Consider the following 140,695-nt stretch of genomic DNA (forward strand, 5'->3'; position numbering starts at 1 on the left):
TAGTTCCTCCAGCAAAGAGAAATGCAAACTCCATTATTACATAGAATAAAATGCTTTGGTTCCTGCTTTCTTGCTGGTAACCACCCGCTACTAGAAAAGAGACCAAAGGTCCACCCAAAAGTACCGGCATGAAGAAGATCCGGTACTAATGCTAGCATAGGTACCGGTTCTTTTTCATACCTTACTTTTGGGTTGGATGGAAGCCTATGGAGAGCTTAAGGTACCGGTTGGTACAACCGGTACCTATGGATAGCCTTAGGCATCAATAGGCTCATCCATGGGTTACTTCAAAAGGAAAATATCTCCCTCTCAATCATAAGTGATGTGTAGGTGAGATAGTAAGGGAGCTATGCACAAGTTAAGAGGTCGCGTGTTCGAATTCCGGCCACCACATGCCAGTGTGCGTGCCTTCCCGGGTTTAATATATTCTTTTGGCCAAAACTACTTGGGTACCGGGTTATTACCCGAGGCCAAAGGGTACCTAAGGCCTCTTTTCTAGTAGTGACCAGCTGACCAAGATCCATTGTATTTTCTAAAGGATTGTTGTTGCCCATTTTGCCCATTTGAAATGGAAGGAGCATTTGATACATCCAAGACATGATGTTGCATGTGTTTGGAGAACAAGAGCCCATTTCCGCTTTACTTATAAAGATGAAGTGGTATAACTGATTAAACTTGTGAGAAAAATGCAGTAAAAAGAGAACAAAGACATTTGACAAAGGTATGAGGTATGCCCACCATGCTAGCCAATACGTGAGTGGCAAATGCTTTTTCCAACAAAAAGTAATGCAGTGTTGCTGCCAATAAATCAAATGCCTAGCAATATAACCATTAAAAAGTGTCATGTCTATTAGATGTATGCTAACACTAATCACCTACCAAATGTGTATGCTCAAACTAATCAATAAAAAATAGATACACACGATGGATCCCAAAAATAATTATTATTCCCACAAATAACTATTTTCTTTGTCGTGATCCAATCAACAAGGAGATATGTAAAAATTATATCCGTATTTGCTCTTCAAGACATAGAAAATCATACAGAAAAAATAACAACAGTTAGCTCTGAATATTCCTTTAATCTCTAAATTGATGTTATGGTGAACTCATGGCTATCAATGGTTAGTTTTTCTGAATATTCCTTCAGTATTGTAGGCAAAAATGCAGTAGAAGAGAACAAAAAACATTTGACACTGGGACAACTCATGTTTGAACTTTTAACCTAGTTTCTGAAATAGAACAACCTTTACATCTTCTAGTCACTACAGACTGATTATGACCTACATGCTACAGCTGTAGAGTCCATTGCACTAAAAAAAGACCAAAAAATTCTCAAGAAATGCACCTGACTTCCTCTTTTCCCATACGTATCGGCCCACCTTGTATTTCTGTTTCATATAACAAAAACGGGGATGACCTTGTGTCAAAAACAAACTAAAAGGAAATGGCTCCATTATTAGATTTTTATTTGGTTTAAACTTATAAAATCATTGTTAGAATAATTAGCTAGCTCTTGTATTTTTGTATTAGTTTGGTAGAATAGTCTAGAAATGTGTAGCTCCGTGTAGAAGAGTGTACAAGTTAGTAACAACAGCTACAACAGTGCCAAACTGGCAACAGTAGTAATAGGGAGTAGAAGTGTGTGCAATCAATGTGTGTCCCGAGTCTTCCTCCGTGTATATATATACACCCCCTTTGGGGACTTTGTAAGGGAACTTTGGTTCAATTCAGTTTTAGAGCAGCAACCAGTTCAAAAACACTTTGTGCAATCTTCATTCTTTCACCTCCCAGTTCAAGTGTGTGTACGTGGGTGAGATTATGAGGGACCAGATTAAGGAGTAGTGCCAACAAGCATTTCCTCTAGATGAGAGATTAGGAAAATGAAATATATAGTTCCCACAAACCCCTATAAGAGAGATGTAGTAGCTAATATAAGCAAATCTGATCTTCAAAAACACAATTTTAAAACAGAAATTTCCTGCCTTTATAGTTTTTTAGGAAGCATATATGGTTTTTCGTTTACAAAGAGAACGCTAATGATTCCAACCTAACATGATAAACACATAGCCTATTAAATGAGAATACAGCCACGCAGAACCAAAATATCGAACTAACATTCAAGTAGTAATTAATACACAATATTGCATTACATGGATATATGTGAGGAAAACCACATTCAAATAGTAAGGACAGTGCGTACCGCAGCATATAATTCACATTTGAGGTTGTAAGCATCTTCACCAGGTATCTTAATATATACATTTAGCTTAAATGAGATATTAGATAACTGGACATGATTAACTAGTAAATAAAGATATTCCAAAAAATTATATGTTGAACCCAACTCAGAGTCACCAAACTCCACTTTAACACTTTCAACAGAAACATTTCTAGCATATATTGACAATACAACTTGAATACTGGTATTATAGAAGACGTGCCTACATATGTCAACAAAATATTCCATAATAGTAAGACACATAGTATTGAACAAGCGGGTATTATTGAAGTAAGTTGCTCAATAATTACTAATATTTAGACTTCTTTGCAGAAGATGCACTACCCGTATCCACATCTTCAACCTTAGCTGCAAGTCCTAGCACATACAGTCAACTGTAACAAGATTATGTTTTGTAAGGAAATTAAGTGTTATAGTTCTATTTACTCACCACTGAAGTGCTTCTGACATTTTCTTAAAAAGAGCAAACATTAGGTCGTCAGAAGTAAAGGGATAACCCAATACCAGTGCAATAATTGCATTGTCATAATCTAAGCTTGACAAAAGCGAAACTGTAAAATGCAATAGAGAACACTATGAGTGTTGTCATGCATAATACTTATGAATAAATAAAAATAATGTTTACTAATGCTTTCAGAAGATAGGGTTCCATCCAAAGATAGGGTTCGACCACCTTGTGGTCCATTTCAATCACTCGGCCACAGTCCTTAATGGCCTCTGCAAGCCAAATTATATTATAATTTTATAGATGCATTATTCACTAAAAAAGGCATAAAAGAGAGAGGTGTGGGAGGTAGACATTGCAGCACCCACCATATTATACTTCCGGAGTTTGATGTGCATTATAGCCAGTTAACCATAAATCTTAGCAGTCACTGGGCTGGCAGGGCAGGAGGCAAAGGCCTTGGCGCCCATCTCCTCAGCAAGGTTGAAATCACCTTTCTCATTTGCCTCATTGATCTCTTTGATTTGATCTAAACAAATATAGCAGAGACAATAGTATGATCAAAGCATCTACATTGTCCATGACATTACAAAGCAGCAAACATCTATTAAAAAAGAATAACGGGTAATTGAGAGGCTCACCTTCACTATACTCATCGCATGTTACCAATCACGAGATGAGATCAGGATCACCAGGTGCACAAGCAGATCCTAACTCGATTGCTTCTTTTGTACTGTGATAATCCTTAAGTTTCGTATGGAGAATTCTGTAATAAAAAAATATTGTACGTGAATTTGCACTCGTATGCTGATCTCCAACAGATAAAAATGATCTTTCACTTACCCTTTCAGATAATAAGTTGGTTCTAGGTCAACAGCTTTAGTTAAATCAACAAGAGCATCTGCAAGAATTATCATATTTAGTCACATCCATTGGCATATAGGCACCAACAAAGGTAGTACGACTCTCACCCAACCTATGGAGGAACGCATGGGAGGAATGCATAAATCCACCAGGACTCAAAAATCCCACCAATTCTCCAGTGAGCTTGACTCTTACTCAGAATCGCGCGAATTCATACTCAAGCTTGCCCAATAGACCTAGAACCACACGCTCAAAGCGATTGTTCACATATGGGATGCCGATCCATTTCCAATTCCGCCGAAGCTTCTCGATTCCATGGATACTCCACCACCCATACTGCAAATTAAACCATCGGCAGCGGGGGAACACGTACCCTCGTCTTCATCATTGTAGGCGAGGACCTGCGCATGTCGCGTGTAAAGCTTAGTTGTGGCAGGTCCGACATCTATGGCCTCCTTGTAGATCTGCGCGGCCTGCTCGAAGTTCCCATACAGTAGAGCTTGAAAGGCACCGCGCTCCATGCCTGCCATGGCGTCTGCCATGGCTCTGTCCTCTCTCGCTTTTGCGGCGGCGGCAGTTTTGATGGCAGAGCCGACCAGACGAGGGAGCGCAAAGTCTGGCGTCAATCCTTTTGTCAGTCCAGTTCGGCACACCAAGCATTGGCAGCCGACTGAGAAGAAAAATCAGGCCGTTTTTTTCAAAACAAAAATTACTCCCATCTCCTTGAAATCCTCACGATTATATTATGAGTATTATGACAATACCTATATCTATAATTTTTTTATCTAACACAATAATTCCAACACACAAAATTAACATTTGAAACAAATAATTCGCTCAACAAGCTTCAGAGACAAATATACCTTAAAGGAGAATATTTTAGTTTTATAGAAAAAGTTATTCCTACAACTTAATTAAAACAAATTTAAATAAAAAATGTTATATCTTCAAAAAAATATTAAAAATAACTACTTCGACTTTGGAAAATGCATTCCAACTTAAAATCCAGGTAAAAACAATGCTACCTTAAACAAAAATTAGATTTATAAGAAAAATATATAACTACATAAATCTATTCTATCTTATAAATAAAATATTCCAACATAAATAAGACAAATGATCCTACTTTAAAGAATGTTATATACTAGATATATAATAATCCATGTATATAAAGCAACTTTTCCAATTTAAGTAAAAATTATTCCACCATTATATGAAAATATTCTAGCTTGAGTGTATATTTTTGAGCCATAAAATTATATTGTATAAAATAAATAAGTATCAGTTCATAGGAGTATTCAAAGAAGCAAGGTCCCTCGCTTTTAAGATAGCACATTCCCTCGCTCAACTTACATGATGACATCAAATTTATACTGATGGGAACCGACGCCAGAGCAAACCAGCGTCACTCACAAATGCATAGTAAATCCATTTCGCGTACCACACAGTATATTTTGCACATCGTGCCAAAGTAGTACAGAACAAAGGTAATCAGTATGCAGCTATGGTAAAAGAAAGAAATGGCAGTATGAGCACTTAAGATAGAACACATTGCAGTTAGCAAATATGACTCATCCGCGGTAAATAAAGTTAACCTTCAAGGCATCAGCGACTGTACAATGAATACAGGTATACTTCACGACCAAGAGTTCTTATCTGCAGGCTCTCACTCACCCAAACTGCGAAACTGGCTCCTTTTGGCCTTGATATCTTTACAGCAGTAAATTTACAAACACTACATTGGGAGGTAACCTCAAATGTGCTAAGATTCAAACTAATGAATTGCTATCAAGATTTTCAACTGCCCTTCAAAACAAGAAAAATTAATTCCCGAGAAAGACGGGGTACAAAACCAATGCCTATCCTGATTAGCCAGTCTGGTGCCCGTGCTTTAGCATGCAAAAACTGGGTAAATCAAGGGAAGATACACTTGATTACCAGCACTGAGTGCAATGACACCACCCCCTATGTGCACGTGAAATGTAATTTCATGGCGTGTGAGACCCAACGGCACTTTGTTCTGTTATCACATTTTTATTCCCAATCTTCTCATCTCTGCTTGAAGAGTGGGGCTGGATGTCAATGTCCGATATGCCAAATTCCTTATATCTTCTCGAGAACAATCCCTCGAAATCCGGACAAGTTCCCATAAGGCACCTTCACTGATAATGTCCTTCAAATTTACTTCTGCAAAGGAGAGCAAACTCAAACCGTAAGCATAATATTATGTTTGATGCGAGGGGAAGGTAAGAGGGTGGGAAGGGGGAGACCATGTTGTGCCAAATGGCATAGCGCGAGCTCAATGTGGCGCCTGATTGGAGCAGCTTCATTATTGGCGTTTTTAACAATCCAAGGAAGTGCTCCATCATCAATTAATAAAGATTTGCCCACCTTATTTCCTGAAAAAAAGGGTTAAGCACGGAAAACCATTCAGGAATGGTCAGATCAAGACATACTGATAAAACTGATCTCAACAGAAATACATGGAACTGCATTAATCTTTCACTTCGCCCATAACATGCAAGAATATATTTCTGAAAAATATTTACAACACGAAGCATTTATTCTTAAAATTCCACGACAAGCATTCTAATAAATTTCTAAAGTTAGAAAAAATGCAGGACAGATGATGCAAGAGAACCGTAGCAAAGCATTGAACATTAAAATTTCAGTTTTTTGTTGTGCATTGACAATTTGGTGTCATAAAACATTTATAAGGCAATTTGAAAACTGTATATTCTCTCTTAAATGAGATATTTGGATTCTTGCCATTTGGTCTTCTGTTAAAACAGTCCTAGTAGTCATTTTCCTATTTCTTGTGTTTTTTCCTTAAAAAGCTTCTGCTTCTTGTGTTGCACCCATGTATTCCTATAAATTTTTTTTTTGAAGAAATGTATTCCTATATATAACCCAAATAAGCAAAATGAACACATAGTGCTAGCACATTACCTTGAGTAGCAGCTCTGGATTCACATTTTGCAAAATTTGCAATGCCACGTGCAACTTGAGCAAGGACATCAGGGTGCCCACACCTAACCATTCCGAGCAATGCTTTAATTCCACCTTCTCCCCTCAACCGAGTTTGCAGTTTGTCTGGTAAAAAGCAGAAGGTTAGGTCTAGGATATAACCTAAAGCATAAAAATAGATTTCTACTTCTCATATCAAAATTAAAAATAGGTCCCTATGAGTGTTAATTCTTAAAGTTCTGTTATGTTGACAGATTTTATGTCCAATCTTGTCTCGATTTTATCTTTTAATAGAACCTATGAGGGAATAATGAGTATATCTTAAATTTTATGTTCATGTTCCTCACACAGCCTGATAGCCATTAGGGAAAGAAAAAAAAACTAGTTCATCCAAAGTTAAGCTCTCTGAAGAATGACCTTCAGTGCATTACTATCTTACAGCACACCAAATTCTTGAATAACAAGCAGAAATTTAAAGTTACCATTGCCACAAAGATTAGCAATTGCTCCAGCAATCATTCTTAGAGTTTGCGGATCCTCTGCATCAGATGCTGTCATAGACAACAAGGTTACACCTCCTTGCGCCATGATAAGGTCTTGATTTGTCTCTGCACATATGAACTATAACAATGAGAGAAGCTCATTATCAAAGGATCTCTGCCATGAATTATAAAAATCTGCTGGTCCACTGACCATTCATTGCAAGATTCGCAATTGCTCCTGCGGCTACTCTGCGAATTGTCTCATCCTCAGAGCTCCTAAGTAGCACAAAGAGGGAAGTAAGGCCACCTGCTTCTACAATCTTTTCCTGATTTGCCTCTGAAGTACACAAGGTTGGGGTAGTTAATTGATGATTGTGAGATTAGCTTTAAAAAAGCAATGCTGTCAGCTTGTCAAGTAAAATAAAGTACTGCAGATATAGCTAAGAAACTCTACTGGGGCATTTGTGCAACAACCCTATTCCAGCAGTATGCTTCAAAGTTAAACTTCTAATGTATAACACCAATATTCTAGTACAAGAATTCTATATCTAGTTAAAAAGCATTATGAACATGCAGCGCTCACCTTCAGCTGCCAGATTTGCAACAACTTTCACTGCATGAACACGAACATCGGGTTCTTCAGATTCAAGCAATGACAATATCTTCTGTAACCCAACTGAAAACAGAGAAAGGGAAACTTTAAACACCATATGCTTTGCTGATATATCAGATATCAATAGCTCGGGTGGCAAGACTGCAAAAAAGGCTTAAGATGTTTCACAAAATTCTATCTTAAGTTATAATCTACCATTTTCACAAAAGTCATCTTTATCTCCGGTGAATTTACCATTCATCGAATTCATATATTTATCAACATAATATCTACACAAGTATGTTGGTATCCAAATATGGTACATAAAGTTTTTTTTTTGTGTGTGTGAGGGGTGGGGTGGGGGTTGGGGGGGGGGGGGGGGTCGATATGCACCTAACCCTAACAAATAGTTTACTTTTCATTTGAAGATTGCTTGCAGGAACTAGACAAATCAAACAGAGCAGAAATCGGAACTCAGACATGATCATGACGATGGGAGGTGGTAGGTGTGGAGACCTAAAGAAGAACATGAAAACTAGACCATGTCAGCAGTCTGAATTGGTGCTCATAAGGGGCACCACCAACCCTCTTTAGTTCAATTAACAGGACCAGCTTTCCTTATTGTGGCACAAATGGAAAATTATTACTATTAGTTGAACTAAAGAGGGTGGATTCGTGGTGACCCTTAGAGGCACCAATTTCCTAACCATGTGGAATTTACTGGACTTTGGCTCGAGTTCAGTTTTTTCAAATGAACAGATAAATGAGGAGCAAATACCTTGTTCAGAGAGTTTGGCAATTGGTTGCTTAGGTCCGTTGCTCTGCTCTCTGGGTTGTGAACTTCGAGTCTGTGACGCCAAAGAATCTAAACCAGGAAATATTTTGCCTGGCCCATCTCCTTTATCAAGAGTCCTCCTTGTCTGATACAACCAAATAGAAATGAAAGAAGAGAAAACAGCACAGTTATGTTTAGAGAAGCATCATAGCACAAGCCAGTAATGCAATAGCTACCCACAAAAATCTTGCAATGGTAGTAAGAGCAACTCCAGTAGGGAGAACAAATGGGCTTCCATATGAAGATTTAGTCGGTGGATATCAAAAATCAATCTCCAGCAGGGGGAGCAAATGGGCTGCCATTTTGGTAGGCCTTCCAAATTTCTCCCCCCACCCCCCCAATTTGATGGCCCTCTATTTGGGCTGACAAATGTGGACCTTCCAAATTTCTCCCCCCACCTCCCAATGTCTGGTCGGGCCCAATTGTCAGTTAGAAAAATGGAAGCCTAGTTTACTCATTCTGCTAGAGTGGAGGCCCATATTTGGATGAGTAAAATTTAGAAGTGGACTTCTAAATGGGCATTTGCTCACTCAAATTTAGCAGCCCTACTGGAGTTGCTCTAACACCTACCTCATCAGCTTCCATACTCATCTGCAGTAACTGACTTCTCAAAACACCTATTTCTTCTTCAAGTTTCTCTTTCTGGCTAGCTTCAGTGTCTAGCATTTTCCGGAGTTTTACAACCTCAGCTGTAGCTGTAGCCTAAAAGGTTGAGGCAATAATTTGGTATCAGTACATTGAGGCAATAATTTGACAAGAAAAAGAAAAGGTTTTAGCCAACAGAACCTCCAGTTTTTTCCAGTGTGTTATTTGATTCTTGAGGTCACTGGCCTCATCTTCAGCAGACTGCCGTAGCATTTTCTCATTCTGCAGTAAGTTATGCGCTTCTCCAACGTCACTGGATGTGGACTCAGCCTCTTTAATCTGCAACATGAAATGAGAGAGAAATCACATTTGGAATTAACATAAAAATATGAGCCAAAAATTCCTTCCCAGGATACAGAAAGAGATTAATTATTTGTAAAGCTGAATTAGAAGTTTACTTGTCTCTTGGGTGGTTGTTGATGTGTTTTCCACTTCTCCTCCAGTACTTTTATTGAGTCTAAGTATTCTTTATGGTACTTCATTTTCTCATTCTGCATAAAAAACGATAACCGATAAACATAGCAGCAATCCAGCATGTTAGAGAGAGAGTTACTAATTTAGGAAGCTTTAAACTGAAGAGGTTCGCTCCTTATCCTCTTAGGATACATGAAATATGCAAACAATCTTCTGATTAACATAAAAAGCTTCGAGCCTTTGTATATTAATTTTACAGAGGCAAAGGTGACTTCAAAACAGCAAATGGCAAGAAGAATAATCGACAAAAGGATATAAAAACATATGGCAGTTTTTTCTTTCTTTGTTTTTTGAGGTTACAGTAGGGTTTCCTATGGATTATGATATGCTACAGTTTTGCCAAGCTAAATACAAAATAAGTTTGAATCACAGAATTTATATTGGCGTGTGACTGAAAATTATAAAGAAATGTGGCACCAATATACAAGACAAAAGTGAAAGGGCTAATTAGTCTAGACAAAATATAAAGGTATATAGAATATGAGACAGAAAACAAACCTCTAGTGTTATTTTGCATTCTCTTTCAGCCTCAGCAATGTGACATTGAGCTTCAGCTCTTATTCTCTCGACTTCATCATCAAAATATTTCCGCTGCCTTTCATTTTCAGCGATCAACTTATCCAATTCAATATCAAGTCTCCTGCATAAGCTTTTGTAATCAAACTCTTCCTTCAATTTTACCATGTTCTCAACTTTCATTGCCTAGACATGAAACAAAGCAAAAATTAATCATCCTCTTGCAATTATTTTTGCCGGTTTTGTGAAATCAGAATCCAGAAATTGTTACTACTTCATAACTTGAAGATCAAATACTAAACTATTAAATGTATCTATTCAGACATACCCTTTGACCGAACATTATTGTACTGGTAGTTTCCCCCCGATGTTTTGGAGATGGACCAATAGTCACAACTAATGATGTTCTTGCAGTACCTATGAAATTTAACAGAAGGTTGACCGTGATCAGAGCAAATAAATGTGATAGGCAACATTTTCATTAGGAAAAATTTTCATTTTCCCCCCTTACTATGCCAATGGCACGGTGTTACTTTTACTGTACACAATGCCTCAATACATCCTGCCATTGTCAAATTTCAGGAGAATAATGTCCAAACAAGAGATTCTTTTACATGTTTTCTCCTATCATGTTCTTAAAAGGTTCTTCTAGTACATACCAGTATGACAAAGAACTTTTTGATAAAAGAAACAAATGAATTACTTCATGCTAGTCCTTTTATAAGAATCACATCCGTACACTGCTATACTAGCGTATGATACTCTACATACCATGATGTATTCCATATATGATTGAAAAGGTTAAATCGTTGACACATGACTCCTTTCTAGCTTCTACACTTCTTCCTTTTGGTGAAAAATTGGAAATTATATTTTTGGGGTACAGAACATGGCATAGCACTCATGCCTACATTTCAGTATGTTGATACCGAGATGAACAATGCATTATTGTGTGGGAATTTAATTGTAACAATTAAAATTGTTCCAATGAGGTAAACAACTGAGTATCACCATCTAACTGGGTGATAGCACGGAACGCAATCAAGCTAAATTTAGGGAGTGTAAGTTTTTTTTATTACTAATTTTGCAGGTCAAATTGCTCTCCTAGAATAAACATGAAAAAAAAATTGAATAGTGCCCTTTAGAATTGATCACAACCTAATGCCATTGTTCATTATATTTATGGCCCACTGATTCTCTATGGTGCCACACATGCAATAAACATATTGTACTTAGTAAAAGAAGTATAAAGAGCACAATACATCTTACCTCCAAATGAATCTTTAAGCAATCTCGTAAGCTTAGAATCACGAACAGGTACGTGAGGACTGTTTTCAGCAAGTGCATTGATGCATTTCCCTAGAGCACTTAAGGACAAGTTGATAGACTTTGCCTCTTCTAACGTATGACCCTCACTTCCTGCAAATAGTAACTCAACATTCAGGGTTGCAAACTTGCAAATTACAAGAGAACTATGAACATTTACATGGACATGCAACTGCTGAGTGAGATCAAATGTAGCAAGACAGCATATCATTAAGAAAAGAAGACTCGCCTGACTTGTCTATGCGCTCCGATCCAGCCAAGTCTACAACTACAAGCTTACTTTTCCTAATAATAGGAGGTCGTAAAGACCCCATCATGGATGATGAATGCCCATTTTCACCAGAAATGCTGACATCCATTTCGCTCCTACCTTTTACAGACCTTCTGACATTTACCTTCACAAAGGATATCAGTATCACCATATCATTACAAGAAACGATGTAGTTGTAAAGGCATACAGATAGGTAAGAAAACTCATGGAACATAAGCATACCATGAGGATTGCGTGACTGCGAGATGATTCTGTGTTTAACTTTGTGTTTGCAGCCACGCGATGGGCCTCACCAACCCTTAGAAGGTCCACAAAGCTTTTTTGATCTCTAACTTCAACCACTGTGGCTCCAGGCAGTGAAACATCTCCAGTCCTAGGGTCTTCTACAATGGCTATATTGTCATTTACAGGATCAAGGAGGTCTTGTATCATTTCCATGTACAACTGTAACAACCCGCAATATAAATTGTTACAACAAACATGGATTCCAAAGATACTAGATCAATAGATAAAACTGCAAAGGGCCCACCATCACAAACCTGTAGATATGATACTGACACAGAATCAGTCTCAGGTGATATATCTGCTAGAATATCCTCCATTGCACGAACCATAATCCCTCTAGCAGCAGTATCTTCTTCACCGAGTCTTCCCAGTGTAAAAGTCTTCCCAGTACCAGTTTGGCCATATGCCATAACTGTGCCATTATATCCCTCCATGACACTCTGTAAAACACAGAGAATGCTACATTGGTACAGATATGGTTAAGGGAGTAACACACAACAATAATCAAGCTAATGGCATTGCACAAAATATTTCAAGGGCCGAACAGTTGCTGTCCTTCCTAGACACTATAAAACTATGAACATACTACACTTTCAACACAAATTCTAGGCAATTCGAGATTCCTTCTGCGTCCGAAAACCTCAACATGAAGCAATTTAAATTTTAAAATACTATGAATACTCACGCTCATGGAAAAGAAAAAGGGGCATTAAACAATATGCAACCTTGTTTCACTAACCTATTATGAATTTGTGACTACCTCAAATTGAGACAGAAAGGTTTACTGCAAAGTTATGAGAAAGGTTGAGCTTCATATACCTCCACAACTGGTTTTGCAACAACTTCATACACTCTCTTTTGTGAAGAAAACTCCGTGAGCACTTCATCGAATTCATATGTTTCTAACTCCCAGTTATTTTTACGAAGCTTTAACCTTTTGAGCTTCATAACAAATTTTCATCAAGTTAGACAACAGAAAATACTTGATTTTTTTTTCATATCATGCTAAAGATTAAGCAAGTGATACCTCTGGCTGAAGTTCAACACAATCACCAAAATCCGCATCTGCTGCCAACTCTTCCGCATTCCTGGGCCTAAGCCTTACAGCAACTCTTACTCTACTAGAAACTGCCAGGAACAGGGAGGAATAGATTCTTCAGTCAACCAAAAATATAGACACTCTAGATCAAACAAAAATTTGCAGAAAGCAAAGTGAGCCCAAAGAATGCTTCATAATTTCACCATCAGACATAATGTCAATGAATAATTTGATTCACAAATCTTTGGAAAGATAATGTTAGGCAATGCACAACATGCAGTAAAAGAATGATTGCAAGATGCAATTCAATCACTTATGGACAAACAATGAGAGACAATTTGTATGCCAGGTGCACAGTAAAAAAATAAATCTAAGAAATGAGGCAGTTTAATCTAAGTAATTCTTTGGAAACATCAGCTACCATGAAACAATTTTCCGTAGGAATGTAGGATACTTGTCCAGGCATTGCAGTAGAGTTAACCAACCAGCCAGCCATGCAATCCCACAGGCATCACAAACTGACATCACCCAAGAGAACCAAACTTACTAGAACAGAAAAACAAAAATACTGCCCAGACATTTCAGAAGCAAACTTCGGAGAATTTTCAAACAATAACCACAAAGGCAAGCTGCTTTCAGCATGCAATTCGGTAGGACTGCAAAATTACACTCAGTTAATACTAAGAAAGTGCCACTGCTGTCTTTTAGTGAGACAGGGGCTCTGCCTTAATCCTCTAAAAAACAGAAAGTGCCACTGCTACTGGTGACATATGGAGTCAGGAAAGTCTATTACATGAGGACTGAATGTTAAGTTGTTATTTCAACCATATTAACATTCACCCAGGTGTCGTCATTTGCAAGGTAACTTACAATGAGTTGCAAACAAAGCCAGTGGGAACAGAGAATTACCAACTTCTAGTGCTCTTCCTTATTCTCTACAGTTATATTCACTTGTGCAGGGCAAATTGTGACTATTGGTGCTGGTTGGGCACTTGGGTGCAGTGCAAGGGGCACTAACAAAAAAATACGTGAGACGCATGATTATATTAAAACCAAAACAATAAACCAAAGGTCCCCCGTGTCAACAAAACAGCTATTCCAATCTGGGGAAATTCAAGCGGTAGCCGAACAATCACACTAACCAAATGAAACGCGCAACAGCAGTTCCGAAACGGTGCGATTGCTCTGCAGATACGTTACAGACTTTGCACCCACGCAAGCAAATCGCTCAACTCGCCAGCCCGAAATCTGAAAGGGATTCGCCAGGCCGATCGCACTATGGCACAAAATTACCAACCAAAATGGCACGGTACTACCGATCTGCAGCTACATTTGCATCAAAGAGTAAACAAACACCAGCAAAATCGCGTGAGATTCAGCAGCGGCGACTTGGGAACAGCGAAGCAGGGCGAAGCTGACAAAATGCAGATCAGTCCAGCTCCAAATCCCCAAACCCGCCCAAACCCCGCGGAATCGAATCCAAATCCGGATCCCGCCGCCGCACGATCGAAGCCAGCCGGGCCAGAGCGAGCCGCACCCACCTCCGTCCGACGACGCGCGCACTCCCGCCGCGGGGAGCGGCCCCGAGCTGGTCCGCCGGTACGCGCCGGCCGCCGAGGAGAGGCGCTGCTTCCCCGCCGCCGCCTTGGGCGTCGCGCCGGCGCCCTGCCGGTCCGGCTTCGCGCTCATCCTGGGCCCCCCGTTCCGCACCCCGCTGCTCGCCATTTAGCAGGTCGCTCCCGCCGCCGCCGCCACCTCACGGGGGGCTCGTGCGGCGAGCGAGACGGCGAGATCACGATTCACGAGGGGGACGTGAGGGGAGGGGAGGACACGGACGCCGAGGGATAAATGCGGGGGACTTGGGGAGTGGGGCGAGGCGGGGCCCACCGACGGCGAGAGGGGGGGGCGTAGGGTGGCTGGCCGGCGAGCGAGTTGGTGCGGTGTGGGGGAAGCGGAAGGGGGAAGGAGGAGGACGAAGGCGAGGAGAGGCGGAAGTGGGACTTGGGAGCGCAGCCTTGAGCTGTGTCGTGTCGTGTCGCGAGCTGTGCCCCCCGAGTCCTCCGCCCCAGTCACTTTACGCTGGGCCCAGGATCCCGCGGGGCCCAGAGATCAGTGGGGTGGTCGGGCGGGGTAGCGGCGACGTGCGAGGCTGTTCCGTGCCGCCGAGGCATATGTACCCCCGTGTGGCCGGGTGCCTATGAAGGTGGGCCCGGAAAGTGGGGCCCGCTAAGCGGGGATGCGTTTGAATTTGGTTGGCAAACGTTTAATTTTGTGTGGGTTTTTTTTTTCGGGGTAGTATTTTTGTGTGGGGTTTGGGAATTGGGAGTGGGGAAAGAGAGGTGTCAAAAGCTGTGACGCGACTGTTGCTTCTTTATGCGTTTGGGCCCTTTCTCCATGGGATCTGATCAGTTTAATCCAGGGTGTCAATGGAGGGGAAATGGTTCGAAAACTGAAGCGATCTTTTGAGAACCTTTTTGTGGGCGCTAGATTTTTTTTTTGAAAAAAAAAACAGCGGGGAAAGAAAGATAATCTGTCTTCATCGGTTGACAGGTTATCAGTCAAAGATTTCAGAATCACCAGTTGATAGATGCAATGTGTCACTACCAGAAACAGCATGAATTTTTGCCTAAAAAAACAGAATAGCACGAGATTTGAAATCTTCGTCTATTATGTTTTGTTTTCCCTTTGAAGTCATACCATGAATCATTTTATGCTGACCTTCTTCAGAAACAATAGCGGGATCGGGGTAATGTCGATGATATATACAGTCAAAGTGTGTATCGCACAAGCTAAATCCAGTCGGGTGACATGTTTCCATCGATCTGCTGGTTTCGTAGGGGAGTTCACAAGCAAGAAATCGTTTCCCTTTTGGGGGTTCAGTTCGTTCAGAACAACTCTGAATTTGGTTGTACTGTCCTTCACGGTGCCACAAGCCCCTGCATCAAAACATCAGAGAAATTTGTAGCACAAGGGCAGGTAGACAGCCTTGACCTTGAGCCTGGAACCGACCTTGCTTGCTTGGCTTGCAATGAACTAGCTTGAGCTGAGAGACCTATCATCATCCGTACTAGAGTCACACCAAAAGGTTTATCCTTTTGGTTGGTAGAACATCCACTATCATCAGCCTCATTCTCATCTACATCTAGTCATTCAATTCTCTCTCTCAAGAAAGAGAGGATCTTCAGCTATGATGTTGAACACAAGAGCACATCCCTGTCGCCTTTGAGTTCGTCGGACCCTTTAATTAAATCCTTAACGATTATGCTTACCGTGCACATCACTTTTTCATGCTCACGGCATCAGGATCGTGCTTTCATTTGAGTACTGATTAAACTGAGGAACTTAGGACTAGGACCTATAAATCTACGCACCTAGTATGTGGCTAGGTTTAAGTTAACCTCTCTTGAAGGTAAAACAAAACCGGCCCGTTCTCTTTTTCAGAAATGTGGGTGTCCTGACCCGGCGGTCCGGACCTAACTAGTGATGATGCTGCGTGTTCCTCGTCCCAGATGATTGATGCAAGAGGCAACACAGTCATACACGGGTTTATCCTGGTTCCGGCCGGGGGGGCGTACGTCCAGCAAAAGGGTGTGCGAGAGCACTGTACTGTCTTGCATCGGAGGTGCCTGTAGTAGAGGGTACAAGCGAGGCGAGAGAGGGAGGGAAACTCCCAAGTCTCTGCTAGAGGAGGAGTTGATTGAGGCGAGTGCCAATATCGGAGCTCAGAGTAGTGCTGAGTATTGTGTTCTACCGGATGGACCGACCTCCCAAGATAAAGCCTGCTTCCTCCTTTTATAGAAACAATGAGGGGCGGTGTACATGCACAGGAGATCGTGGAAGTCGTCGTCTTCTCCCTGGATCGCGGGGGCGCAGTGGTCGAGCACTGTGGGAAGTATACTGTGGGGTATGGCGTCTGGCGTGGCAGTCGTCTTTGGCCTTACGGAGATCGCGCCGGTGTCCTTGTAGCTCCAGCGGGCGGCGTGGTCGTTGGTGTAGGGGGTACCGTACTCCAGGTGTGGCGTGGCAACATTCCGAGGGTCCTGCAGGCCAGGATCTTGTCTTGGTCAAAGCCAGAGCCGCTTTTCGAGGGTCGTGCCCATGCCGCTCGAGGGCTCCGCGGAGGGGGAAGTTTGAAGGAGGTATGGGGAGTTGGCAGTACAGTGGCTGGAGCAGTGCCGAGCACGTCTTTCACTGCGTCGCAGGTTCCCACAGTGTCGCCACAGCGTCCGGAATGGTGGAGCAGTGACCGGAGTTGGCGGACGGGACTCCGGTCACAGCCACTGTGATGAATGGCGGCCTGACGCCGTCTGACCCGGGCGCTGTAGAGGAGTGGTTGGCATTTAATGCCTCCGTACGGCGGGCAGGTGAGCGGAAGGACCGTTTGTCCTTCCTGTCGAGGGGTGGCCTCGAGCGAGGCGGAGTCGATCTGCTCTCTCGTCGAGCGAGGCGGAGACGCGGGGCGCGGTCGAGGGTCTCGGCGAGGAGCCCTCGAGCGAGGCGGAGATCACCCTGCGGGTTCGAGGGGGGTGCGGATGGGCCGCACTGTGTACGTGGGCCGCGTGTTGGGCTTCTTTGAGTCATTTCCTTTCTTTTAGATTGGAAGGAGGCTGTAGGCCTTCGTAGGCCCGGTTGCCTAACACGTATTTGCGTTTTTAGGGCGATGTTACTCCCTACCCGACAAGAAGAATAGTGATTCAGTTCGTCTGGAGGGGAGAGTCGGCTGTGTTTAGTTCGCGAAAAAGTTTGGGTTTTGGTACTGTAGCACATTTCGTTATTACTTGACAAATAATATTCAAATATAGACTAATTAGGCTTAAAAGATTTATCTCGTACTAATCAGTTAGACTGTGTAATTAGTTATTTTTTCAACTGCATTTAATGTTCTATGTATGTATTTAAAAATTCGATGTGACGGGTACTGGGGAACTAAACAGAGTTATTTTGCCTGGAGGAAAAAAAATGCTCCATGACATTTAGTGGACTGGAGCTTCTGTACGTCCGGTGGTTGGGGTGACCTGAGCGCAGGATCTCAGAAAAGCAAAAGGGGGCTTAAGATAGAATGATCACCTGCTTTATTTTGCCTTTCTTGTCATGGACGAATTATTCCCATGCTCTTCTGCAACTTACTAAAGGGTTATTTTTTTTGAAAATAAACTTAAAGGGTATGAACTTATGATTTTCCCCAAAAGGCCAAGGCAGATGTTCCTACGCAATGATGGATTTAAATTAATTTCTTCCAAACTTTGTATATCCTGGCTACACTACCATTTTATTTTGACAGCTTCCAAAGCTAGCTCCATCTGATATTATTCTGATCAGAGTGACCTGCATGAAACAAGAAGAAAATGCTGTCTGGCTACCTCTCGCTTCGATCAGGAAAAAAAAAATTAAGCATCTTGAGTCTATCCCGCCTGTACTTTCTGGGACGTGAAGACCGGCGAATGAGCACCTCAGCTTGTCTTTACGTGCAGCGTGGATTGCTGATCTCTCCTTGGATTCTTCCTGGCTCATTGCTCGATGCCCTCGCAACATGCCATTTACCAGCACTGTCTTCTGTTTAGCTACAGCCTATAATTCAACAAAGCGCAGAGCAAGAATGACAACTGAAACAAAAGTTGTCTTGGATCCATCCGTTTGTGCTTCTGCTGAAAATTGGTAGTATCCTAAATGCAGAGAGCCAGAGACACGGTGTCTTGGACGAAATTCCAGCAGACCAGACCTGTCATCTGGCGCTTGTGATCAGGAGGGTCTCTTGGCTCACGCATGTTGGGTGAGTTGAGCAATGCAACAGTACGTGCACAGAAGATGGCAGAATTAGCAGGTGAGGCGTATGTGCCTGATCTGATCATGAAGGGCTCTGGCAAGATCTCCTGGAATCCAAGAGCAATGATCTCGCAGCAAGGCGCCACAACACGCTTGGCCGATGCGTGCACACGCGCACGGTCGGATCTGGAAGAAAAAAGGGCGCTCTCTACGCCTAAATTATTACATGGAAAAAGAGTAAAGAAAAAGAAGGAAAAAAAGTGTCCCATGAATCCCCGATCAGGTTGGGGATTGAACACAGATCGCTGCAGTTGCGTGTGCCTGTACTGGAGCCGATCACATGAGGAGAGGAAATGGTGGGCGTGAGGGACCAAAGCCAGCAGCGGCGACATCACGGCATGAAAATGTCGCTTACCGTTGCACCCTTCTTGCATAATTGCGTTGCAAAGTACTAGAGAGAGAGAGAGATGTGGTCATGTTCAAGGGTTTTTTTACCGACCGTTTGGTCGAAACCACCGGTTCCGGTTTACCGGTCCGGTTTGTCCGGTTTTAAAAACCGGACAAAGTCAAATTCGAATTCGAATTGAACAGTTCAAACGGTTTGGACCGGTTAGCCGGCCGGTTTGGCACTCAAACCGTGGTAACCGGTCGGGTTGAGTGGTAACCGGCCAAATTTAAATTTTTTTCTTTTTTGGTTTAAATTCAAATGCCCGCAAAGTATACTAAGTGAATGTTTGTATAATATATTTTAGCCTAATTGATCCAACCTTTTTTTACTAATTTTACATTAATACAATGTATAACATGTTTTACATTGTATTTGTATACTTTTGCGCTTTTTTTGTTTAACTTCAAATGCTTGCAAAGTATACTAAATGAACGAATATTTGAAAAAATTTGATACTATTAAATTCGTCGCAACTTGAATTATTTCTAACAACTTTTTGGGATTTTTTTTATTTTTTGAAATTCAAATTTGAAATTTAAATTTGGCCCGGTTTGGAACCGCCCCAAATCGGAACCGGTCCGGACCGATTTGACCGGTTACCGCGGTAACCGGACCGGTTCCGGCCCGGAAAAAAAATCCCTGGTCATGTTGAACTGCAAAGAAGATACCAGCACCATGTCATGTGATCATGTCAAGTGGGCCTCCTTGCACTCCCGGACAGAGAGCTACGTCCACCGTGAGCATGACATGGGTTTTTTATATTTTTATATTTTTCAAAATTGTTTTTTACAGAAATATATTTTTGTTTTCACAATTTACAAGTTTGTACCCTGCCGCCCCCTGCCGGGCGATAGGGGCCTATATGTAATTAAAATTTTAATTACATATAGGCCCCTACCACCCGACAGGGGCGGCAGGCTCCCCACCCCAAAAACAGAAATTTTAATTACATATAGGCCCCTACCGCCCGGCAGGGGGGCGGCAGGCTCCCCACACCAATATAAAAGCCGAGGCCCCCCAACCTGTATTTGCAGCAAACAACATCCATAGAGGGAAAAAGGAGAGACGTGGGGTGAGAGAGGGAGTTGCAACAGCGAAACCCACCGCAGGTACAGGAGGTCTGCCGTCCCGTCACAATTTACATCACAATCTAAAACCGATGAACATCATATGTTATAGATCATGTCATGAAATCATCTAGGTCGTCATCCCAGTTGACAGATGGTGCTGCTGCAGGTGGTGTAGCATAACTTGACGAACCTCTCGACTATCCCTTTATCTCTTATCTGGTTCTAGATTCATGTACAGGGAGACAAACATCATGTGTTGAAGGCCATGGCTTTGGGGGCATGAAATCATCCATATCGTCATCCTAGTTAACACAAGTTGGTGCTTGAGGTGGTGTAGCATTACTTGACGAACCTCTTGCCTTTCTCTTTCTCTCTTTTCTGGTTCTAGGTTCGTGTACAGGGGGAAGAACATCATGTGTTGGAGGCCATGATTTGGGGGGCATGAAGTCATCTATATCGTCATCCCAGTTAACACAAGTTGGTGCTTGAGGTGGTGCAGCATGAATTGACGAATCTCCGGTCATTTGTTTTTGCGGAGGCCAAGAACTATCATCCGAAGATCTTTTCCACCTCCTTCGTCTAGTTTGCGGCATAACTCTACCGAAGATACATACCAATTTACGAAAATTTGGTATCGATTTGTTAATCAACTCCGTGTCCTCGGGGTAATCCTAATATATAATTACACAATAATTTTACTATTTCGTAAATATAGATTACAAATGACGGACGGGATTAGAACTGAATAAGAGTTACCTTAATGTACATCTCATACACCTCTGACCGCATCCATATCTTACAAGTACTTTGTAAGAATCCAATAACATTAGGATGATTTGCTAGTTCACATCAGGGTTAACCAAACCGTCGGTTTGACCGGTTACCGGTCAAACCGGTCCGGACCGGTTCCGGTTTGGTCCGGTATGAAACCGGTCCAAATTCAAAATTTAAATTTGAATTCAAAAAAATGAAAAATTCTCAAAAAATTCCTAAAAATATTTCAAGGTGCGATGAATCTAATGGTGTCAAATTTTCTCAAAAATTCGTTCATTTAGTATAGTTTGCGGGGATTTGAAGTTAAACAAAAAAAACGTGCATACAAAAATATACAAATACAATGTAAAAGTAGTACAAAAGAGGGTTGGAGGGTTCATTTAGACTAAAATATGTTATACAAACATTTATTTAGTATACTTTGCGAGCATTTGAATTTAAACCAAAAAAGAAAAAAATTGAATTTGGCCGGTTACCCGTCAAACCGGCCGGTATACCGGCCAAACCGGCCGGTATACCGGTACGAACCGGTTGAACTGGGAAGTTTGAATTTAAATTTGGATTTGACCGGTTCCGACCGGTAACCGGCCAAACCAGACCGGTATACCGGAACCGGAGGCCGGCGGTTACCGGTCACCGGTCGGATAATTAAACCCTGGTTCACATACCCTCATGTATATCTTCCGACGTTCTAGCATGTGTTCCTTTACATCTTGCGTTGTAATACCTCGAAACAATGTGAAATATTTAAACTGAACTAATTTTGACAACACCATCTCTATCGTAGCATCCGCTAATACATTCAATTTCTTACTGATTACAAGATGTGTCATGATCTCAAGTATTATACTAGATTTTTCTTCGGTCCATGAAAATCCTTCAAAATTGGAGGCAGTCATTGTCTTATGCTGCAATATTTAGAAACAAGTTAAATACTATATTTCACTATCCAAAACTTAATTCTATTTTAATTTATAATTCATTTAGAAACATGTCTGTAATAAACTTAAATTTTAATACTGAACTGAAATTTTAATACTACAACATTAATTAAATTAAATTACTTTACAATATTAATGGATTCATACATAACTTACCTGCAGATCACAGGTGCGGAATCCGGCAGGATTTCGCTGTTGCAACTCCTTCGCTCACCCCACGTCTCTCCTTTTTCCCTCTATGGATGTTATTTGCTGCAAATACAGGTGGGTGGGGGGACCTCGGCTTTTATATTGGGGTGGGGAGATTGCCGCCCCCTGCTGGGCGGTAGGGGTATAAATCTGTAAATTGTGAAAACGAAAATATGTTTCTGTAAAAAACGATTTTGAAAAATATAAAAATATAAAAAACGCAGCATGACATTCCCTGTCCGGCTACCTGCTGATGAGGCCTGTAGAGAGTAGTGCAGCCGTAAAGAAGAGACTTGAGACCCATAAAATGCCATGAGGCCATAGCCACTCCAGTTCTCCGCTGCAAGCATCGAGATCTCACGATAGCTATCACGGCCCACAGCCGATTGGACCGCGCGGGTTACTGTAACACATGGCTACTGTAGCGCCGTGGCACAGCCTCCTCATTCCCGAACCAACTTAAACCGCCGTCTCTGGAAAGTTAGTAACTCCGGTTCGAACCTTTTGCGCGAAACGAGGACGAAAGCGCAAGAGAGTTATTTAGCAGGTGTGATTTACTCAACGTGTAGAGTAGATCTTAACCGTTATCTCGGGCAGGGTCGTTACAGGGGTATCAGAGCCAAACTCTCGCAGTTTCACGCCACATACCGGCAAAAGTGCGCGTACATGAGCACGTGCGCGCGTGGGGACACAGATGCCACCGGCATATAGACGGACACACATGGGCTGCTGGCAGTGAACCCACGGACGTGGCATATGAGATCGTTAGCACTAGACTTATGAGACGTGATCAAGAGAGGAGATCCTACTTATTTGTCCCGTATGGGTAAACTGGTTCGACGGGATGTCGAATCATAACTGGGGGAGATTGTCACGGCCCATGGACTGACTAGGCCGCGCGGTTACTGTAGCCTACGGCTACTGTAGCGCCGCGCACAGCCTCATCAGTCCCAAACTAAAAATGGTGAGGGAGCCGAACCAACTTAAATAGCAGTTCCCTAGGAAATTAGTAACTCCGGTTCGAACCTTTTGCGCGAAGCGAGGATGAAAGTACAAGAGAGTTATTTAGCAGATATGATTTACTCAACATGTAGAGTAGATCTTAACTGTTATCCCGGATCGAGTCGTTACAATAGCTATTGGCTATCGGCTGTTCAGATTTCAGTCCATGGAAGCCCTGGTGGCCTGGTCCATTCACAACGCTGTCTCAGATCTGGTCGTGTTTGGAAAGAGAGGGCATTTGATGGCCCTTCAGATTCAGCTCAGATTTTGCAATACTGAAGTTTAGGCCATGTTTGGTTGGAGTGTGGAAAAATTTTGATGAGAGAGAAATGATACTTTGACTACTAATTAGGGGTATTAAATAAAGTCTAATTACAAAATTACTTCCACAACTGTGATACTGTAGCAGTTGCTCTAGCTAACGAGGTCTTTGACCGCATGAGTAGAGGATGATTGAGCGCGGTTACTGTAGCATCACTGTAGCCAATAATGATGAAACTTGGCTCATTAGATTCGTCTCGAAAAGTTACACCCATTCCTAAAAAAGTTTTGCAAATAAACTTCGTTTAGTACTTCATGCATGCATTCGTCTTTTTGTGCAAAAGTTTTCATCCATTCATCCAAACACGGCCTTAGAAAGGACTCTGAATTTCAAGCTAGTTCTGATTTCCGAAGGTTGCCGAATTTTCAGGCCAGCTGACTGACCGAACTGTTCGCCCCCTGCTTGTCTGCTGCTACGACTACTACTGCAGAGCCAGCAGCTAGCACAGTGCGCGTCCATTTCTTCATCAGCTATTCAGCTAAGCAAGCCTCAAGCCCACGTCGTTTTCTTTAATCCTGCTGCAGCGACCTCAACGCAGCTAGCTGTCGAAGTTGAAGCAACGGCGACGCCCCGGCCCTCTCGGCCGGCTGGGGCGCACGTTGCGCGGCGCGTGGCGTGTCCGGCGGCGCGGGCAGGCACGCACGACGGCGGCTCGTGGCCGACGGCGACGGATCGGCCCCGTCCCTTCCCGGCCGGCGGTCAGCGGATCGGATGGGCGGGCGGGCCATGCCATCCAGCGGCTGCAGGCTCGCGGCCAGCCAAGGGCGTGCGTCCATTATTGGAGCTGCTACTACTTGCCTACTCCACTGTTCCGTTATTACTGTAAGCACTTGGTTACCATTAGCATGGTACAGTAATTTAAACATCTTGAGAGGGATTGCAGGATAGATCAAAGCAGGGCAATGTGAACTGAATCGCTAAGTCTTTGCTTCAACTGCCTTACCACGGACACGTAGCTCTCATGTTTATTAGCCTGATGTGCGACAGCCAAACTTGTTTTTTAGTGGTATCCAACGTTGTTTTAAGAGGTGTTGGCCACAGTAACTTTTTTATGGGAACAGTAACTTTTTTTAGAGAGAGGAGGTAGCAAGTAGCCACCACAGTAACATTTTTTTTTTGAGTCACACCACAGTAACTGAGCAATCCCAGAGCAAATGGGCCTGACCAACAAGAGCCCACCCCACACTTTTATGGGCTCCCCCACAACTTTCCAGCCCAACAACGACTGCGACTTTGAGCTGCTCCAGGCCCACAGGAACGCCCCCGAGCCGCGCAACTCGAACCGTCTCGACTGGACCCGACGACGACCCGATCCGACCGGCTCGCGGCGTCCTCCTCGCGGCCGAACCCTAGCCCCACCGCCGGCCGGCTCTCCTCCCGCCCACGCCGGGGCCGTCTCGTCATCGCCGCCGCCCGAGTCCTTGCCCCGCGCCACCGCCCGTACCACCCTCCCCGCCGCCCGCCTCCGCCTGCGTGGTCACCGGCGGCGCCATGGACGCTTCCAAGGTGCTTCTTCGGCTATGCATTGCCTCCCCTTTACTTAATGTCTCGGTCGGATGCTCTCCATTTCATCAGTCAGACCGGTCGCTCACTCCCATCATGCTAAGTTTGGTTGACAAATTTTATGAGTCTCTTCATGTTGGACAACAGCTTAGTCTTCAGATAGGATGGTGGAACATAAATGGCCACTCGCTTTATGCGTCCCAAAAGCATAACTGATCATTTGCAAAGGATCATCTTCCATTGATTCAAAGAAGTTCACTGAGATTAACAAACCTGCATGATTTGACTACTTGAGCGTGGAAAACCATTTCATTTTTAGTATATTCTTCTTAGTTGCCAGACCTTATTGCTTCGTAAGCTCCATTGCTTTATACAATTATACCTGATGTGATGTGAACTATTGGCAAAATTTCTTTGGACAGAATAAAAGGCTCAAGGATGTCGAGATCAGCTTCCCGATTGTCTATGGAACCATTTCTTTCTGGCTTGGTAAAAAGGCAAGCGAGTAAGCATTCGTTTCTCAGAATACATTTGCTGAGTTCATTTCACACAATGCTTCAAAGCTATCGGCTATCACTATTTTGAAATGTAGATATAGTTTCAGGCTTTCAGCTTTTATTTGTATGCTTTCATTTTTTTAATCTTAGGTACAACTCTCACAAGTGGACTGTTTATGTCCGTTCGGCAAACAACGAGGACCTGAGTGTCATAGTTAAGCGCGTGGTGTTTCAACTTCACCCAAGTTTTCAAAACCCTACAAGAGTGGTTGAGCAGCAACCTTTCGAGTTGTCTGAATCTGGATGGGGAGAGTTTGAAATAGCTATAACCCTTTATTTCCACAGCGATGTCTGTGAGAAGCGCTTGGATCTGTAAGTTGCACGGTTGTTGTTTCCAAAGTTCTCTTTTGGGCAATCACATAGTTTTTTTTTGGATGCTGCAAACACATAGTTAATTATACAAATGATGCAGGTTTCATCTGCTTAAGCTGTATCCAGAAGAAGAAGCTGGGCCTCAATCAACCAAAAAACCAGTTGTTGTGGAAACATATGATGAAATTGTCTTTCCTGAGCCTACAGAGGCCTTTTTTCTGCGTGTGCAAAATCATCCAGCAGCTAACGTGCCCAGGCTGCCTCCTGGCATAACCTTGCCTCCACCAGGTATATTTCTTTATAACTTGTACTCCTTATATTTTACAATAGGAAATACCAAAACTATCCCTATTTACTATCGTTCATCTAGGCTCTGTGGAAATTGTTCCATATGAAAAGAAGCGTGGTGACACTAGGGATCATCCTTTGAGCCAGTGGTTCTCGAATTTCTCTGAGGCAGATGAGCTTTTAAAACTAGCTGCGGCTCGGCAGCAGGTGAGACTTATAGCTAGAAGAAACTGTCCTTATTTTATGACATGCATAAAAACTCTCCAAACAAAGAGGATAGTTTCATAAACCCTTTAAAGATTTGAGTGTAGAACTGGTGCTTGTGCATGGAAAGTAGCAAGGCATTCAAGCAGTATGCCTACCGTTTTTATGCTGTGCTGTCAGTTCCAGTTAGTAAATATTCCTCTCATTTTCTTGTTTTTTGCTGTGCACATCAGACTTTTGTCAGAAAACAAGATTGTAAAATTTCATATTTAGAGGTCATTGCACTGATTGTTTTCATCTCAGTTACTGTTTTAGTTGTGCACTTTTACCCACAAAAGAAAGAGGTTTGCATGAACATAAATAATGAAACTGCCATCAAGCATTCAGTGATTTAACATTTTAATCCACTCTCTCCAGGTGCAGGCTCACATTGCCAAACTGAGAAGGCAGTTAACCATGATAGAAGGAATGCCCCAGCAATCAAAAGGTCTTTCTGGTATATAAAGTTGATCCTGTTTTTTATGCTGATGGGTTGTATGTCCTATCTGATGATGAACTTTAATATATCTTCTTTGTTCAGGTCCTGGACAACAGTTTGGGCACATATGATGTAGCATATGCTACAAAGTTAGCGTACCTGGTTGCAAGGAAGATCTTGGAACATGGAACCTCTCAACAACTGCTTAACATATAGGGTGTGTGTGTATCTCTGTATCTCATTGAAGTGTCTGCCTTAGGCTTGCAACTGTTGGACTACTAATCAGCAGTTTGATGTGTATATTCTAGAATTCTGGTGACTTATGCTTCCTAAGAGAACATTGTTTGTGTCTCCTGCTTCTTCTTTTTTTCTTGTTTCTCCATATCCTTCTCGTTGTAGTGAAAAGGCATGCCTATGATTACTGACCTTAAGGTTTCTATATTTTTGTTAAATGGTGATAGAGAGCAGAAACAGTTGCTTCACCCAACTCTTTTGACAACTGTCAACTGGAAAGAGAGGCCTTTTGCTTCTGCACCGCAGCACATGACGCACTTCAAGTCAAGATTAGGCCAACTTCAGCCCAACTTTCGGACTCTCTCCCATTACAACTTCACAGCCCGGCCCATGCCCAACACATGGTGATGCGGATGTCTCGTGGTGAAAGAGAGCAAAGACATCTATCTATATGACTGTATGTTTGCTTCTGCCAACTTTTTTTTTAAAAAAAACTCCCAACACTTTTTGATACTGTGACTGCAAATAGTTATGAACATTGACCTTTGTTGACTAGTAATTTTGATATGCCTGTTGACTCTGTGACAGGCAGCATCCGTCAACAGTTGAAACCTGTGTTGGACAGCCCATTCACCCTACCTGCTGTGGTCTTTTTTTTTGTCTTGCACAAGTTTTTTGTGTGTGTGATCATACATGATGAAATCTTCCGGTAAATGTAAATGCCACCGAATTCTGCTAGGACAAGCTTGTGAACTGAGCTTGGTGCATCGGCATGTCTCGTATTTTTCTGATCTTGGCAGAACCTGAAGCTATACTGTTCTCCAGTCTTCGACTGGCCTCTAGCCCTCTATAGGTGGTTTCACGAGAGCGGTAGTACACTGTGCCGGATTATTTGCCTTGTCTGGGCACAGCAATTGTCCATGGGTACTACAATGGTGACTGGTGAGTAGGTGACTGTAAAATTTGAGCTGCCGACAGAAAATTTGACATTTACCACTCGAAAAAAAAAATCCACGGTTGACCAATTTCAATGGGGTTTCATGAAGGTTTTCATGATATTAAATTTTGCTGACATGACAAGAAGACAGAAAAAGTGAGTTTCATAAGATGAGTGAAGAGTTTCATTCTATGAAACTCATTTGACATAATTATCTAGTTCACAGTCTTGGTAACTGTGTCATAAAACTGTACACTGAGACTGACCTTACTTTCTACTCCCTCCATTCTAAATTATAGATCATTTGATTTTTTTACCATAAGTTTGACCACTCGTTTTATTCAAAAATTTGTGCAAAAATATCACTTCTTTTATTATAGCTTGCTTTATCAATATAAGTTCTTCAACAATGACTTAAATATGACTATATTTGCATAATTTTTTTTAATAAAACGAGTGGTCAAACTTAAATTTAAAAAAATCAAACGAACTATAATTTAAAAAGGATGAATACAACAACCAAGCCTTCGTTTTACATCGGGAGACATTACAAATCTACGCGAAAACCGAGAAGACAACGGGGTCACATCACAGATGCCAACCACCGGCCTAGCCTAGGAGCCTAGGATGGGACCCTGTCGAGTTCGCTCGCTCGCCATGGATCCATCCATCCATGCATGGCAGTGGCAAGTGGCAAGTGGCATGGTCCTCGTCTTCCAGCCTGGTCTGCCTGCAAGGACAAGAGGAACCTTCACAAGATTTCCCCTTGTCCCAGAGCGGAGAAGGAGCAATAAACACCCCCTCCTCCTCCCTGCCGCCTTCAATCATGTGACCAGCGAGCCTTTTCGCGAGTCACGTCTCGACGACTCCATGGCTAGAAGTTCGAGGACGAAACGGCCGTGATGTGATGATTAGTCGGGAGATTAGTTGGGGAGGCTTCATTAAACCAGTTCGTGGATAATGATGGGCTGCGGGCGTCCTGAGGGATCGGACGCCAAACGCCATGCGTGTACTTGCGAGCTCGCGACCGTCGCGGCGCGCACACGCGGGGGCGCGCCCCTGCTACTTGCTGTCCGGGCGCTGTCCCTCACCTGCAATGATTCCCGTCAACATCGGCGGCGAGCCACCGGCCGAGTTCGCCATGTGGAAGCTCAGACGTCGCCGTCGACGTGGGCGTGCGTCGCCGGCCGGTCAGGCGATGCCCAAGGACCCGGTCGCGAGCCCTACCGGCTGCAGGTCCGAACTGCATGATGCAAGTGGTCAGTAAGTTCAGAGTCTTCAGGCAACCGACCGGTTCGGAGTGTTCAGATTGCTTGCACGCCTCTTCAGAGTTCAGAAGTCAGTAGTAGTTCACCAGCTGCTGCAGTCTCTGAACTGCTCAAAGCAAGCAACATGGCCGGTGGAGCGCAGAGATTTTGCAGGAAACTTTCCTCTGCTCCGTGGGACGATTTGGTGTTCTTGCCACCTGCAGGCTGCAGCTAGATTCTTGGTACTCTTTACCGATGGGCCGGTTTGGTGTTCAAACGCATCCATCCAAGCTTCAAGCATCTGCATGCGGTGTCACTGTCCCAGTGGCCAGTGGCTACCGCGTGCCGTCTTTCCCGGCGACGACGACGGCCGGACGGCGACGACTCCGCCGCACTCGCTGTCGATCCCAGACACCAGCATTCGACGGATCCGGCCTGATTTGTACGTCCCAACCAGCTCCGACTCCTAGCCCGTCTTGTATCTGATGACAACCTGAAAAACGAGTCCGCGAACTGAATGTTCCAACTGCCTGCTATGCCCGTCGGTGATCTTCAGGAGTAACACTGAACCCCCAGCTCTGAAAAAGAAGAAGAAGAACGCATCCCTGGCATGCAACGACCGGAAGGACGCAGCTCCTGTTTGGCCAGCTTCATCAGTTGGGTGTGTGCCTTGTCGATCTATCTGTTTGCTTGCTTGTTACTATCGCCTGCTGCTGGTGCCGAAGGACAGTGGCAGCAGCAGCAGCAGCAGCAGCAGCTTGCAGGCGTGTGATATTCCTGAAAATCTAGCGGGCACTGTTGGTCCTGATTTGGGCATGGCCGCTACGACTGTGCCATGTACCTGCTGTCTCTCTCTCTCTCTGCACGCTCGCCTATCGCCTTTGTTTGCTAACGCAGGCCACTTGCAAGTTTGGTGAAGCCAAAGGGACCAAAGGCCAGGCAAATGCATCCAAGTTTGGATCCCAAGTGAAGTGAATTCATTTTACCATGCATGGCCAATGGCCATGCCAGTGGCAAGTATGTGATGCATGCATGCTAAAGCAGCATCAGCATCATCCAAAAGGTTTGTGTAGAGGACCTGATTTCAAGCTCACCTTCATGATGATTAGCGGATTTATTTGAAAAATGTTGAATGGGGAGACTTGATTAAGTAAAGTTTTAATTATTATAGTATGGCCGGCCATTTTTTGTGTGAGAAGTGCATGCCAACATTGTGTTGGGTGTGCCCATGCAAGCTTGCTGAGCAACTGAAAGACAAGGCCGGCGCTCGTGAGTGCAGCCTGCTGTACCATCACTAACCACAGACCATAGTCACATAAAAAAAAAGATACTATATATCTGAGAAATATCCAAATACCACCTTGTATTGAGAGTGTATGCTGCCATGATATTTGTTGGGTGGTGATGGTTTTTTACATGGATTTTTCGCCGCGGTTTCTATGATGACTAGGGTACTAGGACTTGCTTGTTGTGAATTAATTATGAAATTACCATAGTATCCTCGGCTGCTCCCACCCAGCCTGTTTGGAGCAGGGGAATAACTTCTCGAGGAATTCTAAGGATTTTATTTGGACCCCTGCAGCTACTCCTCCTTTTTCAAATAGGCCCCTAAAAAAGATACTTGTAGGTGGTTGATTAGCCTGGTCATCTGATAACGCAAAAGTCTTCTTGTGATAAACTAAACAATTAAAAAAAGACGCACACAAACAAGAGAGAGCTAGTGTGGTGCATAATTGAGGTACTAAAATACCAAAAGCAGCGGATGGCATGAGTCCCAATGCTGCGTACTTGGCTCAACACCACTCTGATGATCTGCAAACTTCAACGGATGGTAGCAAAAGCAAGCTGTAGCTTCAGAGACTGATCTCCTGCAAGTCATGGCATCGTTTTCTTCTTCTTCTTTTTTTCCCCTTCTTCATTGCATATATAGTGAGCAAGCAGCAAGTGGTGTAGGGAAACGAGTAGGCTACGCTAGCATCACTACCACATATACCCAAGATACTTACGAGTAGAAGATCATAGATCGTTACCACTAGACGCGCAGTGCAGCGGAAGAAGTCGCGCATCGATGTAGAGGAAGTAGTCGATCACGTCCCACGAACCGAGTTCATCGTCCTTGATCCCAGCAGCCGATCAGCACAGCAGTCGTAGCAGCGCCTCCACGGAGTCCACACGTACGGGGATGAAACACCAGGTGTTGGTGTGCTAGCACCGCACACACGGCAAGGGCGGCGGCCGAGAGAGGGGGGGGGGGGCGACGGCTAGGGAGGTGGCGCGGCTCACAGGTTGTGTCGCCCCCTTAGCCCATCCCTCCTATAGGCATACTAATGGGCTTCTATCTCATAGGCTCATTAGTAACCCTAATCCCTCTTGGATCAATATACTCTTGGGCCTTTAAACCGTATTGTGATGATGGGCTCTTGGGCATATCACCAACAATCTCCCACTTGCACTAGAGACAATTATACAGACAAGCTTTCCAACATTCCAAACCCCTTAAGTGTGTGACCCGTTAGGTTCATGTGTAGGTGGTCGTGATCGGAAATCATTTCCGAATCTCAAGTCAATAACGGCACCTAGCAGGGCATAGTGACTCACAAATACACATAAAGATCATATCGGCCGAACCTTAGATATACTCATACACCAATCCCTTTGCCACACGATACCAGTCAAGCTCAAAGCGAGATGTGTGCCACCTTTGTGATAGCTCGACCATTCTCTCGATTTAATAGTGGATTCTATTAATAACTAACCTTTAGTCATAATGATTAACTCTTTAATCACTTTGGCATGGCCATGCACTTTCAAATCCAACTATCTCAAGGACCCCAGAGATATCTCTCCCGTTATCTAGGAGGGGCAAATTCCATCTTGATCCACTCACATCCCATTCCATGTTTCATGACACACCTGTAAGCTACTTTTGTAACTACCCAGTTACGGAGTAGCGTTTAGCAGCCCCAAGATGCACCATTACACACAGTGAGAAACAATGGCGATCTCAGGTCTAAGGATCCAGTAGGTATAACACTCAAGAACAACTGATGGCACATACAAAATAACAATCCCAACATTGTCTTGGAGTGGGTCAATCCAACACCATGTTCACCAACATGTTCCACATCATTAATCCGATATCTCCATATCCATGATCCGTGAAACATGATCATCAATTAATGCATGTGCTAGTCTCAACGTCGTTGTTGTCCCACATAACGACATAAACTAGGGATAATTTAGAATCATATCATTGTCACCAAAGAGTTTCACGATCAAGTCACATACTTGATAATCAATGTAAAATAATCATCCATGGAACAAATAATAATTATTCATCATTACATAAACATACTCATGACACAAAAATCTCCCATGCACACTAGAATTATTGATGTAAGTATCTAATACCCATAGATCTCATGTGCACCTTATGTTTTGGTTGTGGGAGAGGCTTCGTCAACGGATCAGCAACGTTTGAATCCGTGTGCACCTTGCAAACCTTCACATCACATCTCTCAACAAAGTTACGGATGAGGTGATACTTCCGCAGTATATGTCTGGACTTCTTAGTTGTTCTAGGCTCCTTTGCTAGTGCAACGGCACCACTATTATCACAATAGAGGTCCACTGGACTGGACGCACTAGGAACAACACCCAAGTCAGAAACAAACTTTTTGATCCAAACAGCTTCTTTTGCAGCTTCGGAAGCTGCAATATACTCGGCCTCTGTCGTCGAATCAGCCACCGTATCTTGCTTGGAACTCTTCCAGCTCACTGCCCCACCATTGAGGCAGAAAACAAAATCGGATTGCGATTTGGAGTCATCTTTGTCTGTTTGAAAACTAGCATCGGTGTAACCCTTTACAAGGAGCTCATCTTCGCCTCCAAATATTAGGAACATATCCTTAGTTCTTCTAAAGTACTTAAGTATACTCTTTACAATTGTCCAATGAGTTTCACCGAAATCTGACTGATACCTGCTCGTAACACTTAGAGCAAAGGAAACATCTGGGGCACGTGCAAAGCATAGCATACATAATCGACCCTATGGCTGAAGCATAAGGAATCGTACTCATCCTCTTTTGCTCATCAGGTGTCGTAGCACACTGACTCTTGCTTAGAGTAATGCCATGTGACATTGGCAAGAAACCTTTCTTGGAATCTTTCATATTGAACCGATTCAATATCTTGTCAATGTACGTGTCTTGGCTTAATCCAATTAGCCTTTTTGATCTATCTCTATAAATCCTAATACCCAGAATGTAAGCCGCCTCTCCTAAATCCTTCATCGAAAAACTCTTTTTCAATGAAGTTTTAACGGCTTTAAGCATTGGAATATCATTTCCGATCAGTAATATGTCATCAACATATAGGACCAGAAACACAAGTGCGCTCCCACTAGCATTTTTGTAAACACAAGGCTCATCTTCATTCTTATGAAGCCAAACCCTTTGACTACTTCATCAAAACGAATATTCCAACTCCGAGATGCTTGCTTCAATCCATAGATGGACCTCTGAAGCTTACATATTTTTCCAGCATTTTTAGGATCGACAAAACCTTCAGTATGTGTCATATACACATCCTCACTTAGATGTCCATTAAGGAAAGCGGTTTTGACATCCATTTGCCATATCTCATAGTCATAATATGCGGCAATTGCTAGGAGAATCCGAACAGACTTTAGCATTGCGACGGGCGAAAAGGTTTCCTCATAGTCAACACCTTGAATTTGTCGAAAACCTTTCGCCACCAATCGTGCCTTATAGATGTGAACATTTCCATCTATGTCTAATTTTTTTAAAAAATCCACTTACAGTCGACAGGTCTTACACTGTCAATTTGATCGACCAAGTTCCAAACTTGATTATCATGCATGGATTTTAACTCGGATTCCATGGCTTCAAGCCATTTGTCGGAGTCGGGTCCCATCATTGCTTCTTTGTAGGTCAAGGGCTCATCATTTTCTATCAATAATATGTGGCGCTCCTCCGTAATAAGGAGGTTGAGCTTGTCAGTAGCGCGACGTGCCCTTATAGACCTTCGTGGGGCTGGTGCCTCAACTACGGGTTATGCAACATCTTGCACATCCCGTGGATGTTCAGTGGTTGCTGAAACAGTTTCGGGTGTTTCTTGAATTTCTTCAAGTTGCACCTTGCTCCCACTAAATCCTTTTGAGAGAAACTCCTTTTCTAAGAAAACACCATTGCGAGCGACAAACACTTTGCCTTCCGCCTTATTGTAAAAATAATATCCTTTGGTTTCCCTAGGATACCCCACAAAGAAGCATTTGTCTGACTTTGGAGTGAGCTTATCTGACATCAAACGTTTGACATAAGCCTCAGATCCCCAAACTTTGAGAAAAGATAATCCGGGACGCTTCCCAGTCTATATCTCATATGGTGTCTTCTCAACAGACTTATTTGGAACCCTATTCAGTGTGAACGCAGCAGTTTCAAGAGCATAACCCCAAAATGACAATGAAAGATCAGGTTGGCTCATCATGGACCCAACCATGTCCAACAAGGTTCGGTTCCTCCGTTCGGATACCCCATTCCATTGAGGTGTTTCGGGCGGAGTTAGCTGCGGAATAATTCCACATTGCTTCAAATGATCACCAAATTCAAGGCTCAAATATTCTCCTCCACGATCAGATTGCAGAAATTTAATTGTCTTGCCTAATTGATTTTGTACTTCATTCTGAAATTCTTTGAATTTTTCAAACGATTCAGACTTGTGCCTCATTAAGTAGATATAGCCATATCTACTAAAGTCACCAGTGAAAGTAATGAAGTACTGAAAACCACCTCAGGCTATTGAGCTCTGGTCCACATACATCGGTATGTACAAGTCTGAAAGGATCGATGGACCAAGAGGGGGGTGAATTGGGCCTTTTTCAATTTCTAAAACACAATTAAGCAACCTTAACCTATGCAATGCTAGTAAGGCACCAATTTACCAACCGGATAACTAAGCAACCTACACAAGCTATGAGAGATAAAACGAGAAGTAAAGCCTAGCAAGGTAGAGCTAAGTTATGATCTCTAAGTCAAGCACATGAATAAATTGCATGAAAGAAAATGCTTGAATAAAGAGAGTGGACAAGAGACAACCGGATTTTTTCCCGTGGTATCGATGTGTTGGCACACACCCCTAATCCACGTTGTGACACTCACAAAGAGTCTTGTCACCTCCCACGTCACCGAGACGAGGGCGCTCACTAAGAGTCTCCGTTCACCATCCCGGCGTGGTGGAGATCAAGCCACGTACAATCTTCTTCTCCGGGCTCCCACAATCCTTGGCAAGCTCCGCGAGAAACACCTCGATCACCAAGATCGCCTAGGTGATGCCAATCATCAAGAGTAACAAGCTAAGGCCTTCACTTGAGCAAGAACCGATCACCAAGAACGGATGCACACAAGCTTCTCTCTACTCAAGTCCTTAATCTTGCTTCTTGATTGATTGAATGAACAAGTATGTGAAAGATGAAGCTCAAGGTGGCTCTTGACTATATTATGAGTGTTTGGATGTTGTCTGGTGTCAAGAGTGGCAAAATGACCCATTGGAGGGGTATATATAGGCAGCTCACAGAATAGAGCCGTTGGAGAAAAGCTGCCAGAAAACTGCGTAGCGCCGGTTAATCCGACGTACCTCCAATAGTCAGCGTCGGTTTAACCGATGAATGTAAACTGCCCCTTCTGAAAACTAGCCGTTACAACTTGGGCAGATTAACCGACGTATCATCGGTTTAACCGGTGAGTGTAGTTGTCCACTGATCAACTGAAAAACCAAGTCTCTGGACAACTGCACCGATGTTAACTCAAACCTATCGTCGGTTTAACCGGTGAGTACAACTTCTGAAATCCTTGGAAAAACCATCTCACTGGTCAATTGCACCGACGTCCTATTTCAAACAGCGTCGGTTTAACCGGTGTATAGAACTTGAAATCCCCTGGAAAAACCAACTTTGGACTAATGCACCGACGTTAAATTCAAACACGTCGGTTTAACCGGTGTATTGACTTGTCCAGACTCTGCTGACTTCGTTTAACCGACGTATAGAAAATTTGAAGCGTCGGTTAAATCGGTGTTAAAGACTTTTTCTGATTTTGCCTTTTCTGATTTTAGTCTTGAATGAAATCCAACTATTCTTGAGATATAAGTTGAGAACCACTTATTTGAACTTCTAGAAACCTGAGTGACCATAGTGTGCATCCATTTCTGATTTACCATGTCCATGCTCAAGTTACTTGGCCTTAACCCCTCTTAATAGTGCGATCACTACAAAACTATAAATCATATACTAACCTAAGTGTCCTTCTCAACCTTATGACACTTAGGACTAGAAAGATCTTTAGTCTTGACATAAATATGAGTTGAATACCGAGATCGCCTTTTTGGATAAAGAAATTGGGGGGCCTCTTTTGACATATGACCAAATGAGCGATAATGATCTGTTAAGCTGCACAAACTCATTAGTCACAATAATGGTTGTCATTAATCACCGAAACATACCTTGAGGGCCTAGATGCTTACAAAGTCCCAACAAGTCACTCGCCCTCTCACTATGACCAGTGAAAGGTGCTTTGGTCATCTTTCCAAGCAAACAAGACTCACATGTGTCAAATGATTCAAAATCAAATGAGCTTAACAATCCATCTTTATGGAGTTGTTCAATGCGCTTCTCATTTATATGACATAAACGACAATGCCAAATAAAAGTGGGATTCAAATCATTTGGTCTAAGTCTCTTAATATTAATGTTACAGACAGATTTATCCTCAAGATCAAGAACATATAATCCATTCACCAATGGACAATGAGCATAAAAAATACCATTGCAAAAAATAAAACAACGTTTGTTCTCTATTACAATCTTAAAATCATCAACTTCTTCTAAACATGAAGAAGAAATAATGTTCTTGCTCAAAGCAGAAATGCAATAACAATTATTTAATTCCAGAACTAATCCGGAGGGTAGAGATAAGTGGTAGGTGCCGATCGCCAACACTGCAACCTTTGCGCCATTGCTGACACAAACGTCCAACTCGCCTCTTGCAAATCTTCTAGTCTCACTTAGACCCTGCAATGATTTGCAAGTGTGAATCATCGATCCAGTATCAAATAACCATGATTCACTGGAAGATAATGCAATATTAATTTCTATAACATTTATATCTGAAGTGGAAGTCTCACTTCCCTTCTTCTTCTTTTCTTCCAAGTACTTCTTGCAGTTCCTAGACCAATGTCCCTTTTCATGACAGTGGAAGCATTCATCCTCAGAAGTAGGGCCAGATTTGGCCTTAGGTGCTGGCTTTAGCTTAGAGCCCGAGGACTCACCACTGGAACTCTTTTCCTTGTCTTTACCTTTGGCATTAGGAGGCGTCCAACGCTTCCTCTTTTTGTTCCCCTTCTGAATCATCATCACATGATTGGGATTCTTCTTAATGCTCTCCTCTGCTGTCTTTAGCATCCCATGCAACTCACTCAATGTTTTATCCAAGCCATTCATCTGAAAGTTCATGATAAAAGGCTCATAGCTCGCCGGGAGCGACTGGAGAATAACATCAGTAGCCAAGTCTTGGTGAAGTTCAGAACCAAATCTGTCCAAAGTCTCAATGTAACCAATCATTTTGATCACATGAGGACTGACTGGGCTACCTTCTGGCAGATTGCACGCAAACAAGGACTTTGAGATATTGAACCTCTCATTCCTGGCTTGGTTCTGAAACATCCCACGCAGCCCCTCGATCATGGTGTGAGCATCCGCATGCTCATACTGCTTCTGCAGATCAGGGGACATGGTGGCGAGCATCAGACAGCTGACATCAAGTGAGTCATTGCAGTGCTTCTCATAAGCTCTGCGATCAGCAGCAGTTGCATTGTCAGGGAGATCATCAGGATATGGCTGCTCAAGAACATACTCCCTTTTCTCTTGTCTGAGAACAATTCTCAGATTGCGGTACCAATCAATAAAGTTTGTTCCATTTAACTTTTCTTTCTCAAGAACAGAACACAAATTGAAAGCGGAATTATTACTGGCAGACATGATCTACAACATTAAAGTAAAGTAAGATTTCAGCACTAAGTTTATGTAAATACTTTCATTAACTGATTTAACAAAAGACAACCTACTATATCAAAGTTATCTTCCCTCTAATGACATATAGTGGTTCAAGATCCATAATCACTAAAATCTACACATGACCTCGATCTGTTGGTTTAATCTGCTGACTATGCACACAGTTAGTCCCTGATGGTGATTCCAGCCAGTAAGAACATGTCGTATGCATAACAGAGAAAGAACACGAACTAATCTTTTTGTCACATGCCGCGCAATCAACTCGCTCCAGTTTTAACCCCTTATGACCAATTGATCTAATCAAACCGTGCAAAAGTAATAGATCCAATCTACTACAACAACAGATCACCTATATGCTAATGATCCAGACCAAAAACTACTCAAGATGACTCTGGTACCACTGTAGGGAAACGGATAGGCTACGCTAGCATCACTACCACATATACCCAAGATACTTGCGAGTAGAAGATCATAGATCGTTACCACTAGACGCGCAGCGCAGCGGAATAAGTCGCACGTCGATGTAGAGAAAGTAGTCGATCACGTCCCACGAACCGAGTTCCTCGTCCTTGATCCCAGCAGCCGATCAGCGCAGCAGTCGCAGCAGCGCCTCCACGGAGTCCACACGTACGGGGATGAAACGCCGGGCGTCGGTGTGCTAGCACCGCACACACGGCAAGGGCGGCGGACGAGAGGGGGGGCGACGGCTAGGGAGGTGGCGCGGCTCACAGGTTGTGTCACCCCCTTAGCCCATCCCTCCTATATATAGGGCGTACTAATGAGCTTTTATCTCATAGGCACATTAGTAACTATAATCCCTCTTGGATCAATATCTTCTTGGACCTTTAAACCGTATTGTGATGATGAGCTCTTGGGCATATCACCAACAAGTGGCACATCCATCTTTGATGGTCCAAGGCCAAGCTCGAAAGATGGCCACCCGTATGAATCGTAGCGTAGCATCATATCCTCCATGTATCGCCTATCATGAGATGCATCAGCATTCAGCAGCAACAACTGGAGCAACAAGGGATGACTGCCATAGGTTGCCTCTGCAAGTGCGGCTCTCTTTAATTTAGTTACTTTTGCCCTGGCAAAATAGGGTACGTACATTTGTTGCGATAGATGTGCTTGTGATTGATCTGCCAAACTCAAGTCTTGGGGAGCAAAAAAAGCAGACTCTGTGGTATATTCGTGGCTGAAGAACATTCAGAAAATTGGACACACACTTGTATCCACTAACCGATCAAGATTTTTATTGTGTGCTTTCCTTGTCATTCTGATGTTATCTTCAGAGGATTTTTTTCCTAAAAAGTTTTTAACTTGAATTCATCGCTCCAGTTGGGCCAAAACCCGACAATTTTAAATTAAATCCTATCTAGCACACGACAACATCATAAAGAAACAAACAAGATACAAAAAGAAAAACCCCAAGTCTTCTAGAATCCATGAAGAGGAGGAATTCCCACGTTTTGAAAGGCCTTAGATTTCCGACAAACCGATGGATCTCCCGTATGGGGCTTCTATTTCCATCATCATCTCCGCGCCTGGCAACATGCAATGCAACCCTGCTGCATCTGCCTGACCAGTGACCAGATAGATGGACGTGTGGCGGAGGAGGCGGCGACGCCACCGCCCGCACAGTGGCGATGGGTACGTCTCCACGGCAAGGGGGGATACGGGGGATCGTGGATCGCGATCGGCGTGTCTGCGGCGGCGAGCCGGCGAAGACCCCCGGCCGGCGGCGTCGACAACCGCGTCGTGGCGGCCATGCTGGGGTTGTTGCCCTTGCTTGATGATGAGTCAGATGTGGAGAGAGCACTTTGGACGAGGCATGAACTGAGCTGAGATTTCAGTTCAGGTCTCATTCTCAACCCCCATTATTTGCTCAAATGTCAACGCGCTTGTTTAGATTTTTTTTTGTTTTTTGTTTTTTGCTCTAAGCAAGGGGGCCGCTGGTGTTGCGTTACACCTTGGATCGGTTGACCCTGCAGTCTCTTTCAAGGGAATTGCATTGGCAAGCCACCATGTATTGTCAGTATGTGTACTGTGAGCAAAAAGAAAAGGTGTACTCCCTCCATGTTGTAAAGGAAGTCGTTTTGGACATCGACACTGTCTTAAAAATAACTTTGCCCACAATCTTTTTGTTATAAAAAATTATAAAATATAGTCAATATATACTTTTATGAAACTATATTTCAAGATGAATCTAGTTACATCGCTTTTATAATTTCGAACTCAACCTAAAAAACTTATTTATAGTCAGAGTGTAAAATGTTTGACTTAAGACAAACTCAAAGTGACTTCCTTTACGATATGGAGGGAGTATGATTTTTCCTCCCCACATTCTGCGATTGCCTTCTTTATGCATTATTGCTCGATGAAAAGTCGGATTACAATTGAAAAGGAAAAACTTAGAAAGGAATGGCTACCAGGGGCTGGTTTTTACGGAAAGCCACCCTACTGCCCAATAATGCCTCCATCAGAAATACAGGAGGATGGAGAAATCAACCTGATAAAGGAATGATGAAACTTCAGATAAAGTGGGATAAGATTAGCAGCCTTAATAAGATCTCAAAGTGTGTGTGTGTTTCGGAGGTCCCCTAGGTAGGCGGTACGTACGATCAGGTACCCACCAGCAGATCCAGCCGTACACACCACCATTGGATCGGATTCTCTCTCTTTTTTGTGTGTGCTCGAGATCGATGGGGTGGTTCAAATTCACCACGCCAATGAATACCAGCTTGACTCCTGCACGTAGTACACAACAGGTGGTGCGGGCCCCAGGGCCCGGCAAGCCCACGGGCGCCCGGGCCCACCCTGCCGTCCCCCCGCTCCCCCCCACCACCACCAACCATGGCCGATGCGCTGTAATTCTCTCATCCGCCGATCCCCTCTCCTGCCACCCACTATATAAACCGCCCCGCTCGCCGTCGCCCACCACCACCGGTCGGTCGCCAGCCGAGTTCCAAGTCCGAGTGCTCAGTTCAGGCCTCAGGCCTCAGGCTCAGCTCGCTCTCCGTCCGTGTCCTAGCTCGCTGATCATCGATCAATCCAGAGACCTGCCGGGCAATGGCGATCAAGAAGGGCGGCGCGGCGGCGTCGGGGCTGAAGCAGATCCTGCGGCGGTGCTCGAGCCTTGGTCGCCGGCAGCAGCAGCAGCAGCAGCAGCAGCACAGCGAGTACGAGGAGGAGTACAACGACGAGGAGGAGGAGGCGTCCGGGCTGCCGTCGGACGTGCCGCGGGGCCACTTCGCGGTGTACGTGGGCGAGCGGCGGCGGCGGTTCGTGGTGCCCATCGCGCTGCTGGACCGGCCCGAGTTCCGGACCCTGCTGCGGCGCGCCGAGGAGGAGTTCGGGTTCGCCGGCGCCGGGGCCGGCGGCATCCTCGTGCTCCCCTGCGAGGAGGTCGCCTTCCGCTCCCTGACCTCCGCCCTCGCCTGCGCCGGCGCCCGGTGAGCGCGCGCGCCACTCCCGCCGCCGGCGCACGGCATCCTCCTGTGGCTAGCTATTCGTTCGATTCCCATTGATTTGGCCGGCCCGGCTAGCTATACCTCGCCGGCGAAGTATAAGTATGTAGCAATCACACGTGTACCGTGAAGGTTAATGCATGGTGTGTGTAAATATGGAGAGGATTAGAGAAGACCAAGTTAGTGGTGCATGCGCGGAGGATTATATTAGCGCGCCCCCGCCCGACCGCCATTGGAATTTGGAGAGCATCCATCGAAGAAGATGGAGAGGACGCGCGCGGAGAAGATGATCAGGTTTGAGATCGAGATCGAGGTGGCATTAGCTTTGATGATGGATTATTGGCTAGTAAAAAGAAGCATCTGGCCGCGAGCTGCTGCTAGCTAGCTTGTGCGTTGTTGTTTGTGATGGGTTGTACTTCCTGGCCTCCTGCTCCTGCTAGACACGCATGGGTAGGAGGGCCAAGTGAACGAACCGTCATTAACCCTTTTTTTTTTCTGTATACACGCAAAGATAAGATGTTGCCCGGGTAGCTGCCCAGATCATCAGAGGAGCTTGCAACCTACCGAGATCGATCAACCAGATGTATACAAGCTAAGTGTACGTTTTCCTCTCCTGAGATTCAACTCTGTTGCCCCCAAAAAAATTGGTAGTAGAACGCAGACACTCATAACGCACACACCCGGGAACATCGCCTACCATTACACTGTCAAATTTTAGAATATTCGTTCCCATGGAAAATCGAACCTAGAACCTCAGGTGCTACTGAAACTCTTGTAAGCATGAGACTACGTGCCCTTTTGCGAAAAAAAAATTATTGGTGATGATGTGATGCGATGTTCCTGTTATGGTTAGCTTGGTCTCTACGTGCCTGCAGCCCCTGCATGCGGCATGTGTGTGACAGTGAGAACAGTGGCGTGCAGCTTTCATGCTTGATTGAGCCGTCGTCGTGTGGAGCAGAGCAGGTGCCGGAGAGAAGGAACGTGGGTTGTTGTATTGATTCATCAAGGATATATACCGGCAGCGTCGCTCTCCGGGCACCGGCGATACATCGCACGCCGTGTGCTCCTCCTGCCCACGGTCTTGCTAGCCAGGCAGCATGTAACGCACCAAGCACACGCATGCCGCAGCTCGTTTACGTGTCGTCGTCAAGATCCATCTTCAAGAACGCGTTTAGTTTTTTTTTGAAAGATTAAGAACGCGTTTAGTACGTCTTGCGGTCTTGTGGTTAAGAAAAGACCAACCATTTTTAGGTTGTAAAAAAAATCGGGTCCATCTGTTGTTCTTGTATGCTAACAGCTACTCCCTCCGTTCCAAACTGTAGGTTGTTTTGACTTTTCTAGATTCATATATTTTGCTATGTAACTAGACATATGTTATATCTAGATACATAGCAAATACTATAAATCTAAAAAAATCTAAAACGACCTATATTTTGGAACGGAGAGAGTAGTAGTAACAACTCGGTCGCCGTAGATCAACACGAGCAGCGAGAGGCTCAGGGCTCCGGAGACGGGAACCGCGCGCGCGCGGCGTTTAAGGATGCACGGGTCACATGGACCCGCGCTCCGTCTCCGTGTGCCGACTCGCTTTTTCACCACTCACCAGCAAGCACAACTTCTTCAGAGGCGCGCCTGCTGCGGCAGCAACGAGGCTTGCCTCGCCTGGGCGGCGTGGGCGCTCTCGCCTCGATCGCCGGCAGGCTGGGCTGGGCTGGGACCCCGCTCACGCACGGCCACGGGAGTTGCTGGTAAACTCCCCGGCCGTACGGCGCGGCCGGGCCGACCCGGCCACCCAGCCAGCCAGGCACTCAGGCAGGCAGACGATCCACCAACCGATCCAGCATCCGTGCCCCGCCCGCCGCGCGTGCGAGGCCGCCCGAGGCCATCGGAACTGCAGCAGCAGCAGCACCTAGGGAGGGACGGGCGGGCGCGGCGGCAACCCCCCCAAGTGGTGGTGGTGGTGGTGCCATGGCAGAAGCCGGATCCGGGGGCACGGGTCACGGGCGCGCGGCTGGTTTCTCGCTCGCCGAGCCGGACGCCAGAGCCCTGGGCCTCTGCCGGCCAGAGGGCGGGTGCCACTCCCACTTGGGGGTGGCAGCGCTCGTGGGCGCCGGGGATCAGGATCAGGGTTGCGCGCTCGCTAGCCGATCTGCCGATGGACCCCTTGGCTGGCCTGCCCGGCTGGGGCCGCCTGCCATTGCCATTGCCCCTGACGCCGTGAGCCCGTGATGCCGTGACCGCGTGCTGCCGCGGCCCGGAACATGCATGCGTCCTCTGCGTGCGCGCTGGCCTGCCTGAGGAAGTGAGGAGCAGAGAGGGCCACCCCTCCCCTGCAGTAACCGGCGGCGAGACGAGGCAGGCGCCACTATCCATTGAATTCCGGGCAGGCAGGTAACGTGCCGTGCCCTGCCGCCGGGGGCACGGCACGGGGGCGGGCAGCCCATGTGCGGGCGCCCGTGGCCACGGACGCCGGCCGGACCACCCCACGAACAGGGGAGGCGGGTGGCAATAACTCAGGAGCGCAAGGGTGGCACCCCGCACGCGCCGTCGTACGCTCCGGCCTGCACGGATGTACGTGCGCCCGCCCGCCCATGGATCGATCGCCGGCCTCGGAGGCCCCCTGCTGCCTGCTCGAGTACAAGGCATCGTTTCGGATTAGCTTGAGACTCCGAAGCTCTCAGAGGGTCATTCATGGAGATGTAGACCGGCGCCGGGGAGGGGTTTGATCTCCGGCAGCAACCGCGCCACGGAGGACGGAGCCAGTTGCCAGTGGAGCGGACAGCAACCTCAGGGTTCTTTCTTGGTCCGAACATGGGGGCAATCCAATGATAAGTTGTTGACAGACGGCGACTGCAGAGTGTGAAACAAGTGAGGTGTCACCCGGCTCTTGAATGGGACGACAACGACCTTTGCATGGAGTTGTTTTTTCATGCCATCATGCGCCGGAACCAGTGACCGAACAAGAACAAGGTGCGCCTTTTGCACCATTTCACCCCAAATGTCAGATGGAAATGAAGACGGGAACAAAGTTCTATTAGCTCATCTTCTTGGTTGGATCCACAAAATTGCTTGGACAGGCATCAACGTCTGTTGCACCCATTTATCGATTCTACGTGCCAACGTAGCATCCTCTCTACATAAATTTGAAAGACTCAACAGAACAATTCCGCCCGTTTGGGCATCACAGTCTCCATGCTCCATCATCACAAGAAGAATCTTCTCCTGCTTGTATCCATGTCCGGCTGAGATGTGTGCAAGCATTTTGTTTATATCAGCAAAATGTCAGAGCTGTATTGTGTGGACGTGACATGGTAAATGAGCAGCGACGGTACCTTGTGAACCCACTCGTACTCCCCGCCTTTCGTGTCGAAGGTCCCATGTTGCAAGGTGAGCAGCTTCAGAGTGAAGCGAGGACCACATTCCTGTGCCATCAAAAACAGTTTGGACTTACTGCTGAAATCATCGATAGCAATAATGCAGAGCAGTGGATCTAAAACGAATCCCATTTGCTGCTGCTGAGGAATATGTGGCATTTGCTAATGTCCAACTGGCAGGAGAGTGATATTGTAAAATCTGATACGCAAGGCATCATAACAGACGGTGGCTATTAATGACTTCATAAAGGACTGGCTAGCCTAGAAACATGCTCAACCCCATATTGATGTTTTCAGGAAAGTTACAGGAAGATGATGATACATTGTGGATAGTGTTGCTCTAACATATTCCTTTTTAAAAAAAAAAATGCTTACAGTAAAACTGTCATATACTCTTTGGTGCAAAGTTATAAGCTGTCGTACCTGCAGGCGACAAATCACTTGCTTCTCAGGTTGTCTTTTGCTTTCAGATGTCTTAGCTTTCTTGTCCTTCGAAGCAACCTTGCTTTCTTTTGTCTCAAAGATGTACCTGGTGTATGTTCCATAACAAAAAATAAGATGCTAGCTGTAAAACATTACCAGGTACTATAAAGAAAAGACATTCCACAGATCAGCTTGCCTATGAGCTAAGACGATGTCAAACTAGTCTTTACTAAAAAAATAATCATTTACTAGATGACTAGACAGGCACCCAGGCGTACAACAGTTGTGTAGACATGCACAAATGCTTTATTCCTAATTGCATTTTGTATGTGCACCTGTGATGACGGAAAAATATGTAGTCTCGCTGATTATGGAAGGTCACGACGCGGCGCCCACGGAAATTGGGGTCTTGGGGAAAGAGGGATTGTATCATCCTGAAAAATGAATCAAGCAACAGACACATGTAAAGAAAATAGAAAGAGCCTGAAATGATAAAAAAACGCTGGAAAGGGGCAACAGGCCACCTTTCATTTAAAAAAGGGTATAAGTTCTCCAATCACCTTCCAACACGATGACCAAGGCGTGTAGTGAAATTGTTCAACACTAGCTCTGGCTTATGACTGGTAGGGTTGCCATGGTTCTGTAATGTACGGAGCAAACAAAAAAGTAAACCAACATAACTGAAAATGCCCATACTTTACAAGGTTCTGGTACACTCGCAAAAATAGTGTTCCGCTGCATTAAATTTATATAGAAAATGTAAATTTGATGGACAAATGCCATTTAAGAAGAGCATAATAACGAGCTTGTATGGATGCAGAATCCCCCATAATTATACATAACAAACAGATCTAGATATACCATGTGCTACTGAAATAAGTAAGCTAGCGAAATCCAGAGCCAACATTCATAAAGATTCATCTGGTATAGAATTGTCAGTTTGGCATCAGTCTAGAAGGCATTGGTTATCAACCACATCATCCGCGCAATGATTTCATACAATGCTGTAAAGCATGGGAAATTAAAACAAGGACATGGCTTGTCAGAAAGAGACATGGACCAGCCTATAGCAGACATGCCATATGGCACCGAACATAGCCATATGCATGTTTGATTTTTGGGCACAAAACTCATATGCCTAAGCAAGCTAGGGACAACCTAGAGACAAGTAGGATGGGGTAATTGATGGAAATTTGATTGGTGCTCAGTTTTCTTGCTCCTTTTTGTCTTGAAAGTTAATGGTGTGATGATGGCAAAGTGGTTATGCTGCTATCAGAACCACATGAATAAATAATTTGGTATAATGCATCTATGTGCCATGTATGATCCTTTCACTAATAAGCAGGCAGAGCATTGTTGAGTTCCTATTGCATTCCTTACAAAAAAAAAAAAGAAATAGGGAGTTCAAAAATGAAGGGGTTTTATACAAGACTTGTTTAGAAACGATTGTCTCCCAATAATTGAAATTTTGTAAGACAACATGTTATCTGAGGACTTGAGAATGAAACCAGGGAGAACATCTAGGTACTTCTGTAGAGTTAGATTGTAATAACTTGTAAAGGCATTTAAAAAAAAAAGAAGTTTGCAAGAATGTAACCTAATATGCACAATCATGTAGTCTCTGACAGGCGTTATCATAAAGCTTAATGAAAAGCTAGGGAAAAACATGCTCAGCAGGTCATGTTCAAAACACGAACACATCAGAGGTGGTTCCAATTTAAATAGCAAACAAACAGTTTTTAGGATTAGAGATAGTAAATAACAATTCATGTATAGACCCTCTGAATGACCAAGTAGCATTACTTTGCTCTTGTCCTGTGACAAGGGAAGCAAAATCCAATCACTATTTCCACATTTCTCTAGAAAAACAAACTTTCATGGGCAGCCTGGTGTGCTCTAATTTGTGCTGGTTTCAAGCCTACCCACCTGGCCGGCCCAAAACTATGTATATGTGCATTCACGCATGATATTAATATTTTATTTGGAGTATAATACATATTTCTAATATAATCTAGTTAAGCTTTTGGAGGGATCATCACAGGCTCCAGCAGTGGTTTTCTTACGCAGAAAGTGGCTCAACTGCTCAAGCCATTAAACAAGTTCTGTTCACAAATTGAATGCACGGGCACTCATATTAATAGAATCCTAAATAGCTCAGCAACAAGCAATACTCATTAAGCTCACAAGTCTGACTAATGCCATTCACAAAAGGTTTCACTCCAACAAAAGTTGACAAAACCTAGGCATTCAGTAAGTTGCCATGACAAAAACTGTTCAAAAACAAGTTTGCAGATCTGACAAATAAAAGGAAATAGAGCACAAAACATGTACCTTTATGTCCTTCCGTAGAACAAGTTTGGATAGTTTGAAATGTGCAGTGGGGCCATCAGGTAATCCAATGATAAGTAGAGCATCTGAAACATAAAAACCAACCATATGTCACAAGCAAGCTGAAGATCAACAGCTCCCCCCCCCCACACACACACTGTGATGAATTCATACCAGGTTCCCTCCGATTTGTGTGAACAACAATAAGTGAGGTGAAATCCCTATTCTTCGCATAGTCCACAATCTGAAAAGAAATGTATTTGAATGCACATGGAAAGGTGCCAGAAGCAAATGAATAGAAAATTAACTCAGTAAAATGGCATACTTTCTTGAGTTCATATGTTCCCCTTTTAACATAATGCGAATTTGGTATCACTTGCATTAGCTCCTCAATAAAGGCAGGTCCCCTCTGAACACACGTAAGCGGAAAGTATAATGTCAAATCATGCAACATTACAAGAACAACATGAAATCAATACAAAATAACAACCAGCAAAATAACATATGGAGAAGAAAATTCACGAAGCAGGGTTAAGAAGCACAGAAATCAAATACCCCTGAATTGAAGCGGCATGTGGTAATCAGTACTTTCGGAATTATGTGCTGTTTTAGAACAGCGTTGAATTCATCTGCATCATTTCCTGCAAATAGCTGCAGACAGGAAAATTGTTCCATAATTAACAAATCTAGAAACTGCATAAAGTTGATATAATGGTCTAAGTAAAGCATTCAGCAAACAGTACAAGTTCCAAGATTGAATATAAAACTTTAGATTGAGTAAACGATATAGTGATCCAAATGATCATTGATCCAACAAAGACATAGTAGACTAATAGAGATTCCTAATACTTTCCAAGAGAAAGTGCAACTGTATTTAAAAGAAATCAAATTGAACAATGTATAAAATGCACAAGAACAACTAAAAAATTACTAGTAACAAGATAAAGATGAACACATGCACTTTCACGCACATAAGATGGTGCTGCACAATCATACCGACTGAATCATTTGAGAAGACGAAGCAAGATAGTGTAGTTGTTCTACTACAGTATATAACATAAAGGTTTATCTCTTTGTCTCATTGTCACTCTTATGCTTCAAAATTTCAACTCCAAATGGATGGATGGTGCTTCGGCGTTTAATTTGCTGTGACTTTTTTTAATACATTGTCGTTATTAATACATTTTGACATTAGTAATCTAAATATCAAATCCCACAGGCATTGTATTAGTTGCAATGCTTTTGCACCAAATTAAACATATCATTCGTATCTAAGTAACTACAACATGCTTAGTATTTAACTGATTTAAAAGGTTCTTCAGGCGAGCAGCCACACAAACAAGTGAAACCTTAACCACTAGAGTGAACAATGGACACCTTACTGCTGCCCTTAACCATATGGAGTCGAAGTCTAAAAACAAACCATGGATGCTTAAGATTGGTTCCGAATTCGATAAAACTAGCAGCTCAATATTCGGTTGGCTCACAAGAATCAAATTAATAAGGTAGTCAAATACGAACCTCCTGGTCATCAGGCCGGCACACGGTCTCATCAGGCTCCCTGGTGTTCTCGATCGTCCGAGGCACCTGCCTCTCCGGCGGCTGCAAACACCCAAGACAATCAGGACCAACAAAAACTCCAAACTCTACAGGGGAGAGTGAGCAATTCGAAGAGCGCTTGCTTGCCTGTTCCCCAAGCTCTTCGGCGCGGCGGATGGCCTGGCTGCGCTCGCGGGAGAGCTTGCGCTTCTCGGACTTCTTCTCGCGCTTGAGCTTGGCGTGCAGCTCGCTGCGCTTGTCCTTGTTCTTGATCTGCGACGGCAGTATCGCCTCTGCCTTATCCTTCTTCGCCTTCTTGCCCTTGCGATCCCTCCTTCCCTCGCCCTCGTCGCCCGGAGGCACCGCCGAGTCGGAGGCAGGCTGCTTCCGCTTCTTCTCCTTCGCCATCGCTGCCGGGAGGTCGCTGCGAGTTAGTGCGGCGAGGGTTTAGGCGGCGGCGGCTAGGGTTAGGGGATAGCGAGGCGGGAGCGAGAGCTCTCGACTCGTGGACGGGGAAAGGAGAAGATTGCTCTTTCGGTTTAAGTCTGTGAGAATGGGCTGGAATTTTTGCCCTTAATGTGTGAGAACGGGCTGGAAGTAGTAGTGGGCAGATCCGGGAACTGAGCTCATTTGTCATTTTTACAAACTTTTGTGAAACAGCATCTAAACAAATTGAAACTTCCTTATATTTTTAAATGCGATTTTAATTTTTGAATACATGGAAAATCAATATATGAATAAAATCATAACTGCAACGGAATAGTTATTAAATATTCTCACACATAAGACCTTGAAGAAACTATGTAGCACTACTTGATTTAGTTCAATTCGAGAGTTTATTACTTCTTCACTTCCAAATTATAGGTTGCTATCACATACTTCTCTGTCTCAAAATAAATGCAACTATAGAATTCAAATTTTTTTCTCACAAAGAATGCTAATTTTGATCCACCTATCAAAAAAACAAGACAATTTCTGAAATATTCTTGCAAAAGACAACTAACACATCATCCACTCATCACAAAATAGAAAGAATATTTTAATAATTTTACAAATAGTATTAATTTGTGTGCTCGGTCTTAGAATTGCATTTATTTTGGGACCGAGGGATTAGCAAAACTTCGCATCTAGAAAATGCTAAAATCTAGATATAAATAAAAAAATTGCACAAAGAAATACTAAAATAGTCTATAAGTTTGAACGAAGGAGAGAGTAGCTATCAAAATATCAAGAGTTTATTTGAAAACTATTCAAAAACAAAAAAAATGGAGTAAAGATGAAGATATTGTTCAACCCGACCCGACAGCACTATCCCCATCGCCTCTCTCGCTCCCACCCGCGCTCTCGACGATCGAAGCTTCCGGCCGCGATGTTGCCGTGCCGCCCGCTGGCGCCGCCGCCGCCGCCGCTGCCTCGTGCTCTCACCTTCGCGCGGCTCCCGCCGTCGTCGCTGCGCGTGGTGCGGTGCATGGCGAAGGAGCGGCGGGTGCGGATGGTGGCGAAGCAGATCCAGCGGGAGCTCGCCGACATGCTCACGCGCGACCCCGTCCTGCAGCGCGCGGTCCTCCCCGAGGCCGCGCTCGGCGCCGACCGCTACCTCTCCTCCCTCACCACCATCGCCGACGTCGAGCTCTCCAACGACCTCCAGGTCAGGTCGCCCGCCGCTCCCGCGCCCAGATGACGATCGGCTTGCGCAGGCGATGCTGAATTCCAGTGTGCGCAGGTGTGCAAGGTGTACGTGTCCGTGTTTGGAGACGAGAGGGGGAAGAAGGTGGCCATTGATGGCCTCAAGGCCAAGACCAAGTATGTCAGGAGCCAGATTGGCAAGCGGATGAAGCTGCGCCTCACGCCAGAGATACGGTTCATCGAGGATGAGTCCATGGAGCGTGGAAGCAGGGTAGGATACAGATTTGTTATGTATTTTGGATTCGAATATACGGATTTCTTGATGCTTCGAATTCTGTTATGCATTCCTTTTCGTTACCTTATGATTACTTTTAACATACCTTATTTGCTGTCAACAGTACTTGTTCCTTGTTCCCACTATTTCCATCACAGACCAGAACTAGCAGTAGTTTTTCACTTTGAACTCAGATAGGTGCTTTTGGTATATGATTGTGCAGTATTCGGGAATTTGTTTCCCAATATGTGTCCACCACAACATGTGCTAAGCAACTCTCGTAGTCTCGTGCACCCAAAAACACACGCGCATGATAGTAGGAAATATATACTTAGCTTTTATTCATCATTGTATTTCTTCCCCTACAAATTGTGATACAGGATAGTAGTTTCTTTCGCTTTTGAACTTCAAACTCAAAGGACAGCTTCATTGTTATTTTTGGTGAAAATTAGAATCATCATTATGCTTTAGGGGGACATAAGAACTATAAGGCCTGTCAGAGGAAATTGTATATCAACACAAACAATTTGTTGCGCTGCAGGATGTGTATTTCCACAAATGATCTTTTTTGGGGTATTTGTATGTATTGGGAAAAATATTGACTAATTATATCTGTCTTTTTATAGATCCTTGCTATACTTGACAAACTGAAGGAGGAAAGGGAGCAACAAGAAGGAAAAGATGGGGAGGAAGATGCAGAAGGTTCATATATATCAGAAGAAGAAGATGGTGACTGGGATGCAGACGAGCCAGATGAGGAGGACATCATTTATGTAAAATAACCACATTTTCTAGGAACCTGGTCATCATTCATCCTTCCATGGAACACTGCAGGTGCGCTTCTAGAAATTGAAGTTACGTGTTTATGAGGCCTTTGACCAGGCGCCACCATTAGCTTATATATTGTTACGATGCTTTCTGCTTGCAAGTGCCTGGACTCGAAGCTAGGTTGTGTGAGTACCTCCCTAAAGGGTTCGGTACTCCCCTCTCGTAAGACAAAGCCAAGGGAATGTGTCCAACCATGCTCGAGTTTTTTGTTATTCTGTGTTTATAGATTGACATCAAGTTGAAGCACTTCTAATGCATAATACACTGCTGTGTGTGCCATGTGGAAAATTAGGTTGGGAACAACTGCTGGATTTTTCTGAAAAGTAAACAAATTAAATTCAATCAGAGGACAAATGGCCAAATGAAACTGATATGACTTTTAACAAAAATGAAATGTAGACCAAGAAAACGACTCAAGAGTCAGAGGAGAGGACAGGACATGATAATAGCATCACATATATACTGAATTTTTGTTTGTTATTCGAAGTTGCGCTAAGCACATTTGGTTTAAGTTGTTTTAGTTGTTCAGCAAACAGAGTGTCTATTGCAGCCACAAGATAAGTGTCGAAGAGATACATCTTTTATTCTCAACTTCATGTGTTTTACTTAGAAGATATGAATGAATAATTGCTCAGCTCCTTCACATACTATTTCTTATCTGACTGCGTTAGAGGCTACCAGTTGTACTGATTTTCTTTGTAGCAATCATGATACGTAGAGTTATGCATCCTCAGGCTATCAATTTGTTTTTCTTTTTTGCTAATGCATAGTACCAGTAATGTTCTAATTGGTATAACTAAACTGTGCAGTTTGCTTCGGAGTTCAATCCAGTGAAGTTCGTAACTCACTGCTCACCTGCTTGTCGAAGCGCTCCAAAGTGTCTCAGCATTTGAAGGGCTTTGCCTTTGCAGTGCCAACACTTTTGCCAATTGAAGCAGGTCATATCACACTCCTGCTGCCGATTAGAAGTTGGTCGCATCCTTTCTTCATGGATCATCGACGTGGAGGATATTTTAAAGAGGACTCCTGAAGATATATAATCATTTTTCTGTCCACTGGATCTGATATCTGACCATCAGTGCAAGCTAGTTTTGATTGATGTTCATTTCTGTGTTATGTTAACTAGCGCTCTCACTAGGGTCATGTGTATCTTTCTAGTTTTTTTTTCCCTGAGCGTCTCACTAGTTATCTTGCTGTGTTTCAGTGTCCAATTTCTTCTATAATTTGGGTACAGTATTTACCTCTTTCTCTAAGACACTATGTAATAGGGTAGCGTCAGTATTATTTGAAGATAAACGAGCACTTTCTCATCTGAGCTAGTACAAGAAAATGATCTGGGCAAAGTTACAAATGTACCCTCCACTGAGCTTCTTTTGGAAATTAGTAGTCCTTCAGTTCCTAAGGTGATCTGCTGTGGCGGTACAGCTATGGTTATTCAGGTGATCATCACGAGAAGGATGGCTTGCCTTTTGATCTCTTAATTTTATGCCCAGCACATTTCTTCAGTTTCAGCTTTTCCTAGTGAACATTTCCATTAGCTGGGAGAGGATTGAAAGCTGAAGAGCACCGTGGTGATCCAATCTGCTGCACGTGCCTACCTGTTTTGTACAGGAATTATGAAAACTGAACAACATATTTGCCATCGTGAAATTGAAATGGGTGCTAAGGGCTCATCTGGTTCAAGCAATCAGCTGAACACACATCTAAAGAGGACGAGGTGCTTGTTACAAGCATAAGTAGCTCAACTGATCTGATGATTCTTTCGATATTGGTTTGGTTTGTGAACTTTATAATCAGCTTCTTGAATGTTTTTTTTTCCTTGTGCATCAAGAGAGATTTCTTGAATGTATTTTATTTTAAAAAATAATAATAGGGACCAGTGTTATCAGGAGCTTCCAGCGCTACGTTGCATACTCGCATCCTTCACTACCCCTGTTTTCATTTTGTGCTGTTGCGCTAGATACCTGTTGCTCTGTGTGATTCACTGAAATCCAAAACAAACAACTTGTCTAATCAACCTAGGTTTAAACACTTATAATCCCGTCTCTTTTAAGTTTTAAAGTATATCAGCGTATGAATTGGGTCTGCTCATCTACACTTTTTCTTTGGAAGCAACGCTCATCTACACTTTCGGGGGGAAGAAATGTCCTTCAGTAGAGTATCAGGCGGAAAATACTGAATGGCTTTCCACTGAGAAATGTGCACCCAATACTGCAGACCGAACTGTGTTCAAAAAAGAAAGCCCAAAAAGATCACTGAAGGTCAAGCCAATTCACGTTGGAATACATTTTAAGAGTGGCGAACCACTGAATGTCCTACTATTGGCCCTGGTTTTTTGTCAGAATGAGATCAGTTGCAGAAGGGAGATATTTAATATTTTGGCAAGTTATTACTGTTGCAGAAGGGAATGCTCAACTCCAAGGATCAAAGTGCTTGTCTTTCCTTGTTACTGAATACACAGTTGCCAGGTCATTTCTGCAGTTACTGAAGCATTTTTCGGTCAACCTGTTTTTCAAGATGACGCTTCATACTCTTTTTTTTCTCGAACACACAAGAGAACTGCGCTTCATACTCTTTCAACTTTATTGCTCTTTCAACTTTATTGTTTTTCTTTGCCTCCGTTTTGCAGATATTACTGACAGTTGGAGCTGTCAAGGAAACTCTTTTTGACGCCAGCTGTCAAGGAAACTGCAGAACCATCAGAAACACTATACGCTAGAGTATTCCTGTTGTTCTCTGAAGTCTGAAACCAATGCACTGGTGCTCTTAGCTCCAAATTCTGAAGCATAACAATTTTATTTCTACGAGTGAAATTCCTGTGTAGCAAACTTGCACCTTTTTTCGTTTCAATGAGAGGAGGTAGCAGCATTGCATTCAGACTGTAGATTCCGCTTGTCTTTGATTTGTAGACATCCTCTCCATAGTTCTCTATAAGAACCTGTTAAGCTAAAATCAAATTGCAGTTCAACATACAATTTATTGTTGAGAGAGCACTATTTTGTTTGATCAACTCAGAGGCATATGTATTTATTGTAGTGATGGTGTTCGATTCCATATTCAACTATCCAAAAGACAAACTTAGAAGTGAATCAGATTCTATCAAGTTCAATTATAATTTAACTACTAGAATCAAATTCATTTCCTAGGATCAAACGGACCCTTAGAAAAACACATGATTACCATGTGGCAGCTGTCACAAACTTAGGAGTCACGAAATATGGAGTGACAAACTTATGAGCAACATCTCATCTTGAAATCCTAAAGTTAAAAAAGCAACAGTTTTCAATTCTTAAAATATCAAATAACACAGAAAAGAGGAGCTTGTAATTAGTTTTTTAAAAAATAGCACTGTAGAAGATTGATAACAGCAACAAAAGGTGACTACAAAACTCAACAGTTCAAGTTGATGGCATTCATCATTTAACAAGGTTACAATGCTATTGCTTTTTATTGCCCAAAAAAAATGCTATTGCTTTTTAAGTGTGTCATTTCAGAATTTTTGTGGTACAAAAACCAACCATCAAGATTAAAAGTGTAGCTTTTTCATGATAAAAATAACAAAAAGATGTAGTTCATTTACCTGAATGGTTTTCAAGGCCAATCATGTTCAAAGACAAACCCTTAAAGTTGATTCAGGTTACTGAGAGCAGAAAAGGAAAATGCATATCTATAGCACAGGCTCCAACTTAACATTTCAACTTTCAAGAGCGAAAATGCAGGGACCATGAAATAGGATGTAAATCTTGAACACAATTGAATGTACACCGAAGGTAAATTCACAAAAATCTTTTTCTTTGGTGTCCATAAGTTGAGTTCAGCATAGACCGCTTTCTTCTGTTCTTCCAAAACTCGTCTTTCTTTTCCTTCCTAGGCTTTAAGCCAGCCTTGCCTTTTATGATCCCTTGTATTGCACTCTTATCCTTTATATTCTTTCTTGCAGCCTTCACATCCAAAGTGTTCAACAGTTTTCTGTACGACCTAGGATCAGGTATTTGCCCACTTCGAACCATCTTCTTGTGGTAATAGAATGCCCTCGAAAAGTCGCGAACACGGGCATATGCATATATCATTGTACAATATGTAATGGAGTCTGGTTTTAGTTCAAGAGCAGCCATCTCTTTCAGGAGTTGGGGCAATTTGTAATGCTGCCCCCCTCTGCCATAAGCATTCATCAAAATGTTGTATGTCATAACAGTAGGCTTTAAACCAATCTTTCCAAATTCATATATAACATCCCTTGCCTGATGGTATAACCCATGTTTTGCTAAACAATCAAGTATCATGTGGAATATGACTCTTGTTCCACCAACCTTTTCATCAATCATATTTTTCCATGTCTCCATTAGCTTCTCTGTGTCACCAGCTCTCCTAAGAGTGTCAATTAAAGCTGTATATGTTTCTAACGTAGGTTTAAGTCCTTCACTTTTCATATCCATATACATGGTATGAGCTTTTTCATGTAGTCCATTAACTGCATATGCACAAAGTAGTGCAGTGTATGAAGAAGATAATGGCTTAATGCCATGTGCTTTCATCCTCAAGAAAGCATCTTCAGCCTTTTCACTCATTTTCTTTTGCCGACCATAGGCTCTTATGAGACAATTGTATGATCCAGCATTTGGAATTAAACTCAAATCTTGCATCTCCAGAAGTAACAATTCAACAACTTCTGGCTGCAATCTCCTACTGTAAGCATCCATAAGGATATTATAAGTTGTTATTGTTGGTTGCAAACCTTTTTCTTTCATCTCAACAAAGAGCCCCTCAGCTTCTTCAATTTGGTTAGATTTGCAGAATGCCGTCATTAACATGTTATATATGCTTGTGTTTGATGCAATTCCTCTCTTCTCCATTTCTGACTGGATGATTAAAACTTCCTTTCTGAGCCCCTCACAACAAAAGATATTGACCAAAGCAGCAGCAACATCCAAGCTCCAGTTAACTCCTTTTCTGTTCATCCGTTGGAAAAACTCCCATGCATCCTTAGCAGATGCCTTAGTATTCTTCATAATATTAAGCATGATTGAGGATGTCCTGTGATCAGGTTGGATATTGTTCTTTTCCATGAGCTCAAAAATTTTCCAGGCACCATCATATCTGAAGAAAAGTAGAAACATGCTCATCATATTGAACATTAAATAACGAATACAAAGAAGAAATGCAGCACATTTTCTGCCACACCTATTCATCATTAGTTACAAATGTAGTCACCTACTTGTCGCATCATTATAAAGTAGTTACTAAACGATGTTTCTGCATGTAGTCTGTTATCTCCAGTAATATATTATTCCATATATGTTTCTCAGATTCTATAAAAATGGAAATAGTGAGATAAATCGAATTGACTTACATACCCTGTTGATCACCTAATAACACCAACCTGGACTTCATTATCACATTTTTCCAAGCCATCAGGCACAAATACACCAGCAATTACTAATACATAATGCTTGAAGTAATCAAGAATCTTCCTAAAAGAAAGGCTTGATTAAATAATACACAAAACACCTAAAACATTGATCCTCCTTAATGGACTTAACGAGCAAGAGAAAAGCAGTTTTTAAATTAATTATAAACCTATTATCTTTTTTCACTGACCTTTGGCTTATATATGCTTTTTCAGATCAAGCTTTACTAATCTTTAAATTTTGAGCTCATCGACCATACCCATTTTTTTCCCTCAAGCCAGCAGGAGATTCTGCCCAAATTTTCACGAGCAATTTCTCTTCGTAACTTTCAACCTGACACACAAATTCATCCTCCACTTCCAAAACTTTTTCAAAAACTTGAATGCAACTGTCTACTTAGAATCTCATTCACATGTATCTGATTATATAAACCGATTAAAAAGGAAGAAAAAATTCTGCAACAAGTGTAGAGATAGTCCTAGTTATTACCTATCAAAATTTTATTTCCTAACATTCAACGGTACTGACTAGTCAGCTGTCATATGTAGGTCCACAAATCTTCTTCATCTAAGTGATTATCTAAAACCACAGAACATGTGCTAACAAACCTTAAACTAATCAATTTTGAATGGTACGAATAATGCATAGAGAATAGCACTATAAGTCCTTGACACCAATCAAGACAATGCTCACCTCTCGCAGTAGGCAACAGCAGATATAGCGGCATTGTAAACAACTGCCTCGCGGAACTCCCTCGCAGGAGGCAATCTTGCCACAATCTCCAAGACCTCATCAGCCATCTGGCACCGCCCAAGCGCAACAATACCTGCCAGCCACACCTGTGGTGACACCAGCACCGGCTGCTTCCCCCGCAACCACTGGAACAGGTGGACACAGCCCAATGCCAGCCCCTCTTCAGACATCCTCCTCATCAATTCCACGCAGGCCCCCTCGCTGAGGTCCTCGTGGCTGTAACCGGACAAGAATTCGGTGAATGCTGAGTCTCCCGCCGCTGCCGGGCTCCTGGCAAAGGTGAGGATTGCTTCCATGGTTGCCATGCTGGTGCTTCTGCAAACGCCGCTCACCCCTTCTTGGCTTGGTAAGAAGGAGGTCGGGTCCAACCACTGGCATCCTTCTGCATCGTCCTCTCCCTCTTCTTCTTGGTAGTGCGTTTCCTCGCGCTGCGTTCGAAAGGGACTGACAGGCGGGTCCCACTCGCCCAATCCCTCTCCGCCTTCCTTCTCATCCTCATCCTCGTCGGATTCTTGAAGCTCGTCTTCGTCCTCCGAGGCGTCGCCGCCCTCCCCATCAGTATCATCTCGGAAGGGGCTAGCAGGTCCACCCCAGCTTTCCACCGACTCCTCCCCGTCGTCGTCGCCTTCGTTTCCCTGTCCTTGCAAGAAAAGATGCGGAGGGCAGGCGACTGGGTACCTTCGCGGCCGCGGGGTGTGGAATTGGGAGTGGGAGTGAAGGAAGCATCTGGAGGACGGCGCATATTTGAGGGGGCGGCTAGGGTGGAAGGTCCGGAGAGTCGGAGGGGTGAAGGAGAAGGAGAAGGAGAAGGAGGGCAGCTGCTGGGCCTGCAGCGCCATCTCCGGCGAGTGGCAACTGGCAAAGGACCAGGGCGAGCGCACGACGAGGGGCGACCAACGGCTCCGCAGGAAGGATAAACAGTTATAGCGGCACGAGGAGGCAACGCCGCAAGGCCCTCTCCTGCCACGCCGCCATTCGGACGACAACTCCGGGACACGGGGGGAGCAGGCGGCGGGTGCGGCCGGAGAAGAGGAAGGAGGGCGGGGGCGAATGCGTGATGAAGAAGCTCACCGGAGTTGGAAAATGAGATGGCTGAGGTCGGTGGAGGGGCTGGGGCGGGTGCGAGCTCTAGGCCCTGGAAGATCGCCCCGGCGGCGGCGGCCGGCGGGCGAGCAGCGCGCGTGCGCGCCTGGGAGGATGGCGGAGGAGGATAGGATTTCGAGGAAGAGGAGGAACCTGGTCGTCAATCGAATGGATGGACGGCTACTGATCCAGGTCCCTCCATTCCGAAAAGAACGCAAATCTCTTATTGAGAAGTCAAAAATTTTAAATTTAACGAAATTTATATGAAATAGTTTTAATTTTTATATTACAAACTAAGTATTATTAGACTAATCATATAATATATTTTCATACGAAATCTATTTGGAGATACAAATATTAATAACTTTTATATAAATTTGAAATTGTTTGACTTTTTGGGAATTGAAATTTGTATTCTTTTTTAGACGGAGGAAGTAGACAGCAATTAAAGTAAAAAACTTTGGCGCTGGACTGCTAATAGCTCTTACTCTTCCAAGTCAGCTTACTTGGCTCAATTTAACGGATCATTTAGCAGCTTCCAAGGAAGCTACATCTGGAAAGCACATGCCGAGGGGAAACACAAGTTCTTTGCTTGGCTTTTGATCCAGTCCAAAATTCTCACTGCAGACAAGCTAATCGAGAGGGCATGGTCGTGTGATCCTTGTGTGATCAAGAACCAAAAACAGCAGTTCATCTCTGCCTTCATTATGTTTTTGCACAGGAAGTCTGGTTTCTGATGCAGGTATGGTCCAATGATTTAGTGAAGAGACCGGAGAGGTGGGTGGAGATTGAGGTTTTGTTGACGTCTACTCTACGGCCGCTTCCTAAAGATCAGCGGCGGCATGTTGCAGCTTTGCTAATGTGCACGGCGTGGAATATTTGGAAGGAGAAGAATAGGAGGAATTTTGAAGGCAAATCTATGACAGCATCACTGATTTTCAACTGCATTTTGGAGGAGGTAGGCCTGCGGCATGCGGCCCTGAGAGCACCTAGCGCCACTTAGTTCATATGTTAGTCTCATTTCATGTTTCTTGTGAGTTTGAGCATTTTTCTTTTATGTAATTTCTCCTTAGTGAATTGTAAAACTCTGCTTCTCCTTCTTATATGATTTGGCAGCGCTCCAACCATTTTCTTCAAAAAAATAAAGAAAAAAAACTCATCTCTGAAAAATGAGATGCCACAGGTGAGGTGACCATAAAAAAACAGTCTGGAAAATGAAAAGTAGAAGCATGCCTCCTTATCCAAAAAAAAAAAGAAGAAGAAAAGGAACAGAACATGCCTTGCTTTTCCGGTGCCTCGTCTACGTTCTCTATTGATTCTTTTCGGTTTAGGACTTCGATCAGTAAACATTTTCATTAGCTTGGACGTCCTACTTTTGGCCCTTTTTTGTCAGAACAAGATCAGTTCTTCACCTTATTTATGCAAAACAGGCGTATATGTAAGCCTGAAGGAATCAACGAAGATACTAAAACTTCTTAAGAAGAAAGAGATTCTATATTTTGATTGAGGCAGCTAACAATGCAGAAAACAAGGCTCAACTAACCCCCAGTATCAAACGGCTTCCATGACAATTGATTCGTCTTTCCTCATTGCTGAATTTCACAGTTGCCAAGCCATTTCTGCAGCTGCCGAAGCATTTTTCCGGATAAAACAAGTGTACAGTTTTGCAGTGCATGACACGAGCCACAGATAATAAAATTAAAATTGCTAAGAAAGGGCAAGCATAACAATTCCTGTGATAACAAGTGCACAGTTTTGCAGTGTAGAAAAAATGGGAAAGCTGTCGCAAGTGGCTGGCTGGGGGTGTCATTCCTGAACCCAGATACAAGGAAGAGCTGGGATCTACTCTAGAGACGTAAGCAGTTCTACACTTCTACTCCTCCACAACCACATAAGAATGGTTACTGTCCTTAAAAAAAAAGAAAACAAAGAATGGTTACAGACATGCATGGCAAGCTGGAAAAGGAAGGCATACTCCTCTGTCGCTTGAGACTCAAGGAAAGGTGCCTTGCTTGCCCAATGATCAGTGGAAGGATGTCCTGTGTGTCATCACCATGCACTTCACATCTTTTTTTTTTGATTCAATGCACTTCACATCTTGGTACACTAGATGGCAACGATATGATTCAGGCCTTATTTGGTTTTTTTTAAATTGCTGATACATTGTTCAGATGTCAATTTAATATAAAACTAATTGCATAAGTTGCAATTAGAGTTCTAGATGAATCTATTAAGTATAATTAATTCACAATTACTGGATGATTACTATAGCAATTAGTGGTCAAATTATGAAGTAATTAGGCTTAATAGTTTCGTCTCGTGATTAAATCATGACTTATGAAATTAGTTTTATAATCAATCTATGTTTAGTATTCTTAATTGGTGTGTAAACATGTGATGTGATAGGACTTATGATTTAAACTGAAAAAAACCAAATGAGGCCTCATGATCTAATGGAGTCGAGGAAGATGGCAATGGATCGATACTTCCTACGACAAAGGGCCCGTTTAGTTCCCAAAAATTTTCACCCAAAAATTTTCACCTCCCCTTTAAACACATGTATGAAGCACTAAATGTAATTAAATAACAAAACTAATTACACAGTTTGGATGTACACGACGAGACGAATCTTTTGAGCCTAATTAGGGCATCATTAGACATAAGTGCTACAGTAACCCACATGTGCTAATGATGCGGTCAAAGGCCTCAAAAGATTCGTCTTGCGGTTTCCAAGTGAGTTCTGAAATTAGTTTTTTAATTAGTGTTCGAAAAGCCCTCCCGACATCTGGTCAAACGCTGATGTGACACCCAAAATTTTTTTGTTTTGGGAACTAAACGCCCCCAAAAAGGCATACTGTGCTTGCAGCTTCTACCTCTCTCTCTGCTCTCACTCTGGTTTTTCTTCATCGCACATGCCAGTGTGGCGTCTGCCAGTGCCACCGACAGTTGGAGCTGCCAGGGAATGAAACTCCGCCGTGCCGTCAGAAAAGCTTCTGACCTCTGAACCATGATGGTTGTCTGAACTTTGTGAACAACAGGTGGCCGCTTGCATTGCACCGACGTTCGGCACCGAGACACCGACGTTGGATCCATGGAGGCCACTAGCCATGGCTAATGGCTTTCTTCGAGCCGTCTGACATGGCACGTGCCTGGAGAATGACATTGATTGCCCAGTCCAGCATCTCAAGCACTCCGCCTGTTGTTCTGAACCTTTGACATGGCATGTGCCTTGGCAACGCTGTCTCATGAAAGTTGAAGCTCATTTTGCGAGAGAGCGAATTCGAGCCACCGGCGTTCTGGACTTCTAGGATCCTGCGCCCTGCACCATTTGTTTAGTTCAACTGTCGGCAGATCTGATCGACCCCTTCTGCAATTTACAGATTCCATCCGTAGTATCTGTGTGCCTTGGCCTTGGCCTGGAAAATCCATGGAAATGGAATTCGTGGCAGTAGAAAAGTACTAGCCTGAGTAGAAGAATCAACTGGCACCGGGTCAATTCATGGGGAGGATGGAAAACGGAACGGCAGCCAAGTGGCTGGCGGCCGGTCAAATCGAGGTGCCTCACACCTCCCCTGCCTCCTCTTCCCTCTCCATGGACCCTGTTTGGTTCCGTGTACTGGTCAAATCGAGGTGCCTCACACCTCCCCTGCCTCCTCTTCCCTCTCGATGGGTTCTGTGTGTATCAGAGAGTACTAGAAAACTCTGACTGCTAATTACGGTGACCGTTAATTACGGTGTCAAATAAAACTAACTCTAGAACCCCTGCACTAGGAACCCTCAAGAATCTAATGAGGCCTTTGACCGTATGATTAGAGGATAGTTATTATAGTATCACTGTAGTCAATCATCGATTAATTATCATCATTAGATTCGTCGTGAAAAGTTATACTCATTCCTAAAAGAATTTTGCAAATAGATTTCATTTAACACTTTATGCACATGAAATTTTTTCCTCGACTTTTATGCACCGGAAACCTAGTGTGAACCAAACAAAAGCCATGGCACGGCTCGTTGCCTCGAACTCGTCGTGCTGATGAGTGCTCTGCTGCTCCCGTTGCTAGTGCCTTGCATGTCACAACTGCCGGATGCTCTTTTTTTCTTTCTTCCGTATCTTGAGCTGCTCTCATCTCATCTGCCGACTCCTGTTTTGCTTTGCCACAACGGCTGTGTCTTGAGCTGCTCTCATCTCATCTGCCGACTCCTGTTTTGCTTTGCCACAACGGCTGTTTAGTTCCGCGAAAAGTTCCCAAAATTTTTCACTAACGTACATCACATCGAATCTTACGATATATGTATAGAGTATTAAATGTAGTTAAAAATATAACTAATTGCACAGTTTGGTTGTAAATGACGAGACGAATCTTTTGAGACTAATTACTCTATAGTTGGATAATAGTTGCCAAATAAAACCGAAACGTGTTACAACAACTTTTTCGCGAACTAAACACACCCAACGTCTGAGTGTATCTCAAACAACCAGCAGGTCAGATCGTTGCAGATACCTGATGACCTTCCTTGCACCATCTGAAGCACGCTAATCTAATTCATAATGTTAGTTCATGCTTGGAGTTTCTTAAAATAGCTTTTGAATCAGACCCTCTAGTTCTAGCTTTAGCTTTCGGAACAAAAACCAACAACCTGATGAAACTAAACCAAACGGTGCAGATCAAGTTCAAAAAAAGTCTTTTGCTGGGGATTGGACCTTCGGGAATGCGCCCGGAGGTTAATCTCAGCCTCGAAAATATCTCCTAACCTGTCTGCAGGGCTTCGGCGTTGGGCAACAAAAGCGTCTGAAGCGTAGTTGGTGCCGATCAAGATGCTGAGGACCAGGAAGCCCACCTTCGGATCCGAAGGTGAGGGCCGATCACACAGAATCACAAGCTTAGGGATCAGGACCTGGTCCTAGGACCAGGGAGTTCACCTTCCAATACGAAGATGACGGTTGATCACTCAGAAGTGACCGGAGGCTTGCGAAGGACCTCGACGCCCGAAGGTTATAAAGCATCAGGATGAGACCAGACGAGGGACACAAGGACCTTCGTCGGGAATAGACGTGCGTGTAAAACGTGAATACGTGAGAAGGTCGGATTTGTACACCTCTCTCCTTGTAATTTTACCCCGAAACCGGCTATAAGTAAGCTGTACATGAGTTGGAGAGGGGCAATTTGGGGATAAATGGCCTAGGGCTGGGGGTATAATAGCCCCGCCTCTCCACTGTGTAGGGGGTTGAATTTTCTGGTGATTTACTGGAGAATTAAGTGCCTACTTTTATTGCCATTTTCATACTGTTCATGCTCCCTGTTTGGGCATCTAAGAAGCGAAGATCCCAACAGCGGCGCCCACCGTTCCAGCTTGAAAAACAACATTCGATGGCTCCAGCGAAGAAGAAAGCCCCCGCTGGAATCGCCAGCAACTCCACTTAGCCTGGCCCTGTCCCCGACGGCTCTCCACCCAGCAGGCAGGCCGAAGAAGCCAATCCACAAATTGAAGACATCACCACCGAGGCCGGCCTTCATGGAGATCCGGTCGAAGACGGCGAAGCCACCGAAGCTCAACAAACCCAATCTGCGGAGCTCACAGAGGCAGCACTCCAGCTCAAGGCCCCTAGAAATGAAGAAAAGAAACATCGAAACTCAGCTCACCACCAAAAGAGGGCACTGGATCAGACAAACAGGCTAGCCGAGGCCAGGCGCAAGCTAGCAGAAATGGAGGCATAGGTTGAGAACCTGCAAAGGGCATACCAAGAAATACCCGAAGGTTCTTCCCAACAAGAAAATCGTGTTATTCATCAGACAACCTTCGCTCACAATGAAGACTAAAGGCCACCACCGGTAAACCTCCCATTTGTCCCGTCCTCGCCACTCTCAGTCGCTCTGCAGCGAACTTCATGGCCGCTTGGCTACAAGCCCACACAGCTCCCCAAGTATAATGCCACAACTAATCCAACCCAGTTCCACATGGCCTACGAAGCAACCATTGCCTCCACCGGAGGTGACGACTCCACCATGGCCAAGTCCTTCGTCATGGCCTGCGAAGGTTCTATGGCCAACTGGTACTCGTACTTGCCTCCACAATCAATCAACAATTGGTACCAGCTGAAGGGAAGGCTCCTCCAGGACTTCCAGGGCTTCAAAAGGCTAAGCACCAACACTGTGAAAGACTTCAAATGCCCACAGCATGACCGTGAGTCTCTTTATGATTATTTCCGAAGGTTTTTCCAGAAGAAGGCTCAAATCCCAAACTTCCTAGAAAAAGATGCGATAGAGAAATGCATCGAGGGTCTCCTGCCTGGCCAGCTTGCTTCCCACCTCATAAGAGAGCCTCTAAGGACCCTAGAGGAGCTCTATACAGAAGCAGAGAAGTATGCGAAGTCAGACGCCGACCATCGCAGAAGAGTTGATCAAAGAAGAATTATGCGTCAGACAGAAAAATACAACCAACAAACATGGCAGCAAGAGAAGCAGCCAGCTCAGCAACTTATCTTACATGTGGAACCTTCGCAAGATGATGAGGATCAGTTAACCCTCTATCCCTTCATGATACCACCAGAGTCGGAGCCTCAACACACAAATAACAAGCAACCTTCGTCCGGACCACGGGGCAGAGGTCGTGGCAGAGGAAGAGGTCGAGGTCGCGGACCTTCGCGCGAGCCCAAAAAACTCTTCTATAACTTCCACGGGCCCGATTCTGATCATAGAACAAATCAGTGCCCGGAGAAGAAGAAGACCCTCGAGAGAATGGAGTCCGAGAAAAAAGCCAAGCTAGTTGGGCATACTATATAGCCTCAGACTCCACAAACTCAACCTCCGCAAATACAGTACACACAACCCTCGTTCGCTCCACACCCCCACCCCAATTTACCCAAACATACCGCCCGCTCGCGTTCAATTACAACTACAACTCTAACTGGCAGCCGCAGTCAAACCCTCAAACACAACCCAGTCAACCCACCACCCAGGCTCAGCCAACACAAGAGCAACTACCCCCACCCCCGATCCACCCACCAAAACAAGAAAGTCAAACCACAAATAGCCAACCCGCGGCACTACCAACCTTCGGGATGATCATGCCCATTTCCGGAGGTTCCACCCTGGACTTCGAAAATAAGAGACAGCGCAGAGATTACTTCAGACAAGTCCACTGCATTGTCTCCGAAGGTCCAACCAAGAGGACCCAATGGTCGCACTCTCCGATCACCTTCTCCGAATAAGATGTTAACCTCATTAGCTACCCACACACAGATGCTCTGATCATCGAGGCAAACATTCAGGGCTGGAGGATTGGCAGGATACTGGTTGATATTGGCAGTTCTGCAGATATCATCTATTCTGACACTTTCGACAAAATGGGCATCGACCGAAGCTTGCTTTAGCCTTCGGAAATCCCTTTACTGGGATTCGGAGGGAAAAGAGTGAACGCAATCGGCAAACTGTCACTCTTTGTGTCTTTCGGTGACACAGCCAACGCAAGAATAGAGCACATCACCTTTGATGTAGTAGAGATGCCCTATCCCTACCGAGCAATTCTAGGAAGGGAGACCATCAACAAATTTGAAGCTATCGTTCATCAATTGTACTTGTGCATGAAGAGTCCAGCTCCTGCGGGGGTCATCACTGTCCGTTGCGACCAACAGCTTGCGAGAGACATAGAGCGGGGCTACACCCCAGGCCAGAATAATGTCCACAACCTTCGGACTGAATCCAAGTCCCTCACCTTCAAAGAGCAGCAGAGAGACAACGAGAAAGCAACCTTTGAAGAAGACTGCGAAGTTAAGAAGGTCCCCCTTGATGAGCACCTTCCTGACAAATTAGTAACTATCAATGCAACCCTCGAGCCCGAGGAAGAAAAAGAGCTTCTCGAGTTCCTCCGTAAGAATCAAGATGTTTTTGTATGGTCCGTCAGTGACCTTCGGGGTGTCAGCAGAGATATCATTGAGCATCGCTTGGATATCAACCCCAACATCAAGTCGAAGAAGCAGAAGCTTCGCAAAATGGCAGATGACAAAGTTGCAGTAGTCAAGGCCGAAGTCCAGAGACTGCTAGATGCAAATGTTATTCGAGAAGTCAAGTATCCAACATGGCTAGCAAATACCGTGCCGGTCAAAAAGAAGAACGGCAAGTGGCGCATGTGCATCGATTTCACTGATCTCAATAAAGCCTGCCCGAAGGATGACTTCGCGCTGCCAAGAATCGACAGAGTCGTTGATGATGTGGCAAACAGTCAACTGATGTCTCTATTGGATTGCTTCTTCGGATACCATCAGATATGGATGAGAAAAGAAGATGAAGAGAAAACAAGCTTCATAATACCCTTCGGCACCTACTGCTTCGTGAGGATGCCCGAAGGATTGAAAAATGCAGGATAGTCTTTCTCAAGAATATCTTCGGTGGTTTTAGAGCACCAACTCAGAAGAAATGTCTTGGCTTACGTTGATGATATCGTCGTGACCAGCTCAATAAGGAGCAACCATGAGGCAGACTTGGCTGAAATCTTTGCCAGCCTAAGAAAAGCAGGGTTATCCTTAAACCCCAACAAATGTATCTTCAAAGTTCACAAAGGAAAGGTGCTAGGATGCCTCATATCAACAAAAGGCATCGAAGCCAATCCTGACAAAGTGAAGGCGCTCTGGAACATGGAGGAGCCCAAGACCATCAGGGATGTTCAGAAACTCACAGGGAGGATAGCAGCCCTAAACAGATTTATCCCCCGCTCTGCCGACTGAAGCTTATCATTCTTCAAGGTCCTTTGCAATGCGAACAAATTCGAGTGGGGCCTCGAGCAAAGTGAAGCCCTTCAGGCACTCAAAAACCATCTCCAGAACTTGGTCAAAATGACCTCGCATGACCCAAAGGATGTGCTACTCTTGTACATCGCAGCATCCTACTCTGTTGTCAGCGCAGCGCTTGTGCTTGAGAGAGAAGTCGAGGGGAAGAAGCAGCAGCTACCCGTCTACTTCGTGTCCGAAGCTCTTGCAGCCTCGAAGCTTCTGTACTCAGAGCTAGAGAAAATTGCATACGCGGTAATCATGTCTGTTCGAAAGCTTCGCCACTATTTCGAAGCTCACAAGATAGTCATAGTCACAGATCAACCATTGCATGATTTGTTCAGTAACAGAGAGGCCTCAGTCAGAATTGCCAAATGGACTTCGAAGCTCTCTGAGTTTTACATTAACTTCGAGAGGAGAACGGCTATCAAGTCACAAGTATTGGCAGATTTCATTGTCGACTGGACATCCCCAACCTTCAAGGAGGAACCTTCGACCGAAACCTGGATCATGCACTGCGACGGGGCCTGGTGCAACGATGGAGCGGGCATTGCTGCAATCATAGATTCTTCTTCGGGAGCAAAAACAAGATACGCAGCACGCCTAAACTTCGGCAACCTCGAATCATAAACCAACAACAACACCGAGTATGAAGCTTTGCTCCTAGGCCTTCGCAAAATGAAAGCCCTGGGCCATCAAAACTTCATAGTCAGAACAGATTCGAAGGTTGTCAGAGACCACATCGAAAAGGACTCAGAGGCAAGAAAACTAGAGCTCATCGAGTATCTTGATGCCGTCAGAGCAATGAAAAAAACATTTCAAGGGCTTTGATATAGTCCACATTCCGAGGCACATGAATGACGAAGCTGACAAGCTAGCAAAGGCAGCATCAAGAAAATAGCAATTACCTTCGGATGTATTTTTCGAAGAAATCACAGAACCTTCGGTCAAACCGAAGAAAGAAAAGTAGGTTTCAGTCATCTCAACTAAAGATTGGAGAACACCTATAATGGAATACATTCGGGAAAACATTGAACTATCAAATGAGAAAGAGGAGAAGAAAATGTTCCAGAGAGCCAGGGGCTATGTAATCTCCGAGGGTGAGCTGTTCAAGTCAGGCGTCACCAGCCCATGGCTAAAATGCATCTCCACAACCGAAGGCATTGAGCTCCTAAAGGAAATTCACTCCGGGTTTTGCGGATCCCACATTGGCTTCAGACAACTCGTCTCCAAAGCCTTTAGGCAAAGATTCTTCTGGCCCACGGTGCTAAAGGACGCCCAGCACATAGTCAAAATGTGCCAAACATGCCAAATGATGGGACCGAAGTCCTCAAAACCTTCGGAACCAACCCAGCTAATACCTCCAACCTGGCCTCTACAAAGATGGGGAATTGACCTAGTTGGACCCCTACCTACAGCCCAAGAAAATTACAAGTACGCAGCAGTTATTGTCGAGTACTTCACAAAGTGGATCGAAGCCAAGCCCCTCATCAACATTACATCAGAAATAATTAGAAAATTCTTCTGGCAAAACATCACCTGCAGGTTTGGGGTCCCACGGGAAATCACTGTAGACAATGGCAAATAGTTTGATTCACAGCTCTTCAGAGAGTTCTGTTACAGTGTGGGCACGAAGGTAATCTTTGCCTCAGTTTATCACCCGCAATCTAATGGGGCCGTCGAAAAAGCCAACGGCATCATCTTCGGCAGCATCAAAAAGTGCGTGTTTGATCAGAAAAAGAGCAAATGGGCGGATGAACTCCCGAAGGTCATCTAGTCCCACAACACTTCAGAATCAAGAACAACCAAGTTCACCCCATTCAGGCTACTCTACGGTGCCAAAGCAATGACACCGGAGGAGCTTAAAAACCGAAGCCTAAGGATGACCCACCAAGTCGAGGCCTTACCCTCGGATGACAAAGTCCTTATCTAACTAGACATCCTACAAGCTTCGGAAAACCTAGAAAAGTACCAACAAGAAACCATGAAGTGGAGAGACAAGAAAGTTGTGAAAAAGAGCATCACAGTCGGGGACTGGGTCCTAAAAAGAAAGCCTAATGCCGAAACCTCCGGCAAACTTCACTCTAAGGGGGAAGGGCCATTCCTGGTAACCAGAAGCAACAGGCCAGGGTCATACCACCTGTCTGACGCCGAAGGCAACGAGCTGCAGCATCCGTGGAATGCTGACAGCCTAAAGAAGTATTACATTTAAGCTTGTAAAAAGGCCGCATCGCATGACTATAAGCGATTGCGGACCTTCGTAGATAATTTTTTACTATTTCCTACATTGTAAAGGGTCGTACTCTTTTCCTCACAAGGGGAAACTCCACACCGGAGGTGAGGTTTTTGATGAGGCGGACCCGTTGTAACCTATTTCAATACAATAAATTTCCCCAAAAAAGTGTCACTTCGCCTAAACAGCCCGAATGGCAAGCTTCGGCAGGCATCTACATGCTGCTTAAAACAGTAAGTTAGCAAAATATGCAGAATCCGCAAACTTTGCATACTTATCTAAACAAATGCCAAGGAGCTTCGACCTACTAAAAGGTCCGAACCAAAAAACATTTGGCACCAAAAGGCACAACAAGTGCTAAACAAACGCCAAGGGGCTTCGACCTACTAAAAGGTATGAACCAAAAAACCTTCGGCACCAAAAGGCACAACAAGCGCTAAACAAACGCCAAGGGGCTTCGACCTACTAAAAGGTACGAACCAAAAAACTTTCGGCACCAAAAGGCATAACAAGCGCTAAATAAACGCCAAAGGTGGCTTCGACCTATTTAAAGGTCCGAACCAAAAAATCTTCGGCACCAAAAGGCACAACAAGTGCTAAAGAAACGCAAAGGGGCTTGGACCTATCAAAAGGTCTGAACCAAAAACCTTCGGCACCAAAAACACAATAAGTGCTAGAAATGCCAAAAGGTTTCGACCTTTCAAAGACTCAAAACAAAAACCTTAGGCCCTAAACGAAGGAACAACAAGTGCCCACCAAGGGCCAAGGGACTCCGACGTCCCGAAGGTACAAATCAAAAGCACCATCGGAAAAATTGAAAGATGGATGCCAAAAAGGGGGGGGGAGACGTTTTTATCTTCGGGTTCGGCATCCATCGTTCGAGCCATGCAAAGCAAAATACAAGGAATAAGAAAACCCGACGAGACAATGGTGCGCAAGGAAGGGGGAGACGTTTTTCTCCAAAACATAAAACCTTGCGCACACTGCCTCGACGGTGAACAATTTATCTAATGAAGGACCAAAAAAGGAGGGACATTTTTTCTCCAAAAAACACAACCCTAACGCATGTCACTTTGGGTGGCAATAACTTGCTTCCCGAAGCACACGGTCAGCATGAAACAAAAGGGGGAGATGCTTTTCTTGCACAAGACCGACAAATCCTCATCCAAAGGTGATGCAATCATCGAAAGAATCATTCGGGATGATGACACGCAAGGAAGGGGGGAGACGTTTTTTCTCCAAAAACAAAACCCCTGCGTGCATCGCCTAGAAACTCATTACCTCACGAACTTCGGGAGAAATATGCTAGGAAGGGGAGACATTTTTCTAGAAACCCTCAAACACACATCACCCGAAGTTAGTCAGACACTTCGAACAAGGACCATCGTCAAGTCATGTGCAAGGAAGGGGGGAGACGTTTTTTCGGAACTCCCATCGCACATCCCTCATCGGGGTCTAAAAACAACTCGCAGCACCCAAAACCTCGGGAGACATCTCCTTTTTTTTCTCACAACAGCATCATCGCGAAACACGCTTACATTAAAAAGCATCACGAAGGATGCACACAAGAAGCACCACGAAGGATGCACACAGAAAGGCACCTCGAAGGATGCACACAAGAAGCACCACGAAGGATGCACACGTGAGAATAATGCCAAGGCAGAGCGCAATAAATACAAGAGCTCTCGAACGCCGAAGATTACACTGAGTCTCGACCCGACCGAAACAAGTACTCCGCGACACTAGCCCCAGGATAAGCGAGGCTGAAACTTAACAACGACACAACATTGTTCGTGTCCTGCAGTATGGGAATATTTACAAACAAAATTTAAAGTTCCCAAAACAAATTCCTACAAGCAAATCTTTAAACCTGAGCCCCCGGAGCGCCGCTCGCACCACGACCCGAAGGAGACTTCCCGGCATCGGGCGTACGACCATCCTCCGAAGGTTGGTCAGGAATCAGCTTCTGCGCAAACAACGAAACTTTACCAAAAAGTAGACAGAAGAAAAATGAAGCGAAGTCCAATGGAATCAACCTTACCTTCGTAGCTGCGGCTGCAAGAGTTCGAACGGTGACCTTGCCCGAAGGCTCCCAGAACCTTTCGAAAAATGCAACCTTGACTTCCTGAATCCTAGCCATCTCCTCAGACAAACCTTTGTAGGGAACATATTGAAAGCCCCCTGCAGCCTGGTGAGGTCTACCGCACCGGCACGAAAAAGGTTGCCAACAAGCCCCTCAAAGGAGACTGAAGCCGCATTATCATTGGCAACGCTCATCACCTCTCCAAGCCCTTCAAACTCAGACATCATGCAATCCAAAAGTTGGAAGATAACTTGCGAACCTTCGGCCGGCTCGGGTAAGGGCAGAGGCTCTACTCCAAGCGCAGCAAGAGCCTTCTTGTACTCTTGGTACACCCCTTCGGCATGAGCAGTGACCTCCGTGAACACCTGTTTAAGCTCATCCACCTTAGATTGGATCGCCTCCAACTCGGTGATCCTTCCCTTGAGAGCAGCCTTCTCGTTCGTGTCATTTTTCATAGTTTTCCGAAGACTCTCTAGAACCTTATCATTGTCCGAAGCAGTTGTCTCCAGCTTCGAGCATTTGCACTTTAACTGCCGGTTCTCATCCCTTAAAGACTGAACCTCCGCCTCGGCCCGCTTCAACCTCTCCGCCAGGCTGAGACTCTCGTTGGCTCGTTTGACCCGTAGGTCATCATCAGCCTTAGCCTTCTTCATTAAAGCCTGGCTAGCAAAGGCAAAGTTTTTTGCTCATTGCAGCCACAATAAAGGCAGTATCAGAGGTAGAAGTCTCCGCCACCGCTGCGTTAAATTCTGCAACAAACACGAAGTCACCTTCGGGAATCCCAAAAATTAAGCAAAAGCTAAATCGAACCCTGCGCCAACTTACCCCTCTCCGGGGGAAGAATCCCGGTTCTGCCAGGCCCGTGCATCACGGTCAAAAGTTGTCTCATCGACGCAGACACTTCTGCAAAGGCACTAAAAAAGGGAGGTTTTCTCTAAGGTCGAGAACAAACCAACAAATCACTAAAAATGAAGAGACGAAGCTTACCAGTTTCGTCAAAGTTCAACCCCTCCAACATCTCCACCTCCTTGTCCGAAGGTGGAGCCGAGGACCCACCTGGGAAATCCCCCCCAAAGAGACAACACGTCTCACCAACAAGAACATCCCCCTCCTCGACGCCCGCTGCAAGAGCAGGCGTGGAGACCGCCGTCATCGGCGCCGGAGCCTTCGGGGCACCGGCCGCTGGCCCAGTCGGCTTCGGCCCCTGTGGCCTCGGAATGTCCAAAGGCTTGGCTCCTGTGTTGACAAGGCTTTGAATCCTCTTCATTTCATCGTACCTTCGGGGAAACAATGAAGGTTAATCAATGCCTTCGCCACTTCAACCCGACGGCCGGAACCGAAAAGCATGGTACCGTACTCGTCGCTAAGATCATAACGGGATCTAAAAAGCCTCCCTTCGGGAACTACGATCCCCCCGCCCATCGTTCCCATCAGCTCTTCCATAAATAAGGGCGTACCGCTGTCGCCCGAAGAAACCTCCTCATCTCGTGCCTTCCTCTTGGCGCTCTCGGCTCTCGACACCGAAACCTTCGTGCTCGAAGGTTTCCGGCCACGCCCGCGCCCTCGCGTGCCAGTTGCCCCGGAGCTCCCTACCTCCTCCACCCTAGCTTTACCTTTAGACTTCAGTCCGGAACCTCTGGGCCAACGTTCCCAGGTGGTGTCATTCTAGGGATGGCGTTTGGCGGCACCGGCCGAAGCTCGTAAGCCACGCCCATCTCAACCAAACACCGGTTCAACCGAAGGTTCTCTCCGCACACCTCAACCAAAGAACCATACTCTTTCCTGTTCTAAGGACCTAATATCTCCGCAGCCTGCCGCTCCAGCTCAGCTACAATAACTTCATCGCTGGCACCTTCGGACCTCTGAAGCCCAAAAACTGGAGATGTCACATCATACTCCAAACCAGCAAACCGCTTGCACTCGAACCTTAATGGAGACCAGCCAGCAGACAATGGCCAAACCTTCGCAGCCAAGAACTCCTCCACCACATCCCTACCACCACAAATCTGACAAGCCGTCCTGAAGGCCTCCAGGCATGGTTTGAAACCTGGCCCACACTTACTGTAGGCAGGCTGATAGGTGTGTTCGAACACCTCAATGTACGAAGCTTGCAGATATTTCTCCTCGCCGGAACCTTCGGGATCCGGAAAACCAATCTTGGCGTAGAACCAATATCCCAACTAATTCCCCTCCCACTTGTTCTTTTGAGCCGTAAAAAGCATCACCTTCTCCAGGCCAGTCTTCTTGTTGGGCTTGCGAGGAACGAAGGTGCAGCAACCATTCTGAACCTCGCTAAGCTCGGTGTCATCATCTGCATAGACCTTGCGAGGCTGGCAATGTAGCTGAAAAAGCCTACAGAAAGCATCCACAGACACCTCCCCTCCGAAGGTTCGCACTACCCACAGAAACTTGGCCAGAGCGACAATTCCGTTCGGAGTAAAATGGTGCAGCTTCGCGTTGAATGGTTCCAAAAGCTTCGGCACAATTGGATCCATCGAAAGCCTAAACTCGGCAATAAAAAATCATTAAAAACAACATCTTCACCGGTCTCCGGTACAGGAATCACTTCCGCTCCTGGAGGGCGACAAACTCCTTCGGCAAAATAGCCCTTCGAAACATAGAAGTCTATCGTGCTCTGAGAAATGACAGATGGCTCAAAAAGCAGAGTCCTACGTTTCTCCGGAGCCATCAGTTCCGACACGTCCGCGGACACTGCCAAAAGGCTCTCGCTGGACTGCTGCTGCGGAGGCGGTCGCGAAGCACCCGTATCTCCTTCGAGGGCCGGATCAGAATCTGCACGGAGAACCCCCCCCTCTTAATGAATGCCATATCTACAGAAAAGCAAAGAAAGGCAAGTCAGACAAAAGAACTAGCCCAAACCTTTGATCAGCCTGGCTGTCTGCTTACTACGAGCCATGAACGGCAAAGGAACTCACACTTAAGAGCACCGAAGTTAGCCCCAAAGCCTTCGGAAAAGCGCTCAATGGCAAAAGAAACAATGAAGGTCAACAAGCTCAAGAGGGCACAATTTCACCACCCCCTCCTCCGCTTATATAGGCACGGGTAAAGCTACAGTGCCAACAGTAAAATCGAGGAGTCGCCTGTTCCAACGGCGCAATCGGAGCCTGACACGTACACCCCCCCCCAAATCAAATCGTTGCAGCCAACGGTTCGGAAGACGTTTTTCCTCGGGAGCTTTCCAAAGGATGCTTGCAATCTTTATCAATGGCATGGGTTCGGACCCTCGGCTTCGGACCTCGCCCTCGAGGGGCTACTGTTGGGGATTAGACCTTCGGGAATGCGCCCGGAAGTTAATCCCAGCCTCGAAAACATCTCCTAACCTGTCTGCAGGGCTTCAGCGTTGGGTAACAAAAGCGCCCGAAGCGTGGTTGGTGCCGATCAAGATGCTGAGGACCAGGAAGCTCACCTTCGGATCCGAAGGTGAGGACCGATCACACAGAATCACAAGCTTGGGGATCAGGACCTGCAGAGGACCAGGGAGTTCACCTTCGGATATGAAGGTGACGGTTGATCACTCAGAAGTGACCAGGGGCCTGCGAAGGACCTCAACGCCCGAAGGTTATCAAGTATAAGGATGAGACCAGACGAGGGACACAGGGACCTTTGTCGGGAATAGGCGTGCGTGTAAAATGTGAATACGTGAGAAGGTCGGATTTGTACACCTCTCACCTTGTAATTTTACCCCGAAACCGGCTGTAAGTAAAGCATCTCCAGCAGTTTGGCAAATCGAGTTGCCATCTTTGATTTTTAGCAAAAACGTTAAAAATACTCCTTCAATAGTTTGGCAAAAGACTTGGCAACTTGGGAAAAACCAGCCTCCAGCGCGTAAATATACGCGCGCGGCGCGCGGTTGGCATCGTGGTTTCTAGTCAGGTGGGAGGGTGAAAAAAGAAATAAATAACAGAGAAGAGTTCGTGATTTAAGTTTTCAAGAGGTGGAAGGGCATAAATATAATTTTGTTTCTCTCTCAGGGTTCCTGATGTAAGTTAGATCTGGATTTGGCAAGTGAATTATGTCAAATTGTTGGAGATAAGCTCTTTTTTTATTTGGCATATCTTTTTAGAAGTTGGCAAAACACAAGATATGCCAAGTAAAATATGGCAAACTCTTGGAGATGCTCGCTGTACATGAGTTGGAAAGGGGCAATTTGGGGATAAATGACTGAGGGCTGGGGGTATAAATAGCCCCCCTCTCCACTGTGTAGGGGTGAATTTTTTGGTGATTTACTGGAGATTTAAGTGTCTATTTTTATTGTTATTTTTGGGCATGTAAGAAGCAAATATCCCAACATCTTTGTTAGCGTGGGTTCAGAAAGATCAAGCGGCAGATTAATGGATCTTTCAATTATTCGTACAAGCGAGTCAGTGAACCGATGGTGAATTGAATCTTAGAAAAATGTGTTACACATGTGGATGTGGAGTTGTGAACCACTCAACCTCAAGAAATAAACACAGGTCGTGTTTGGTTACAACAGTAACCATTTCGAGGAAAGATAATCTTGTCCGCATGGAGTACTAAATGAAATCTATTTACAAACTTTTTCAGGAATGAGTGTAACTTTTCGCGACAAGTCTAATGACGGTAATTAATTCATGATTTACTACATTGGTGCTACAGTAATTATTCTCTAATTACGCGATCAAAGGCATCATTAAATTCGTCTCGCGATTTACAGGGGGCTGTGGAGGTTGTTTTATAATTAGAGTTTATTTAATACTCTAAATTAATAGTTAAAAATGCAAAAGGTTTCCGCGAAATTTTTTACACCCCAAACCAAACACAGCAATCTGAATCGTGTAAGCGCGAGGCGCGCAACACATCAAAATCAAACTGCTATGATTCGAGAACCACCATTAGTGTAGTCACCGACATCTCGTTGACAAGTCGACGAAATCCAAAAAAAAAAAGGAAGAAAAGAAGAAGAAAAACCATCAATCCATCTTCCCACGTTGCACACATCACGGTGGACCAAGACGGCAAGACCCCCGTCCTCCGGCTCTGCACGCGGGCCCTACAAATACTCCCTGCCTCCCCTCTGCTTCTCTTCCCCCCAAATTTTCTTCTTCCCATCTCGGCTCAGATCTGACCCCGCACCCAACCCGAGGGCCGAGGCCAACCCCCCCTCCCAAATGGCGCACTCCAACGGCGCCGCCGCCGGCGGCGGCGGCGGCGGCGGCGAGGCCGCCCCGGTGCCGCGGCCCCTCGCGCCAGCGCGGAAGGCAGCGCTGATCACGGGCATCACGGGGCAGGACGGGAGCTACCTGACGGAGCTGCTCCTCTCCAAGGGGTACGAGGTGCACGGCCTCATCCGCCGCTCCTCCAACTTCAACACGCAGCGGCTGGACCACATCTACCACGACCCGCACGCCGTGCCCTCGGCCCCGCGCCCGCCGATGCGCCTCCACTACGCCGACCTCTCCGACTCCTCCTCGCTCCGCCGCGCGCTCGACGCCATCGCCCCCGACGAGGTCTACAACCTCGCCGCGCAGTCGCACGTCGCCGTCTCTTTCGAGATCCCCGACTACACCGCCGACGTCACCGCCACGGGCGCGCTGCGCCTCCTCGAGGCCGTCCGCCTCGCGCGCAAGCCCATGCGCTACTACCAGGCCGGCTCCTCGGAGATGTTCGGCTCCACGCCGCCGCCGCAGAGCGAGGACACGCCGTTCCACCCGCGCTCGCCCTACGCCGCCGCCAAGGTCGCCGCGCACTGGTACACCGTCAACTACCGCGAGGCCTACGGTCTCTTCGCCTGCAACGGCGTGCTCTTCAACCACGAGTCCCCGCGCCGCGGGGAGAACTTCGTCACGCGCAAGATCACGCGCGCCGTCGGCCGCATCAAGGTCGGCCTGCAGACTAAGGTCTTCCTCGGAAACCTCTCCGCCGCCAGGGACTGGGGATTCGCCGGGGACTACGTCGAGGCAATGTGGCTCATGCTGCAGCAGGACCAGCCAGGTGACTACGTCGTCGCCACTGAGGAGTCCCACACCGTAGAGGAGTTCTTGCAGGCTGCCTTCGGGTATGCCGGGCTCAACTGGAAGGACCATGTGGTCATTGACAAGAAGTACTTCCGGCCGGCGGAGGTCGACAGCCTTAAAGGGGACTCGACCAAGGCGAGGAGGGTGCTCAAATGGAAGCCCAAGGTTGGGTTCCAGCAGCTCGTTGAGATGATGGTTGATCATGACATTGAGCTCGCTAAGAAGGAGAAGGTGCTGGTGGATGCTGGTTACCGTGATCCCAAGCAGCAGCCTTAGAAACAGCACAAATGCCCTCTTGCTCTGTTGGAGCTTGGATTTGGGGATTGTTGCCTTGTAGCTCATACATCGTGGATCTCAAAGTAGAGGTTGACTGAGGTTACTATTGTTATTTTTCTTGGGTCAGAAATAAGGATGCTTGCAGTTTGATCTCACAATATCTTCATTTGCATTTTCTTCTGACTATATTATGCGCTTCTGACTATGAATGAATGAATGAATCCATGCAATTCTTGCGTTCTTGATTTCTGCTGCTAATTTTGAAAGCAAAACTGTCGTTCTGCCAATGCTTCAATTTGTATTGTTCTACTTCAGCACATGACCTTCATCCTGCAGGAAAGTGAATTTCCACTTCTCTGGTCTGAGGTTCAATGGAACAGCCACCTCATGCTCCTATCTTCATCCATGGTAAGGTCTTCGGTTTAGCACCCAGACTTCTTACTTGTCTGCATTATGGGAACCGGAGTATTTTTCCTGATCTGAAACCAATAACAAATCAACAGTACCACTGTATATGTTTTTTTTAATAAAGCCGAGATAGTTCATATATGCTCCTAGCACAATGAGCTTCATGACAAGCACTGAGCGTTGTATTACCTTTTGGTCATCCAGCTGCTCAGATATCTATAAATATCGGTGAAGAAGCCTAATTTGTTTTCATTTTCTGAAAGTACGGTGCTAAATATCCGTGCAAATTCATTTCTAATGTAAACAGAAGAAAATGTTTTTAGCATCCCATGATGTATTATGTCTCCTGGGTTTTCGAATCATTATCATCCATATTTTGGTGTAATTTTTCAACACCAGTGCTGCTAGAACGTTTTTTTTTTGCGAGTTTGTCTCAAATTTTTTAGTCTGCGTAGCATTTCCGGCCTGACTATCGCCTGGCACTTTTAGGACAAGCTTCAGTCATTTGGCAACTGGATTATTCTGTGAGTTTATCTGAAACATTCTATTGCATAAATGGAGTTACACTGAAGCTTGACTGGGTTATGTACTTTATCTAGTGCAGTATCTTGCGTGAAGGTCAAGTGTCACATCCATGTAATCTGTCTATCGGCAATGTTCTTTTCTTCTTGTACCATTCGATAATATGGCAGTATGCTAGTGCTATTGTGCAGGTACGGGATGTACCTCATCCTTAATTCAGCTTGCTGTCCAAAATGGACTGTCATCTTGCTACCACACGCCCAATAACTTTTACGGACCACCATTTTTCCTCTAACGAATCGCGATGCGCACAGTATCTGGACCTTGGCACCAGTACTACTACTTTACAGGTGTACTGTGTACAATTTCTTTAGAACCAACACATTTGTTGCAGTTATGGAGTTGTGGATGCATGACTATATGTCCAATATCATTCAAATCCTATACCAGCATGCAGGCTACTCCCTTTTCACAAAGATTTGTCTAGAAAGAATTTAAATATTTTCTAGATGTTTAACACTCTGACCATAGTGTCGCAAAACTATTCGAGAGGAGTTTAACTCAAATATTTTTTATTTACATAATATCTATTTAGAAATTACTCAAAATATCCCTATAACTCTAAGATAACTTGACCATATCTCCATTTTGTCTAAGACAACTATATCTCCAAACAGTTGGCGGATGCACGTTGGGAGATAAGGGGGGGCTGAAACAATGGAAATGTTGATTTGTGTGAAGATTTAATGATGATTTGGGACTCTTGCTACAGTGTTTTACGTGTAATTAGGGGAGCGTAGGGGGGCTTGAGCCCCCCTAGCCCCCCTCGTGGATCCGCCCCTGTCTCCAAATCTCCAATATAAATTGGCTGTAACTAGAGATGCGAAAAATAAGATGCGCTAGAGCCCATCTTGTCATGTTCAGCCCACTAAGCCCATACACGGCCCATTTAACCGCTTCAGCAGGCCCATATGCTCATCATCACAGCCTCACAGGCATCGACTTCAATATTCATGCGCCGTCGCAGAAAAAAAAAAGAAAAGAAAAATAGAGTCCCGGCAGAGCGGCGCAGTCGGCTGTAGTCGCAGTCGGCCGCCGGCCACGCGCGTGGCCGTGAACCCTAGATGACGCCGGCGAACGGTGCGGCAGCGCCAGAAGCGGTGGCGGAGGCAGCGCTGGCCCCCGAGGTGGAGTCCGAGGCCGACGCGTTCCAGCGCCAGGTCGACGACCTCGTCGCCAAGACCGACGTGGTAACCCCCCTTTTCCTCGCCCCCTCGCCCCGTCCCGCCTAGCGTCGAAGCGGCGATCCGGCCGTGGGGGAAGCGTCGATCGGAATGTGCTTTTGGGGGAATTTGTGAGTTCCTTTTATGCGCAAGAAGAATTGGGCGCAGCAGTTCTGAGATTGGGGGTTATTGCGGATGTGTGCTGCAGCTGGAGAGGCGGGTGAACGAGGTGGTGGACTTCTACGATGGCAAGAAGCAAGGCAGCGGCGGCCGGAAGGGCGGCAGGCATGGGGCATACGGGAGGGGGATGCCCGACATTATGCGCCAGTTCGGCGTGATTTTACGAGAGGTGATATTTCTCGAATTGGTTCGATGCACCTTTGTTCATCTTCGTGCTTGTTGGTGTAGCTCACTATTCTTGCATCATGAAGGAAGCTCTAGAGTCTAGAAATCTGATCAATTAGAACTGTAAACGACCTGAATGCCTGATAGATCAGACCATCCTGATTCCTAATGAAACATGTGAGGACCTACATTATTATCATTGTGATCGCCTGAGCATATGTTTTAGATTATAAGTTTACTTCTGCGGTCGTTGTGAACTTTCGAATAATACTCTTGGGACATACTAATGATGTTCTTCTAATTCTACTTGAGGTCCTTAAGTAGTGAAGGGGTATGCGATTACAGCTTTTGGAAGTGGTATTGATTTTATTCATTTGGGCAATTAAAATGCATCTTCTATTAACGCATAAACGCATCTTTGTTTTTGATTGATTTGTATTCAAGGTCCGTTACATGCATTAAGTTAAAATACCTGATATATCTAGCTTGCGGATACTTTGACAAAGGAAAAAGTTTTAACATGCGAATAGTTTGCTGCATGAGTCTGTAATTCGCACTCAAATCTTCTTGATTTTCATCCTTACAGATCACCGATGATAATGATGCATGGCCATTTCGGGAGCCAGTGGATGTTGTGGGACTGAACCTTCATGACTATTACAAGGTAACGATTAAGCCTGATAATGCATTTTTATCCCTAATTTCTGTAGTTAATTCATATTGCGATAGTAATTTTGATTACAAGGGGATATTGATGTAGGTAGTAAAAATGTGAATCACTATTGATGTTATGTCTTTATTGTAATCCCGGATATTCACCCGCAATACAAAAATCTTATAGAGGTATACAGACTCGACCTTGATTAGGGTCCACTTTGGCCTTCGTTTATGCTCTACTGCAAGCACAAGTATATATAAACCCCCCCAATATGCTTCTCGAGCTGCATACAAATAGAGCTCGATCTGGAAGGCGCTTGCTCTTGGGGGCAGCCAGAGTCATTGCGGGTGTAGTCGGGAAGGAACGAAGGAGGCGACATCCAGTAAGGAATCTATGGATTAGGGTTTGAGGGGACAGGAGGGGGTTGCTTTATTGGCTTTTGGGTGTATTGGGCTCTACTGAGTTATTGGGATGGCTGCTCGGAGATATTGTGGCCCAGTGCTTGTATTTTCCTCTTATTCCCTACTGTACATATTCTAAAAAGGGCGTACCCAGTGCCGTAGGCTTCCCGCACTGTGCGGGGTCTGGGGAAGGGTTGTCTTTAAGCCTCAAGCCTTACCCACACAAATGTGTAGAGGCTGGGGCTCGAACCCGGGACCTTCCGGTTACAGACGGTAGGCTCTACCGCTGCACCAGGCCCGCCCTTCACATATTCTCTCTTACATATTTTTATATGTCCCATATTATTTATCTGTTGTAAAATAAAACGTTTTTTTTTGAAACTGTGTATCCACGTATCCGTATGTCTGGTACCAATATCCATATTCGTGTTGTATAAATATAACACCTTAGAAGCAAGCGATTATAGTGTGTGGTTTTTCCCTTCACCAATAGTGTTTTTTTTTTCCTTTTCAGGATTCCATCAATGGAATTAATATAGCAGCTAATGTTCAGTTTTATGAGATATGATGTTGTGTCTTTGACCTATACTATCTGTTAGATGGTCGGATCCACTTATAATGTTCCCTTTATTGCTTGGTTCAAATTGTGGAATCCTTGAAATTTAGCATGTATGTCTCTATATTTAGTTTCTTTTTTGCAGCTGGTTAGCTGACCTGAGTTAGAGCTGCTTCTTTGGCTTGATTACCATTATATGCTTACCAAACAATCTTTGTAGGGACAATTAATATTTATTTAATATGTTTTCCTGAAACTTATTTGTAGTACTTTTCATGTATTTACTTTATCATCTTCTTCACAGATTATTACCAAACCTATGGACTTCTCTACTATTCAAAATAAAATGGAAGGGAAGGATGTTACCACTTACAAAAATGTTCGAGAAATATATGCAGATGTTAGATTAATTTTTGCCAACGCAATGACGTACAATGATGATGAGAATATTGTCCACTTGCTTGCTAAATCATTGCTTGAGAAATTTGAAGAGAAGTGGCGGCAATTTCTTCCTAAAGTTGAGAGTGAGGTAAATTTTTCTAGTTATGCATTTTTCTTTCTTCTTTTGTTTTGTTATGGACATGGGTTGCCTTGCCTTTGATAAAAGCATGTCTGAACCTTTTGTTTTTTGCATCATATTTCTCTACATATGCTTGTAGGAAAAAAGACAAAAGGAAGAGGAATCAAAGGGTGTTGTAGCCACCAATACTTCTCGAGAAGCAGCAATTGCAAAGTTAGCAAAAGATACTGATGAGGAGGTATGATGTTTTGATCCATTGTTTGTTGTTGGGATGGTTAATATCCAGTTCAATTATGTAGTTTTAGAAGCAATATGTATAATTGTTGACAAATCTTCATTGCCTCATTCAGTATTAGATTCAAGGATCTTATCCTATTCGCCCATGGATATTCAAGACTTCCTCTTCTTTTTTCTGCAGCTGAATCAGATCAATAAACAGCTGGAGGAACTCCGGAAAATGGTGGTCAACAGATGCAGGTATATGCTATAATGCTCAATTTCCTTTTTCGTTGCTTTGATTTTTTATGTTGTGATGGCATCATACCTGTGTAGCTGAATCACATGGTCGCTAAAATATCAATATCGTAGGAAAATGACCACAGATGAGAAGAGGAAACTGGGTGCAGGTCTCTGCCACTTGTCTCCAGACGATCTTAACAAGGCACTAGAAATTGTTGCACAAGACAACCCAAGCTTCCAAATTAAAGCAGAAGAAGTGGATCTCGACATGGATGCTCAGGTAATGTTTTGTTTGTTTCCCTAACTTTTTTCTTCTGTCCAATGACCATAACTGGTTTCTTATGTCGTGGCTTAAAATTAAGGAAATAATACCACCCTCTGCGTTTCAACTTGAGAGTTCCCTCGAACTATTGTGGTTATTTCATCTGGTCCACTTTAAACCGTGCTCCTTGATGCAGAGCGAGACAACACTGTGGAGGCTGAAATTCTTTGTGCGGGAAGCGCTGGAAAGACAGGCCAATGCTGCTTCTGGGAAGATGGATGAGAACGCCAAGAGAAAGAGGGAAATATGCAATGCCCTGGCCAAAACTGCTTCAAAACGAATCAAGAAGCAGCCTTAGCAGTCCAGACCTTTCTTTGACTGCCACTGATTGTTCAGAATGTTTTTGAAGTAGGAGTAGCCTTGGTAAAACAATCTTTGCCCTTTTGTGTGCAGTGGTCGTGTACATAGTATGCATTGGTCAGTAACTCGTGAGTGTTTCGAAATTGCAAAATGTCAGGTGATTGCTTCCTCTCGTGTCTCTGAACCCTGCTTGCAGCAGACATGACCTCAAGGTTCCTGAGCTCCATTACCCCCCTGTTGCGGAGCTGTGACTGTGAAAGGAATGTCTGTTCAGCAAACTTTTGTTGCAGGCATGTTAACATAAACCACAAGAACTTCGCAAGGTTAAGCAGGGGTGACCCGGATCAAGCAGTTTTTTTTTAAAAAAATCTTTTAAGAATTCCAGTTTGTAATATAATATAATAATAATGCAAACACTTTAGACGCAATAATAACTCGTCAACATACACAGCACGGAGCATCTCGATCACCTGCTAAAGCTTCTATTATCCCTGGACCGATCGCTCAAATCTCAGCTACAGCCTACAACTATCCTCAACTGCCACCACACACTGTCCACAGCCACAGGTGAGGCGGTGACGACGAGGACAGGCCACCACCCTTCCTGCAAATTTGCAGTTGTTCAAACATGATGTGTCTCCTCCCAACATGCTCCAAATTCTAGCTCAACAAGATCTTGAAAGCAACTCTGCTTCCATGAGAAGCTCGGAAGTTAGGGCTATCTGTATAAGTGGCAGGGTAACATGTGAAATTTCATTAAAGAAAAGACAATATGAGTGCCCTAAAAACGTCCAAAACTGAAGGGAAGATGGCAGGTGGTGGAGCTGATGGCACGGCTCTCAGATAATTCGATCTGCTTTTCTTCTTTTTTATGTGGCTTCCTCACACTGGAAGCCCCTTCCTTGCAGTACTTGCTCTGAAGAATGATCATGTTTGAAGTGGAGGAGAATTTTTAAGTATCAATTGTTTTCTTCGATGTTCTAAAGGTGTGAGGCAACCAAACTCCGTGCCTAACTTGCAGCTTTTGTTACCATCCCTATTGCACAACTTTCCAAATCTATTGCAGCAGCTGGCCAGCGCACCACTTCTGAATCCTGAAACATCTGCACTGGGAATGTCTTGTGCATCCACATTCATCAAGCTGATGCAGGATATTCAGAACCGACTGCGAGTGTCGTGCCAGTTTTGGGTTGGGTTGAAGCTTCGGTAACTGCAACTGTGATAAACTGATATATAACCATCTGAAAATTTTCAATGTGCCACGCTCTCGTGTATCGATCTGGACGGCCGTGTTTCGAATACCGACTAGTTCTCGCACGGCTGCTCTCGCCTGAGCGCCGCCGCGCTCCGGTCGCTACATTTCTTCCATCCCTTCTTCCTCGCCGCTACATTGTTCTTCGTCATGTTCTTCGCGCCCAGCCTCTCGGAAGCCAGCCGAAGGCCAGATGCCCATCGCCTTCGATGACTAGTACTTCGCCGGCCGGACGCGGGCGGCGGAACGGAAGCCACGCCGCCTACGCCGCAATCGGCGTGGATCATGCTGAGCAGTGAGCATGTTTTGCGACGCGCTTGTGCCGCGCCGCCTCGTGGAGCTGCCGAGAAGCTGAGATGCCTGGTGCCGCGGTGCCGGCGCGTCCCTCGCCGCGTCCGGGCGCTCCGGCGGGCGGCGCTGGCCATGATCAGGGGGCGGACGGTATTCCAGATAGCGTCCAAGGGTGGACGGCATTTCATTTACCGTCCGCCCCCTAGGGTAGATAGGAGCCGTCCGATCCGTTTCGTGTGGTCGGGATCAAATCAAGGGGAGACGCCCGCCGTAGAAGCGCTTGCTTGGACGCCTCCCTCCAGTCCCAAGGACGCAGCGTTCCATCTCGTTGACTCGTCGTCCCGCCGCGCTGCTTGCTCCGCCGCCGCCCTCCGGTGATCTCTCCGGTGGTCCGGCACCGGCAGCTGCTGTATGCTCCTGCTCCCTGCTATAACCGCCGCCCAAACTGCTTGGCAGGCACTAGGAGCTGCCGCCAGCTATCCATGGCAGGCAGAAGCTCGATCGCCGCCGCGCACGCCGCCGTTTCTTGACTAGCTAGCGGATCCATGGCAGGCAGGAGCTGCCTCAGCCCGCGTCCTCGACCACCGACGAGCCAGCTCTCCGTTTTGCTTGCCAACACAAATTAAAGTGTGAGGCATGGCGAATCAAAGCCTGAAACCAACACGAGGAGAGCTCAGTGGCTGTCTTGGACGGCCAGGCGTTGGCGGCGGAGAAGACGGCGACGAGGTGCGAGGAGATTGCGGCCGCCCGAGCCGGCCGGCCGGACGCCTCCCTTGCCCGTGGCGACGGACGCTTTGGCCCAGAACGGACCGCGAGAGCTCCTCTGCACTTGAACGATGGGCTGTCTGGATAGGTATCCCGCGTCCTCGGCGGCCGGCGGGATGCAGGGCACACTCAGCGACGACGGCAGTGGCCGCGGACGAGCGGAGGCAGCCCGAGCAACGCCGCGCTAAGCTACCTCCCGCGCCTGCCTTAGGACGACGACCGAGTCGTCGTTGACGCCGAATCTGGGACGCTCGTGTTTCATCGAACGGACAGCAGGGACCTAGGGGTGGACGGTATTTCAAACACCGTCCATCCCCTGGGCATTGTTTCGCTCGCCGTCCGCCCATGATCGCCCGCTCCGCTGCACGCCGGAGCGCCGCGGCGCCCCAGGACCGCCACCCCTTCCGTCCCCCCCCCGTGACCGCGCGACGACACCGTCTCGGATCGCACCGACCATGGCCACGGGCAGCAGGCCAAGGAGCAAGGAACGCCGGAGTTCATGCCTGCCGGCGTTCAGCAGCGGCGCGCTGGGTCGCCGCGCCAGACGGAGCCCAGGACAGAGGCGCTCGGCACCATGCACAGCCGCGCTCGGTGGCGCAGTTGTCGGCGGCGCTGACATTGGCATGCAGCTCCGCTCGATACCAGGGGATTCAGAGGGCATCTGGGATGCATTGCATTCGGTTGCTGTTAATTACCTTCCGTATCCTCACAGGTTTGTTATGATAAATTCCGTAGTTGCAGCCACAATCCGGTTGTGCTCGCATGGTATGCCGCAGTGGACCATTGAAGAGCCTGAACCCTCACAAACATCATCCTCTGTCATCTCTTAACCTGCAGTTGCATTTCTCAGCTCTCGAGTACGAGCATGTGTGTTTGAGCCTGAAACCTCAGACATTCATATAGGACGATTATGCCAGTGATGGTTGCATACTGTTTAACCAAAGTTGAGCCTTGTTCCACTAATTATGCAGGTGTCATGGTGTCTTCAGTATCATGTTCCATCCCTATCAAAAAAAAAATCATATGCCATGCCATCAAGGATGTGGCTTGGACTCCATGCCAAGTTTCAGGAAGTTCACAAAATGCAAATGAAGCAGTGCAACCATGCATATAACGTTCTAGACCTTCATGAACACCAAACCGACCCACAATGCATAAACTTCAATAATTCATTTCGCTGTAGTTGTCTGAACACCAGCAAGCTGTACGAAGACTGTAGGGGAAAACACATTTGTCACAATTCCAATTCTGCATTTGATCATAGGAATACTGCATGATAAGCTAAACAACATGGCAATATTCAATTAGCTTGCACATTCACCTACTTGATGTTGCCACTGGCCAAGCTCCATCTTAGGGGTGAGTATTTGTTCAAAAACTGTTTTCTTAAAGATGTTGAAAAGCATCGCAAAAATACATAGCTTGCATAGTCACATACGTAGTACATGGCCAGGCCTTGTGCGATCAAAGTGTAGCATTCTGCAGTTTCCAAACATTCCACAAGGCTGAAGGTGCTTTACTCTGAAAAGAGCACCCACCTGTCCTTCTGTTGCTTGCTTACAAACAAAAAACAAAAGATTCAAAATTTCGAAGCTACCTAAGCCTTGTTGCTTTGGAGTAACAAATCAAATGCACCGGCAAAGATTGGAAATTTGGTAAAGCTGCTGCTATTGTTCAATTCAATCTTCCAGCACAGTAGTAAAGGTTGGTCTGTGTATTTACTCTGCTGCACGTACAGTTTCCCCGTGCTCCAAAACGATCAGAAGCTTGTTTATTTCTACTGTTCTTATTCTAGCCCCGAAATCGGTTATTTTCCAATCTGTACCGGGTTGTGCCAAATTGTTGCATTCCCAATCTTTCATGCTCACATGCTACTGAATGTTGTAACCCCTTTTTGAACTATCTGCTGGGCCATTTCAGGGCCAATGAATGAATGAAATTCAGGTGGGGGACCCTCTCCCCTCCCGGTGACCTTCAAAAAAAAAACATGCTACTGAATGATATCACTTTGGGATGAAAAAAGCCACAATCTCTTGGATCACACTCCAACTAACAGTCTAACACCTGCCTTAGCTCTGCATATGGTACATGCGGTGCTTTGCACACACAAGTACTGAATACTCTTTGCTGTCGACCTGAACTTCATGCTTAGGATTGGTAGAGGCGTAGAGCAGCGTATTTGCTGTCAGCGAGAAATCGGAGTGGCAAGACGAGCTGCACAGATCAGAGCAGAGGCCGGTCTGGAACAGCCTGAAGGTGTTCTCTCTCAAGATTATGCAGGCACATGTGCGCTGGCTGTTCATCACATTACATCCGATCCAGTGCCTTCCAAATCAATAAGAGGTAGTAGTTGAAGTTGCAGATGCACGTAGCGATCTGTTCCTCGGACCAGGGAACGCAATCACGATCGAGGCGCACACGGGCGCTGTAATGATGGTGTCAGACTTTTAACCCACCATCATCGAAAGCTAGTAGCCGGTGCAGAGCTCACCGTCCATGATCCCCCGGTGCAGTGGCGGCCTCAGAAAGCTAGTAGCCGGTGAAAAGAGGCGGCGAACAGTGTTCGCTGGAGCGCTGAACAAGACCTCACCGTCAGCGGCCTTCAGCGTTGATGGCGACGCTCCAGCACCAGCTCGCAGCCCGTGACGCCACCAGCAGTTCGCATCAGCAATCAAGAAACAGAGCCCAGGCCAGGCCTCCTTTCAGCGGCGGCAGGCGCTCGGCACCACGCACGCCCCGGCCGCGCGCGCAGGGAGAGACGAGCGGCGCGACTTGCTGTGGCGGCTGCCTGGGCGGCGGCGGCGGCGAATACGGCGACACACACCTCTCCAAGTCGAAGCTTGCTGGCAAAACGGATCACGAGAGCTTCGTCAAGGTTTCCGACGAGCCTGAGCGACGCCGCGCCGCGCTACCGCGCCCGCCTGACAAGGCCTGACGAGGACGACCGAGTCGTCGCTGACCAGTCTACTCATGATCCGGGACGCTCCTTCTTGATCCGACAGCTCTCAGGACCCCATGGGTGGACGGTGTTTGAAATACCGTCCACCCCTGGACGTTGTTCCGCTCGCTGTCCGCCCCTGATCGCCACGCCGGAGCTCCGCGCCCCCCCGGACCACCACGCCTTCCGTCCATGTCCTCCCCGCCCCCCCCCCCCTCCCGTGACCGCGCGACGACACTGGCTCGGATCGTGCCGGCCATGGCCACGGGCAGCGGGCATGGAGCAAGGAGCGGAGCTCATGCCGGCGTTCAGCAGCGGCGCGCTGGGTCGCCGCGCCAGATGGAGCCCAGGACGGAGGCCGGTGTTTCCTTTGCCGTCCACCCTGATCGTCCCGTCTGTCTTCGCTGCACGCCGGAGCTAGGGCCGCCGCTGCCCCTGCGCCGCCGGCGATCTCGCCGGCCGTGCGATGATGCCGACGTCGTCTTCGGTGACACGGGAGCAGGACAACGCAGCGGATGTCGTCGCGCCGATGCAGCCTGGAGAAGCTGGACGGTCTGAGCCACGCCCTGCCTCGCCGCACAGGCACAGGCACAGGCACAGGCACACCCTCCCTCCTTCGCCTCCGCAAAGCCTGCTCGGTAAGAAGGGCAAGTTTGATGGAATCCCCTCTGTTAATTGCTAGTAGTTTGGTTTCCTCCTTGTGCTGATCAGGATGGAGACCTAACGACCTTAGCGGTTTAGCTTGGAGTCTGGAGAAACTCATGCTAGTACAATTTTTTGATTGAAGTGTGTCCTTTGGTTACCATTAGCCTTCAAAAAGACAAATCTGCACTATTAGCTAGGCTGTTTTCAATTCGTTCTTCCTCTTGGATAAGATTGGTTTGCACACTGGCCGGTAACCTAAATGCAGATGGAGTAAGATTGCAGTTTGCAAATTTCGATTTGATACACTTAACTATGTGTGCTGCTGGGTGCAGGGCTCCTGAGAGTGAGAGCAAAGATCCACACGATCTTCGGGCCAATCCAAAAGTGCAGCTTGCGCAGGCTAAGAGGTTTGCAACGGGTGTCTTGGAGCACTACAACAGAAACAAGAAGGAGTGCTACACAATTTATTTACTTGTTCTAGAAAAGAGCATGATATGCATATTGGATTGGCGATTTGCATTGTCATGACCTTTCTTAATTTCTTGTGCCCAGATCAAATTTCAGCTCTTGGATGCCAAGCCTGCACTGAGAGGATGTTGCATCCAAGGGGCGAAAACTATGTCGCTGGGCACTGCAATATCCCGCGTGTTTACGACTATGTGCGTTAGTAGTGTGCATATATCTTGGTGGTGGTGGTGGGGGGTGCAAGCATATGGAACTCTGAGACCTGTATCTTTGGCTCTTTGCATTTTATCACTTTCCTGCAGGAGACTACTGACCCAATTACTGAGGCTTAAACTCACCTTCCCACTCTTCAAAGTGTTCGGTTGGTGATTGCCCATTCCAGAGGTCCTGGGTTTTCTGAAATCAATTATCTGAATGCAATAATTGATTTCGCTGTAATTGTCTGAATACCAGCAAACTGTACAATGACTGTAGTGGGAAAAACACATTTGACACAACTCAAATTCTGCATTTGATCTGAGGAATACTGCATGCTGAGCTAAACATCATGGCAATATTAATTAGCTTGCACATTCACCTACTTGATCAGGTCTTTTTTGTAATAAGAAGGGCCTCATTTCACTGACCTTTTCTGAATTCTGAACCTTAACATATTGTACAATGATTGTAGGAATAACAGTATATTTGTTGCCACTCGCCAAGCTCTATCTTAGGGATATTTGTTCAAAAAATGTTTCTTAAGATATTGAAAAGCATCGCAAAAGTACATAGCTTGCATAGTCACATACATAGTACTACATGGCAATTGGCAAGGCTGAAGAACCTTTACTCTAAAAAGAGCACCCACCTGTCCTTCTGATGCTTACTTATACAAATAAAAAAACAAAAGATTCAAAATTTCGAAGCTACCTAGCATTGTTGCTTTGGAGTAATGGATCAAATGCACTAGCAAAGATTGGAAATTTGGTAAAGCTGCTGCTATTGTTCAATTCGATCTTCCAGCACAGTAGTAAAGGTTGCTCTGTGTATTTACTCTGCTGCACGTACAGTTTCCCCGTGCTCCAAGACGACCAAAAGCTTGTTTAGTGTTGGGGCTGGTGGTGGTATGGACACCGATGGCCAATCTCTGGCTTTGCAGATCCCGATGCTGCAATGGCGAGCGACTGAACCTTTCAAAAAGAAAAAAAATATGAAAAGCGAGCGACTGATTTTTTTTATTACAAGCGAGCCTCGGAATGGGATAAGGCCTGTTTAGTTCACACCCCCATAAACTCGTAAACGCAAAAAAAACGTCACATCAAATGTTTCGACACATGCATGGAGTACTAAATGAAGTTTATTTACAAAACTTTTTGCATGAATGGACTGTAAATCGCGAGACAAATCTAATGAACCTACTTAATCTATAATTTGTAACAGTGATGCTACAGTAACCATCCGCTAATTATAGATTAATCATGAATTAATTAGCATCATTAGATTCGACTCGCGATTTACAACCCATCTCTCCGGAGATTATGCAGCTGCACAGATCAGAGGCCGGTTCAGCTCAAACGCATGCTGCTCTCAGTTTCAGTAGCTGTGTTCAGGAGAGTCACCGAAGGGTCCACGGTGTTCGCTGGAGTGCTCAAGGGGACTCTTTCCATTCGGAGCTGCCACCGGCCATGGCAGGCCAAAGCTCGATCGCCGCAGCGTACGCCGCCGTCTCTTGACTAGCTGATCCATGCATGGGGATGGGAAGCCACTTGTCTCTGAAGATTATGGAGGCACATGTGCGCTGGCTGTTGATCGCATTGCATCCGATCTAGTGTTCGCTCGAGTGCTGAACAAGACCTCACCGTCAGTGGCCAGCAGCGTTCACGGCGACGAGCTCCGGCCGTCTCTTTCCCGGAGCTTGTGGCCGCACGCGGGCATCCCCCGAAGCCGGCGGACCGGCCATCTCTTTCCCTCGAGCTCCCTCTAGTCTGGAACGCTGATGCGGCGAGCTGTCCCGCGTCCTCGACCGGCGACAAGCTCCGGCACCGGCAAGCGCCGCGCTAGCTCCCACTCCCGCGCTGACCTGAAGGGCCGCGTCGCTGACCGCAGCCAAGGCCCGACCTGAGCCGCAGGTGTTTGATCCGACGGTTCCCGGGGACCCCAGGGGTGGACGGTATTTCACATACCGTCCAACCCCCGTCCACCTGGCCGTCGAGTCCCCGTCCACCCCGCAAGCTGGAGCTCCGCCGCGCATTAGCATTAGCAGGCAAGAAATTGACCCCGTCCACCCCGCAAGCTGGAGCTTCCCTCCCCTTCGTCCAGGTTCTCTCCCCCCCACAGCCCGTGACGCCACAGCTAGCATTAGCAGGCAAGAAATTGACCCAGGCCAGGCCGCTGTCAGCAGCGGCGCGCCGACTCGCCTCTCGCCGGAGGGAGGCCGCCGGGAGGCGAGTCGGCCGCGGCAGGCGCTCGGCACCACGCTCGCCCCGGACGCGCGAGCAGGGAGAGACGAGATGCGCGCGCAGGGAGAGACGAGCTCGCCCCGGATCGCACCGGCGGCCATGGCCACGGGCGGCGGCGGCGAAGACGGCGACACGGCAGGCGGCCCGCAACCCCTCCAAGTCGAAGCTTGCCCGACCGCCGGGGCGTCGTCTCTCCAGGCCAGCAGACACTTTCGCCCAGAACGGATCGTGAGAGCTCCGGCAAGCGGCGACTTGCCTCCGCGACGCCGCCATCATGGGCATGGAGTCCAGCTGTTCCAGCTGCTGGACGGCCGTCGACACGCGCAGCCCACCAGCGTGCGTGCGCCGTGACCAAAGCCCGCCTTAGTCTTCGCCGCGCTGCCGCCTTCTTGCATGGGCCCGACGAACTCAGGTGCTGCTGCGTCCCGAGACCCTCCCCCCAACCCATGAAGCCACCAGCTCGCTTCAGAAAACAAGAAACAGAGCCCACGCCGCCGTTCAGCAGCGGCGCTCGGCACCTCGCCGGACGGATTTTGAGGGCTTCGGCAAGGTTTCTGGGTCCTCGACGCCCGGCGGGCACTCGCCGACGAGCCCGAGCGACGTCGCGCCGCGCTCTCGCGCCTGCCTGACGGGGACAACCCAGCCGCTGACCGCGGTCCACGCGCGATGTGGGACGCTGGTGCTTGATCTAACGGACAGAAAGGCCTCCAGGGGTGGACGGTGTTTCATATACCGTCCACCCCGAGTCGTTGTTCCGCTCGCCGTCCGCCCCTGATCGTCACGCCCCAGGACCGCCGCCCCTTCCGTCCAGGTCCCCTCCTCCTGTGACTGCGTGACGACACCAGCTCGGATCGCATCTTCTTCCATGGCCACGGACAGCAGACAAGGAACAAGGAGCGGAGTTCATGCCGGCAGCCCGGCCTTCAGCAGCGGCGCCAGACCGAGCGGCCCAGGACGGAGGCGCCGGCCGCGGCAGGCGATCGGTACCGTGCACGGCCGTGCGCGGTGGCGGCCTCCGCTGCTCAGTAACGATGATGAGCCGGCAAGGTCTCCGGCGTCGTCAACGGCCGGTGAGGCCCGAGCAACGCGGCGCCAAGCTCCCGCGCCTGCCTGACGAGGGACGGACGGTAATTGAAATACCGTCCACCCCTGGTCGGTGTCTCCTTCGCCGTCCACCCTGATCATCATCCGCCTTTGCTGCACGCCGGAGCTAGGGCTGCCCTCGGGCCGTCGGCGATCTCGCCGTCCGTGCGATGATGCCGACGCCGTCCACAGTGATGCAGGAGCAGGAGGACACACGCGGACGTCGTCGCGCCGCCGCAGCCTGGAGAAGCTGGACGGTGTGAGCCACACCCTCCCTCCACGGGTCACGGCTCGCTGCCACCGAGCTCTGAAGTCTGAATAATCTACAGCCACATTTCATGTGAATGGCATCTTCATTGGGACGCTGAATTTACACGAGGAAACGATTTGTTCAGAAAAAAGTGAACGCGGAATATTTGGAGCAATTCGTAGAGTTGCCTCAGTCCCCACCGATCGTTGCGTGCGTGCCCGTGCCCCTGCAGATAGGCAAGTTCATCTCCTGCCGCGGCGGCCTTGCACGGGAGTACTTCACCGGCCGGACGCGGGCGGCAGAACGGAAGCCACCTTCGGCCCGGCAACCACCATCCGCCAGCTCATCGAACGTCCACCACCATCGGCTTCTCCGTCCACCGTCCGCTGGAGCCCCGACGCCGCTGCATCTCAAGCAGTCCCGGCATCCCGGGGCGCGCCGCGCGCTGCTCGGAGCCAGAGCACCTGGCGTTCCGGGAGCGGCGCCACCACCTGTTGCGGCGGCAAGCGCGAGCGCACCTGGCGTTTCGGGAGCGCCGGCGGGTGGCGCTGAGATGCATGGTGCCGCGAAGCCAGCGCGTCCCTCGCCGCGTCCGGGCTCTCCGGCGGGCGGCGCTGGCCACGACCGGGGGTGGACGGTATTCCTGATACCGTCCCAGGGTGGACGGCGTTTCATTTACCGTCCACCCTGGGTACCTAGGAACCGTCCGATCCGTTTCATGTGGCCGGGATCAATAAGGGGAGACGCCGTAGAAGCGCTTGGACGCCGTCTTCCCAAGTACGCAAAGCTCCATCTCGTCGTCCCGCCCCCGCCGGACAGGGTGCCGGCTGTGCCTCCCCTCTCCCGTGCAGTGCCATGTTCGCCGGCGTACACAGTATCGCGGGCTCGCGAAGCAAACCGATGGATTCCTCGTGCAAGGTGTCGTCGGCGGCGGCGCTGACGTCGGAGGGCGGAGGCCCGGCCGGTGGTGGTTGACCGGAGGCATCTGATGCTTGGGCAAGGCGCAAGACAGAGCCGGAAAACGGAGAGAGGTGCGAGGCATGGCAGCGGTCGAGGTGCTTGCAACCAAAGCCATGGTGGCGGCGAGCTGATCTTGCCCACATCACATGACCGTGCCAAGACCATCTGAACCTTGCTCTGGGGGAATCCGCGCCCGCCCATGAACAGGCTCACCGAGAACCTGCAGAGTATTCAGAATTCAGAAACGAGAGTTCCATTCAATCTCAGGTTCAAGTTCCTGTTCTGCCAATTTCATGCTCCACAATCAGCTCGGAGCCGTAGAATTGATTGGACGCATCCTTCCCAAGAACGCAGCCCTCCATCTCGTCGTCCCCCCGCCGCCGGCCTCCGGTGATCTCTTCAGTTTCCAAGCGCACGCGTCGCCGTGACGCGTTCCGGGAGCGGCGCCGCCGCGTGGCGCGGCCGGGAAGCTGACATGCCTGGTCCACGGATCCGCCGCGTCCGGGCGCTCGGGCGGGTGTCGTTGGCCACGACCAGGGGGCGGACGGTATTCCAGGAAGATATCGTCCAGGGGTGGACGGTGTAAACGTGTTTCATTTACCGTCCACCCCCTGGGTAGATCGGAGCCGTCCGATCCGTTCCCGTGGTCAGGATCAATCAAGGGGAGACGCCCGCCGTAGAAGGGCTTGATTGGACGCCTCCTTCTCAAGTACGCAGCTCCATCTCATCGTCCCGCCGCGCTGCTTGCTCCGCCGCCACCCTCCGGTGATCTCTCCGGTGGGCCTGCACCGGCAGCTGCTGGATGCTCCTGCTCCCTGATAGAGCCACCGCCCAAACGGCAGAACGACGAGCAGCACAGAACGTTAGTTGGAGCTTCATTTGATGGATCACCGATGGCATGTCTGCAAGTTCTGAAAAAAATATTCAGACTTTCTGCTTATCCGAACCATTATTTTTTAGAATTTCCAAAGGAAGTTGTACCAAATCTACCAGTTGTATGGCATTGCTCATGAGTTCCATCATCCAACATCACACCTGATGTAGTGTTGCTTCAACTGAAAGTCTGAAACTGGGTTCCCTAGTTTGCTGCAATTTTTTTACACTCTTTGAACTTTCTTTTGTGGGAAGTCATGCTCTTGTTATTTGGCAGGCATGCTAATCGACCCTATTATTCATGAGGTATAGCACGATTTGGACTTTGCTGTTAACTAGCTGAATTTTTGGTATTTGGCTTGTTATTATTCATCGGGACATGAGATGCAATTCTGCCCCCAAAGTTCCTATTCCATTTGGTCTCAAAATGAACTTACACCACGAGTTTTAGTTGAGATTTTAGAGGGAACTGAATTTGGATGACAATTTTCTCCATCACGGGTCGCGCCATTTTCCTTCAATAATCATCTCGTCGAATATGTAGAAAGCCGGCGTATGTTTTAGCTGTTGTAATTCTTTTTCTGAACTGTTTAGTAAAGAGGCAGATAAATGCATTTGAAGCGCTTGTGCCGCGCATGCCGTCGTCATTCATTCTCATCGTCACCGTGCTGCCGCGCGCATGCTTCTTCCCATTCCAGCACCCGGCAACCACCGTCCGCCGGCTCATCGAACGTCCGCCACCATCTGCTTCTCCGTTCACCATCCTCTGGAGCCCCGATGCCGCTGCATCTCAAGCAGTCCCAGCCTCACAGGGCGCGCCGCGCGCTGCTCGGAGCCAGAACACCTGGCGTTCCGGGAGCGGCGCCGCCACCTGTTGCAGCGGCAAGCGCGAGCGCACCTGGCGTTTCGGGAGTGCCGCCGCCTCGTGGTGCATCCGAGAAGCTGAGATGTTTGGTGGTTGTGATGGAACCGTCAAATTAAAACTCTAATTAAGCGTAATAGCTGTCATTTGAATACATCGGACGCATTAGCTTAACGACTTAATTTGGCGATACTTTTTCAACCCACAGCCCGATCGAAACAACACCGGAAGTCCCACACGAAGGCAGGCGCAGATATTACAAGCACGACACAATACATTAAAATACATTCACAACAAGATTCTGGAACGTTTAATTTTTACAAACCGAGATCAAATATACATATACTGTACATGAGTTGCATAATTTACAAAAACTTTACAATAGTTATGACTGAAGTTTCAATATAAAAGATCCCGCTACTACTCTAGCTTCCATCAGTTTTGAACTTAAGACCGGTCAAACCGGTTCTCCCATCCGGTCGAACCGGTCGGCACTGCCTGCCGACACCACCGGTCAGACCGGTCCAACGGACCGGTCAGACCGGTCTGCGCAAAACAGAGAGTCCGCACACTCAGCCCTCAAGTGTACAACCCGACGGACTCCCAGTCTAGGGGTCTCGCTCCATGACCTCCCACCCCTCTGCATCCCGGCGGATGAACTTGATGCAACAGGTGGCCACTCCGGTGGCCCGCTCCGGCGGAGACCGCTCGCCACGGTCGCTCCAAGTCCACTCCGGTGGCCCGCTCCGGCGAAGACCGCTCGCCACGGTCGCCTGAAGCCGGGTCCGGGGAAGTAGTGCTTACTCCTTGGGCAGTTCGAGGTCCGTTTAGCTCGGTTCGGTACCTCAGGACTGGGGTACCTCCTCTTGCTATAGCAAGACCCGTGTAGTTATCCGTAACTACGCCATAAGGAGTTGGGCAGCCGGACCCCTTGGGTCCGGCTCCATCTCACCAGACCAACGGCACCGAACCCGCTTCCCGCTCGAGGCAGGTCCGGTGTCGCCACATGTCCAAGAGAAGGAAGCTCTCAGGGCCAAACAGCTAGGGGCCCCGGACCCCCCACCGGGTCCCGGACCCCCCGGACCCCCACATACTATCCGGACCCCTCAGCAGGGAAAGAACAGACACCCCGCCTGGGTGGTCCGGAGCCGCCACGTGACCGCAGGTGGCGGCACGCGCGCGCGGCCGCGGCGCTTTCCCGGGAAGGCTCGCCCACCTACCGCATTCAATGCGGTAGACGAAGGTACGCTCTGCTGAAGAGCCCGAGGTGACTTTAGCCAGGTTGTACTATTGACCGCACATTACCAAGGCGCACAGTGCAACTGGTGCCACCCACACCACGCTCGTCAGTCTGCTACGCCAGCCAGACACAACAGCTCGGCGACGGATTATCATGACTCCTCCGCGGTAGACCCACAGTCTACGCCGCAACCTACACTGCCTCAACGGGCGTCTCGCCGATGGGACAAGACCCCCTCGGTCAGAGAGTCTACAGAATGAAGAAGCGTATCCAGCGAGAGATCCTCCAGCACTGTAACACCGTTAGAATCTATCTAGTATAATATACATCCTGGTTGGGCCCACTTGTCGGGGTCCAATGCCTGTGTACGCGTCCTCCTTGCTCTATAAAAGGGAGATGCCCGTTAGGGGACGACTCAGGTCGAAAAGGAGACCCGAGGGCAGAGGATAGACTCAACCTTAAACCCAAGAGCAATACAACACGCAGTGGACGTAGGGTATTACGCTCCGGCGGCCCGAACCACTCTAACTCCTGGTGTGTTCTTGCTTCATGGGTAGATCTGAAGAATAGCTTGCACCTCCCCGGGTAACCACCCTCTGAGGTTAGGCGGGTGCTTTCCGCCACCCGGCTGTGGCCCCTATCCAGAGCCACGACACTAGTATAACTCAGGGAATCCTAGGGATCATGCAACTAGGGTTCCAAACAATTCCTAAACCTAATGCACAAGTAATAGTTACGTATATAGGTGTCATAATTTAAAATATTAGGATGTGCACCGGGGCTTGCCTTGAGTCTGCTGCTCAGCACTAGGGTTAGCCGGGCCTTGGGCCGACTCCTCGCGAACCTCCTGCCGTGGGGCTTGCCCTTGGAGCTCCTGTGGCTCCACAACCACCTCGTATACGACCTCCTCTACCGCGGCTGCTACACGTATGCATATGCATAGGACATGAGAAATGCATGCATGATTTCATAAAAATTACAAGTAACCAATAGCCAAATTAAATTCTAACTATTTGCACCAACTGACCCTAATTGAACCCTCTCAGCTCTGCTAGCACCGGTCAGACCGGTCCACCTGACCAGTCAGACCGGTCCTACTCAACCTACCGTGACACCGGTCAGACCGGTCCCTCCGACCGGTCAGACCGGTCCTAGCCAGACCAGAACCTAGAAACCTTGGCGCGCCGAAAATCGCCCACCAACTCCAAATACCTTCTAGGATCTAGTTCAGGGATTCATGTGGATGCTTTTGACCAGAGGAAACCACCTAAAACCTTCTAGAACAAGAGATCGATCCAAACTCCTAAATTACCTTGAATGACTCCTTCCCCACGAAGAACTTGCGATCCCGCGTCACCCCATGGAGGAGAACATGGGGAAGTTGATCCTCCACCGATTTGAAGCTCCCTTGGGCCTTGGATCAAGGGTAGAGGGAGGGAGAGAGAGCTCGGGAGGGCGAGCTAGGCACGGGGTGAGACTGAGGAAGTTGGTGTGAGAGAGAGAGAGTGAGGTTTAAATGATGTGAGGCCAACAAAACGGTTGAGTCAGCCCCCAACCAGTCAGACCGGTTGCCCAGATCGGTCAGACCGGTTGCCCAGATCGGTCAGACCAGTCCGGCCCAAACTGACAGGATCAAGTTTGAGTTGGTGATTTGTCGCATGAGTTTTGAACTAATGACTATGGTTAATTTAATTTCAGGTGATTAACACATGTGGTGTTACAATCCTACCCCCTAAAAGAAATCTCGTCCCGAGATTTAATGGAGTGCTAAATTGAAAAGATAGGAATTGGTGAGTACCTTGATATGCTTGTAGCAGTTCAAGGCATTTAGACCGAACAAATTCCTCCGTCTCCCAAGTAGCTTCCCGCTCGGAGTGATTACTCCATTGTACCTTATAAAATTTGCTAACTTGGTTCCGAGTGACCCGAGTCTTGTAATCCACTAATTTCACCGGATGCTCTGGATAGACAAGATCGGGCTCCAGCTGCACATTCTTCGTATCAACAATCTTGGTTGGAACACGGAGACATTTCCTGAGCTGAGAAACATGGAATATGTTATGCACCGTGGATAATTGTGCAGAAAGTTCCAGGCGATATGCCACTGGCCCACACCGCTCAATAATATGAAAAGGCCCAACATAGCGAGGTGCAAGCTTTCCTTTTACTCCGAATCGCTGGACCCCTTTCATTGGAGATACCCGCAAATAGACGTGATCTCCCACTTGGAATGAGATAGCTTGTCGTTTCTTGTCCACATAACTCTTTTGGCGGGACTGTGCAACTTTCAAATTTTTCTGTACGAGCTGGACTTGCTCCTCAGCTTCCTGAACTATATCAGGTCCAAAGAAATTTCTCTCCCTAGCTTCCGACCAATTTAATGGTGTCCTACACCTCCGCCCATATAATGCCTCAAAAGGAGCCATTTTGATACTCTCCTGGTAGCTGTTGTTGTAAGAAAATTCTGCAAGTGGCAGACATTCATCCCACTTTTTACTGTAAGAGAGTACACTGGCTCGCAGCATATCCTCCAGAATTTGATTGATCCTCTCTGTCTGACCGTCCGTCTGAGGATGATAAGCTGAACTACGAATGAGCTGAGTACCGAGGGCTGAGTGTAACTGCTCCCAGAACCAGGCAATGAACTAAGCACCCCGGTCTGAAATGATTGTCTTTGGAATTCCATGCAGACTCACAATACGATCCATATATAACTGGGCATATTGCTTCGCTGTATGTGTGGTCTTTACCGGCAGAAAATGCGTGGTCTTGGTGAGACGATCCACAATAACCCATATCGAATCGTACCCCTTAGAAGTTTTGGGTAAGCCGATAATGAAATCCATACTGATGTCCTCCCATTTTCAGGATGGAATACTCAAGGGCTGTAAAGGCTCGGCTGGTCTCAAGTGGCTCGCCTTAACCCTTCTACAGGTGTCACACTCGGACACATACTTAGCAATTTCCCGCTTCATCCTTGTCCACCAAAACCGCTGCTTCAAATCTTGGTACATTTTATTGCTGCCCGGATGAATGTAATACTTAGAGAGATGAGTCTCATCAAGAATATGCTTTTGAAGCTCCAAATTTTTAGGTACTACCAACCGGTTCTTAAACCATAACACCCCCTCATCATCTTGACGAAAACACTGAACTCTGGGGTCGTTTTCACTGAGCCTCTGTCTAATCTTTTCCATGCCTATATTATTTTTCTAAGCATCAACAATTTGATTCCGCAATGTTGGAGCGAGGGTAATAATGGTAAGTGTACCCTCAGCTATCATAGCCAGATTCAACTTCTTCATTTCTTGGCATAGAGTTGCATGCATAGATGTTGCTGAGATGCAGTGGCAACTCGCTTTTCTACTCAATGCATCTACAACAACATTAACTTTGCCCGGGTGATAATGAATCTCCATATCATAATCCTTGATTAGCTCTAACCACCGTCTCTGGCGCAAATTCAACTCACTCTGGGTAAAGATATACTTGAGACTCTTGTGGTTTGAGTATATATGCACAGGGTTGCTCAGGAGATAATGACGCCAGATCTTTAAGGCATGCACGACTGCTGCCAGCTCCAGATCATGAGTAGCATAATTCTCTTCATGCCGTCTGAGGGCTCTGGAGGCATAGGCAATCACTCGCTGATCCTGCATAAGGATGCAGCCTAGGCCCGTACCTAATGCATTACAACAAGTATTAATGGCCGAATAATATCCGGCGGAGGCAAACAGGGATGAATACGGAGCCAAGACCCGTACCTGATGCATCACAGTACACATCAAAAGGCCGGGTAATATCTGGCTGAGCGAGGACAGGAGCAGACGTCAGAAACTTCTTCAAGGTCTGAAAAGCTTGCTCACATTTGTCGTCCCAATTAAATCTCACCCCTTTCTTAAGCAATTCAGTCATGGGTCTAGCAATTTTTGAGAAGTCCGGCACGAACCGGCGATAATACCCTGCTAGCCCAAGGAAACTCCGGATCTCCGGAACAGAGGTGAGAGAGCTTTTGTAAGTGGTATTGATTTTATTCATTTGGGCAATTAAAATACATCTTCTATTAACGCATAAACGCATCTTTGTTTTTGATTGATTGTATTCAAGGTCCGTTACCTGCATTAAGTTAAAATACCTGATATATCTAGCTTGCAGATACTTTGACAAAGGAAAAAGTTTTAACATGTGAATAGTTTGCTGCATGAGTCTGTAATTCGCACTCAATCTTCTTGATTTTCATCCTTACAGATCACCGATGATAATGATGCATGGCCATTTCGGGAGCCAGTGGATGTTGTAGGACTGAACCTTCATGACTATTACAAGGTAACGATTAAGCCTGATAATGCATTTTTATCCCTTATTTCTGTAGTTAATTCATATTGCGATAGTAATTTTGATTACAATGGGATATTGATGTAGGTAGTAAAAATGTGAATCACTATTGATGTTATGTCTTTATTGTAATCCCGGATATTCACCCGCAATACAAAAATCTTATAGAGGTGTCACACTCTGAAATTTTTGAATTTCAGGATGTGATTAAAATTAAAAATAAAACAACAATTTTCTCAAAATTTTAAAATTTTCTCAACATTTATTTTTCTTCACAGAGAATTTAGTGTAAAAGAAAATAAATATTGGTTGTTTTTCAAATTAAATGATGTTGTTCTTCTGGTGATGCATTCATGTCACATGCATAGTGTTGTTGAGTGTGAAAACCTTTCAAAACGTGTTCTATCATCAAAAATTCTTCCCGGGAATTTTCTGGAATTTTCTGGATTCTTTTCCCATTTTCCCTAGAGCAAACTCTAATTTTTAGAGGCTCTTCCAAATCTTCTCATGAGCTCCAAATATTTTATTTGAGTTCATTAGGTCCCAATATATTTCTAGGATTTTTCCTAGAATTTTCGGGCCATTTGGAATATTTTTCGGACTTTAAATATGAATTCTAGATTTTTCTAGAATTATTTTAATTTCGAAAATAATTAATTCCGAAATTTTAAATGGGCTAAGTCTATCAAAAGTGCATAAATCCCTAATGGACCTCAAGGGCCCATTCATGTGTTCCCTAATGGGCTAAAGGCACGTAAAGCCCATTAGCATGGGAGGGAGGTTTAGTACCACATTGCTAGTTGATGTGGGATGGCGAGACTTTTCTCTCTATATATTAAACCAACCTCTCATGGCAACTCCACACAAAAATATAGACTACCCGTAGGGAGGCTCCTTGTTTGGGAATCCCTAAAATAATCTTTTCCCTAGAATCCCACCATCCTCCGCATCCGTGCATCTCCGGTGAAATCCGACGCCACCCTAGTGCTCAGCTCGTTGTCCTCTTCGTCGTGGTGTCTTCCTTCTCGTGAGTCGTCGCCATTTCGCCGTCGACCCCGTGCCTTCTTCCTCGACTCCGACGATTTCCTTCTTCTCCGGTGAGCAACTTCCTCCGTCTTTTCTTCCCTCTCTCTCGCTCTGCTCCGCTCGGTCTTGTTCGCCGTCGCCGCCATCCTCCATGCGCCGCCACGAGCTCCGCTCCGCCCGCTCTAGCTCTGCGCCGCCGCCAGCCCACCCCAATCCACTCCCGCCGTCCGATTTAGATCCAGCAGCCCAGATCTAATATGACCCGAGTCAACTAAACCAAATACCGTTCAACCGTGGTCATTTTTGCAAATAAACCCCTCCGTTTTTCTAAAATCAACCCTCCGTCCATCGCAGTTCAAAACTATTTCTGTTTTAGTCCAAATCTTTACGGAAAACACCCTGAGCTTTTCCAAAATAGAACCCGCCATCCTTAGTGCGTTGTTTTGCAAGCTAGCCCCTGTATCTTAGGTTAAATCTCGTTTTAGTCCCTAGTTTCTTTAGAGCTAGCCCCTGAAAGTTTAAATCTATTGCAAACAAGTCCCTAGAATCTTGTTTTAGCCATATCTTCTTCGTTTTAGCTCCGTTTTTATCGATTCTTGCGCTCACGTGATCCTTGCAACGTGTGCGATAGCTTTGTGACCTTGTTATCCTCTGTGAGCACAGTTTTCTGTGTCTTGCAAATCTTTCCGCTAGCTCTTAACTCTTTAGTTAATCGCGACTAGATCTCTGAAGCACCGTTTATTCTGAAGAATCGCCGTTTTAGTTCCGTTTTCCGCGTTTCTTGCGCTCTCATAATCATAGCAACGAGCCCTATCCTTTAGTGCGTTCTTTTAAAGCTTTTATCTTATTTGGTGTATTGTTCTTAGTTGTATCTTTTTGTTTGCTTTGTATGGTTGCTCGTTGATTGCTCCGAGTATAAGGATCGCTGTTTGAAGATTGAAGATCAAGAGTTCCAAGTAAGCAAAAGCTGAAGAGCAGTAAGAGTAGCTTTTCGTTGGAGAAAGGCAAGTGACCCTAACCATACTTCTATCTATGCTTTATTTACAAGAGTACTATGATTTAATTGGAACATGGAGAACCACCCAAGAAAACCGTACAACCACAATACTAATGGGCTCTGGTCTTGGCTAAGTAATTAGATGAACTATATGTTGTGTTGGGGTTGTTCCGCTTGGTGGTTATGAGTTTGTGTTGTGGAGCGGGTGAAGGAAGCTGCGTCTTCTGAGGGACCGCACGGCAGGGACCAACACATACATATAGGGATTCTTTGTAAAGGCCTCGTAGCGTCCCTATGCAATCACACCTCGGAAGTGTGGTATTGTGCCTGATCAGCACATATGCGTGGTTGGGTTCAAAGTTCTTCGGAACTTTTACGCGAATTGTGGTGAAAGTGTACAACCTCTGCAGAGTTAAAACTAACCGGTTAGCCGTGCTCACGGTCAAGAGTGGCTTGGACCCTCACATGATTAATAAACTTAAAGATGGATTTAAATCATATTCTGGTTATTTCTTGTGGCCTTGCTGAGTACCAACCATAAGTGTACTCACCCTTGCTTACTGCTGCTCAGAAGGGAAAGTTGCTGTGGAGTATTTTGAAGATGTTGCTGAGTTTTAGGCATATGCAACCCCCAGTCGATTGCCTGTGAAGTTTGAAGCCTCCGTTTCCAAGATAAGCTGTAAACTCTGATAGTCTTTTATTGGTTGTATTTCTCTTTTTCGTGATACTGTTACTGATTATTCACTTATGATGTCTCTATATGTATGAAACTTGATCCTGGCATACATATAGATATGCATTCGGTTTTCTTTTAAAAAACCGGGTGTGACAAGAGGTATACAGACTCGACCTTGATTAGGGTCCACTTTGGCCATCGTTTATGCTCTACTGCAAGCACAAGTATATATAAACCCCCCCCAATATTCTTCTCGAGCTGCATACAAATAGAGCTCGATCTGGAAGGCGCTTGCTCTTGGGGGCAGCCAGAGTCATTGCGGGTGTAGTCGGGAAGGAACGAAGGAGGCGACATCCAGTAAGGAATCTATGGATTAGGGTTTGAGGGGACAGGAGGGGGTTGCTTTATTGGCTTTTGGGTGTATTGGGCTCTACTGAGTTATTGGGATGGCTGCTCGGAGATATTGTGGCCCAGCGCTTGTATTTTCCTCTTATTCCCTACTGTACATATTCTCTCTTACATATTTTTATATGTCCCATATTATTTATCTGTTGTAAAATAAAACATGTTTTTTTTTTGAAACTGTGTATCCACGTATCCGTATGTCTGGTACCAATATCCATATTCGTGTTGTATAAATATAACACCTTAGAAGCAAGCGATTATAGTGTGTGGGTTTTCCCTTCACCAATAGTGTTTTTTTTCCCTTTTCAGGATTCCATCAATGGAATTAATATAGCAGCTAATGTTCAGTTTTATGAGATATGATGTTGTGTCTTTGACCTATACTATCTGTTAGATGGTCGGATCCACTTATAATGTTCCCTTTATTGCTTGGTTCAAATTGTGGAATCCTTGAAATTTAGCATGTATGTCTCTATATTTAGTTTCTTTTTTGCAGCTGGTTAGCTGACCTGAGTTAGAGCTGCTTCTTTGGCTTGATTACCATTATATGCTTACCAAACAATCTTTGTAGGGACAATTAATATTTATTTAATATGTTTTCCTGAAACTTATTTGTAGTACTTTTCATGTATTTACTTTATCATCTTCTTCACAGATTATTACCAAACCTATGGACTTCTCTACTATTCAAAATAAAATGGAAGGGAAGGATGTTACCACTTACAAAAATGTTCGAGAAATATATGCAGATGTTAGATTAATTTTTGCCAACGCAATGACGTACAATGATGATGAGAATATTGTCCACTTGCTTGCTAAATCATTGCTTGAGAAATTTGAAGAGAAGTGGCGGCAATTTCTTCCTAAAGTTGAGAGTGAGGTAAATTTTTCTAGTTATGCATTTTTCTTTCTTCTTTTGTTTTGTTATGGACATGGGTTGCCTTGCCTTTGATAAAAGCATGTCTGAACCTTTTGTTCTTTGCATCATATTTCTCTACATATGCTTGTAGGAAAAAAGACAAAAGGAAGAGGAATCAAAGGGTGTTGTAGCCACCAATACTTCTCGAGAAGCAGCAATTGCAAAGTTAGCAAAAGATACTGATGATGAGGTATGATGTTTTGATCCATTGTTTGTTGTTGGGATGGTTAATATCCAGTTCAATTATGTAGTTTTAGAAGCAATATGTATAATTGTTGACAAATCTTCATTGCCTCATTCAGTATTAGATTCAAGGATCTTATCCTATTCGCCCATGGATATTCAAGACTTCCTCTTCTTTTTTCTGCAGCTGAATCAGATCAATAAACAGCTGGAGGAACTCCGGAAAATGGTGGTCAACAGATGCAGGTATATGCTATAATGCTCAATTTCCTTTTTCGTTGCTTTGATTTTTTATCTTGTGATGGCATCATACCTGTGTAGCTGAATCACATGGTCGCTAAAATATCAATATCGTAGGAAAATGACCACAGATGAGAAGAGGAAACTGGGTGCAGGTCTCTGCCACTTGTCTCCAGACGATCTTAACAAGGCACTAGAAATTGTTGCACAAGACAACCCAAGCTTCCAAATTAAAGCAGAAGAAGTGGATCTCGACATGGATGCTCAGGTAATGTTTTGTTTGTTTCCCTAACTTTTTTCTTCTGTCCAATGACCATAACTGGTTTCTTATGTCGTGGCTTAAAATTAAGGAAATAATACCACCCTCTGCGTTTCAACTTGAGAGTTCCCTCGAACTATTGTGGTTATTTCATCTGGTCCACTTTAAACCGTGCTCCTTGATGCAGAGCGAGACAACACTGTGGAGGCTGAAATTCTTTGTGGCGGAAGCGCTGGAAAGACAGGCCAACGCTGCTTCTGGGAAGATGGATGAGAACACCAAGAGAAAGAGGGAGATATGCAATGCCCTGGCGAAAACTGCTTCAAAACGAATCAAGAAGCAGCCTTAGCAGTCCAGACCTTTCTTTGACTGCCACTGATTGTTCAGAATGTTTTTGAAGTAGGAGTAGCCTTGGTAAAACAATCTTTGCCCTTTTGTGTGCAGTGGTCGTGTACATAGTATGCATTGGTCAGTAACTCGTGAGTGTTTCGAAATTGCAAAATGTCTGGTGATTGCTTCCTCTCGTGTCACTGAACCCTGCTTGCAGCAGACATGACCTCAAGGTTCCTGAGCTCCATTACCTCCCTGTTGCGGAGCTGTGACTGTGAAAGGAATGTCTGTTCAGCAAACTTTTGTTGCAGGCATGTTAACATAAACCACAAGAACTTCGCAAGGTTAAGCAGGGGTGACCCGGATCAAGCAGTTTTTTTTAAAAAAAACTTTTAAGAATTCCAGTTTGTAATATAATATAATAATAATGCAAACACTTTAGACGCAATAATAACTCGTCAACATACACAGCACGGAGCATCTCGATCACCAAGCAAGCTTCTATTATCCCTGGACTGATCGCTCAAATCTCAGCTACAGCCTACAACTATCCTCAACTGCCACCACACACTGTCCACAGCCACAGGTGAGGCGGTGACGACGAGGACAGGCCACCACCCTTCCTGCAAATTTTCAGTTGTTCAAACATGATTTGTCTCCTCCCAACATGCTCCAAATTCTAGCTCAACAAGATCTTGAAAGCAACTCTGCTTCCATGAGAAGCTCGGAAGTTAGGGCTATCTGTATAAGTGGCAGGGTAACATGTGAAATTTCATTAAAGAAAAGACAATATGAGTGCCCTAAAAACGTCCAAAACTGAAGGGAAGATGGCAGGTGGTGGAGCTGATGGCACGGCTCTCAGATAATTCGATCTGCTTTTCTTCTTTTTTATGTGGCTTCCTCACACTGGAAGCCCCTTCCTTGCAGTACTTGCTCTGAAGAATGATCATGTTTGAAGTGGAGGAGAATTTTTAAGTATCAATTGTTTTCTTCGATGTTCTAAAGGTGTGAGGCAACCAAACTCCGTGCCTAACTTGCAGCTTTTGTTACCATCCCTATTGCACAACTTTCCAAATCTATTGCAGCAGCTGGCCAGCGCACCACTTCTGAATCCTGAAACATCTGCACTGGGAATGTCTTGTGCATCCACATTCATCAAGCTGATGCAGGATATTCAGAACCGACTGCGAGTGTCGTGCCAGTTTTGGGTTGGGTTGAAGCTTCGGTAACTGCAACTGTGATAAACTGATATATAACCATCTGAAAATTTTCAATGTGCCACGCTCTCGTGTATCGATCTGGACGGCCGTGTTTCGAATACCGACTAGTTCTCGCACGGCTGCTCTCGCCTGAGCGCCGCCGCGCTCCGGTCGCTACATTTCTTCCATCCCTTCTTCCTCGCCGCTACATTGTTCTTCGTCATGTTCTTCGCGCCCAGCCTCTCGGAAGCCAGCCGAAGGCCAGATGCCCATCGCCTTCGATGACTAGTACTTCGCCGGCCGGACGCGGGCGGCGGAACGGAAGCCACGCCGCCTACGCCGCAATCGGCGTGGATCATGCTGAGCAGTGAGCATGTTTTGCGACGCGCTTGTGCCGCGCCGCCTCGTGGAGCTGCCGAGAAGCTGAGATGCCTGGTGCCGCGGTGCCGGCGCGTCCCTCGCCGCGTCCGGGCGCTCCGGCGGGCGGCGCTGGCCATGACCAGGGGGCGGACGGTATTCCAGATAGCGTCCAAGGGTGGACGGCATTTCATTTACCGTCCGCCCCCTGGGTAGATAGGAGCCGTCCGATCCGTTTCGTGTGGTCGGGATCAAATCAAGGGGAGACGCCCGCCGTAGAAGCGCTTGCTTGGACGCCTCCCTCCAGTCCCAAGGACGCAGCGTTCCATCTCGTTGACTCGTCGTCCCGCCGCGCTGCTTGCTCCGCCGCCGCCCTCCGGTGATCTCTCCGGTGGTCCGGCACCGGCAGCTGCTGTATGCTCCTGCTCCCTGCTATAACCGCCGCCCAAACTGCTTGGCAGGCACTAGGAGCTGCCGCCAGCTATCCATGGCAGGCAGAAGCTCGATCGCCGCCGCGCACGCCGCCGTTTCTTGACTAGCTAGCGGATCCATGGCAGGCAGGAGCTGCCTCAGCCCGCGTCCTCGACCACCGACGAGCCAGCTCTCCGTTTTGCTTGCCAACACAAATTAAAGTGTGAGGCATGGCGAATCAAAGCCTGAAACCAACACGAGGAGAGCTCAGTGGCTGTCTTGGACGGCCAGGCGTTGGCGGCGGAGAAGACGGCGACGAGGTGCGAGGAGATTGCGGCCGCCCGAGCCGGCCGGCCGGACGCCTCCCTTGCCCGTGGCGACGGACGCTTTGGCCCAGAACGGACCGCGAGAGCTCCTCTGCACTTGAACGATGGGCTGTCTGGATAGGTATCCCGCGTCCTCGGCGGCCGGCGGGATGCAGGGCACACTCAGCGACGACGGCAGTGGCCGCGGACGAGCGGAGGCAGCCCGAGCAACGCCGCGCTAAGCTACCTCCCGCGCCTGCCTTAGGACGACGACCGAGTCGTCGTTGACGCCGAATCTGGGACGCTCGTGTTTCATCGAACGGACAGCAGGGACCTAGGGGTGGACGGTATTTCAAACACCGTCCATCCCCTGGGCATTGTTTCGCTCGCCGTCCGCCCATGATCGCCCGCTCCGCTGCACGCCGGAGCGCCGCGGCGCCCCAGGACCGCCACCCCTTCCGTCCCCCCCCCGTGACCGCGCGACGACACCGTCTCGGATCGCACCGACCATGGCCACGGGCAGCAGGCCAAGGAGCAAGGAACGCCGGAGTTCATGCCTGCCGGCGTTCAGCAGCGGCGCGCTGGGTCGCCGCGCCAGACGGAGCCCAGGACAGAGGCGCTCGGCACCATGCACAGCCGCGCTCGGTGGCGCAGTTGTCGGCGGCGCTGACATTGGCATGCAGCTCCGCTCGATACCAGGGGATTCAGAGGGCATCTGGGATGCATTGCATTCGGTTGCTGTTAATTACCTTCCGTATCCTCACAGGTTTGTTATGATAAATTCCGTAGTTGCAGCCACAATCCGGTTGTGCTCGCATGGTATGCCGCAGTGGACCATTGAAGAGCCTGAACCCTCACAAACATCATCCTCTGTCATCTCTTAACCTGCAGTTGCATTTCTCAGCTCTCGAGTACGAGCATGTGTGTTTGAGCCTGAAACCTCAGACATTCATATAGGACGATTATGCCAGTGATGGTTGCATACTGTTTAACCAAAGTTGAGCCTTGTTCCACTAATTATGCAGGTGTCATGGTGTCTTCAGTATCATGTTCCATCCCTATCAAAAAAAAAATCATATGCCATGCCATCAAGGATGTGGCTTGGACTCCATGCCAAGTTTCAGGAAGTTCACAAAATGCAAATGAAGCAGTGCAACCATGCATATAACGTTCTAGACCTTCATGAACACCAAACCGACCCACAATGCATAAACTTCAATAATTCATTTCGCTGTAGTTGTCTGAACACCAGCAAGCTGTACGAAGACTGTAGGGGAAAACACATTTGTCACAATTCCAATTCTGCATTTGATCATAGGAATACTGCATGATAAGCTAAACAACATGGCAATATTCAATTAGCTTGCACATTCACCTACTTGATGTTGCCACTGGCCAAGCTCCATCTTAGGGGTGAGTATTTGTTCAAAAACTGTTTTCTTAAAGATGTTGAAAAGCATCGCAAAAATACATAGCTTGCATAGTCACATACGTAGTACATGGCCAGGCCTTGTGCGATCAAAGTGTAGCATTCTGCAGTTTCCAAACATTCCACAAGGCTGAAGGTGCTTTACTCTGAAAAGAGCACCCACCTGTCCTTCTGTTGCTTGCTTACAAACAAAAAACAAAAGATTCAAAATTTCGAAGCTACCTAAGCCTTGTTGCTTTGGAGTAACAAATCAAATGCACCGGCAAAGATTGGAAATTTGGTAAAGCTGCTGCTATTGTTCAATTCAATCTTCCAGCACAGTAGTAAAGGTTGGTCTGTGTATTTACTCTGCTGCACGTACAGTTTCCCCGTGCTCCAAAACGATCAGAAGCTTGTTTATTTCTACTGTTCTTATTCTAGCCCCGAAATCGGTTATTTTCCAATCTGTACCGGGTTGTGCCAAATTGTTGCATTCCCAATCGGTCTTGCTCACATGCTACTGAATGATATCACTTTGGGATGAAAAAAGCCCCAATCTCTTGGATCACACTCCAACTAACAGTCTAACACCTGCCTTAGCTCTGCATATGGTACAGGCGGTGCTTTGCACACACAAGTAGTGAATACTCTTTGCTGTCGACCTGAACTTCATGTGCTTAGGATTGGTAGAGCAGCGTATTTGCTGTCAGCGAGAAATCGGAGCGGCAAGACGAGCTGCACAGATCAGAGCAGAGGCCGGTCTGGAACAGCCTGACGATGTTCTCTCTCAAGATTATGCAGGCACATGTGCGCTGGCTGTTCATCACATTACATCCGATCCAGTGCCTTCCAAATCAATAAGAGGTAGTAGTTGAAGTTGCAGATGCACGTAGCGATCTGTTCCTCGGACCAGGGAACGCAATCACGATCGAGGCGCACACGGGCGCTGTAATGATGGTGTCAGACTTTTAACCCACCATCATCGAAAGCTAGTAGCCGGTGCAGAGCTCACCGTCCATGATCCCCCGGTGCAGTGGCGGCCTCAGAAAGCTAGTAGCCGGTGAAAAGGGGCGGCGAACAGTGTTCGCTGGAGCGCTAAACAAGACCTCACCGTCCGCGGCCTTCAGCGTTGATGGCGACGAGATCCGGCACCAGCTCGCAGCCCGTGACGCCACCAGCAGTTCGCATCAGCAATCAAGAAACAGAGCCCAGGCCAGGCCTCCTTTCAGCGGCGGCAGGCGCTCGGCACCACGCACGCCCCGGCCGCGCGCGCAGGGAGAGACAAGCGGCGCGACTTGCTGTGGCGGCTGCCTGGGCGGCGGCGGCGGCGAATACGGCGACACACACCTCTCCAAGTCGAAGCTTGCTGGCAAAACGGATCACGAGAGCTTCGTCAATGTTTCCGACGAGCCTGAGCGACGCCGCGCCGCGCTACCGCGCCCGCCTGACAAGGCCTGACGAGGACGACCGAGTCGTCGCTGACCAGTCTACTCATGCTAGTACAATTTTTTGATTGAAGTGTGTCCTTTGGTTACCATTAGCCTTCAAAAAGACAAATCTGCACTATTAGCTAGGCTGTTTTCAATTCGTTCTTCCTCTTGGATAAGATTGGTTTGCACACTGGCCGGTAACCTAAATGCAGATGGAGTAAGATTGCAGTTTGCAAATTTCGATTTGATACACTTAACTATGTGTGCTGCTGGGTGCAGGGCTCCTGAGAGTGAGAGCAAAGATCCACACGATCTTCGGGCCAATCCAAAAGTGCAGCTTGCGCAGGCTAAGAGGTTTGCAACGGGTGTCTTGGAGCACTACAACAGAAACGAGAAGGTGTGCTACACAATTTATTTACTTGTTCTAGAAAAGAGCATGATATGCATATTGGATTGGCGATTTGCATTGTCATGACCTTTCTTAATTTCTTGTGCCCAGATCAAATTTCAGCTCTTGGATGCCAAGCCTGCACTGAGAGGATGTTGCATCCAAGGGGCGAAAACTATGTCGCTGGGCACTGCAATATCCCGCGTGTTTACGACTATGTGCGTTAGTAGTGTGCATATATCTTGGTGGTGGTGGTGGGGGGTGCAAGCATATGGAACTCTGAGACCTGTATCTTTGGCTCTTTGCATTTTATCACTTTCCTGCAGGAGACTACTGACACAATTACTGAGGCTTAAACTCACCTTCCCACTCTTCAAAGTGTTCGGTTGGTGATTGCCCATTCCAGAGGTCCTGGGTTTTCTGAAATCAATTATCTGAATGCAATAATTGATTTTGCTGTAATTGTCTGAATACCAGCAAACTGTACAACGACTATAGTGGGAAAAACACATTTGACACAACTCAAATTCTGCATTTGATCTGAGGAATACTGCATGCTGAGCTAAACATCATGGCAATATTAATTAGCTTGCACATTCACCTACTTGATCAGGTCTTTTTTGTAATAAGAAGGGCCTCATTTCACTGACCTTTTCTGAATTCTGAACCTTAACATATTGTACAATGATTGTAGGAATAACAGTATATTTGTTGCCACTCGCCAAGCTCTATCTTAGTGATATTTGTTCAAAAAATGTTTCTTAAGATATTGAAAAGCATCTCAAAAGTACATAGCTTGCATAGTCACATACATAGTAGTACATGGCAATTGGCAAGGCTGAAGAACCTTTACTCTAAAAAGAGCACCCACCTGTCCTTCTGATGCTTACTTATACAAATAAAAAAACAAAAGATTCAAAATTTCGAAGCTACCTAGCATTGTTGCTTTGGAGTAATGGATCAAATGCACTAGCAAAGATTGGAAATTTGGTAAAGCTGCTGCTATTGTTCAATTCAATCTTCCAGCACAGTAGTAAAGGTTGCTCTGTGTATTTACTCTGCTGCACGTACAGTTTCCCCGTGCTCCAAGACGATCAAAAGCTTGTTTTTTCTACTTTTCTTATTCTGGCCCCCAAATCGGTTATTTTTCGATCTGTACCGGGTTGTGCCGAATTTGTTGCATTCCCAATCTGTCCTGCTCACATGCTATTGAATGATATCACTTTGGGATGAAAAAAGCCCCAATGTCTTAGATGACACTCCAACTATCAGTCTAACACCTGTCTTAGCTCTGCATATGGTACATGCAGTGCTTTGCACACACAAGTACTGAATACTTCTTTGCTGTTGACCTGAACGTCATTTGGTGAGTGTCGGTCACAAAAGGAGAAAGAGGTTGTGTGTTCTCTGCACTGTGATGGTTTCCACTTGGCACCAATATGTAACCCCAGTTCTTGGAGACATGTACAAAGGAGCAAGCCGAAAGCGAGGTGCCAAAGCTGGCTGGGAGAACACCAAGGGGTCATTTAGTTCCCAAACAAAAAATTTTTGGGTGTCATATCAACGGTTTGACCAGATGTCGGGAGGACTTTTGTGACACTAATTAAAAAACTAATTTCAGAACTCACTTGGAAACTGCGAGACGAATCTTTTGAGGCCTTTGACCGCATCATTAACACATGTGGGTTACTGTAGCACTTATGGCTAATCATGCAATAATTAGGCTCAAAAGATTCGTCTCGTCGTGTACATCCAAACTGTGCAATTAGTTTTGTTGTTTAACTACATTTAGTAGTCCATACATATGTCCAAAGGAGAAGGCACAAATTTCGAGGTGAAAATTTTTTGGAACTAAACGCCCCCAAAGTGTTGAGGCTGGTGGTGGTATGGACACCGATGGCCAAGCTCTGGCCTGGCAGATCCCGATGCAGCAATGGCGAGCCACTGAAACTTTCAAAAAGAAAAAAAAAAGCGAGCGGCTGATTTTTTTTTATTACAAGCGAGCTTCTGAATGGGATAAGGCCCTATTTAGTTCCCACCCACATAAACTCGTAAAAGCAAAAAAATCGTCACATCAAATGTTTCGACACATGCATAGATTACTAAATGAAGTCTATTTACAAAACTTTTTGCATGGATGGGCTATAATCGCGAGACAAATCTAATGAGCCTATTTTATCTATGATTTGCAACAGTAATGATACAGTAACCATCAACTAATTATAGATTAATCATGGATTAATTAGCATCATTAGATTCGACTCGCGATTTACAAGCCATCTGTACAAAAAATTTTGTAAATAGACTTCATTTAGTACTTTAAATTAGTAAGATTCTTTCGCAAAATTTTTTGCGTTTCAACGGCCTAAAGCAACTGCCATTGTGCCGTGCGGCCCATCATGCAGTCGCCGTCCGATTTTTTATTCTGCAAAAGTTTATTTATGCTATCTGTTTCAGTAGCCAGTTCTCTCTGAAGATTATGCAGCTGCACAGATCAGAGGCCGGTTCAGCTCAAACGCATGCTGCTCTCACCGAAGGGTCAACGGTGTTCGCTGGAGTGCTCAAGGGGACTCTTTCCATTCGGAGCTGCCACCGGCCATGGCAGGCCAAAGCTCGATCGCCGCAGCGTACGCCGCCGTCTCTTGACTAGCTGATCCATGCATGGGGATGGGAAGCCACTTGTCTCTGAAGATTATGGAGGCACATGTGCGCTGGCTGTTGATCGCATTGCATCCGATCTAGTGTTCGCTCAAGTGCTGAACAAGACCTCACCGTCAGTGGCCAGCAGCGTTCACGGCGACGAGCTCCGGCCGTCTCTTTCCCGGAGCTTGTGGCCGCACGCGGGCATCCCCCGAAGCCGGCGGACCGGCCATCTCTTTCCCTCGAGCTCCCTCTAGTCTGGAACGCTGATGCGGCGAGCTGTCCCGCGTCCTCGACCGGCGACAAGCTCCGGCACCGGCAAGCGCCGCCCTAGCTCCCACTCCCGCGCTGACCTGAAGGACCGCGTCGCTGACCGCAGCCAAGGCCCGACCTGAGCCGCAGGTGTTTGATCCGACGGCTCCCGGGGACCCAGGGGTGGACGGTATTTCAGATACCGTCCAACCCCCGTCCACCTGGCCGTCGAGTCCCCGTCCACCCCGCACGCTGGAGCTCCGCCGCGCGCCGCGGGAGTTGATTGCTTCCCTCCCCTTCGTCCAGGTTCTCTACCCCCCACAGCCCGCATTAGCAGGCAAGAAATTGACCCAGGTCAGGCCGCTGTCAGCAGCGGCGCGCCGACTCGCCTCTCGCCGGAGGGAGGCCGCCGGGAGGCGAGTCGGCCGCGGCAGGCGCTCGGCACCACGCTCGCCCCGGACGCGCGAGCAGGGAGAGACGAGATGCGCGCGCAGGGAGAGACGAGCTCGCCCCGGATCGCACCGGCGGCCATGGCCACGGGCGGCGGGCCAGCGGCGGCGAAGACGGCGACACGGCAGGCGGCCCGCAACCCCTCCAAGTCGAAGCTTGCCCGGCCGCCGGGGCGTCGTCTCTCCAGGCCAGCAGACACTTTCGCCCAGAACGGATCGTGAGAGCTCCGGCAAGCGGCGACTTGCCTCCGCGACGCCGCCATCATGGGCATGGAGTCCAGCTGTTCCAGCTGCTGGACGGCCGTCGACACGCGCAGCCCACCAGCGTGCGTGCGCCGTGACCAAAGCCCGCCTTAGTCTTCGCCGCGCTGCCGCCTTCTTGCACGGGCCCGACGAACTCAGGTGCTGCTGCGTCCCGGGACCCTCCCCCCAGCCCGTGAAGCCACCAGCTCGCTTCAGAAAACAAGAAACAGAGCCCACGCCGCCGTTCAGCAGCGGCGCTCGGCACCTCGCCGGACGGATTTTGAGGGCTTCGGCAAGGTTTCTGGGGTCCTCGACGCCCGGCGGGCACTCGCCGACGAGCCCGTGCGACGTCGCGCCGCGCTCTCGTGCCTGCCTGACGGGGACAACCCAGCCGCTGACCGCGGTCCACGCGCGATGTGGGACGCTGGTGCTTGATCTAACGGACAGAAAGGCCTCCAGGGGTGGACGGTGTTTCAAATACCGTCCACCCCGAGTCGTTGTTCCGCTCGCCGTCCGCCCCTGATCGTCACGCCCCTGATCGTCACGCCCTAGGACCGCCGCCCCTTCCGTCCAGGTCCCCTCCTCCTGTGACTGCGTGACGACACCAGCTCGGATCGCATCTTCTTCCATGGCCACGGACAGCAGGCAAGGAACAAGGAGCGGAGTTCATGCCGGCCGCCCGGCCTTCAGCAGCGGCGCCAGACCGAGCGGCCCAGGACGGAGGCGCCGGCCGCGGCAGGCGATCGGCACCGTGCACGGCCGTGCGCGGTGGCGGCCTCCGCTGCTCAGTAACGATGATGAGCCGGCAAGGTCTCCGGGGTCGTCGACGGCCGGTGAGGCCCGAGCAACGCGGCGCCAAGCTCCCACGCCTGCCTGACGAGGGACGGCATGGACCCAGGGGCGGACGGTAATTGAAATACCGTCCACCCCTGGTCGGTGACTCCTTCGCCGTCCACCCTGATCATCATCCGCCTTTGCTGCACGCCGGAGCTAGGGCTGCCCTCGGGCCGTCGGCGATCTCGCCGTCCGTGCGATGATGCCGACGCCGTCCACAGTGATGCAGGAGCAGGAGGACACACGCGGACGTCGTCGCGCCGCCGCAGCCTGGAGAAGCTGGACGGTGTGAGCCACACCCTCCCCCGCCGCGCATCCGCACCCTCCCTCCACGGGTCACGGCTCGCTGCCACCGAGCTCTTGAGTCTGAATAATCTACAGCCACATTTCATGTGAATGGCATCTTCACTGGGACGCTGAATTTACACGAGGAAATGATTTGTTCAGAAAAAAAGTGAACGCGGAATATTTGGAGCAATTCGCAGAGTTGCCTCAGTCCCCACCGATCGTTGCGTGCGTGCCCGTGCCCCTGCAGATAGGCAAGTTCATCTCCTGCCGCGGCGGCCTTGCACGGGAGTACTTCACCGGCCGGACGCGGGCGGCAGAACGGAAGCCACCTTCGGCCCGGCAACCACCATCCGCCTGCTCATCGAACGTCCACCACCAAACGGTCGAGGTGCTTGCAACCAAAGCCATGGTGGCGGCGAGCTGATCTTGCCCACATCACATGACCGTGCCGAGACCATCTGAACCTTGCTCTGGGGGAATCCGCGCCCGCCCATGAACAGGCTCACCGAGAACCTGCAGAGTATTCAGAATTCAGAAACGAGAGTTCCATTCAATCTCAGGTTCAAGTTCCTGTTCTGCCAATTTCATGCTCCACAATCAGCTCGGAGCCGTAGAATTGATTGGACGCATTCTTCCCAAGAACGCAGCCCTCCATCTCGTCGTCCCCCCGCCTCCGGCCTCCGGTGATCTCTTCAGTTTCCAAGCGCACGCGTCGCCGTGACGCGTTCCGGGAGCGGCGCCGCCGCGTGGCGCGGCCGGGAAGCTGACATGCCTGGTCCACGGATCCGCCGCGTCCGGGCGCTCCGGCGGGTGGCATTGGCCACGACCAGGGGGCGGACGGTATTCCAAGAAGATATCGTCCAGGGGTGGACGGTGTAAACGTGTTTCATTTACCGTCCACCCCCTGGGTAGATCGGATCCGTCTGATCCGTTTCCCGTGGTCAGGATCAATCAAGGGGAGACTCCCGCCGTAGAAGGGCTTGCTTGGACGCCTCCTTCTCAAGTACGCAGCGCTCCATCTCGTCGTCCCGCCGCGCTGCTTGCTCCGCCGCCACCCTCCGGTGATCTCTCCGGTGGGCCTGCACCGGCAGCTGCTGGATGCTCCTGCTCCCTGATAGAGCCACCGCCCAAACGGCAGAACGACGAACAGCACAGAACGTTAGTTGGAGCTTCATTTGATGGATCACCGATGGCATGTCTGCAAGTTCTGAAAAAAATATTCAGACTTTCTGCTTATCCGAACCATTATTTTTTAGAATTTCCAAAGGAAGTTGTACCAAATCTACCAGTTGTATGGCATTGCTCATGAGTTCCATCATCCAACATCACACCTGATGTAGTGTTGCTTCAACTGAAAGTCTGAAACTGGGTTCCCTAGTTTGCTGCAATTTTTTTACACTCTTTGAACTTTCTTTTGTGGGAAGTCATGCTCTTGTTATTTGGCAGGCATGCTAATCGACCCTATTATTCATGAGGTATAGCACGATTTGGACTTTGCTGTTAACTAGCTGAATTTTTTGTATTTGGCTTGTTATGTATCCTACTTGTTACTTTCATCGGGACATGAGATGCAATTCTGCCCCCAAAGTTCCTATTCCATTTGGTCTCAAAATGAACTTACACCACGAGTTTTAGTTGAGATTTTAGAGGGAACTGAATTTGGATGACAATTTTCTCCATCACGGGTCGCGCCATTTTCCTGCAATAATCATCTCGTCGAATATGTAGAAAGCCGGCGTATGTTTTAGCTGTTGTAATTCTTTTTCTGAACTGTTTAGTAAAGAGGCAGATAAATGCATTTGAAGCGCTTGTGCCGCGCATGCCGTCGTCATTCATTCTCATCGTCACCGTGCTGCCGCGCGCATGCTTCTTCCCATTCCAGCACCCGGCAACCACCGTCCGCCGGCTCATCGAACGTCCGCCACCATCTGCTTCTCCGTTCACCATCCTCTGGAGCCCCGATGCCGCTGCATCTCAAGCAGTCCCAGCCTCACAGGGCGCGCCGCGCGCTGCTCGGAGCCAGAGCACCTGGCGTTCCGGGAGCGGCGCCGCCACCTGTTGCAGCGGCAAGCGCGAGCGCACCTGGCGTTTCGGGAGTGCCGCCGCCTCGTGGTGCATCCGAGAAGCTGAGATGTTTGGTGGCTGTGACGAAACCGTCAAATTAAAATTCTAATTAAGCGTAATAGCTGCCATTTGAATACATCGGGTGCATTAGCTTAACGACTTAATTTGGCGATCCTTTTTCAACCCACGGCCCGATCGAAACAACACCGGAAGTCTCACACGAAGTCAGGCGCAGATGTTACAAGCATGACACAATACATTAAAATACATTCACAACAAGATTCTGGAACGTTTAATTTTTACAAACCGAGATCAAATATACATATACTGTACATGAGTTGCATAATTTACAAAAACTTTACAATAGTTATGACTGAAGTTCCAATATAAAAGATCCCGCTACTACTCTAGCTTCCATCAGTTTTGAACTTTCAAGACCGGTCAAACCGGTTCTCCCATCCGGTCGGACCGGTCGGCACTGCCTGCCGACACCACCGGTCAGACCGGTCTGCGCAAAACAGAGAGTCCGCACACTCAGCCCTCAAGTGTACAACCCGACGGACTCCCAGCCTAGGGTTCTCGCTCCATGACCCCCCACCCCTTTGCATCCCGGCGGATGAACTTGATGCAATAGGTGGCCACTCCGGTGACCCGTTCCGGCGGAGACCGCTCGCCACGGTCGCTCCAAGTCCACTCCGGTGGCCCGCTCCGGCGGAGACCGCTCGCCACGGTCGCCTGAAGCCGGGTCCGGGGAAGTAGTGCTGGCTCCTTGGGCAGTTCGAGGTCCGTTTAGCTCGGTTCCGTACCCTAAGTCTGCACCTTCGCCGTCCATGGAGAGTCCTCTAAGTACCTGAACCTGACGACAAGTGCTACGGCCTTGAAGGGGTCCGGAGCACCCATTCTCGACATAGGCACGTCAACACAATCAGCATTGCGTCTTGATAATGGCCCCACCTGCGGGTTCATACCTCTCCCGAGGTGGGCCCGGGGGCCACTGTCGGTACCTCAGGACTGGGGTACCTCCTCTTGCTATAGCAAGACCCGTGTAGTTATCCGTAACTACGCCCTAAGGAGTTGGGCAGCCGGACCCCTGGGGTCCGGCTCCATCTCACCAGACCAACGGCACCGAACCCGCTTCCCGCTCGAGGCAGGTCCGGTGTCGCCACGTGTCCAAGAGAAGGAAGCTCTCAGGGCCAAACAGCTGGGGGCCCCGGACCCCCCACCGGGTCCCGGACCCCCACATACTATCCGGACCCCTCAGCAGGGAAAGAACAGACACCCCGCCTGGGTGGTCCGGAGCCGCCACGTGCCCGCAGGTGGCGGCACGCGCGCGCGGCCGCGGCGCTTTCCCGGGAAGGCTCGCCCACCTACCGCATTCAATGCGGTAGACGAAGGTACGCTCTGCTGAAGAGCCCGAGGTGACTTTAGCCAGGCTGTACTATTGACCGCACGTTATCAAGGCGCACAGTGCAACTGGTGCCACCCACACCACGCTCGTCAGTCTGCTACGCCAGCTAGACACAACAGCTCGGCGACAGATTATCATGACTCCTACGCGGTAGACCCACAGTCTACGCCGCAACCTACACTGCCTCAACGGGCGTCTCGCCGATGGGACAAGACCCCCTCGGTCAGAGAGTCTACAGGACGAAGAAGCGTATCCAGCGAGAGATCCTCCAGCACTGTAACACCATTAGAATCTATCTAGTATAATATACATCCTGGTTGGGCCCACTTGTCGGGGTCCAACGCCTGTGTACGTGTCCTCCTTGCTCTATAAAAGGGAGATGCCCGTTAGGGGACGACTCAGGTCGAAAAGGAGACCCGAGGGCAGAGGATAGACTCAACCTTAAACCCAAGAGCAATACAACACGCAGTGGACGTAGGGTATTACGCTCCGGCGGCCCGAACCACTCTAACTCCTGGTGTGTTCTTGCTTCATGGGTAGATCTGAAGAATAGCTTGCACCTCCCCGGGTAACCACCCTCTGAGGTTAGGCGGGTGCTTTCCGCCACCCGGCTGTGGCCCCTATCCAGAGCCACGACACTAGTATAACTCAGGGAATCCTAGGGATCATGCAACTAGGGTTCTAAATAATTCCTAAACCTAATGCACAAGTAATAGTTACGTATATAGGTGTCATAATTTAAAATATTAGGATGTGCACCGGGGCTTGCCTTGAGTCTGCTGCTCAGCACTAGGGTTAGCCGGGCCTTGGGCCGACTCCTCGCGAACCTCCTGCTGCGGGGCTTGCCCTTGGAGCTCCTGTGGCTCCACAACCACCTCGTATACGACCTCCTCTGCCGCGGCTGCTACACGTATGCATATGCATAGGACATGAGAAATGCATGCATGATTTCATAAAAATTACAAGTAACCAATAGCCAAATTAAATTCTAACTATTTGCACCAACTGACCCTAATTGAACCCTCTCAGCTCTGCTAGCACCGGTCAGACCGGTCCACCTAACCGGTCAGACCGGTCCTACTCAACCTACCGTGACACCGGTCAGACCGGTCCTAGCCAGACCAGAACCTAGAAACCTTGGCGCGGCGAAAATCGCCCACCATCTCCAAATACCTTCTAGAATCTAGTTCAGGGATTCATGTGGATGCTTTTGACCAGAGGAAACCACCTAAAACCTTCTAGGACAAGAGATCGATCCAAACTCCTAAATTATCTTGAATGACTCCTTCCCCACGAAGAACTTGCGATCCCGCGTCACCCCATGGAGGAGAACATGGGGAAGTTGATCCTCCACCGATTTGAAGCTCCCTTGGGCCTTCGATCAATGGTAGAGGCAGGGAGAGAGAGCTCGGGAGGGCGAGCTGGGCACGGGGTGAGACGGAGGAAGTTGGTGAGAGAGAGTGTGATGTTTAAATGATGTGAGGCCAACAAAACGGTTGAGTCAGCCCCCAACCAGTCAGGCCGGTTGCCCAGATCGGTCAGACCGGTTGCCCAGATCGGTCAGACCGGTCCGGCCCAAACTGACAGGATCAAGTTTGAGTTGGTGATTTGTCGCATGAGTTTTGAACTAATGACTATGGTTAATTTAATTTCAGGTGATTAACACATGTGGTGTTACAATCCTACCCCCTAAAAGAAATCTCGTCCCGAGATTTAATGGAGTGCTAAATTGAAAAGATAGAAATTGGTGAGTACCTTGATATGCTTGTAGCAGTTCAGGGCATTTAGACCGAACAAATTCCTCTGTCTCCCAAGTAGCTTCCCGCTCGGAGTGATTACTCCATTGTACCTTATAAAATTTGCTAATTTGGTTCCGAGTGACCCGAGTCTTGTAATCCACTAATTTCACCGGATGCTCTGGATAGACAAGATCGGGCTCCAGCTGCACATTCTTCATATCAACAATCTTGGTTGGAACACGGAGGCATTTCCTGAGCTGAGAAACATGGAATATGTTATGCACCGTGGATAATTGTGTAGGAAGTTCTAGGCGATATGCCACTGGCCCACACCGCTCAATAATAGGAAAAGGCCCAACATAGCGAGGTGCAAGTTTTCCTTTTACTCCGAATCGCTGGACCCCTTTCATTGGAGATACCCGCAAATAGACGTGATCTCCCACTTGGAATGAGATAGCTTGTCGTTTCTTGTCCACATTAACTCTTTTGGCTGGACTGTGCAACTTTCAAATTTTTCTGTACGAGCTGGACTTGCTCCTCAGCTTCCTGAACTATATCAGGTCCAAAGAAATTTCTCTCCCTAGCTTCCGACCAATTTAATGGTGTCCTACACCTCCGCCCATATAATGCCTCAAAAGGAGCCATTTTGATACTCTCCTGGTAGCTGTTGTTGTAAAAAAATTCTGCAAGTGGCAGACATTCATCCCACTTTTTACTTGTAAGAGAGTACACAGGCTCGCAGCATATCCTCCAGAATTTGATTGATCCTCTCTGTCTGACCGTCCGTCTGAGGATGATAAGCTGAACTACGAATGAGCTGAGTACCGAGGGCTGAGTGTAACTGCTCCCAGAACCGAGCAATGAACTGAGCACCCCGGTCTGAAATGATTGTCTTTGGAATTCCATGCAGACTCACAATACGATCCATATATAACTGGGCATATTGCTTCGCTGTATGTGTGGTCTTTACCGGCAGAAAATGCGCGGTCTTGGTGAGACGATCCACAATAACCCATATCGAATCGTACCCCTTAGAAGTTTTGGGTAAGCCGATAATGAAATCCATACTGATGTCCTCCCATTTCCAGGATGGAATACTCAAGGGCTGTAAAGGCTCGGCTGGTCTCAAGTGGCTCGCCTTAACCCTTCTGCAGGTGTCACACTCGGACACATACTTAGCAATTTCCCGCTTCATCCTTGTCCACCAAAACCGCTGCTTCAAATCTTGGTATATTTTATTGCTGCCCGGATGAATGTAATACTTAGAGAGATGAGCCTCATCAAGAATATGCTTTCGAAGCTCCAAATTTTTAGGTACTACGAACCGGTTCTTAAACCATAACACCCCCTCATCATCTTAACGAAAACACTGAACTCTGGGGTCATTTTCACTGAGCCTCTGTCTAATCTTTTCCATGCCCATATTATTTTTCTAAGCATCAACAATTTGATCCCGCAATGTTGGAGCGAGGGTAATATTGGTAAGTGTACCCTCAGTTATCATAACCAGATTCAACTTCTCCATTTCTTGGCATAGAGTTGCATGCATAGATGTTGCTGAGATGCAGTGGCAACTCGCTTTTCTACTCAATGCATCTGCAACAACATTAGCTTTGCCCGGGTGATAATGAATCTCCATATCATAATCCTTGATTAGCTATAACCACTGTTTCTGGCGCAAATTCAACTCACTCTGGGTAAAGATATACTTGAGACTCTTGTGGTTTGAGTATATATGCACAGGGTTGCCCAGGAGATAATGACGCCAGATCTTTAAGGCATGCACGACTGCTGCCAGCTCCAGATCATGAGTAGCATAATTCTCTTCATGCCGTCTGGGGGCTCTGGAGGCATAGGCAATCACTCGCCGATCCTGCATAAGGATGCAGCCTAGGCCCGTACCTAATACATTACAACAAGTATTAATGGCCGAATAATATCTGGCGGAGGCAAATAGGGATGAATACGGAGCCAAGACCCGTACCTGATGCATCACAGTACACATCAAAAGGCCGGGTAATATCTGGCTGAGCGAGGACAGGAGCAGACGTCAGAAACTTCTTCAAGGTCTGAAAAGCCTGCTCACATTTGTCGTCCCAATTAAATCTCATCCCTTTCTTAAGCAATTCAGTCATGGGTCTAGCAATTTTTGAGAAGTCCGGCACGAACCGGCGATAATACCCTGCTAGCCCAAGGAAACTCCGGATCTCCGGAACAGAGGTGGGAGAGCTTTTGGAAGTGGTATTGATTTTATTCATTTGGGCAATTAAAATACATCTTCTATTAGCATAAACGCATCTTTGTTTTTGATTGATTGTATTCAAGGTCCGTTACATGCATTAAGTTAAAATACCTGATATATCTAGCTTGCAGATACTTTGACAAAGGAAAAAGTTTTAACATGTGAATAGTTTGCTGCATGAGTCTGTAATTCGCACTCAATCTTCTTGATTTTCATCCTTACAGATCACCGATGATAATGATGCATGGCCATTTCGGGAGCCAGTGGATGTTGTAGGACTGAACCTTCATGACTATTACAAGGTAACGATTAAGCCTGATAATGCATTTTTATCCCTTATTTCTGTAGTTAATTCATATTGCGATAGTAATTTTGATTACAAGGGGATATTGATGTAGGTAGTAAAAATGTGAATCACTATTGATGTTATGTCTTTATTGTAATCCCGGATATTCACCCGCAATACAAAAATCTTATAGAGGTATACAGACTCGACCTTGATTAGGGTCCACTTTGGCCATCGTTTATGCTCTACTGCAAGCACAAGTATATATAAACCCCCCCAATATGCTTCTCGAGCTGCATACAAATAGAGCTCGATCTGGAAGGCGCTTGCTCTTGGGGGCAGCCAGAGTCATTGCGGGTGTAGTCGGGAAGGAACGAAGGAGGCGACATCCAGTAAGGAATCTATGGATTAGGGTTTGAGGGGACAGGAGGGGGTTGCTTTATTGGCTTTTGGGTGTATTGGGCTCTACTGAGTTATTGGGATGGCTGCTCGGAGATATTGCGGCCCAGCGCTTGTATTTTCCTCTTATTCCCTACTGTACATATTCTCTCTTACATATTTTTATATGTCCCATATTATTTATCTGTTGTAAAATAAAACGTGTTTTTTTTGAAACTGTGTATCAACGTATCCGTATGTCTGGTACCAATATCCATATTCGTGTTGTATAAATATAACACCTTAGAAGCAAGCGATTATAGTGTGTGGTTTTTCCCTTCACCAATAGTGTTTTTTTTTTCCTTTTCAGGATTCCATCAATGGAATTAATATAGCAGCTAATGTTCAGTTTTATGAGATATGATGTTGTGTCTTTGACCTATACTATCTGTTAGATGGTCGGATCCACTTATGATGTTCCCTTTATTGCTTGGTTCAAATTGTGGAATCCTTGAAATTTAGCATGTATGTCTCTATATTTAGTTTCTTTTTTGCAGCTGGTTAGCTGACCTGAGTTAGAGCTGCTTCTTTGGCTTGATTACCATTATATGCTTACCAAACAATCTTTGTAGGGACAATTAATATTTATTTAATATGTTTTCCTGAAACTTATTTGTAGTACTTTTCATGTATTTACTTTATCATCTTCTTCACAGATTATTACCAAACCTATGGACTTCTCTACTATTCAAAATAAAATGGAAGGGAAGGATGTTACCACTTACAAAAATGTTCGAGAAATATATGCAGATGTTAGATTAATTTTTGCCAACGCAATGACGTACAATGATGATGAGAATATTGTCCACTTGCTTGCTAAATCATTGCTTGGGAAATTTGAAGAGAAGTGGCGGCAATTTCTTCCTAAAGTTGAGAGTGAGGTAAATTTTTCTAGTTATGCATTTTTCTTTCTTCTTTTGTTTTGTTATGGACATGGGTTGCCTTGCCTTTGATAAAAGCATGTCTGAACCTTTTGTTCTTTGCATCATATTTCTCTACATATGCTTGTAGGAAAAAAGACAAAAGGAAGAGGAATCAAAGGGTGTTGTAGCCACCAATACTTCTCGAGAAGCAGCAGTTGCAAAGTTAGCAAAAGATACTGATGAGGAGGTTTGATGTTTTGATCCATTGTTTGTTGTTGGGATGGTTAATATCCAGTTCAATTATGTAGTTTTAGAAGCAATATGTATAATTGTTGACAAATCTTCATTGCCTCATTCAGTATTAGATTCAAGGATCTTATCCTATTCGCCCATGGATATTCAAGACTTCCTCTTCTTTTTTCTGCAGCTGAATCAGGTCAATAAACAGCTGGAGGAACTCCGGAAAATGGTGGTCAACAGATGCAGGTATATGCTATAATGCTCAATTTCCTTTTTTGTTGCTTTGATTTTTTATGTTGTGATGGCATCATACCTGTGTAGCTGAATCACATGGTCGCTAAAATATCAATATCGTAGGAAAATGACCACAGATGAGAAGAGGAAACTGGGTGCAGGTCTCTGCCACTTGTCTCCAGACGATCTTAACAAGGCACTAGAAATTGTTGCACAAGACAACCCAAGCTTCCAAATTAAAGCAGAAGAAGTGGATCTCGACATGGATGCTCAGGTAATGTTTTGTTTGTTTCCCTAACTTTTTTCTTCTGTCCAATGACCATAACTGGTTTCTTATGTCGTGGCTTAAAATTAAGGAAATAATACCACCCTCTGCGTTTCAACTTGAGAGTTCCCTCGAACTATTGTGGTTATTTCATCTGGTCCACTTTAAACCGTGCTCCTTGATGCAGAGCGAGACAACACTGTGGAGGCTGAAATTCTTTGTGGCGGAAGCGCTGGAAAGACAGGCCAACGCTGCTTCTGGGAAGATGGATGAGAACACCAAGAGAAAGAGGGAGATATGCAATGCCCTGGCGAAAACTGCTTCAAAACGAATCAAGAAGCAGCCTTAGCAGTCCAGACCTTTCTTTGACTGCCACTGATTGTTCAGAATGTTTTTGAAGTAGGAGTAGCCTTGGTAAAACAATCTTTGCCCTTTTGTGTGCAGTGGTCGTGTACATAGTATGCATTGGTCAGTAACTCGTGAGTGTTTCGAAATTGCAAAATGTCTGGTGATTGCTTCCTCTCGTGTCACTGAACCCTGCTTGCAGCAGACATGACCTCAAGGTTCCTGAGCTCCATTACCTCCCTGTTGCGGAGCTGTGACTGTGAAAGGAATGTCTGTTCAGCAAACTTTTGTTGCAGGCATGTTAACATAAACCACAAGAACTTCGCAAGGTTAAGCAGGGGTGACCCGGATCAAGCAGTTTTTTTTTAAAAAAACTTTTAAGAATTCCAGTTTGTAATATAATATAATAATAATGCAAACACTTTAGACGCAATAATAACTCGTCAACATACACAGCACGGAGCATCTCGATCACCAAGCAAGCTTCTATTATCCCTGGACTGATCGCTCAAATCTCAGCTACAGCCTACAACTATCCTCAACTGCCACCACACACTGTCCACAGCCACAGGTGAGGCGGTGACGACGAGGACAGGCCACCACCCTTCCTGCAAATTTTCAGTTGTTCAAACATGATTTGTCTCCTCCCAACATGCTCCAAATTCTAGCTCAACAAGATCTTGAAAGCAACTCTGCTTCCATGAGAAGCTCGGAAGTTAGGGCTATCTGTATAAGTGGCAGGGTAACATGTGAAATTTCATTAAAGAAAAGACAATATGAGTGCCCTAAAAACGTCCAAAACTGAAGGGAAGATGGCAGGTGGTGGAGCTGATGGCACGGCTCTCAGATAATTCGATCTGCTTTTCTTCTTTTTTATGTGGCTTCCTCACACTGGAAGCCCCTTCCTTGCAGTACTTGCTCTGAAGAATGATCATGTTTGAAGTGGAGGAGAATTTTTAAGTATCAATTGTTTTCTTCGATGTTCTAAAGGTGTGAGGCAACCAAACTCCGTGCCTAACTTGCAGCTTTTGTTACCATCCCTATTGCACAACTTTCCAAATCAATTGCAGCAGCTGGCCAGCGCACCACTTCTGAATCCTGAAACATCTGCACTGGGAATGTCTTGTGCATCCACATTCATCAAGCTGATGCAGGATATTCAGAACCGACTGCGAGTATCGTGCCAGTTTTGGGTTGGGTTGAAGCTTCGGTAACTGCAACTGTGATAAACTGATATATAACCATCTGAAAATTTTCAATGTGCCGCGCTCTCGTGTATCGATCTGGACGGCCTTGTTCTGTCTGCAGCTGGTGTGTTTCGAATACCGACTAGTTCTCGCACGGCTGCTCTCGCCTGAGCGCCGCCGCGCTCCGGTCGCTACATTTCTTCCATCCCTTCTTCCTCGCCGCTACATTGTTCTTCGTCATGTTCCTCGCGCCCAGCCTCTCGGCAGCCAGCCGAAGGCCAGATGCCCATCGCCTTCGATGACTAGTACTTCGCCGGCCGGACGCGGGCGGCGGAACGGAAGCCACGCCGTCTACGCCGCAATCGGCGTGGATCATGCTGAGCAGTGAGCATGTTTTGCGACGCGCTTGTGCCGCGCCGCCTCGTGGAGCTGCCGAGAAGCTGAGATGCCTGGTGCCGCGGAGCCGGCGCGTCCCTCGCCGCGTCCGGGCGCTCCGGCGGGCGGCGCTGGCCATGATCAGGGGGCGGACGGTATTCCAGATAGCGTCCCAGGTGGACGGCATTTCATTTACCGTCCACCGCCTAGGTAGATAGGAGCCGTCCGATCCGTTTCGTGTGGTCGGGATCAAATCAAGGGGAGACGCCCGCCGTAGAAGCGCTTGCTTGGACGCCTCCCTCCAGTCCCAAGGACGCAGCGTTCCATCTCGTTGACTCGTCGTCCCGCCGCGCTGCTTGCTCCGCCGCCGCCCTCCGGTGATCTCTCCGGTGGTCCGGCACTGGCAGCTGCTGTATGCTCCTGCTCCCTGCTATAACCGCCGCCCAAACTGCTTGGCAGGCACTAGGAGCTGCCGCCAGCTATCCATGGCAGGCAGAAGCTCGATCGCCGCCGCGCACGCCGCCGTTTCTTGACTAGCTAGCGGATCCATGGCATGCAGGAGCTGCCTCAGCCCGCGTCCTCGACCACCGACGAGCCAGCTCTCCGTTTTGCTTGCCAACACAAATTAAAGTGTGAGGCATGGCGAATCAAAGCCTGAAACCAACACGAGGAGAGCTCAGTGGCTGTCTTGGACGGCCAGGCGTTGGCGGCGGAGAAGACGGCGACGAGGTGCGAGGAGATTGCGGCCGCCCGAGCCGGCCGGCCGGACGCCTCCCTTGCCCGTGGCGACGGACGCTTTGGCCCAGAACGGACCGCGAGAGCTCCTCTGCACTTGAACGATGGGCTGTCTGGATAGGTATCCCGCGTCCTCGGCGGCCGGCGGGATGCAGGGCACACTCAGCGACGACGGCAGTGGCCGCGGACGAGCGGAGGCAGCCCGAGCAACGCCGCGCTAAGCTACCTCCCGCGCCTGCCTTAGGACGACGACCGAGTCGTCGTTGACGCCGAATCTGGGACGCTCGTGTTTCATCGAACGGACAGCAGGGACCTAGGGGTGGACGGTATTTCAAACACCGTCCATCCCCTGGGCATTGTTTCGCTCGCCGTCCGCCCATGATCGCCCGCTCCGCTGCACGCCGGAGCGCCGCGGCGCCCCAGGACCGCCACCCCTTCCGTCCCCCCCCCCCGTGACCGCGCGACGACACCGTCTCGGATCGCACCGACCATGGCCACGGGCAGCAGGCCAAGGAGCAAGGAACGCCGGAGTTCATGCCTGCCGGCGTTCAGCAGCGGCGCGCTGGGTCGCCGCGCCAGACGGAGCCCAGGACAGAGGCGCTCGGCACCATGCACAGCCGCGCTCGGTGGCGCAGTTGTCGGCGGCGCTGACATTGGCATGCAGCTCCGCTCGATACCAGGGGATTCAGAGGGCATCTGGGATGCATTGCATTCGGTTGCTGTTAATTACCTTCCGTATCCTCACAGGTTTGTTATGATAAATTCCGTAGTTGCAGCCACAATCCGGTTGTGCTCGCATGGTATGCCGCAGTGGACCATTGAAGAGCCTGAACCCTCACAAACATCATCCTCTGTCATCTCTTAACCTGCAGTTGCATTTCTCAGCTCTCGAGTACGAGCATGTGTGTTTGAGCCTGAAACCTCAGACATTCATATAGGACGATTATGCCAGTGATGGTTGCATACTGTTTAACCAAAGTTGAGCCTTGTTCCACTAATTATGCAGGTGTCATGGTGTCTTCAGTATCATGTTCCATCCCTATCAAAAAAAAAATCATATGCCATGCCATCAAGGATGTGGCTTGGACTCCATGCCAAGTTTCAGGAAGTTCACAAAATGCAAATGAAGCAGTGCAACCATGCATATAACGTTCTAGACCTTCATGAACACCAAACCGACCCACAATGCATAAACTTCAATAATTCATTTCGCTGTAGTTGTCTGAACACCAGCAAGCTGTACGAAGACTGTAGGGGAAAACACATTTGTCACAATTCCAATTCTGCATTTGATCATAGGAATACTGCATGATAAGCTAAACAACATGGCAATATTCAATTAGCTTGCACATTCACCTACTTGATGTTGCCACTGGCCAAGCTCCATCTTAGGGGTGAGTATTTGTTCAAAAACTGTTTTCTTAAAGATGTTGAAAAGCATCGCAAAAATACATAGCTTGCATAGTCACATACGTAGTACATGGCCAGGCCTTGTGCGATCAAAGTGCAGCATTCTGCAGTTTCCAAACATTCCACAAGGCTGAAGGTGCTTTACTCTGAAAAGAGCACCCACCTGTCCTTCTGTTGCTTGCTTACAAACAAAAAACAAAAGATTCAAAATTTCGAAGCTACCTAAGCCTTGTTGCTTTGGAGTAACAAATCAAATGCACTGGCAAAGATTGGAAATTTGGTAAAGCTGCTGCTATTGTTCAATTCAATCTTCCAGCACAGTAGTAAAGGTTGGTCTGTGTATTTACTCTGCTGCACGTACAGTTTCCCCGTGCTCCAAAACGATCAGAAGCTTGTTTATTTCTACTGTTCTTATTCTAGCCCCGAAATCGGTTATTTTCCAATCTATACCGGGTTGTGCCAAATTGTTGCATTCCCAATCTTTCATGCTCACATGCTACTGAATGTTGTAACCCCTTTTTGAACTATCTGCTGGGCCATTTCAGGGCCAATGAATGAATGAAATTCAGGTGGGGGACCCTCTCCCCTCCCGGTGACCTTCAAAAAAAAACATGCTACTGAATGATATCACTTTGGGATGAAAAAAGCCACAATCTCTTGGATCACACTCCAACTAACAGTCTAACACCTGCCTTAGCTCTGCATATGGTACATGCGGTGCTTTGCACACACAAGTACTGAATACTCTTTGCTGTCGACCTGAACTTCATGCTTAGGATTGGCAGAGGCGTAGAGCAGCGTATTTGCTGTCAGCGAGAAATCGGAGTGGCAAGACGAGCTGCACAGATCAGAGCAGAGGCCGGTCTGGAACAGCCTGAAGGTGTTCTCTCTCAAGATTATGCAGGCACATGTGCGCTGGCTGTTCATCACATTACATCCGATCCAGTGCCTTCCAAATCAATAAGAGGTAGTAGTTGAAGTTGCAGATGCACGTAGCGATCTGTTCCTCGGACCAGGGAACGCAATCACGATCGAGGCGCACACGGGCGCTGTAATGATGGTGTCAGACTTTTAACCCACCATCATCGAAAGCTAGTAGCCGGTGCAGAGCTCACCGTCCATGATCCCCCGGTGCAGTGGCGGCCTCAGAAAGCTAGTAGCCGGTGAAAAGGGGCGGCGAACAGTGTTCGCTGGAGCGCTAAACAAGACCTCACCGTCCGCGGCCTTCAGCGTTGATGGCGACGAGATCCGGCACCAGCTCGCAGCCCGTGACGCCACCAGCAGTTCGCATCAGCAATCAAGAAACAGAGCCCAGGCCAGGCCTCCTTTCAGCGGCGGCAGGCGCTCGGCACCACGCACGCCCCGGCCGCGCGCGCAGGGAGAGACGAGCGGCGCGACTTGCTGTGGTGGCGGCCTGGGCGGCGGCGGCGGCTAAGACGGCGACACACACCTCTCCAAGTCGAAGCTTGCTGGCAAAACGGATCACGAGAGCTTCGTCGAGGTTTCCGACGAGCCCGAGCGACGCCGCGCCGCGCTACCGCGCCCGCCTGACAAGGCCTGACGAGGACGACCGAGTCGTCGCTGACCGGTCCACGCCCGATCTGGGACGCTCCTTCTTGATCCGACGGTTCTCAGGACCGCAGGGGTGGACGGTATTTGACCCCCTGGACGTTGTTCCGCTCGCTGTCCGCCCCTGATCGCCACGCCGGAGCTCCGCGGCCCCCCAGGACCACCACGCCTTCCGTCCATGTCCTCCCCCCCGCCTCCCGTGACCGCGCGACGACACTGGCTCGGATCGTGCCGGCCATGGCCACGGGCAGCGGGCATGGAGCAAGGAGCGGAGCTCATGCCGGCGTTCAGCAGCGGTGCGCTGGGTCGCCGCGCCAGATGGAGCCCAGGACGGAGGCCGGTGTTTCCTTTGCCGTCCACCCTGATCGTCCCGTCTGTCTTCGCTGCACGCCGGAGCTAGGGCCGCCCCTGCCCCTGCGCCGCCGGCGATCTCGCCGGCCGTGCGATGATGCCGACGTCGTCTTCGGTGACACGGGAGCAGGACAACGCAGCGGATGTCGTCGCGCCGATGCAGCCTGGAGAAGCTGGACGGTCTGAGCCACGCCCTGCCTCGCCGCACAGGCACAGGCACAGGCACAGGCACACCCTCCCTCCTTCGCCTCCGCAAAGCCTGCTCGGTAAGAAGGGCAAGTTTGATGGAATCCCCTCTGTTAATTGCTAGTAGTTTGGTTTCCTCCTTGTCCTGATCAGGATGGAGACCTAACGACCTTAGCGGTTTAGCTTGGAGTCTGGAGAAACTCATGCTAGTACAATTTTTTGATTGAAGTGTGTCCTTTGGTTACCATTAGCCTTCAAAAAGACAAATCTGCACTATTAGCTAGGCTGTTTTCAATTCGTTCTTCCTCTTGGATAAGATTGGTTTGCACACTGGCCGGTAACCTAAATGCAGATGGAGTAAGATTGCAGTTTGCAAATTTCGATTTGATACACTTAACTATGTGTGCTGCTGGGTGCAGGGCTCCTGAGAGTGAGAGCAAAGATCCACACGATCTTCGGGCCAATCCAAAAGTGCAGCTTGCGCAGGCTAAGAGGTTTGCAACGGGTTTCTTGGAGCACTACAACAGAAACAAGAAGGTGTGCTACACAATTTATTTACTTGTTCTAGAAAAGAGCATGATATGCATATTGGATTGGCGATTTGCATTGTCATGACCTTTCTTAATTTCTTGTGCCCAGATCAAATTTCAGCTCTTGGATGCCAAGCCTGCACTGAGAGGATGTTGCATCCAAGGGGCGAAAACTATGTCGCTGGGCACTGCAATATCCCGCGTGTTTACGACTATGTGCGTTAGTAGTGTGCATATATCTTGGTGGTGGTGGTGGGGGGTGCAAGCATATGGAACTCTGAGACCTGTATCTTTGGCTCTTTGCATTTTATCACTTTCCTGCAGGAGACTACTGACACAATTACTGAGGCTTAAACTCACCTTCCCACTCTTCAAAGTGTTCGGTTGGTGATTGCCCATTCCAGAGGTCCTGGGTTTTCTGAAATCAATTATCTGAATGCAATAATTGATTTTGCTGTAATTGTCTGAATACCAGCAAACTGTACAATGACTGTAGTGGGAAAAACACATTTGACACAACTCAAATTCTGCATTTGATCTGAGGAATACTGCATGCTGAGCTAAACATCATGGCAATATTAATTAGCTTGCACATTCACCTACTTGATCAGGTCTTTTTTGTAATAAGAAGGGCCTCATTTCACTGACCTTTTCTGAATTCTGAACCTTAACATATTGTACAATGATTGTAGGAATAACAGTATATTTGTTGCCACTCGCCAAGCTCTATCTTAGGGATATTTGTTCAAAAAATGTTTCTTAAGATATTGAAAAGCATCGCAAAAGTACATAGCTTGCATAGTCACATACATAGTACTACATGGCAATTGGCAAGGCTGAAGAACCTTTACTCTAAAAAGAGCACCCACCTGTCCTTCTGATGCTTACTTATACAAATAAAAAAAACAAAAGATTCAAAATTTCGAAGCTACCTAGCATTGTTGCTTTGGAGTAATGGATCAGATGCACTAGCAAAGATTGGAAATTTGGTAAAGCTGCTGCTATTGTTCAATTCGATCTTCCAGCACAGTAGTAAAGGTTGCTCTGTGTATTTACTCTGCTGCACGTACAGTTTCCCCGTGCTCCAAGACGACCAAAAGCTTGTTTTTTTCTACTTTTCTTATTCTGGCCCCCAAATCGGTTATTTTTCAATCTGTACCGGGTGGTGCCAAATTTGTTGCATTCCCAATCTGTCCTGCTCACATGCTATTGAATGATATCACTTTGGGATGAAAAAAGCCCCAATGTCTTAGATGACACTCCAACTATCAGTCTAACACCTGCCTTAGCTCTGCATATGGTACATGCAGTGCTTTGCACACACAAGTACTGAATACTTCTTTGCTGTTGACCTGAACCTCATTTGGTGAGTGTCGATCACAAAAGGAGAAAGAGGTTGTGTGTTCTCTGCATTGTGATGGTTTCCACTTGGCACCAATATGTAACCCCAGTTCACCAATATGTAACCCCAGTTCTTGGAGACATGTACAAAGGAGCAAGCCGAAAGCGAGGTGCCAAAGCTGGCTGGGAGAACACCAAGGGGCCATTTAGTTCCCAAACCAAAATTTTTTGGGTGTCACATCAACAGTTTGACCAGATGTCGGGAGGGCTTTTCGGACACTAATTAAAAAACTAATTTCAGAACTCACTTAGAAACCGCGAGACGAATCTTTTGAGGCATTTGACCGCATCATTAGCACATGTGGATTACTGTAGTACTTATGGCTAATAAAAAAAACTCGTCTGGTGGTGAAGACCGCCCCACCGGTATTAATTTAAGAAGAAGCCTCGGCTTCCCCGACCGAGAAAATCCTCGAACCCTGGCCCTGCCCTGACACTGGGAGACGTAACCCCTGGGAACTATGCCTGGGCCATGTAAGAGTCCTCAGGCCGACCTGGGCCGTCTCACAACTAGTGCTTTGGTACACGGGGCCAGCGAGGGGATTTTTACCCTCAGCTTGAAATTCGCTCCCCACGGGGAGTCGAACTTAGGACCTGAGGGGTGCCGCCGGAGTGACTAACCAACTGGGCTAGCATCCTTTGGCCACTTATGGCTAATCATGCACTAATTAGGCTCAAAAGATTCATCTCGTCGTGTACATCCAAACTGTGCAATTAGTTTTGTTGTTTAACTATATTTAGTGCTCCATACATGTGTCCAAAGAGAAAGACACAAATTTCGAGGTGAAAATTTTTGGGAACTAAACGCCCCCAAGTGTTGCTGCTGCTGGTGGTATGGACACCGATGGCCAAGCTCTGGCCTTGCAGATCCCGATGCAGCAATGGCGAGCGACTGAACCTTTCAAAAAGAAAAAGAAAATATGAAAAGCGAGCGACTGATTTTTTTTTTTTACAAGCGAGCGACTGAATGGGATAAAGCAACTGCCATTGTGCCGCGCGGCCCATCATGCAGTCGCCGTCCGATTTTTTATTCTGCAAAAGTTTATTTATGCTATCTGTTTCAGTAGCCAGTTCTCTCTGAAGATTATGCAGCTGCACAGATCAGAGGCCGGTTCATCTCAAACGCATGCTGCTCTCAGTTTCAGTAGCTGTGTTCAGGCGAGTCACCGAACGGTCAACGGTGTTCGCTGGAGTGCTCAAGGGGACTCTTTCCATTCGGAGCTGCCACCGGCCATGGCAAGCCAAAGCTCGATCGCCGCAGCATACGCCGCCGTCTCTTGACTAGCTGATCCATTCATGGGGATGGGAAGCCACTTGTCTCTGAAGATTATGGAGGCACATGTGCGCTGGCTGTTGATCTCATTGCATCCGATCTAGTGTTCGCTCGAGTGCTGAACAAGACCTCACCGTCAGTGGCCAGCAGCGTTCACGGCGACGAGCTCCGACCGTCTCTTTCCCGGAGCTTGTGGCCGCACGCGGGCATCCCCCGAAGCTGGCGGACCGGCCATCTCTTTCCCTCGAGCTCCCTCTAGTCTGGAACGCTGATGCGGCGAGCTGTCCCGCGTCCTCGACTGGCGACAAGCTCCGGCACCGGCAAGCGCCGCGCTAGCTCCCACTCCCGCGCTGACCTGAAGGACCGCGTCGCTGACCGCAGCCAAGGCCCGACCTGAGCCGCAGGTGTTTGATCCGACGGCTCCCGGGGACACCAGGGGTGGACGGTATTTCAAATACCGTCCAACCCCCGTCCACCTGGCCGTCGAGTCCCCGTCCACCCCGCACGCTGGAGCTCCGCCGCGCGCCGCGGGAGTTGATTGCTTCCCTCCCCTTCGTCCAGGTTCTCTCCCCCACAGCCCGTGACGCCACAGCTCGCATTAGCAGGCAAGAAATTGACCCAGGCCAGGCCGCTGTCAGCAGCGGCGCGCCGACTCGCCTCTCGCCGGAGGGAGGCCGCCGGGAGGCGAGTCGGCCGCGGCAGGCGCTCGGCACCACGATCGCCCCGGACGCGCGAGCAGGGAGAGACGAGATGCGCGCGCAGGGAGAGACGAGCTCGCCCAGGATCGCACCGCCGGCCATGGCCACGGGCGGCGGCGGCGAAGACGGCGACACGGCAGGCGGCCCGCAACCCCTCCAAGTCGAAGCTTGCCCGGCCGCCGGGGCGTCGTCTCTCCAGGCCAGCAGACCCTTTCGCCCAGAACGAATCGTGAGAGCTCCGGCAAGCGGCGACTTGCCTCCGCGACGCCGCCATCATGGGCATGGAGTCCAGCTGTTCCAGCTGCTGGACGGCCGTCGACACGCGCAGCCCACCAGCGTGCGTGCGCCGTGACCAAAGCCCGCCTTAGTCTTCGCCGCGCTGCCCCCTTCTTGCACGGCCCCGACGAACTCAGGTGCTGCTGCGTCCCGGGACCTTCCCCCAGCCCGTGAAGCCACCAGCTCGCTTCAGAAAACAAGAAACAGAGCCCACGCCGCCGTTCAGCAAGGTTTCTGGGGTCCTCGACGCCCGGCGGGCACTCGCCGACGAGCCCGAGCGACGTCGCGCCGCGCTCTCGCGCCTGCCTGACGTGGACAACCCAGCCGCCGCTGACCGCGGTCCACGCGCGATGTGGGACGCTGGTGCTTGATCTAACGGACAGAAAGGCCTCCAGGGGTGGACGGTGTTTCAAATACCGTCCCCCCGAGTCGTTGTTCCGCTCGCCGTCCGCCCCTGATCGTCACGCCCCAGGACCGCCGCCCCTTCCGTCCAGGTCCCCTCCTCCTGTGACTGCGTGACGACACCAGCTCGGATCGCATCTTCTTCCATGGCCACGGACAGCAGGCAAGGAACAAGGAGCGGAGTTCATGCCGGCTGCCCGGCCTTCAGCAGCGGCGCCAGACCGAGCGGCCAAGGACGGAGGCGCCGGGCGCGGCAGGTGATCGGCACCGTGCACGGCCGTGCGCGGTGGCGGCCTCCGCTGCTCAGTAACGATGATGAGCCTGCAAGGTCTCCGGGGTCGTCGACGGCCGGTGAGGCCCGAGCAACGCGGCGCCAAGCTCCCGCGCCTGCCTGACGAGGGACGGCATGGACCCAGGGGCGGACGGTAATTGAAATACCGTCCACCCCTGGTCGGTGTCTCCTTCGCCGTCCACCCTGATCATCATCCGCCTTTGCTGCACGCCGGAGCTAGGGCTGCCCTCGGGCCGTCGGCGATCTCGCCGGCCGTGCGATGATGCCGACGCCGTCCACAGTGATGCAGGAGCAGGAGGACACACGCGGACGTCGTCGCGCCGCCGCAGCCTGGAGAAGCTGGACGGTGTGAGCCACACCCTCCCCCGCCGCGCATCCGCACCCTCCCTCCACGGGTCACGGCTCGCTGCCACCGAGCTCTGAAGTCTGAATAATCTACAGCCACATTTCATGTGAATGGCATCTTCATTGGGACGCTGAATTTACACGAGGAAACGATTTGTTCAGAAAAAAGTGAACGCGGAATATTTGGAGCAATTCGCAGAGTTGCCTCAGTCCCCACCGATCGTTGCGTGCGTGCCCGTGCCCCTGCAGATAGGCAAGTTCATGTTCATCTCCTGCCGCGGCGGCCTTGCACGGGGGTACTTCACCGGCCGGACGCGGGCGGCAGAACGGAAGCCACCTTCGGCCCGGCAACCACCATCCGCCTGCTCATCGAACGTCCACCACCATCGGCTTCTCCGTCCACCGTCCGCTGGAGCCCCGACGCCGCTGCATCTCAAGCAGTCCAGGCATCCCGGGGCGCGCCGCGCGCTGCTCGGAGCCAGAGCACCTGGCGTTCCGGGAGCGGCGCCACCACCTGTTGCATCGGCAAGCGCGAGCGCACCTGGCGTTCCGGGAGCGCCGGCGGTTGGCGCTGAGATGCATGGTGCCGCGAAGCCGGCGCGTCCCTCGCCGCGTCCGGACTCTCCGGCGGGCGGCGCTGGCCACGACCGGGGGCGGACGGTATTCCTGATACCGTCCCAGGGTGGACGGCATTTCATTTACCGTGCACCCTGGGTACCTAGGAACCGTCCGATCCGTTTCCTGTGGTCGGGATCAATAAGGGGGAGACGCGTAGAAGCGCTTGGACGCCGTCTTCCCAAGTACGCAAAGCTCCATCTCGGCGTCCCGCCCCCGCCGGACAGGGTGCCGGCTGTGCTTCCCCTCTCCCGTGCAGTGCCATGTTCGCCGGCGTACACAGTATCGCGGGCTCGCGAAGCAAACCGACGGATTCCTCGTGCAAGGTGGCGTCAGCGGCGGCGCTGACGTCGGAGGGCGGAGGCCCGGCCGGTGGTGGTTGACCGGAGGCATCTGATGCTTGGGCAAGGCGCAAGACAGAGCCGGAAAACGGTGAGAGGTGCGAGGCATGGCAGCGGTCGAGGTGCTTGCAACCAAAGCCATGGTGGCGGCGAGCTGATCTTGCCCACATCACATGACCGTGCCGAGACCATCTGAACCTTGCTCTGGGGGAATCCGCGCCCGCCCATGAACAGGCTCACCGAGAACCTGCAGAGTATTCAGAATTCAGAAACGAGAGTTCCATTCAATCTCAGGTTCAAGTTCCTGTTCTGCCAATTTCATGCTCCACAATCAGCTCGGAGCCGTAGAATTGATTGGACGCATCCTTCCCAAGAACGCAGCCCTCCATCTCGTCGTCCCCCGCCGCCGGCCTCCGGTGATCTCTTCATTTTCCAAGCGC

The 140,695-nt window shown here is 47.5% G+C and overlaps 9 protein-coding genes and 1 long non-coding RNA gene across 16 annotated transcripts; 6 read left to right on the top strand and 4 right to left on the bottom strand.

Moving 5' to 3' along the window:
- Window positions 1-1,104: 1,104 nt before the first annotated feature.
- LOC120702527 lies at window positions 1,105-4,188 on the bottom strand. 3 transcript variants are annotated; one of them, XR_005686444.1, is made up of 5 exons: window positions 3,659-4,188; window positions 3,531-3,588; window positions 3,329-3,453; window positions 3,056-3,216; window positions 1,105-2,959 (listed from the first exon to the last, which is right to left on the bottom strand). It is a non-coding gene; the product is annotated as an uncharacterized LOC120702527 (long non-coding RNA). The 3 variants fall into 3 exon arrangements; XR_005686443.1 differs by having other exon boundaries at window positions 1,105-3,216; window positions 3,664-4,188; XR_005686442.1 differs by having other exon boundaries at window positions 1,105-3,216.
- Window positions 4,189-5,108: 920 nt separating this feature from the next.
- Window positions 5,109-14,954, bottom strand: LOC120702528 (kinesin-like protein KIN-UB). The gene is made up of 19 exons (XM_039986381.1): window positions 14,525-14,954; window positions 12,972-13,072; window positions 12,764-12,886; window positions 12,199-12,384; window positions 11,882-12,103; window positions 11,618-11,783; window positions 11,332-11,481; window positions 10,391-10,479; window positions 10,045-10,248; window positions 9,471-9,563; window positions 9,214-9,351; window positions 8,998-9,129; window positions 8,371-8,512; window positions 7,584-7,676; window positions 7,212-7,337; window positions 7,001-7,126; window positions 6,501-6,644; window positions 5,822-5,950; window positions 5,109-5,738 (listed from the first exon to the last, which is right to left on the bottom strand). Exons 1-19 carry the CDS (start codon window positions 14,706-14,708, stop codon window positions 5,578-5,580), a joined length of 2,709 nt encoding a protein of 902 aa, XP_039842315.1. The 5' UTR covers window positions 14,709-14,954; the 3' UTR covers window positions 5,109-5,577.
- A 9,840-nt stretch (window positions 14,955-24,794) lies between these two features.
- Window positions 24,795-27,194, top strand: LOC120702529 (transcription initiation factor TFIID subunit 14b-like). Of its 2 annotated transcripts, none has more exons than XM_039986383.1 (7): window positions 24,795-24,998; window positions 25,418-25,500; window positions 25,643-25,864; window positions 25,965-26,152; window positions 26,235-26,359; window positions 26,774-26,843; window positions 26,937-27,194. In XM_039986383.1, the coding sequence occupies exons 1-7, from the start codon at window positions 24,984-24,986 to the stop codon at window positions 26,963-26,965; spliced, it is 732 nt and encodes a 243-aa protein (XP_039842317.1). In that variant the 5' UTR covers window positions 24,795-24,983; the 3' UTR covers window positions 26,966-27,194. The 2 variants fall into 2 exon arrangements, with proteins under 2 accessions (XP_039842317.1, XP_039842316.1); XM_039986382.1 differs by having other exon boundaries at window positions 24,796-24,998; window positions 26,774-26,852.
- A 14,082-nt stretch (window positions 27,195-41,276) lies between these two features.
- On the top strand, window positions 41,277-42,353 carry LOC120702531 (auxin-responsive protein SAUR50-like). Its single transcript, XM_039986384.1, has one exon. It carries the CDS (start codon window positions 41,410-41,412, stop codon window positions 41,794-41,796), a length of 387 nt encoding a protein of 128 aa, XP_039842318.1. The 5' UTR covers window positions 41,277-41,409; the 3' UTR covers window positions 41,797-42,353.
- A 2,460-nt stretch (window positions 42,354-44,813) lies between these two features.
- Window positions 44,814-50,025, bottom strand: LOC120702532 (ribosome production factor 1-like). Its single transcript, XM_039986385.1, has 11 exons — window positions 49,619-50,025; window positions 49,454-49,534; window positions 48,488-48,583; window positions 48,258-48,341; window positions 48,107-48,176; window positions 47,936-48,018; window positions 46,165-46,244; window positions 45,940-46,038; window positions 45,605-45,710; window positions 45,140-45,229; window positions 44,814-45,049 (listed from the first exon to the last, which is right to left on the bottom strand). The coding sequence occupies exons 1-11, from the start codon at window positions 49,877-49,879 to the stop codon at window positions 45,011-45,013; spliced, it is 1,089 nt and encodes a 362-aa protein (XP_039842319.1). The 5' UTR covers window positions 49,880-50,025; the 3' UTR covers window positions 44,814-45,010.
- A 723-nt stretch (window positions 50,026-50,748) lies between these two features.
- Window positions 50,749-53,561, top strand: LOC120702534 (probable ribosome-binding factor A, chloroplastic). Of its 2 annotated transcripts, none has more exons than XM_039986388.1 (4): window positions 50,749-51,119; window positions 51,195-51,368; window positions 51,998-52,205; window positions 53,009-53,561. In XM_039986388.1, the coding sequence occupies exons 1-3, from the start codon at window positions 50,841-50,843 to the stop codon at window positions 52,151-52,153; spliced, it is 609 nt and encodes a 202-aa protein (XP_039842322.1). In that variant the 5' UTR covers window positions 50,749-50,840; the 3' UTR covers window positions 52,154-52,205; window positions 53,009-53,561. The 2 variants fall into 2 exon arrangements, with proteins under 2 accessions (XP_039842322.1, XP_039842323.1); XM_039986389.1 differs by lacking the exon at window positions 53,009-53,561 and adding an exon at window positions 52,301-52,889 and having other exon boundaries at window positions 50,762-51,119.
- An 862-nt stretch (window positions 53,562-54,423) lies between these two features.
- On the bottom strand, window positions 54,424-59,881 carry LOC120702533 (pentatricopeptide repeat-containing protein At5g50280, chloroplastic-like). 2 transcript variants are annotated; one of them, XM_039986387.1, is made up of 3 exons: window positions 58,301-59,881; window positions 55,780-57,296; window positions 54,424-55,137 (listed from the first exon to the last, which is right to left on the bottom strand). In XM_039986387.1, exons 1-2 carry the CDS (start codon window positions 59,197-59,199, stop codon window positions 55,976-55,978), a joined length of 2,220 nt encoding a protein of 739 aa, XP_039842321.1. In that variant the 5' UTR covers window positions 59,200-59,881; the 3' UTR covers window positions 54,424-55,137; window positions 55,780-55,975. The 2 variants fall into 2 exon arrangements, with proteins under 2 accessions (XP_039842321.1, XP_039842320.1); XM_039986386.1 differs by having other exon boundaries at window positions 54,424-55,145; window positions 58,301-59,639.
- A 17,715-nt stretch (window positions 59,882-77,596) lies between these two features.
- LOC120702535 (GDP-mannose 4,6 dehydratase 1-like) lies at window positions 77,597-79,036 on the top strand. The gene has a single exon (XM_039986390.1). The coding sequence runs from the start codon at window positions 77,674-77,676 to the stop codon at window positions 78,793-78,795; it is 1,122 nt and encodes a 373-aa protein (XP_039842324.1). The 5' UTR covers window positions 77,597-77,673; the 3' UTR covers window positions 78,796-79,036.
- Window positions 79,037-80,750: 1,714 nt separating this feature from the next.
- Window positions 80,751-108,131, top strand: LOC120702536 (transcription factor GTE1-like). 2 transcript variants are annotated; one of them, XM_039986392.1, is made up of 8 exons: window positions 80,751-80,975; window positions 81,157-81,297; window positions 102,820-102,897; window positions 106,666-106,890; window positions 107,021-107,119; window positions 107,300-107,358; window positions 107,470-107,620; window positions 107,799-108,131. In XM_039986392.1, the coding sequence occupies exons 1-8, from the start codon at window positions 80,850-80,852 to the stop codon at window positions 107,958-107,960; spliced, it is 1,041 nt and encodes a 346-aa protein (XP_039842326.1). In that variant the 5' UTR covers window positions 80,751-80,849; the 3' UTR covers window positions 107,961-108,131. The 2 variants fall into 2 exon arrangements, with proteins under 2 accessions (XP_039842326.1, XP_039842325.1); XM_039986391.1 differs by lacking the exons at window positions 102,820-102,897; window positions 106,666-106,890; window positions 107,021-107,119; ... (1 more) ...; window positions 107,470-107,620; window positions 107,799-108,131 and adding exons at window positions 81,880-81,957; window positions 83,213-83,437; window positions 83,568-83,666; ... (1 more) ...; window positions 84,017-84,167; window positions 84,346-84,681 and having other exon boundaries at window positions 80,754-80,975.
- Window positions 108,132-126,978: 18,847 nt separating this feature from the next.
- On the top strand, window positions 126,979-128,444 carry LOC120702537 (transcription factor GTE6-like). Its single transcript, XM_039986393.1, has 5 exons — window positions 126,979-127,203; window positions 127,334-127,432; window positions 127,613-127,671; window positions 127,783-127,933; window positions 128,112-128,444. Exons 1-5 carry the CDS (start codon window positions 126,994-126,996, stop codon window positions 128,271-128,273), a joined length of 681 nt encoding a protein of 226 aa, XP_039842327.1. The 5' UTR covers window positions 126,979-126,993; the 3' UTR covers window positions 128,274-128,444.
- The last annotated feature ends 12,251 nt before the right edge of the window (window positions 128,445-140,695 follow it).

This window comes from Panicum virgatum, chromosome 4K, assembly GCF_016808335.1.
Source record: "Panicum virgatum strain AP13 chromosome 4K, P.virgatum_v5, whole genome shotgun sequence".
NCBI classification, from domain to species: domain Eukaryota; kingdom Viridiplantae; phylum Streptophyta; class Magnoliopsida; order Poales; family Poaceae; genus Panicum; species Panicum virgatum.

Bases quoted from the DNA above. Each gene is read 5' to 3' on its own strand.
- LOC120702537 (XM_039986393.1), top strand. From the start codon at position 126,994: ATGGACTTCTCTACTATTCAAAATAAAATGGAAGGGAAGGATGTTACC. The intron at 127,204-127,333 runs GTAAATTTTTCT...ATATGCTTGTAG, and splicing joins TTCCTAAAGTTGAGAGTGAG to GAAAAAAGACAAAAGGAAGA. The intron at 127,672-127,782 runs GTATATGCTATA...TCAATATCGTAG, and splicing joins ATGGTGGTCAACAGATGCAG to GAAAATGACCACAGATGAGA.
- LOC120702534 (XM_039986388.1), top strand. From the start codon at position 50,841: ATGTTGCCGTGCCGCCCGCTGGCGCCGCCGCCGCCGCCGCTGCCTCGT. The intron at 51,120-51,194 runs GTCAGGTCGCCC...CAGTGTGCGCAG, and splicing joins AGCTCTCCAACGACCTCCAG to GTGTGCAAGGTGTACGTGTC. The intron at 51,369-51,997 runs GTAGGATACAGA...GTCTTTTTATAG, and splicing joins CCATGGAGCGTGGAAGCAGG to ATCCTTGCTATACTTGACAA.
- LOC120702531 (XM_039986384.1), top strand. From the start codon at position 41,410: ATGGCGATCAAGAAGGGCGGCGCGGCGGCGTCGGGGCTGAAGCAGATC.
- LOC120702528 (XM_039986381.1), bottom strand. From the start codon at position 14,708: ATGGCGAGCAGCGGGGTGCGGAACGGGGGGCCCAGGATGAGCGCGAAG. The intron at 10,480-11,331 runs GTAAGATGTATT...TAAATTTCATAG, and splicing joins GCTTAAAGATTCATTTGGAG to GTACTGCAAGAACATCATTA. The intron at 10,249-10,390 runs GTATGTCTGAAT...TTTCATGTCTAG, and splicing joins CAATAATGTTCGGTCAAAGG to GCAATGAAAGTTGAGAACAT.
- LOC120702536 (XM_039986392.1), top strand. From the start codon at position 80,850: ATGACGCCGGCGAACGGTGCGGCAGCGCCAGAAGCGGTGGCGGAGGCA. The intron at 102,898-106,665 runs GTAACGATTAAG...TCTTCTTCACAG, and splicing joins ACCTTCATGACTATTACAAG to ATTATTACCAAACCTATGGA. The intron at 107,621-107,798 runs GTAATGTTTTGT...TCCTTGATGCAG, and splicing joins ATCTCGACATGGATGCTCAG to AGCGAGACAACACTGTGGAG.
- LOC120702532 (XM_039986385.1), bottom strand. From the start codon at position 49,879: ATGGCGAAGGAGAAGAAGCGGAAGCAGCCTGCCTCCGACTCGGCGGTG. The intron at 48,177-48,257 runs GTATGCCATTTT...ATTTCTTTTCAG, and splicing joins GAACATATGAACTCAAGAAA to ATTGTGGACTATGCGAAGAA. The intron at 46,245-47,935 runs GTACATGTTTTG...CGTACATTACAG, and splicing joins TTCTACGGAAGGACATAAAG to AACCATGGCAACCCTACCAG.
- LOC120702535 (XM_039986390.1), top strand. From the start codon at position 77,674: ATGGCGCACTCCAACGGCGCCGCCGCCGGCGGCGGCGGCGGCGGCGGC.
- LOC120702533 (XM_039986387.1), bottom strand. From the start codon at position 59,199: ATGGCGCTGCAGGCCCAGCAGCTGCCCTCCTTCTCCTTCTCCTTCTCC. The intron at 57,297-58,300 runs GTGAGCATTGTC...ACTTTTCTTCAG, and splicing joins GCTGTTGCCTACTGCGAGAG to ATATGATGGTGCCTGGAAAA.
- LOC120702529 (XM_039986382.1), top strand. The intron at 26,360-26,773 runs GTGAGACTTATA...CACTCTCTCCAG, and splicing joins TAGCTGCGGCTCGGCAGCAG to GTGCAGGCTCACATTGCCAA. The intron at 26,853-26,936 runs GTATATAAAGTT...TTCTTTGTTCAG, and splicing joins GCAATCAAAAGGTCTTTCTG to GTCCTGGACAACAGTTTGGG.